At 49.3% G+C, this 121,896-nt stretch overlaps 4 protein-coding genes across 7 annotated transcripts; all 4 read left to right on the forward strand.

The window, feature by feature from the left end:
• Nucleotides 1-41,041: 41,041 nt before the first annotated feature.
• IFNAR2 (interferon alpha and beta receptor subunit 2) lies at nucleotides 41,042-54,751 on the forward strand. 3 transcript variants are annotated; one of them, XM_032680120.1, is made up of 10 exons: nucleotides 41,042-41,173; nucleotides 42,816-43,140; nucleotides 44,651-44,747; nucleotides 48,632-48,673; nucleotides 48,979-49,108; nucleotides 49,427-49,596; nucleotides 50,917-51,089; nucleotides 51,331-51,493; nucleotides 52,186-52,304; nucleotides 53,860-54,751. In XM_032680120.1, exons 3-10 carry the CDS (start codon nucleotides 44,717-44,719, stop codon nucleotides 54,517-54,519), a joined length of 1,488 nt encoding a protein of 495 aa, XP_032536011.1. In that variant the 5' UTR covers nucleotides 41,042-41,173; nucleotides 42,816-43,140; nucleotides 44,651-44,716; the 3' UTR covers nucleotides 54,520-54,751. The 3 variants fall into 3 exon arrangements, with proteins under 3 accessions (XP_032536011.1, XP_032536012.1, XP_032536013.1); XM_032680121.1 differs by lacking the exon at nucleotides 48,632-48,673; XM_032680122.1 differs by lacking the exons at nucleotides 41,042-41,173; nucleotides 42,816-43,140; nucleotides 44,651-44,747; nucleotides 48,632-48,673; nucleotides 48,979-49,108 and adding exons at nucleotides 43,726-43,730; nucleotides 50,040-50,164 and having other exon boundaries at nucleotides 49,553-49,596.
• A 1,887-nt stretch (nucleotides 54,752-56,638) lies between these two features.
• IL10RB (interleukin 10 receptor subunit beta) lies at nucleotides 56,639-68,317 on the forward strand. The gene is made up of 7 exons (XM_032680142.1): nucleotides 56,639-56,728; nucleotides 58,884-59,007; nucleotides 60,279-60,448; nucleotides 63,326-63,510; nucleotides 65,335-65,485; nucleotides 65,743-65,900; nucleotides 67,329-68,317. Exons 1-7 carry the CDS (start codon nucleotides 56,680-56,682, stop codon nucleotides 67,539-67,541), a joined length of 1,050 nt encoding a protein of 349 aa, XP_032536033.1. The 5' UTR covers nucleotides 56,639-56,679; the 3' UTR covers nucleotides 67,542-68,317.
• A 6,874-nt stretch (nucleotides 68,318-75,191) lies between these two features.
• IFNAR1 (interferon alpha and beta receptor subunit 1) lies at nucleotides 75,192-94,026 on the forward strand. Its single transcript, XM_032680132.1, has 11 exons — nucleotides 75,192-75,278; nucleotides 79,842-79,962; nucleotides 81,612-81,796; nucleotides 83,048-83,205; nucleotides 84,971-85,118; nucleotides 86,459-86,573; nucleotides 88,289-88,488; nucleotides 88,913-89,067; nucleotides 89,864-90,017; nucleotides 91,102-91,256; nucleotides 92,353-94,026. The coding sequence occupies exons 3-11, from the start codon at nucleotides 81,778-81,780 to the stop codon at nucleotides 92,578-92,580; spliced, it is 1,332 nt and encodes a 443-aa protein (XP_032536023.1). The 5' UTR covers nucleotides 75,192-75,278; nucleotides 79,842-79,962; nucleotides 81,612-81,777; the 3' UTR covers nucleotides 92,581-94,026.
• Nucleotides 94,027-103,292: 9,266 nt separating this feature from the next.
• Nucleotides 103,293-121,548, forward strand: IFNGR2 (interferon gamma receptor 2). Of its 2 annotated transcripts, none has more exons than XM_032680151.1 (7): nucleotides 103,293-103,710; nucleotides 107,935-108,061; nucleotides 108,509-108,684; nucleotides 110,150-110,298; nucleotides 111,318-111,468; nucleotides 112,167-112,321; nucleotides 120,700-121,548. In XM_032680151.1, exons 1-7 carry the CDS (start codon nucleotides 103,629-103,631, stop codon nucleotides 120,814-120,816), a joined length of 957 nt encoding a protein of 318 aa, XP_032536042.1. In that variant the 5' UTR covers nucleotides 103,293-103,628; the 3' UTR covers nucleotides 120,817-121,548. The 2 variants fall into 2 exon arrangements, with proteins under 2 accessions (XP_032536042.1, XP_032536043.1); XM_032680152.1 differs by lacking the exon at nucleotides 103,293-103,710 and adding an exon at nucleotides 104,270-104,489.
• Nucleotides 121,549-121,896: the final 348 nt, after the last annotated feature.

The following is a 121,896-nucleotide window of genomic DNA, read 5'->3' on the forward strand; positions in this document are numbered from 1 at the left end:
CCCTTGTGTGCAGAGAATGAAACGGTCGGAGGCTGCAGAGAAAGGTTTCTCCCTCCTTCACCCTTTAATGTTGGAGCCCTTGTCGCTTTGGTGGAGAGCAAACGCCCCCTCAGCTCCTAATGCCGGGAAAAGCCGGCACAGCTCCCACCGACGGGCTCTGCTGCCTTCCCCAGGACAGCAGCCCCGGGGGAACAGTCCCCTCTGCCTCTCCTGGCTGTGGAAGGGGGTAAAACCAGCGTGTGAGTGCACCCCAAAGCCAGGGCTGGTGTCCAGGGGCTCCCAGCACCCGCTGCTGCACCCCAGGCCAGCGGTGACGGCGGCACCCCCCTCCCCCGAGGGGGTTTGGGGGGTGTCTGGGTGTGTTTGGGTGTTTATGTGTGTTTGTGTGGGTGTTTGGATGTGTTTGGGTGTGTGTTTGGATTTTTTTGGGTGTTTATATGTGTTTGGGTGTGTGTTTGGATTTGTTTGGGAGTGTGTTTATACGTCTTCGTGTGGGTGTTTATATGTGTTTGTGCGTTTATGTGTTTGGGTGGGTGTTCGTATGTGTTTGGGTGTTTATATGTGTTTCTGTGGGTGTTTATATGTGTTTGTGTGGGTGTTTGGATGTGTTTGAGTGTTTATATGTGTTTCTGTGGGTGTTTATACGTGTTTGTGTGGGTGTTTGTATGTGTTTGTGTGTTTATATGTGTTTGTGTATGTGTTTATATGTGTCTGTGTGTTTATATGTGTTTGGGTGTGTGTTTGTGTGTGTTTGTGGGGCTGTTTATATCAGAATCCCAGGATCCCTGAGGCTGGAAAAGCCCTCCCAGCCCATGGATCCCCCCTGTGCCCCATCCCCACCTTGTCCCCCAGCCCAGAGCACTGAGTGCCACGGCCAGGCCTTCCTGGGACACCTCCAGGGCTGGGCACTCCAAACCTCCCTGGGCAGCACCTTGCAATGATTGCCCACCCTTTCTGTGCAGAAATCCTGTCTGAAATACGTGTTCTCTGTGTTTGTGGGGGTTTTGCACGTCTGTGTTTTGTACCCCTGCCAGGTTGGAGCAGTTTTGCAAGGCTGAAGATGCCTCAGCCCAGGACAGCACTGGATTTTTGTGCTGGTGCTGCCCCACACCCAGAGAGGGGCTTTGCCCCTGCAGTCCCCCCCCACTATTTGCTGTGTTTGTTCCCCTCTTGGAACTGAAAAGGAAACACAAGCCCTTCATCCCAAGAGATGGCACTGCTTGGGAATGTGCCTTCCCATGGCTGGCTTCCTTCATCCTGAAGCTGAGAGGGTTTATCAGGACTGGGAGGGCCTAAGAACATACAGCAAAGCATTTGAGGGCTTGGAGACACATATTGTTCTGTTAATTGTCATTATTTACAAATGTCTCGGTCTGGTTTGAGGACTAGAGGAGGGCTGAGAAACACTCAGGCTGCTGCCTGCCAGCGATGAGGAGAGGGAAGGAAAGGGGATGGGAGAGAATAGGGCAAAGCACGGTGTTTGTCTGAAAAGGAACACCCCAAGCCTCCCTCTCCTCCAGATAAAGCCGTGGTCCTTCAAAGCCCCCATGTGTGGGGTGAACAGCCGGCCCATTGATGCCAGAGCCAGAGCAGCCCCTGACCTTTGCAGAGCTGGAGCCTAAAATGAATTTATGCTCTTTTAATGGAGATCAGGACAGAAGGGGAGAACATAACTCAGCGAGACAGTTCTGCTCCATCCTTCCCTGCTCGGTTAAGAGCAAATTTTTTTCCCTCAGAAAAAAAAAAAAAAGCCCTGAAAGCCCAGGCCCTTGAAGCACTTGTGGTAAGTGCTCATCCCTTTCCTTGGACAGGCAGCAGCTGGCTGGGCACTGGGAAGGGGAGCAGCCAGAGCAGATCCAGCCCCTGAAGGACGGGAGATAAACATTATCCTCTTCTGGCACTTTTGCTCAGGGAAGGGAGGCTTTGCAAGGGCCACAGATCCGTCTGTGCAGCGTGTTCCCACCGGGCTCTCGGGGAAACTCAGGAGCCTCCAGACCCACGGAATGGGAGAGGTTTGGTCCCCAGGAGGGAAAAATGGGCTCCCTTCATGTCACAGTTCAGAAAACTGCTCAGTGCCAGGCCTGGCTCAGACAGGAACGGGCACACCAGTGCCACCAGTGCCACCAGCCACTCCTGGGCACTGAGGAGCCCGTGGGACGGGTCCCCACCTCCTGTCACCGGTGCCCGAGTGTCACCACATCCCGGCCGTGCCTGGCACAGGGTCTCCCCTCCTCGGCCCTCGAGGAATGTGGGCCGGTGCCGCGGCCCCTTCTTCCCCCCACAGCTCTGTTTCTGTGGGGTTGGCAGGAACTGACACTTTTTCTTTTGCTTAATTAAGTTGTTCAGAAGAAGGCTGGTCAAACAGTTGCGTCTACGTGGGGAGTCCTGAAGGGCAGAGAAAGCGGTGGGCGTCGCCAACATAAAAAGGGGGATTCTGTTATTGTTTGGGTGTAGACGGGTCATTTTTTCAAAGTTACTGCTGCCTGAGTGACCACAACCCTGCAAGCAGCAGCAATGAAAGGACACTAAAGCTGCTAAATGCAGCTACCTTGGGCTCCAAAGTGTAAGAAGAGAAAAACAAAACAAAAAAGGCAGGGCGCAGGAGAGCTTATGTTCTCTCTCCAGAGAAAGGGGGAGCTGATTTCCATACGGAGCAGGGGGAATTAGGGCAGGTCCTTCTGTGTGTCCCATTCCAGGAGGGCAGACCACGAAGCTGGTGCCAGGGGAGCTGTGGTGGACAGCCTGTGAACTGTCCATCCCCAGCTCTGCACTGCAGCCTGTTCTTGCTCATCCCCAGCCAAAGGAAAAGCCCCAGGAACAACCACCAGCAGCTTTCAGTCCACCTGCCTTTGAGCAGGACCTGCCTGTGTTTCCAGGACCTCTGGTATCCCAAGACTCAGGGAAGATTCTCATATTTTGGCAGTCCAGAGGCAGGTCTTTGGCCCTCAAAGCTCTGCCCTACACTGGGCTGTGGTGTCTATGTGGTGCCTCATGTCCTGACATCTTTACTGATGTTTTACTGTGAGGGTTTCAAGTGCAGCATGATCTGGCTTCTCCCATAGTGAGCCACAGACCAGAGTGAAGATCCTGCCACCAGCAGCACAGCTGGCCTGTTAGGAAAAGGTTCTTCCCCCAGAGGGTGGTGGGCACTGCCCAGGCTCCCCAGGGCAGTGGGCACGGCCCCAAGGCTGCCGGAGCTCCAGGAGGGTTTGGACAATGCTCTCAGGGACGGGGGGGGGGATTGTTGGGGTGTCCTGGGCAGGGCAGGGTTTGGACTGGAGGAGCCTTGGGGGTCCCTTCCAGCTCAGGACATTCCATGATTCTGTGATTCTAAGTGAGCTTGTGACTCAGGGGAAGGCTTTTGCTGCCCTGGCAGAGCCAGAGTTGGTTCAGGTTGGGGTCCAGTGCCAGCAGAAGCTCTCTGGGAGCTGTGCCCTGTCCCTGTGCAGCCCTCAGACCCATCACCCAGTCACCACCGGCTCGGAGGCTGAGCTTTATAAAACTGGAGCTGCCCCAGGGGGGTTGGAAGGGCTCACCCCCCGCTTTGACCAGAATTTGGTGTGGGATGTATGTCTCTGATCCAACCAGCACCTTCCCAAAACCCAGCTGATTTTCCCATGCAGGGTCTGGGTCCCAAACTTCCCTGAATTTGCAGCCCTTCTCTATTTAAAAAGTCCTCCGAAATCCTTTCCTCCTCCTCCTTCCCCCGCAGGGTCTCAGGGGAGCCCAGCACGGTGTTCCCGTGCTCAGGGAGCCAGGACAGCCCGGCTCTGCAGGGGCTGCTCCCGGGGCTCTCAGCACACCCACGGCCCGGTCCGTGCCTGCGGCAGCCGCTGTTTGTCTCCCGCAGGCAGAACGGGGCTGCCAATTGTGCCTCGTTCAAGGTGCCTCTCCTCCCTCCCTCCCTCCCTCCGTCCCCGCGCAGGTTCCCAGCCCAGCCCCGCTCCAGCTGCTGCCCAGAAAGAGCCTTTTTGTTCGGCTCAGCCTCCACCGGCGCGATGCCTCCACTCCCAGGGAAACAGAAGGGCTGCCTTGACACGGGCAGCCCCAGAAGGGTTGGGATGCGGGAGGGAAGGCCCTGGAAGGCAGCGCGGAGGATGCGTGAGGGCTGGACGGGAGCCACGGCCCGTTCCTGGCAGCACAAAGAGCGCGGAGCGGCCCCGGGATCTGCTGACGGACACGAACCCTCTGACACGGCGAGATGGAGCCGCATCTCAAAGCCTGAGCGCCGAGGAGGCAGAGCAGGGCGGGAGTGGGGATGGACACGTCCTGCAGGTGTTCGGCCAGTGTCCCCCCATTTGCATACATTTGCATACTGTCAAACAGTTGCCTGACAGACTCTCTGAGAAGGTCTGGACTGAGCCCAAACCTGTCAGGGACTTTCTCCTTGCCAGTCAAGGTTGGCTTTGGTTGCAATTAGAGAGAGGAAAGAAATACTTCTGACATTGCCACGTAGGAAGCTGTGGATGGGGTGAGTTTAAACTGAAATGCACATTTTCTTTAGGGAAAAAAAACCCTCTGTGGGGTTTTATGCCAGGCCTGGAGGGGAAAAAAAAATGGGGAGAAAAAAGAATCTGCCTCTTCGGTGTAGAGGAAAATATCTTTTACTCCACTTGCCAGCCATCGCTCCCTGTGCTTCCAGCTCACGGAGAGCCACGGCCAAGGGGGAGCTTCCAGGGATATGAAACAATAAATAATGAGACATGGACTTGGCAATGATCTACCTGCCCAGGCAGCACACCTGTCCAGGGCTCTGGGACCAGGAATTCCTGGGGTGGTGCTCCCGAGCCACGGGGGCAGTCGGGGTGGGAGATGCTCCCCGGGCTGGGGGCAGAGAGAACGAGGGGGACCCGAGTGCTTAGCAACCCCAGACAATGGCAAGGCATGGAAATACCTCATATTTACCAAAGGAAAAAACCAGAAGGGACAATGAGGAAATGTTTTGGAAGCTCACACCCCCTTTCACTTGTTGTTTTACATATTCTTCCCTCAGCCGTGAAAATTTCATACTTCATCTTTCCCCGGCGGTGGACACTAGAGTTTCACGAGCGGGGGACAATAGGTTCTGTTTATTCCCCCACAATAAAGAGCCTGTTTAACTCTGGACTGCAAGTGGCTGAGCCATCTGGCCCATATCTTCACAGTAAAACATTGTCCGTGACACAAAAAATGATTACATCCCCAGGACAAACTAATGTGACCTCTAAATAAAGCCTTCCTCTGAAGCTATGATATCATACTGCGGAGGGGACACCGGCACAATGGAATCTGCTCGCCCAGAGCACAAGTGAGATAGGACTATTTAAATCCAATTTTACAGGAGACTTTTTGTCCTCGGTGGCAAACCACCCAGAGCCGACGACAGCATTGAAACATCTTTTTTTATGCACTCTTAAGGCAACAGAGCGGTTCTGTCTGGCCTTGGCAGCCCTTCCTCGGCTCGCCCCGGGCCCAGGAAGCACCCGGCCATTTCCAGAGCCAGCACCTGCGAGCTTTTCTTCCAACAGGGTTTTACTGACGGGGCACCACCTGCACCGGCCCCTTCTCCTTCCCTCCCCCTCCGACGGCGGCCGAACAAGCGCCTCTTTCTGCTCCGTGCCAGGGGAAGCCCGAGTATGCCACGGCCCCACAAACCACTGCTGAGCTCCAGCGAGGCGCCCTCGGCGCGGCTCCACCTCAATGGGGCACCCCGAGGGCACCAGGAAGGGCCCCAGTCAAGGGCAGGGACGGTGTGTCCTCGAAGGGGGCCATTTATGGTCCCTGCTGCGACGCTCTGTCACTGCAGCCCTCAGAGAAACAGCCCTAAAGGGGGATACACCCAGAGAAATGGACCTAAAGGAGGATACATCCAGAAAAATGGCCTTAAAGGGGGGAAACATCCAGAGAAATGGTCCTAAAGGGGGATATATCCAGAGAAACGGCCCTACAGGGGGGATACATCCAGAGAAATGTCCCTAAAGGGGGATACATCCAGAGAAACGGCCTTAAAGGGGGGAAACATCCAGAGAAATGGTCCTAAAGGGGGATATATCCAGAGAAACGGCCCTACAGGGGGGATACATCCAGAGAAATGGCCCTAAAGGGATGATACATCCAGAGAAACGGCCATAAAGGGGGATACACCCAGAGAAATGGACCTAAAGGGGGATATATCCAGAGAAACAGCCATAAAGGGGAGATATATCCAGAGAAACAGCCCTAAAGGGGAGATACATCCAGAGAAATGGCCCTAAAGGGGGATATATCCAGAGAAACAGCCATAAAGGGGAGATATATCCAGAGAAACAGCCCTAAAGGGGAGATACATCCAGAGAAATGGCCCTAAAGGGGGATATATCCAGAGAAATGGTCCTAAAGGGGGATACATCCAGAAAAAGGGCCCTAAAGGGGGGATACATCCAGAGAAACGGCCCTAAAGGGGGGATACATCCAGAGAAACGGCCCTAAAGGGGGGATACATCCAGAGAAATGGCCCTAAAGGGGGGATACATCCAGAGAAATGGCCCTAAAGGGATGATACATCCAGAGAAACGGCCCTAAAGGGGGATACATCCAGAGAAATGGCCCTAAAGGGGGATACATCCAGAGAAACGGCCTTAAAGGGGGGAAACATCCAGAGAAATGGTCCTAAAGGGGGATATATCCAGAGAAACGGCCCTACAGGGGGGATACATCCAGAGAAATGGCCCTAAAGGGATGATACATCCAGAGAAACGGCCCTAAAGGGGGATATATCCAGAGAAACGGCCATAAAGGGGGATACACCCAGAGAAATGGACCTAAAGGGGGATATATCCAGAGAAACAGCCCTAAAGGGGAGATATATCCAGAGAAACAGCCCTAAAGGGGAGATATATCCAGAGAAACAGCCCTAAAGGGGGGATACATCCAGAGAAATGGCCCTAAAGGGAGATATATCCAGAGAAATGGTCCTAAAGGGGGATACATCCAGAAAAAGGGCCCTAAAGGGGGGATACATCCAGAGAAACGGCCCTAAAGGGGGGATACATCCAGAGAAATGGCCCTAAAGGGATGATACATCCAGAGAAACGGCCCTAAAGGGGAATACATCCAGAGAAATGGCATTAAAGGGGGATACATCCAGAGAAACGACCTTAAAGGGGGATACATCCAGCCAAAGAGGCCAATCCTGTCCCAGGACAATGCTCCCCACGGGTGGGCATGGACAGATTGGTGGGAACTCTGCACAGAACCCCAAGAACTTGGTGCCCCTTTAGTGGAGCTGAATTAAGGGGGGCTGGAGGGGGCTCTGACAGGCCCTGGGGTGTCCCTGCAGTGCCCATCCCTGGGACAGGGTCACACCCAGGGGCTCACAGTCCCTGCCAGCAAAGGGTGGTTGGAGGGGGCAGAAATGGGGAGCAATTGCACTTTGCCAGTGAGTTATTCCATTGACACAAGTGGATAAATGTGGGGTTCCCGGGATGGGAAGCGAGGCAGGAAAAGGCTCTTGTTCCTGAGCACTGACAGCACCTGCCTGGAGCAGCAGCTCCTCCTGGCACAGCCCCTGCAGCCAATTCAGAGCTGCAGCGACAGTGAAATGAAAATAAAACCAGGACCAAACTGTCTTGCCCAGTTTTATCTTGGCTCTTTGGAACCGAATTCGGGGCTGATTCCAAACTCTCTTTTCAATTCAGCAGAAATTCTTTTGACCACTTTTTACCCACCTTTTTCCCCCCTCAGGCATAAAGTGCCTTTGTATGAGCATTCATAGCTCAAACACCTGAACACCCAAACTCCATCTTTTCATGGGAAAATACAGCTTGCAAGCCCAAAAGATAAAAAAAAAAAAAAAAATCAGTCCCCAACACTGAGCTTTCAATGGCAAAGGCTCTTAATCCTCTGTGGAATTACAGACCTTGCACACCAGGGATTAAACTTCTCCTTACACAGACCATTACATGGAGCTGCACTTTTGGTGTGGAGCTTCTGAAGTTCCCCACGTGGGTTTCCAGGCCTCTCAACCACACCACACCTGGCATTAAAAATCCCACAAGATTCCTTGAATCCCAGAAAAGTACCCGGAAAAAATACTGCAGGAGGTGGTCCTGGGGTGCAGGGACAGCGACAGTGCTCTGGGACCTGTAGGGAGCTCTCACTGAGGCTTTTTGGGGGTTGGATGGATTGACCTCTCCAAGCAAGGACACAGTTCCCACCAAATATTCAAACACATCCCAAACTCAACCACTTCATACATATATATATATATATATACATAAAATGATTATCAGGTTGGAAGAAGACTATTCCAGGCCAAGTGTTTGCTTCTCAGCAGAAAAATACACTGGAATTTAAAATCCCATAGGATAGAGCAAGTTCTTTTTTTTCTTTTTTTTTAAATAAGTAAGAGGTAGATTGTTTTGACAGAAAAAAGGCACCTTTTGCTGTCTCTTTGCTTTCTTCTTCCTTTTCCTGTGTTGAAACAGAGATTTAAATGCCTTGTTCCACCATCTCAAAGATTATCCAGCAGGAAAAGTCCCTGGAGAAAGGACAGAGCTCCCCAAAGGCAACTTTTTTGTTGTTGTTTCTTCAAATTTGTTTTGTTTCAGCTCTTCCCTTTCTGTTTCTGTCACTTGTTTTAATCCCTCTGAGCTGTAACCTGAACTAATTTGAGCCCTGCATCTCCTGTGTGTTACCCACATTCTGCAGGAGCTCCCATCACCTCGGAATTAGCACAACATTTGCATACAAACGAATAAAGCAGGGAAAGGGAAGGGGGAAATTTGATTCCTGTAAGATGATGAACAGCTGGGATGGAGTGAATTCCCTCCCAGACTGCAGCTCCAGCCAGTCAATGTCGTGGATTCATCACACCTGGGCCACCAAGGAGGGAATCCTGGAACGGTTTGGGTTGGAAGGGACCTTAAGGACCAACCAGTTTCAACCAACCCTGGACACCTTCCACCATCCCAGGATGCTCCAGGCTCTGTCCAACGTGGCCTGGAACACTTCCAGGGGTGGGAGATGCATCTCACACCACAACGGGTTCCCCAGGGGGAGAGAAACCCCTTGTGAACATTTCCAAAGCTCTCCAGGAGTGTCCCTGCTCCCTGTGCCCACCTGGGAAGGAACCAAGGGGGAGGCTGGTGGAGCCACTGCAGAGCTCCTGGAGAGGGCAAGGACAGGGATTCAGCTGCTCAAAAACAAGTCAGGCTGCCTCTAACTTCCCTCCTTCCTTAAAAAAGGTATTTTAAGAAGTTATTTTTGTTGCCTTCAGCTTCGGAAAAGTGATTTTGTCAGTGCAACAGAAATGAAACTTCAAAATATTCGAAACTCCAATTCAAAATTTCAATTCGGAAATTTCAAACCATTAAACTGCAAACCCACACCTAAGTTTGTCCCGTTTTTGAGTGAGCGATTCTCCACTGGAAAGGGGCTGGAGTTGGCTCTGCAGGGCCTGGAGTGGGCAGGGGATAACGTGGAGGGTCTTTAGCAGGGTCTCAGAAGAGACAGGGACAGAGAAAATGCAGGAAAACAGAGAAATCCTGCACCCTGTGGGTACTTGGTGGGTCACCACCTGAACAAAGCTGCTCCCTTGGACATGAACTGTTGGGGTTTCCCTGCAGGGCAAGGAAACATCAGCCTGACCCTCCAATGTCCCATTTCTGCAGGTAAGGGGAGGGTGAAAGCAAAGGTAACAGTGGGGACTCCAGAGGCTGTTTCTGTTCACTGGAAGGAGCTCCAAACCCCACCAGCAGTGTGACTGTAACTCAGCCCCCAAATTCCCCCTGCAGAGCCCCCGGGAGCTCTGAGTGCCCCTGGTGATGGGCACTGAAACCTGGTAGCCAAAATTCTCTGTTACCCACGTGGATCACAGAAAGAGAAGTGTCAAAGGAGAGAATTATTGATCTGCTGGTTGGGTGGGTTCTCCAAGGGCTGCCCTGGGCACCCAGTCCCCACCACTGGGCTCTCCTGGCTTCTGAGACCTGGGCTGCAGCTTTAGCTTGGGCACAGCACCAATGTCCCAGGTCAGAGGGTTTGGGGGTGACTCTGGGGGTGACTCTGGGGGTGCTGGATGAGCCCCAGGGTCTCTCCAGCCTCGCTGATTCCCTGTGACCCCTCAGCTGCAGTGCCCAAGGGTGGCTCAGTGTGGTCAAACCACTGAACTCACTGCTGGGCTCTCACTCCTCACCTGCCCCCTGCTCTGGCTGATGGCCCAGGATCCCTTGGGATGGAGCCCTGCAGGAAAAACATGGGCCCCTTTCCCGGGAGGAACAGCAGCAAGTGCTGAGAGCAGGGTGGGGAAGCTGAGCTGGACTCTTCCTTGGGAAATACCAACTATTCCTGTTCCTGAGGGAGCAGAAAGAGACCAGTTTGTGTCTTCTTGCAGCCTTCAGCTGTGGGAGATCCCCCTGGAGCTCCAGAAAGCTGCTCACAGGGACGAGTTTTGCAGCTTCAGGGGTCAGTGGCTGCTCATGAGGATGAGTGTTGGCCTGAGAGACTCTCAGCACCATTGTGCTGGTCAGCTCTGGGGCTGATTTCCCCATTTCCCTGTTTCTGGCAGGAATGTGCCCCTTTACACTTCCACCAACCTGTTTATTTCCATTTTAGTCAGATGCTCCTTGCCCTTGATCCCACCACAGTTTCAAAATAGAACAGACAAATATTAAACCTTCCGTTTCTTCGGCTTTATTTACAGACCTTTCTCTTTCTTTTCACTTGTCACCACAACTCTGTAAAACACCTTCCCAACTGATTTCCCCTCAATAATTTCTGGTGGTTTCAGCTCCCTCCAACCAGAAAAATCCTCTGACTTCCACTGATCTGAATCTAAAACAGCATTACTTGCCTCTAGATATGTCCATTTAATATATCCAATACAAGCAGCCAACTGCTGTTCTCAAAAGACTATCTGACAGATTCTATTCACTTTCAAAGTAGCTCTCCATGGTTTGAATAATTATCTTTCATTTCCCCCTTTCTGACACTTTTCAATGATTTGTTGACATCTGAAGAGATATGTGCAATCTCACAAGAGGCAGCTGGACTTTCCACCCAAAAGATACAAATACAAAAAGGATTCCCATACAGAATTTGAAATAACGATGTTCTTTGCAAATGGAAGACTAAATCTGCATTTTAATGGGACATGTTTTTAAAAAGCGGAATTCATGAATAACCCTATGAGTTTTAACTTTTTCACTGCCAGGGACGAATCTGAGCCACCCCTGGGAGGAAATCCTACCTTCCCTTTGTCCACTTTGCTTTCCCAGCTGCAGTGGCTGGAGCTTTCCTGCAGCACCTTCCCTGCCCTCCCGACAGAAAGCTGAGGATGCAGCTCCTGTGGCTGCAATTCAGGTTCTTTATCAGCGACCCAGGGCTGGAAAACAAGCAGCCAAAATCACACGAAGCCCACAACTAAATAATGTATCTATGGAGCTACCCAGTAATACATCCATGGAGTTATCCAAGCCCTGCTCCAGGGGTGTATGGGCACTGCCCAAACCCAGCAGGATTTATCCTCACACCAGCTGTGGGAATTCTGGTGTCCATTGTGCAGGTGGAAAACAGAGGGGGCAAGAGGGGAGGATTCAGTGCTTCACCCAGGACCACACCACAAGCCAAAATCTGGTGTCTGTCTGTGCACTTGTTACTGGATACTTTCCCCATTCCTGGATGCTTTCCCCATTTTTGGATGCTTCACCAATTCCTTGGTTGTGCTTTGCCTGCAGAACTATTTTTCTTGCTTCTGCTGGATGTGTTAAAATGTCCCTGTTAGCAAAGGGCTTCATCCCTCCTCCCTCCTGAGCAGAGCATTGGAAACAGAGCACTGAGCAACAAGTTCTGGGTTTTGTTCTCAAGTTATCAAGTGTTGTGTTAATTCTGTTTGACTCATAAAATCACAGATGGGTTGGGTTGGGAGGGGCCTCAAAGCCCATCCAGTGCCACCCCTGCCATGGGCAGGGACACCTTCCACCAGCCCAGGTTGCTCCAAGCCCCCTCCAACCTGGCCTTGGACACTTCCAGGGATCCAGGGGCAGCCACAGCTTCTCTGGGCAACCTGGGCCAGGGCCTCCCCACCCTCCCAGCCAGGAATTCCTTCCCAATATCCCATCTCTCCCTGCCCTCTGCCAGTGGAAGCCATTCCCTGTGTCCAGTCCCTCCATGCCTTGTCCCCAGTCCCTCTCCAGCTCTCCTGGAGCCCCTTCAGGCCCTGCAAGGAGCTCTCAGGTCTCCCTGGAGCCTTCTCCTCTCCAGGTGACCCCCCCCAGCTCTCCCAGCCCCCCCAGTCCGTGCTGTGTCCCGGGATGCTGCAGGAGGATGCTCTGGGTACCAGATGCTGGAGGGGGTGCTCTGTATCCCAGGGTTGGGAGGGGGGGGTGCTCTGTATCCCGGATTTTGGGAAGGGGATGCCCTATGTCCCGGGATTTCGGGGGGGGTAGTGGGGGGTCTCTATGTCCCGATGTTTTGGGGGGGGTGTTCTATGAGCCCGGATTTTGGGGGGGTTGCTCTGTGTATCGCTTTTGGGTTGGGTTTTTTTTATTGGGGGGGGGGGGGAGTATGCTCTGTGTCCTGGGATTTTGGATGGGGGGATGCCCTATGTCCCAGGATTTTGAGGGGGTGCTCTATATCCCCATATTATGGGGGGATACCCTATATCCCAGGATTTTGGAGGTGTGCTCTATGACCCCGTATTTTGGGGGGGATGCCCTGTGTCCCGGGATTTTGGGGGTGCTCTATGTCCCCGTATTTTGGATGGGGGGATACCCTATGTCCTGGGATTTTGGGGGGGGATGCCCTGTGTCCCGAGATTTTGGGGAGATACCCTATGTCCTGAGATTTTGGGGGGTGCTCTATGACCCCGTGTTTTGGGGGAGGATGCCCTATGTCCAGGGATTTTGGGGGGTGCTCTATGTTCCCGTATTTTGGGGGGGATGCCCCATGTCCCAGTATTTTGGGAGGGATGCCCTATGTCCCGGGATTTTGGGGGGTGCTCTATGTTCCCGTATTTTGGGGGGGATGCCCCATGTCCCGGGATTTTGGGGGGGCTGCTCTATGTCCCCGTGTTTTGGAGGGGATGCCCTGTGTCCCGGGATTTTGAGGGGGTGGTCTATGACCCTGTATTTTGGGGGGGATGCCTCATGTCCGGGATTTTGAGGGGGTGCTATATGACCCTGTATTTGGAGGGGGATACCCTATGTCCCGGGATTTTGGGGGTGCTCTTTGACCCCGTGTTTTGGGGGAGGATGCCCTATGTTCAGGGATTTTGGGGGGTGCTCTGTGGTCCCATATTTTGGGGGGGATACCCTATATCCCGGGATTTTGGGGGAGGCTGCTCTATGACCGGGTGTTTTGGGGGGGATGTCCCATGTCCCCGTATTTTGGGGGGCTCTCGGTGTCCCCCCGCTCCCGGAGCCCCCCGGCGCCCTCTGCGGGCCCCTCGCCGCCACTGCCCGGGGAGCTGCGGCCGCTCCCGGCGGGACGGGACGGGACCGAGGGGTCCCCTTCCCCTCCCTCCTCTGCGCTCCCCTCCGCTCCCCTTTGCTTCCCCGCGCCCCCTCCGCCCCCCTCTGCCCCCTCCTCTGCTCCAGCGAGGGCAGCGGCGCCTTTCCAGGTGTTCTCCGCTTCCCATCCGTGCGGGAAAAAGGGACTTGCAAAGGAAAGGATAAGGGCAGACACGTCCTGCCTGAACACAGCAGAGGTAAAACCCCGCGTTGACAATTTCTTGCGGGGATCTGGTTTAAAATTAATCGATTTTTCAGGTAGTAACAGTAAGTTACACAGTGGCAGCGTTCAGCTGTAGGTACCACAGACTGCAATTCTAGTTCAGTCAGTGCACATTCTGAAAACAACACGGTTTTAGAGCAAAATCCCGATGTGGGAGAGCCCAGAAACGCCCCGTGTGTTCCTGGCAGGTGTCACCTGTCCAAAATCACAGGGAGCACCTAAAGGACGGTGCTTTCACCCCAATCTGCCCACGCTGTGTCCATCAGACACTTTTGCCAAAGGCTTTGTTTTGGAGACCCAGCTCCTCCTGGAGATCACAGAGGCACGGGATCATCAGGGTTGGAAAAGCCCTCCAGGATCATCCAGTCCCACCCCAGCACCACCAGGATCACCCCCAATCCATGTCCCCAAGGGCCACATCCAGACACCTCTGGGACACTCCCAGACACAGGGACTCCACCACCTCCCTGGGACACTTATTCCAAGGCCTGACCACTCTGACAGGGAAAAATTGTTTCTAATCTCCAACCTGAACCTGCCCTGGTGCAGTTTGAGGCCATTTCCTCTCCTCCTGTCCCTTGTTCCCTGGCAGCAGAGCCCGACCCCCCTCCCTGCCCCCTCCTGTCAGGGGGTTGCAGAGCCAGAAGGTCCCCCCTGAGCCTCCTTTTCTCCAGGCTGAGCCCCCCCAGCTCCCTCAGCTGCTCCTCACAGGACATGTTTTCTAGACCTCCCCCAGCCCCGTTGCCCTTCCCTGGGCACGAGGAAGATGCTTCTTGCTCCAGCAGGAAGATGTCAGACTTTGCCTCTCCATCTCTGCAGTTGTGGCCTCGGCCTTGGCCCATCAGGATCAGAGCCAGTGCAGACCCCAGGGCACCCTGCCCCCCAGCCTGCCCCCCAGCCTGCCCCCCCAGCCTGACCCCCAGCCTGCCCTGTCTGCAGCTCAGCCCGAGCTCCCGAGGAACAGCCAGGGCAGAACCAGGACTGTTTGGCCCACGTGGCCCTCTGGAGCCATTGACCCATCTCAGTGTTATTGTGACACTGGGAATTTTCCCTGCAGGAGTGGTCAGGCCTTGGAATCAGAGTCCCAGGGAGGTGGTGGAGTCCCTGTCTCTGGGAGTGTCCCAGAGGTGTCTGGATGTGGCCCTTGGGGACACGGATTAGGGGTGATCCTGGTGGGATTGGATGATCCTGAAGGTCTCTTCCAACCCTGATAATTCCATGATTCCATAACTAGCAAGGACCACTGTCCATTTTCCTTCCTGGCTTCCCTCAGCCCCCAGCAACTGGAAAGGAACCAGTTACCCTCTGTCACCCTCAGTAACTGGGGACGGGCTGAAAGTTCTCGTGCTGCTTTTCCAAATCCTCTGTCAAACTTTGTGCTAAAACTTTGGGAACACGGTGCTCTGCTCTAATTGACGAGGTGGTGATTGGTCACAGGTTGGATTCGACGATCTCAGAGGTCTTTTCCAGCATAAATGATTCCCTGATTCTATAACATTTCTCAGAGAGTCGATGTCCTGCTGCTGTGGAGCAAAACCCAATTCTCACCGTGACACGACAGGAGCCCAAACAGCGTAAAAATGCTTTTATTGCGCCTCATTTTCCCTCTGTCTGGGCCTCATTACTGTGTGGTAGCTCGTTTCACACAAGCTGGTTTCCAGAAAAACAAGAGGACCTGTGGTGTCTGCACCGGGAGGATCCCCCAGAGAGCACGAAATCTCCAGCGGAGAACGAGGTGGGTTCTTGTTAAGCTCTGGAAATAGGCTGGAATGTAAATGTGTGTTCTTTCTGCCACATGCCTAATTGCCCATAAATGTCATTAAGTCGAGAAATGTTTTCCACCAAATTAACTTTGACTCGTGGTGTCTAATTAGCCGGAGATGCTGAAAGATAACAACTTATCAGTCACTGTTTAACAAAACATCCTTAATGGGGGACTTTTTTGTGAGCAGCCGTGTTGAGCCAGGTATTGGAGCTGTCAAAACGGAGCATTATCGGAGCAATTAAGGACAATACCCCGGTGCAGCTCCCTACCAGGATAATTTGACAGCTTGTTCACAGGCAAGAAGTGCAGTTGAGCCGAAACTTTCCGTGAACTGGGTTTCCAGCGCTCAGAAGCGACCAGAAATTCTGCTTTTCTTTTTTTTTTTTTTCTTTTTTCATTCCCTTCCCGGAGCGTGGGATGTGCAAACCCCCCTGACACGGCTCTTTCCTCGCTCACCTCCAGCCAAGGTCTCGAAAGGCAAAGGCTTTTCCATGGGAGTTGTCACAGGGTGGTGTTCAGCCCTTCAAAGCAAAGGAAGGGATGGGTAAATCCTCGTGTTTTACGGGTGAGATCTGGGGCTGTGGGCATGGTTTTCACCTTTTCCAGGGTGTTTATGAGGGGATGTCACCGAGGACGAAAAGCCCGAGTTCGCAGTGCATCACCCAGAATATGTTTAATACCTTTATACTGCAAAATGGAAACCTGACGAGATAAAAAATAACACCAAGTCCTCAGAATCCCCTTCCTCTTAAATGCAACACCCCTCAAGAGCTTCTGGATTCTCCCCTGCTGAGGTTGTTTCACGCGGCTGTTCATCCAAATTCTTCCCTGTGATTTGTGCCCCCTCCCCTTCCTGCTTTTCTCTTTTCTGCCAAATAACTTCCGAGCTTTCTGACTTCTTGCTCGGACCTGGTGGGAACCAGCACAGCCACGAAATCTCCAATCGCTTGTGCAAAACGAGCACAGGGTTCTTAAAACACTTTCCAGTACCTGCAAGATTATCACCCTGACAATCTGTGGGATTATTATCCAGTCGGAGATTTAACACTGATTTCCACCACTGGCTTCTTACCCCACTGTCCTGGGGGGGCAAATTCCTCCCTTCCCTTTTCTTTCCCTCTCCTTCCCTCTCACGTGCTGTGACCCATCCAAATGTTCTCACTCCGCAGGAAAAACTGCCCAACTTCCCCTCCGAAGGGGGATTTTAACCAAATGCCCACTTTTTCTCCTTAAATTCTGCATGGCCTTGCTCGGTTTAACACCTGTTCTAACAGGACGTGGTTTTGCTCAGTTTAATACCTGACCCCACAGGATGTGGTTTTGTTCAGTTTAACACCTGCTCTAACGGGACGTGTTGGAGGAGGAATAGAAATGAAAACTATGCAAGTGGAGGGAGAAATGCATTCGTAATCTCCAGTTAAGTTATAATAATTTATATAGTAATCTATATTTATGGTTTATATAATTTATATAATGATTTATAGAATGTTTTATAGAAATTCTAAAATAATTTGCAAGTACAATTTATATATGTGATATGATAATATATTTTATATGTTTTATAACATTTCTATAATAATTTATATTCACAAATTTTATATTTTACATAATAATTCGCATAAATAATATGATTTGTATATTTATGTGTTTCTATCATTTATATAATAATTTATAATGCATATTTGTAATTATTAATTTGAATTAATGACATTTCCTGTAGCCTGGGAGGCGCTGTTGATCTCGACACTGTGAACATTCCTCGTGGCCCATTGCACTTGTGCCACCCCCCAAGGACACGGAATCCCTGCTGTGAAGAAGGTGTTGACCTTCAGAAAAGGCTCCGCAGCTCAAGGATGTCAAGGCGGGAACGGATCCCACCCCACAGGGGCCGGGATGCGACTTGGGACCATTCCTGTCCCCTCCCAGTGGGTTGTACTGGGAACATCCCCGGGCTGGGAATGGCAGAGCAATCTTTGGGGTGCAGGTCCCAGCCTGGCCACGCAGAGGGAAGGGGAGCAGTGAAACCCTCCGGGAGGGGCACTGGGAACTCTGCCCTGCCCGGGGTGGGGTCAGACCCTCGTGTGGACCCTTAAAGGGGAGCAGTGGAACCCTTTGGGAGGGGCACTGGGAACTCTGCCCTGCCCGGGGTGGGGTCAGACCCTCGTGTGGACCCTTAAAGGGGAGCAGTGGAACCCTTTGGGAGGGGCACTGGGAACTCTGCCCTGCCCGGGGTGGGGTCAGACCCTCGTGTGGACCCTTCGGGACCCGGACCGTGTGTCAGGATGTGACTCGTTGCCATTGATCCCCCCCTGCCTCTGACCAGGCTCCTTCCCACCGCTGGCCCAGGAGATTCTTTGTTCTGCAGCCCTTGCTGCTGCCAAAGGTCGGCATTTCATGCTCACCTCCCTCCAGCTTTTCCCCCTCCCAAGTACAACGGGGGACAAAGTTTCCATGGGGGAGTTTTCCTTTCAGAGCCTCTCCCTCTCCTTCTCAAAGCAGCGGCCAGCAATGTCCATGTCCTGTATTCCCCCACAGTTATTTCATTATTTTAATCTCACATTGAACAAAATACTCTCCTTGGTCTTGGGTGAAGGGTAAGACAGGACATGGCAACAAAGGAGCAGCATTTTCTCCTAAAATTAGGGCCAAAATCTTTATACTGAGATTGTCTAAACTCCACGGAGTCTTGAACCAGCGTTTTTATTTCAAAACTCTTCTATATAATTTCATTTTCCAGAAAAAAAAAAAAAAAAGCAAAGCCTCTGATGATCTTTTTTGCAACAGGTCCTACAGGTGGGTTGGAAAATGAGCACATCACCTTTTCTTTGTCCCATCCCTGTGAAACCCTCACACAAACAAAAGGGCTTAAGGGCTTTTGAGCCAAAAATACTCCAGAGTACAGAATCCTCCGAAGTGCTGAGGAAATACTGGGTTTGTGCTGAGATAATTTAAAGGCATTCCATGCAAAGAGTAACTGCCTTTGACACGGACACATTCAAGCTTTAACTGTTATCTCTCAGTAAAAAATGCCCATGGCATTCAAACAGCAAAAAAATACCCTCTATTTTGAAAAAATATTCTGGGGAAAACCAAATTTTGGCAGAAAATTCTGTACTGCAGAATTTTAGACACTGTACCCAACACGGGCAAAAACACCCACAGCTGCAAAGCATTTTAAAAGGAACAGTGGAATAAAAAATAATAAAAAAAATAAAGTAAATTAAAGAAAGGAAATAAAATAATAAAGGAGGCAGCATTTGGAGACTTGGATTAGAAGTGGCAGCTTCCACAATTAGGTTCAGTTGAAAAAAATATGCTGATTTATGTCCTGCTAAAACTAACAGTCTTTCATGGAGTTATCTGGGACTCTTCTCTAACTGCAGACTGCTGTGGAACAGAGAAAGGCAAAAAATAATAGAATTTACCTTACAAATCAGCCAGGGGGTTATGTAACACCTGTTTTTACACTGATATAAAATGATCTAATTTGAAAGCCAAGCAAATTAATGATTTTTTTTGTGTTCCACTGCTTTTCATATCAGCATTTTGGCTACACAGAGAGATGATCCCTAAGTTTACATTGCACTGTAATTGCTGCTGCAGCTCTCCCAGCTTAGCAGGGGGAACACAGGGAAGGGAAAAGGTGTCAGCCAGTTCACAGAAAGGGGAAATTAAATTCTTCATGGAATAATAGAATGATTTGGGTTGGGAAAGGCCTTTAAGGTCATGGAGTCCAGCCCTAATGCTGGGTACAAGGATTTTTAGAAGCCTCCTCATGAAATGTCCTGAAGTTGTTCTTTGGAATTACTCATGGAATCCCAGACTGGTTTGGGTTGGGACGGACCTTAAAGATCATCTCATCCCACCCCCTGCCATGGGCAGGGACACCTTCCACCAGCCCAGGTTGCTCCAAGCCCCGTCCAACCTGGCCTTGGACACTTCCAGGGATCCAGGGGCAGCCACAGCTTCTCTGGGCAACCTGGGCCAGGGCCTCCCCACCCTCCCAGCCAGGAATTCCTTCCCAATATCCCATCTAACCCTGCCCTCTGGCAGTGGGAAGCCATTCCCCTTTGTCCTGTCCCTCCAGGCCCTGGAGGTAAGGATTCCTCCTGTATATCCCACCTAGATTTCCCCTCTTCCCCCCCCCCCCCCCCCGACTTATTCAAGGAATAGTATTTGTTTATCCTTAGGAAGATACAAACAGAAAAAAAAAACAGCTTCAAACACTAAGCTCAGAGATGATTCCTGGCACATCCCTCCAGCTCTCCAGCACTCGGCTCCCCCTTTTCCCGGCTGAAAGCCATCCCTGCACCCCCGGCTCTCCCCGCCGGTACCTGTTGAGCGCTCCTGCCCCTCCCAGTCCCCCCCGCCCCGTTCCAGCACCACGAACCCCCCGCCCGGGGGGGCGGCCCGGCCTCATTAGCGGGGGATTCGCCGCGTGCCGGTTAATTGAGCCTCGTGCCCACCACCTGCCACTGGCGAGCCTCATCTGGGCACTAACTGCTCCTAATTGCCATCATACGGCCCGAGCGCGGGGACAGCGCGGGGACAACGCGGGGACAGCGCGGGGACAGCGCGGGGACAGCCCCCGACAGCAGCGCCGGGCGCTGGGCAGGGCCCGCCAGAGCACCCAGCGGGGCCGCAGGTGTTTGTTGGCAGCTCGAAGATGTTTGTTCGCAGCCTGAGGATGTTCCAGCCCGAAGGTGTTTGTTCGCAGCCCGAAGATGGTCCAGCCCGAAGATGCTTGTTTGCAGCCCGAAGATGTTTGTTGGCAGCCCTAAGATGGTCCAGCCCGAGGATGTTCCAGCCCGAAGGTGTTTGTTTGTTGCCCGAGGGTGTTTGTTTGTTGCCCGAGGGTGTTTGTTTGCTGCCCGAAGATGTTTGTCCGCAGCCCCCCGCGCTCCCGTCGGGTGCGGGCTCTGCTCTCGCCCCCGCGGGCTCCCCGTCAGCCTCGTGTCGGCGGCGCAGGACCCGCCCGGTGCCTCATTGCCCACAGAGAGGGGCAGCGGGGACCGTCATTCCAACATATGGGGAGCTGCGCGGCTCATTAAACCGCGCGGCAAACCCCAGGGCAGGAGCCCCGTCACCTGCGAGGGGGAGCGGGGCCGGGAGGAGAAGGTGCTCCGGGGGGACCCGGCGGCGGGAGGGAGCGGACAAATCGACCCGCTGTGGTTTTGACATCGATGTTTGTACATAAACTGCTGCCGTCGGGCGTTTTGTTCTCAGCAAACACCAGCCTTTAATCTCGGAGCATCCAGCAGCGTGAGTGGGCAATTCCCAGTTTGCACAGATCTCATAAACACGCGGCTGGTCCACGCGTTGCAAACCAGTTCCCTGCCCCGAGGAGTGGTGGTCTTAAAAGAGCACGAAGTAAATGACAATAGTCTTTAAAAAAAAAAAAAAAAAAAAAAAAAAAACCAAGAAAAATTCAGTTACAATAGTCCTCAAAAAACCAGATCAAGTACAACAAGCAATAATGTCAAAAAGAAAAGAAGGGCAAAATTCACAAGTTTTTTCTGTGCACGGCATATCAGTGTCCCCACTTATAAAGGAGTGTTCCTGTACCCCCTGTAAGATATCTAAGATATTTCCAGAAACACTGTGAGTGTGTTCTGAGATTATTTTTTTTTAAGGAACACACAGATATTGTGAAAAATGGGTGATTTCTAATCTGCATCTCCCTCATTATCATCCCACAATGCCCCTCCACCCACCAGGACTGATTTCTTTCCACCAGCACCCCCTTCCCCATGCCTGGGCTCAGGGTTTTCCTGGTCCAGGATTCTCCACGGAGACCCTGGAGCTTGGAAAACAAGTGAATTCTCCCCCAAATCAGATATTACAGCAATGGTGAGACAATTGCTCTCCCAGGAACCGACTTCCCATGGGCTGCTATTCAATTTACTCCTTCAGACTCCTTTTCCCAAGTTCCTGCTCCCTATGGCTTCCAGGTGCTGCCACAGACTTCAGGACACTCCAGACCCTCCATCACTCCTCCCCTCCTGCCCTTGGGCATCTTTCCCTGGGTTAAGCCACTGGCCAGTGAGGTTGTGCAGGGTCCATCCCTGGTTTTCAAGACCTTCCTGAGCAAAGCCCTGAGCAGCCTGCTCTGATCCCAGAGCCGGCCCTGCTTAGGGCAGGGGTTGGACCAGAAACCTCCTGGAACACTTCCAATCTAAATTAAACCCTCTGTCTCAAGCCCCACATGTCTCCAGCCCCTGCCGCAAGGCAGGGAAAATCCTCTCTGGCAGAGCAGGTCTTTTCCCAAGGCTTCCTCAAGCCCTCCTTGCCACCAGGCTGTGGTGGAAGTGCAGCAAGGTGAGATTGGAAGGGGTTTAAGAACGGTCCTTGGGAGCTCTCACCAGTTTTACTTGTCTTTTTCTGCAGTGGAAAGGTGATGGAATCCCAGACTGGTTCGAATGTGGAGGAACCATAAAGCCCATCCAGTGCCACCCCTGCCATGGGCAGGGACACCTTCCACCAGCCCAGGTTGCTCCAAGCCCCGTCCAACCTGGCCTTGGACACTTCCAGGGATCCAGGGGCAGCCACAGCTTCTCTGGGCAACCTGTGCCAGGGCCTGCCCACCCTCCCAGCCAGGAATTCCTTCCCAATATCCCATCTAACCCTGCCCTCTGGCAGTTTGAAGCCATTCCCCCTTGTCCTGTCCCTCCAGCCCTTGGAAATAGTCTCTCTCCATCTTTCCTGGAGCCCCTTCAGGCCCTGCAAGGCCACAATCAGGTCACCCCAAAGCTTCTCTTCTCCAGGCTGAACAATCCCAGCTCTCCCAGCCTTTCCTCCCAGCAGAGCTGCTCCAGCCCTGGGATCCTCTTGGTGCCTGCTCTGGACTCTCTCCAGCAGCTCCATGTCCTTGCTGTGTGGGGCCCCCAGGGCTGGATGCCCACAAATGCTAAAAATTGATCCCACTGGGTCATTTTATGAACAAACCCCTCACATTTCTTGGATGACAGTCGGGGAGGGAAACAGCAGTGGTCAGGGATACGATCCACAGAGGAGGGCAATCCTCTTAAAGCCAACTCCAGTGGATGTGTTGGCTTAAAACACAGGAGTTAAATGGGAGTGAACCGTGTTGGTGATCTCAAACACTGACCTGATTTCCAGGTGTGCTGAGGTAAAATGGAATGGGGATTTAAAACCTTAGAAAATCAGACAGCTTTCCTTTAATCATCAAAATATGAGCGATTCCAGGGCTTCACTTGGTGCACCCAGGATTAGGGAGCAATCCCTGTGCCAGACCCCACTTGGACAGCCCCAGCACAAGCTTCCCTGGCTTCCCCCATGCCGTGTTTTCAGCAGAGGCCAGGACAGGAACATCTCGCACTGGATGCTCTTTGAACATCGTTCTATATTGCCCTTTTATTATCCTTTTTCTTTTTCCATCTGTTTCTATAGACACCCACAGCAGCAGGGTAGCAATGCTGCTTCGGGCTTCAATTCCTACTGATCCACAATTCCCACCACTGATCCCTCAGTAAATACAACCACAGCCCCTTGAATGCAAGAGATCTAAAGAAATTGCCTTTTAAGTTGCAGACCTAAAGCTGGCCCATCACAATCCTTTCTCTTGTTGCCTTGCCTGGGATTTCTCTTTATTTTCCTTTTGTGGGTTTGTTTACTCAGTTAAAGATTATCCCGACAAAGGAGGAGAAAGATACTTTATTTTTTAGAAACATTTTAATTTTTTAGGATTGAGTGGGTGTATCCTTTTGTGTCTGAGGACTGTGCTCACCATGTACTACCCTCTGGGGCAGTGTCAAAAACACTCTCCTGAGATGTTTTAAAGCCTCTTGATTAACTTCTACAGGAGAAAGTGTTACAATGAAGTCAAAAACTGCTTTTAAAATTCTAAGACTTTCCTAAAATGTTTAATTTTGCAGTGTGAGCAACTAAAAAAATCAGTGTGGTTAATCTCTATGTGCTGCATGTCACAAAATGATAAATACTATGTCATAAATCTGAATTTTGCCGTGTTATACTGAAAACAACACAGTTTTAGCTCAGTTTGGCTTCTGCAGGTGATGAGAGAAAGGAATTTAACACGTGAAGTGTCTCTGTAAGAGGCAGCCCAGAACTGAGTGGGGGTCACTGATTATCGGCATCATTTCGCTGCCTGAAATTCTGGCAGGTTTTCCAGAACACTAAAAAGCCCTCTCTAAAGCATTTTAGTCACCCTTCAGACTACAATTTTTTAAAAGCTGTTAATAAACTGATGTAGTGAGAGATGTGGAGAGCTGGTTCGCTCCGGTTCCTTTGCTGCCGTTTCAGAGCTCAGAGCAGCGACACGAAGCCACACGGCAACTGCAGCGGAATTGTCCTTTTTTAAAAAAAAAAAAAAAAGAGCTTTGAGCGAAGTCTTAAACTCCGAAAGTCGAGCTGCAGAGCTCAGCGCACACGCAGAATCCTTGCCAGCCGTGATCTCTTTGTCCCCTGGCCTGTGAACCCCGGGCTGGGGCTGCGCCGCCCCGGAGATGTGGCAGCGCTTCAGCAGCAAGACTGGCAGTTTGACACGGGCCTGTCACGCTGCAAGCGGGTCCTTGGTGTGACCCAGGCTCGGGGGCCGCCGCTCCGTCCCCAATAACAGCTGAAGCTGCATCTGCCGCGGTGCTGGGCCCGGCGCTCCATGCTGTGTCACCAGCTGCCGCTGTTTACGCGGCGAGGCCTCGCGGCCTCCTGCCCGCGCCGCAGCCAGGCCCGGCCCCACGCTCCGACCGGGCCTACGCTGTGAGGGGATCCGTCCTGGCACCGCGGGATGCCCGGGCCCTCCAATGTGAGGGGCTCCATCCTGGCACCGCACTCCGCCCAGGCTCTCCTCTGTGAGGGGCTCCGTCCTGGCACCGCGCTCCGACCGGGCCTACGCTGTGAGGGGATCCATCCTGGCTCTGCCCGGGCCCTCCAATGTGAGGGACTCCATCCTGGCACCGCAGGATGCTCAGGTCCTCCGCTGTGAGGGGATCCATCCTGGCACCGTGCTCCGACCGGGCCTACACTGTGAGGGGATCCATCCTGGCACTGCAGGATGCTCGGGCCCTCCAATGTGAGGGGCTCCATCCTGGCACCGCAGGATGCTCAGGCCCTCCGCTGTGAGGGGATCCATCCTGGCACCATGCTCTGCCCGGGCCCTCTGCTGTGAGGGGATCCATCCTGGCACCATGTTCTGCCCGGGCCCTCCGCTGTGAGGGGAACCATCCTGGCACCGCACTCCGTCCGGGCCCTCTGCCGTGAGGGGCTCCGTCCTAGCCCCGGGGCTGGGCCTGGCTCCATAGGCCCCACGAGCCCCAGGAAGCACTGTGGCAAGCGGGGGAGCTAAGGCTGAAAGCCCCTGCGCTGCAGATGGCCACCCTGAAACCTCTCCTTTATTAAAAACAAATCATCTGTGCTGCTCTGAGGCAGCAAAGCAGAGTTGGTCAGGCCGATGGCATCCAGCACATTCCGGCCTCATGTGGAATATTGGGGCAGTTTAGGGCACCGCAATTATAGGGGAGATATGGAGCCGTTATATATCGTCCAAAGGAGGGCACAGAGATGGGGAAGGGCCCTGAGGGGAAGCTGTGAGAGGACACTGAGGGCGCTTGGTGTGTTCAGCTGGAGCAGAGGAGGCTGAGGGGAGACCTCACTGCAGTTCCAACTGCCTGGGCAGGGGCAGAGGAGGGGCAGGGACTGAGCTCTGCTCTGGGGGGACCAGGGACAGCAGCCAGGGAATGGCTGGAGCTGTATCAGGGCAGGGTCAGGTTGGATCTCAGGAAAAGGTTCTTCCCCCAGAGGGTGGTTGGGCACTGACCAGGCTCCCCAGGGCAGTGGGCACAGCCCCAAGACTGCCGGAGCTCAGGGAGGGTTTGGATGACCCTCTCAGGCCCATGGTGTGACTCCTGGGGATAGTCCTGCACAGGGCCAGGAGCTGGACTGGATGATCCTTGTGGGTCCCTTCCAACTCAGCATATCCTGTGACTCTGTGTTCCTACACGCAGCGATCGCAAACTCCACAGTCTGGGGCCAGCTTCCCTCCCAGCAGGTGTGTGCACAAGGTGACACAGAGATCCCTGGAGACCAACACCTCCTTCCCATCTCCCTGGAGAAGAAGGGGAAGGGCCTGATCCTGCAGTTTCGGTGTCACAAGGATTTGTGGGATGAGGCAGTGATCGCACTCCATCAACTCCCCCTGGCTGCTGCCAACGTCACTCCCTGCTCATCCCTCAAGGATGGCCCTGGGACAGGCAGGAATCCCTTGGACAGAAAACAATATTTTCTTCAATAACGAGAGTTTCAAAGCAGTACTAAAATTGGCAATAAATTGTAATAAGAGAGTGTGAGACCTAAAGGCACAGAAGCCTCCCAGGGGCAGGTCTGGCACTGCCCAGCTCCGGGTACTCCAAGTGCCTCTGGGCTCAGCCAAGAGCATCAGTCAATGTGCAGCCGGTCCAGATCTCCTGGGAGGGAACCAGGGATGAACTTGGCTGCAGCCAGGGCTGACTCCTGAGCCTCTGCCTTTGAGAAAGGTGTAATTAGTCTTGATTACTGCTTTTACCTAAATGGAAACAAAAAACCCACAATACAGATCAGAGCCTCCTTCAAGTCTGCCCCAGTCAAAAGTATCTCTCTGAGTAAAACTCTGTGGACAATTCGAAGGTTCTTTCTTTGATGGTGATCTGAAAATACTTTTTCAAAATAAAAATACTTCAATATAAAGTAACCGCTACCACAGTCTTGGCTTCTCCTACTCCTTCCCATTTCTCAGTTTAAGAGTTATTCTGATGCTGAAGAACCACAGCAGAATCAAGTGTGCTGCTGACTTTTGCTTCTTTCTCCTGCCAGATTATTGAGGACACTGGTGTAAGAATCATGAAGGGATCCTGAGCTAAACTCCTGTTCTCCCTAGCCAGGCAAAGTGTAGAAAGAAAAGGAATCAATGAATCATTAAGGTTGGAAGGCCATGGATCCCCCCTGTGCCCCATCCCCACCTTGTCCCCCAACCCAGAGCACTGAGTGCCACGGCCAGGCCTTCCTGGGACACCTCCAGGGCTGGGCACTCCAAACCTCCCTGGGCAGCCCCTGCCAGTGCCTTTCACCCTTTCAGTGAAAAAATTCTTCCTGAGTGAAAAAGTTCTTCCTGAAAAGGAAGCTTGATCCCTAATTCACCAGCAGAACAGGTGGATTCTTCCACCCCTATGCTGGAAATGCAATGAGCAGGTTGTCAGTAGGAATGCAAAGAGCATTTCCAGCACCTAATGTTTTAAACACATTATGGAAAGAGTTGTCACTAGAAATCCTGTTCCTGGGCCATTAGCCCCATGTCTCTCTGTCAGCCTGGAGGGAGGACAAATCCAGCTCCCAGAATTAAAGCCACCCACGTTACTGCCCATCCACAGGCAAAGCCATGGACAGCAGTGATGGTCCCTTCCCTGGAACATTCCCTCCCAGCCAGGACACCTGCAGACAATTCCCTTTGCAGGGGAAAGGGATGAGGACACTTCTAGTCACTGAGTGCTGTGTTTCCCTGCACTGCTCAGCATGGCAGGGGATATCCTGCCCCATGGTGGGTAAGTCTGGTCTTCCAGAAGGGGCAGAGGTTGCTCTCACCCGGGATTTCCAGTCTCTGGGTTCCTGTTATTTTGAGGGGGCCACAGCCATGATGCTCAGGCATTGAGCACTTATTACAACATGAAAAAGAGATTCAAATATCTGTTTCTACCAAAACACACATTTAAAATGCTGGCAGCTTTCTCTCTGCCAAAACATATTAACACCCGCTTTTCCTTTAACATGTCTAACCCCTGTCTTGGAAGGCCTTACAGAACAGCCCTAAGTGTGTTCATCAACGTGGTGAAAGACCCACATTCAAATTCCTTTGGGCACTGAGCTGGGTGGGAGTAATGATCTGCTGCAAGGAGGAAAGTCTCTCCAGAGGGATGTGGACAAGCTGGATTGATGGACTGAGGCCAGTGGTGTGAGGGTCAACAAGGCCCAGTGCTGGGTCCTGCCCTCGGGTCACAACAACACCATGGAATGCTCCAGGCTTGGGGCAGAGTGGCTGGAAAGCTGGAAAAGGCCCTGGAGGTGCTGGTGACAGTGCTGGACATGAGCCCAGGTGCCCAGGGAGGTTTGGAGTGCCCAGCCCTGGAGGTGTCCCAGGAAGGCCTGGCCATGGCACTCAGTGCTCTGGGCTGGGGGACAAGGTGGGGATGGGGCACAGGGGGGATCCATGGGCTGGGAGGGCTTTTCCAGCCTCAGTGATCCTGGGAGTCTCTAATTCTGTTTTCACTTCTTTGACCAAACATCCACCTGGACTCTTAGCACTGATTTAGTCTCCAAAAGCAACGCCCTCTCTGGAATCAAATTAAAGTAGGAATCAAATTTCACAAGTCCTGCATTTTCCCACGCAGGTTTGCAGGTAGAGAAGGAAGCACTATTTCAAACTAGTTCTTTTCAGGTGCTCCAAAAAATTTCAGGTCTAAGAGGATTTTAGACTGCTACAGTTCTGGGTATTTTCTTAATTCACTTTCCTATCTGACACCTTGCATGGAAAAATTAAGAAATCACTCATAACATTGGACAGTTCTGCACCACAGGGTGGTATCTTTGCACCAGAATCTTCACATAATATTTTAAATTATCAATTATCAAAGCATTTCTGTTCCTGCCATTTCAAGAGATTTATTCTGACAGAGGAGGAAATATCAAAAAAGTCAGTAAAAACTTCTGTGTTGATCCAATCAGTCCACAAAATCCTGGTTCCCCTGAACCCAGCAGCGAAATTACCTGTGCTCTACTCACCAGCCACACCTCAGTAAAACAGAGGCTCCACACGGCATTTTCTGCTCAGACTCTGAGGGATTCTATTTTAATTAAAGAGAGATTTTAGGCATGACCTCTAAACTTCCTGAACATTCAGCCCCGCTGTCCTCCAGGCCAGCAATGACTTTCATATGATGCTTCTCATCTCGTGTAATAAATTCACAGATGGACCATCCTTGTCCTTCCGACGCCTAAGAATAACTCCTAAGTACTGTTCCCGGGGGATTTGATTTGGTTTACACACATCTGCTGAGATACGTGTCTTTGAGCCCAGATTAAGTCTTTGTTTGACCATATTTGAGCATTTGTGAAACTACTTGGCAAGAATGTCCTCATTTTATTCATTCCAGACATGTGCTGATTGTTGCCGGTGTGATCTGAACACCTCCCGTGGAATTGTTTCCTTCCCAAACCCTTCACAGGGACAGGGAAACCGATCGCAGAAAACGGGCAACTGTGTCAGACCCCCAAAAATCAACTGCTCTGTTTTTGGGCAAATGAATTTTAGACTCAAACCTTTTCCCAAGCAGACTGGGGATGTTTTGCTGCGTGGCCCCGTGGCTCAGTGCAATACCTGGTTTGCTCATTACTCTCTGACACGCTGAGAACACCCAGGGGAGGTTTCCATTTCTCTTTTGTGGCAGAGGAAGGACCAGGAAACAGCAAAACCTAAACTTGTGACTGTCTCTCCAGAGAAAGGTGAGGATGCTGAGCCTGGAGCAAAGGAGGCTCAGGGGGGACCTTCTGGCTCTGCAACCCCCTGACAGGAGGGGGGAGCCGGGGGGGGTCGGGCTCTGCTACCAGGGAACAAGGGACAGGAGGAGAGGGAACGGCCTCCAGCTGTGCCAGGGGAGGCTCAGGTTGGACAGGAGGAGGAATTTGCTGCTGGAAAGGGTGGTGAGGCCTTGGCAGGGGCTGCCCAGGGAGGTTTGCAGTGCCCAGCCCTGGAGGTGTCCCAGGAAGGCCTGGCCGTGGCACTGGGTGCTCTGGGCTGGGGGCCAAGGTGGGGATGGGGCACAGGGGGGATCCATGGGCTGGGAGGGCTTTTCCAACCTAAACAATTCTATAATTCTGTGAGTCTATGAGACCGTGGGTGTAGCTTACAAAAGCAAAACATGTTTTACCAGGAACACGTGACACTTCCAGCCACACACAACTCAACCCTTCTTCCTGAGCGTAAACCACCGAGTCTTTCACAAACCAAGACCCCAAAGCTGATACCACTGAGCCTGCAGTGAGAGTCTGTGCAGCCCAGCACCTCAGGATGACTCAGGGCTTGAGGTTTGGGCAATTTTGTGTTTCACAGATGCATTATTGTTCTGATCTGTTCTCAGCAGCTCTCCCCTTTCCCCCCAGCAAAAGCTCTCGACCTCATGTCGCTTCCGTGGACTTCCCTAAAGGGAACTGGATGATCTTTAGGGCCCCTTCCACCCCAAGCCCTTCTATGATTCAATGACTCCCCACTGCAGAGGCTTTGTGGGGACCCAAGGAGCACCTCCAAGCACAGGCCCAGAGCAGCACCAGCTGCTGCACAAAGAAAAGGAAGAGCCTCTTCCCCGAGCAGCGAGCAGGGGCTGCACACAAATAACACCCCAGGTACTGCTGGGCACGCCCAGGCCTTTGAGAAAGCTGCTGTGTGGCTGCAGAAATAGGGGGTTTATGTTTCTCAGCCGTGCTGAAGGGGAGGCAGAGCCCAAGAACCTCCCCAGCCCCTCACTCCTGAGCACACAGAGCCAGCCCAGGCTGGTGGAGCTCCTTCCACAGACCCTGCTCCCCACGGCGGTGGGAAGGCAGCTTTGGGGGCACTTTGTGGGCAGAGCTGGGCCTGAAAGCAGAGTCACTGTGATGCTTGGCTGGGGCTGGTGGCTCCAAGTGCAGCTGCCACAAGACCTGCCCTGCTCAGAGCACAGTCCAGGAGTTCTGGGAAGCATTACCCACACAGTGCCAGTCCCTTCTCCAGGCTACTTAGAAGTTTAGAACTGAGACACTTTTTCCTGTTGGAAGTGCTAACCTCTGTATTTTTCCTTCCAGGCAATATTTGTGTTGCATTTTCTTCTGTTCACAGCACCCCCTGCTCAGGAGTATCAGTAAAGTCTGTCAGAAGTTGGACTTCGATGATCCCTGTGGGTCCCTCCCAACTCAGGAGGCTCCACAATTCAAAAGTCCTTCCAAATTTGTTCCTCTGATGTACTTGGGTTATGTGAGGAACTTCTCATCTCCAGCTCAATCTGGGGACCATCACCAGTGCCCTCACATATTATTCTACCTTTGACTCAGAGTGAAAATCAATTTTAAAAATGAAAACCTACTAAAAGCTCTTCCATCCCAGGATATTCTTAAGCATCCTGGTCAGGAGCTGCGTTGCCAACAGTAGGTTAACAAGTCCCTGGCAAGGTTTTCAAATGGGATGAAGTAAATCTCTTAAAACTCCTTTTATTTTAACTCCCCATCTCCAGGGGTGGCCACATTTCCTTGGCACAGGGGAACCACACTGCAAGTGGCACCATCCCAGCACTCCCAGTTTGCACTGGACAGGAGCAGGGCAGTCAGTCCCCACATTCCTATCCAATTTCTGTAGGATTTCAATTGCACTTCTTAGCTCCCCCTTATTATTTTGGTTTAATCACAGAATCATGGAACATCCCAGCTGCTCCTTCTTCACTGGTGAGTGCTGCTCACAGCAGGCACAGCAGGGAGGGGAGAGAGGAGCTCAGAGAGGACACACAGACCCGCTGTGGCCTTGACAAGGGTCTCTGAAAGGGCAGCTGACAAGTGCTCAGTTGTCCACAATGGCTGGGATCTCCTCCAACCCCTCACCAAGCACTTGGGCACTTGGGGATATGGTTCTGGCCCTTGGGGACGTGGCTCAGGGGTGGTGATGGTGCTGCTGGGTGACACTGGCACTGGGGGATCTCGAAAGTCTCTTCCAACCTTAATGATTTTTTAAGCAGAGCAACAGCAAAGGTGGGTCGGAACCCAGGCATCCTCTAGGATTTGGGAAGGCTGGGATCACACCTCATGGATTTGGGGTGACTTGTTTCTCTGCCCTTATAGTACCTCAGTTGCCAGCCCCTGAAATGGGGCACGGAGCAGTTCTGCACCTGCCAGGGTGGGTGGTGCCAGGATAACCCTGCAGTTCTTGTGGCAACAGCAACCCCTGTGCGAGCACGAGGGGCACAGCGAGCTCACTGTCACACTGTCACACTGTCACACTGTCACACTGTCCCACTGTCACACTGTCACACCGTCACACCAGGCACCAGCTCCTTCCCTGTGGCCCTCCCTGGAGAACCAAACAAGGCTGGGAGCAGGGGAGGGACCAGGGTTATAACACCCCAGAGCCCCCCTGACAGGAGAGGGGAGCTGGGGGGGAACAAGGGACAGGAGGAGAGGGAACGGCCTCCAGCTGTGCCAGGGGAGGCTCAGGTGGGACAGGAGGAGGAATTTCCTGCTGGAAAGGGTGGTGAGGCCTTGGCAGGGGCTGCCCTGGGAGGTTTGGAGTGCCCAGCCCTGGAGGTGTCCCAGGAAGGCCTGGCCGTGGCACTCAGTGCTCTGGGCTGGGGGCCAAGGTGGGGATGGGGCACAGGGGGGATCCATGGGCTGGGGGGGCTTTTCCAACCCCAGTGACTCTGGGATTCTGGGATTCTGTGAAGCTGCAGCCAGAGGAGATGTTGGAGAAAGCGAAGGTCACGGGAGCCCCTGGAAGCAGAGCAGGAGGAGCGGATGCTTTGCAGACATTCCGTGTTCAGCCATGGGGAGGGAGGTACCCTGATTTTATCCCAACACATGGCACTCAGTGTGACTCCATGTTGGCTGCTGAGCCTCCAGGAAGGCAGGGAAGGAATGCAAACCCTGGCACTCGAGGCTGCCCATCCATCCTCTGCAAGAACTGACGGGAGCTTTTTGTCTGCCTGCCAAGGGGAGAAAATAGACCAGCATTTACCTGGAACAGATGGGCCTTCCCGGGCAGCCAGGCTTAATTAACCACCCAGACGAGTGCCCAGCCCCAGGCCCCGCTGGAGCAGCACAGGGCACCGGCCCGGCCAGGAAAAGCCCTGGATCAGCACAGCCAGCCAGGCAGAGGTGTCCCTGGCTCTCTGCTCTCCCTGCCTCCCCCACATCACACCCTGGCACCACAGCCTGGCCCGGGGCTGGCACGAGAGGGGCAACCCAGAGGCCAAGGACATTTCCCTCCCAGGACAGGACTGAGAGCTGCCAGGACAATGTCCCTTCTTGGCTGCTCGGCAGAGGGGCTGGGTGTGCTCTGCTATAACTGTGCTGTGTGTGCTGTGTGTGCTGTAACTGTGCTATAACTGTGCTGTGTGTGCTGTGCTGGGCTGTAACTGTGCTGTAACTGTGCTGTGTGTGCTGTGTGTGTTGTGCTGGGCTGTAACTGTGCTGTAACTGTGCTGTGTGTGCTGGGCTGGGCTGTAACTGTGCTGTGCTGTGTGTGCTGTGCTATAACTGTGCTGGGCTGTGCTATAACTGTGCTGTGCTATAACTGTGCTGGGCTGTGCCCTCAGTGTGATCAGAAGGGAAGAGCTGCAGAGTTAACCCTGCAGTGCTCCAAGGCAGGTGGGCAGGGAGAAGGGCAAGGAGCACGAAGGGATTTCTCTCCTGGGGCTGGAGGAACCCTCCTCACCTCACCAGGGAACAGCCTTCCCTTCATCTTCCAGCCCACACATCTTCCAGCTCTTCCCACCAGACTCAAGAACCATCAGTGAGTCCCCACCTGCCTCTTTCACAGAATCCCAGAATCACTGAGGCTGGAAAAGCCCTCCCAGAGTCCCCCCTGTGCCCCATCCCCACCTTGTCCCCCAGCCCAGAGCACTGAGTGCCACGGCCAGGCCTTCCTGGGACACCTCCAGGGCTGGGCACTCCAAACCTCCCTGGGCAGCCCCTGCCAAAATGACAGTAATTGTTGCTGGTTGTCAGCCCTGGCTGAGACAGTGCCTCTGTTTCGGACTCTGCATCTTCTGGCTTTCAAACTCACACAGTCACTGTCTTACTCTTCTCCTTCACCTTTCTCTCAGCTTAAAGAAAATAAATAAAATAAAATCCCTTGAACATCTGAACGAGGAAACAAGCATATTTTTACCTTCAGCATAATGGCCCAGAACTCCTTTTCTGCACACAGCTCACACTGGGGGATTTGATATTTTAAATTTGCAAAACTAAAATTTTACGGAGTGAAATTGTAAGTAATGAAATCCGTGTATGGGACCTGTTGGGAGTTCCAGGGGGTGTTTCCCAGGAAGGGTTTCTCCACGGAAAGGGTGGTCAGGCACTGGAGGGGGCTGCCCAAGGAGCTGGTGGAGCACAGCACATGGAGGAGTCTCAGCCCTCCCGCTCACCTCCCTCAGGCAACTGTCGGAAGGCAGCACACAACTCCCGAGCATTAATGATTCATTATCTGTACCCCTCTCTCTCTCCCCTTTGTTCCGACTGTCACAGTGTCGTTCTTTGTCTGTTTACTGTGTATTACTGGCCAATAACACTTTGCAGGGGCTTTAGAAAGGGCTGTTTACTCAGAGTCAATAACACATTCACCCACGAGGAGTTAATGCTCTCACATCCACTAAGGGGGACAGGGAGCTGCACAAATCCCACCGCATTGTTCCCGGGGATTTGAGCACCAACTTCTGCTTACCCTCCCTGGAAATCTGCATTTAATGCCATGTGTATGGTAATGAGGGAGCAGTGCACTGACACTGCCGTGGCTGGTAACCCAAACAGCTCCACAGAATATACTTTTTATGTCATTGTCACTCACTGCTGGGGCCGGGGGTTGGCTTTGGCTGACAGGACAAAGGTGACAGTCTATCTGCAGCTGAAGAATTCCTCATCAGGAGAGGTGCTGGACGAGATGTAATCCAGCTGCAGAATCCAGAACAAGGCACTGCAAACGGGCAAGGACGTGCAGCTCCAGCAGCAGCCCCGGGTCTGGCAGCAGAGAGGAGCTCCCAGGACCACGGGCAGGGAGGGACAGGACAAGGGACAATGGTTTAGAACTGCAGGAGGGCAGGGTTAGCTGGGATATTGGGAAGGAATCCTTCCCTGGGAGGGTGGGGAGGCCCTGGCACAGGTTGCCCAGAGAAGCTGTGGCTGCCCCTGGATCCCTGGAAGTGTCCCAGGCCAGGTTGGACGGGGCTTGGAGCAACCTGGGCTGGTGGAAGGTGTCCCTGCCCATGGCAGGGGTGGCACTGGGTCCATCCAACCTTTAAGGTCCCTCCCAACCCAAACCATTCCATAATTCTATGATTATTTGTACCCTGCTTGTGTGATGGATTCAAGACACGCAACCTAATCACTGGGAATCTCCCTGAGGAGAGACCTTGCTCAAGAGCAGACCTGCAAAATCAGGACATCATATAAAAATATGTAAATATATAGAACACAAATAAATTATATGTATGTTAAAAATTAATAATTTGGACAAATTTACCAAGGGAGTATCAGAACTGACTCTGTGGTATCCAGCACCATTATTTGCAAGCATATGGATTTGGGTAAAATTCATTTTCAAAGCAAAGGGATGCTAAGGTTTCTCTAAAGTAAAGTTGGAGAAGTGTGGTTAGTTCGTGCTTTGGAACTCCAGGATCTGTCAGGCTTTAGCCTTTGAAAATGATCTGTTCCTTCATTTAGTTTAATCCTCTCTGGATTTCCATCCACTACTTAGAAGTGTAAAGTAGTGGTTTATGCAAACAAGGAAAATGAGAGTTTTCTGATTCTGTATGCAGAATCATGAAATTCCACTAGAATGCACCATTGCCATGGGAATATTTGCACTTTTACAGTAGCTCCCATACAAGGAATTCAGAGTTGTCTGAAGGAATGGCCACTTTGGCCACTCAAATTTATACTGTCAAATGGACAAGGAAACAGTCCTAAATAAATTGTATTCAACATGATGTGAATGTTTTATAAATCCAAGTGGCCAAAAAACTGTTGCTTTTGGATAAACACTCAACATAAATCAATATTTAATTCCACAGGAGTTCCTGTTGTGTTGCAGCTCTACAGATGCTCCCAAGTGGGTTGTGTAAAGAGAGATCAGGATTAAGGGCTGCCTTGCTGAAGGTCTAAATCCCAGAATCCCACAATCATCGGGGTTGGAAGGGACCTTCAGGATCCTCCACCCTCACCCAGCACTCCCAGGATCACCCCTAATCCCCATCCCCAAGGGCCACATCCAGACACCTCTGGGACACTCCAGACACAGGGACTCCACCACCTCCCTGGGACACTGATTCCAAGGCCTGACCCCTCCTGCAGGGAAAAATTGTTTCTAATCCCTAATCCCCTCTGGCTGGAGCCTCAGCACTCCCTGTGCCCTCACCCAGAGCCAGTCCCAGCTCTGGGCAGAGCAAAGCAACTCCTGGAAGTTAAAATAATTACCTAGAAAGAGAGCCCGTGTTTCTTCCATCTAATTAGATAATATGCCCACATGTTTAGCACCAAGGTATCCACTCCTTAATTGGAAAAAGTCAAGGGCGGAAACTAATTAGCAGCATTAATCAAAAGCAGAGGTCTAATGATAATTAACAACACATCCCCACTACAAACCAAATCCCTTTATTAGAAGGTGCTTCAAACTGTAAAATTAAATGAACAGAGTTTTACAGTAAGTGTTTCCAATTGCCATCTCCTGGCAAAGCTACGCAGTATTTCCCCAAAATAAAGGAGAGGAGCCAGACTAAAGAATGATATTGCACATGATCTCTGTAAGCACTTTGTCCTGCCACCTGCAAAAAACAGAAGAAAGCTTAAATTCCTAAATTCCTGGATAATTCTCCAGGTTATTGCAGCCCCTGAGGGCCAGTGGCCAGAGCTGTGTGTGCTCTTTGTAGGGTAAAATGCTCCCTCCCATGCCCACACCAGCAAAATAAACCCCCCAAGGGGAAGGGAACCCCCAAATCTTGCTGTGGGGGCAGTTCTGCTGCTCTCCACAATCCTGGGAGGCTACAAGCTTTAAAAACTTCAGCAAAGCCCTCACATTTTGTGAAATAAAGGACTAACGAGCTGCAGGAATCCCCCCAAACCTCAGACCCACTGCAAATTTTTGCAGGGCTACAGGAACACCACAATCTCCTCCCCTTTCTTCAGCAGCCACGGGGTGGTTTGTGTGTGTTCCAGGGCGGGCACGGTGCCTGTCACACCCTGAGGGAAAACCTGCCAGGACTGGAGAGCCAGCAGCTTTCCAGAGGCTGGAGTTTACCCAAGGGAGAACAGAAATAAAGCCCCCTGAGGCCCTCCCACATCCCTCAAACCGAGGGCATTGGGATCTTGGCTGCTGCACATCGTCCTCCTCCCAAAGGAACAGCACCTGGCACAGAGGGAACCCAGCTCTGCCAGCCCCACACAACCTCCCCATCAGCTGGGCATTCCTGTGTTACACCTCAGTGAAGAGACAAAGCAAACCAGGCAAACTGAGAGTTATTATTTCACTGGGTGTGTGCACTAATTGCCATCAGTATTGATTAGCCCTCGGGGATGCCACGGGATTTAAAGCCTGCAGGCAGTGAAACCCCAGCTGATGCAGGACCTGCTTTGAGAAACACTTATTCCATGTTCCTGTGTTTATATGTGTCTGAGAAAAGTGTGAAACTCATGGTCCCACACTGGGAATAACACTCATAACTCAGCACTGTGCAGCTCTGCCCCTGCCAGGGGCTCATCAGTGACAGTGAAGTTCTTCCAAAACTGAGTATTCTGAGCAAAAGAAACCCAACCCTTCTCGGAGTGTTTCACAGCCCCAGAAAGCATTTGATAGTCTGCTACCTCAGTGCTGGCTTTTAATGAACAGAAACCACCAGAGAGCAGATTCTGCACCCCCTGACTGCAGAATTAAACCCCTGTGAGGTTTAATTGACTTCACTGAGGCGGTACGAATTCATGAAGAATTTGACTTAAGAAGTCATAATTATATTATTTATATAGATATTTTTTAAACAATTTTTTAAATTGCATGACAGGCAGTGAAAACCACGGGCCAGCTACCAAATTCACTGGTGGTGTGACACCAAATCACATCTCAACTGATCTTGGAGGATACATCAAGGCAGCACAGGCAAACAGAACCATCCTGATAAAGAGGACAAATTAATAATATTAGCCAGGCAAATTAATGCTCTGTAATCTAACCTCCAATTAATAACTATTAAACCAGAACATTTTAAGACTTCTCTGTATTATAACACCTCACCAGCAGGAAGAAGGATTTCATTACTAGGCTGGAAAAGGGAATGCTGTGTTCAGTCAATAATGCAACACTCCCATGATTTAAATTAAAGCTTCAACCACTAAGAAAGAAGGGATCTAAAGTACTTTCCTGTGCATCTGGCTTGCAAACAACCATGTCCAGAGCTCAGAGGTGGAAGAGAGTTACATATTCCATGGAAAAGAGTTCACATATTACCTTGTTTGTGTAAAAACTGTCTCTATGCAATTAATACTACTTGGAGTAATAGAAGTAGGTTTGGATTTATTCCACACAACACACTCAGAGTAAGTTGTAAAAACATGCAGCAGCAGGTGAAAATGTCCTTTGTGGCAACTTGGAATTTTTTTCCAAGACTTCAGAGAGCAGCATCTTTTGGAAAGGGGATACAGGATTTCCTGAAAGGATAATTTTCCACTGGAAAAGGGGCCACGTCTTCCCAAACAAAGGAAGTGTCAAGGATAAGCTCTGTTTCCTGCAAATCCATCTGGGAAATATAGATATGGATAGATAGATATACAATCATAGAATTATTGAATAGAATCATTTAATGGTTTGGGTTGGAAGGGACCTCAAAGCCCATCCAGTGCCACCCCTGCCATGGGCAGGGACACCTTCCACCAGCCCAGGTTGCTCCAAGCCCCGTCCAACCTGGCCTTGGACACTTCCAGGGATCCAGAGGCAGCCACAGCTTCTCTGGGCAACCTGGGCCAGGGCCTCCCCACCCTCCCAGCCAAAAACTTCCTCCTGCCCTCCCACTTGGAATGGCATTTTAAGCAATCCTTCAAGAAACAAAACAGTTCTCAATAAAAAAGAAGGTTCTCCCCAGGTTGCAAAGGCAAGAAAGGGAGACAAGGAAGTTGGGCCAAAAGTCAGCAACGTGCCTGTGTGTCACAGCTGGAGTGAGGGACAGCCCAGGGTGGGGAGAGGGGACAGAAACACAGCCCAGGGCTGGGGAGAGCTGAGAGAAACGAGGTGTGACTGCAGTGACACCACAAACCTGCCCCTGTCTCTCGCCTCGAGCAGTGAAATCTCTCAAAACAAATCTGCAAAGGCATTTCTGGGGGACCTGCACAGGAATCACACCTCTCTCCCACCAACAAATCTGAAAGCACAGCAGAGAATACAACCAGCACAAGCAGGCAGAGTGAAGATGTACATGAACAACGACAAGTAAACTGACTTCTCTTTTTAGTGGCCCATGCCATGCTGGAAGGTTTCATAAAGTACTTTTGAGCTCTGCTGAGGGAGGTCTCAGTCTTCCAAAGTGCTGATGAAAACTTGCTACCACACTCAAACAGCATTAATAGGTGTATATTGAATTTTAACACATGCATTTTCTACCAGACTCCCAAATTACTCCTCTTCAGTGGATTTTCCAGGGCTTTTTTCCTGGAGAAATAGCATCACCTTCAGGCCAAAAAAAGACACATTCCAATTTCTTGAATAGGGAAAGCCTTAAATAAAAAAATGCCCCTGAAAACCTTGGACGTTTTTAATTCCTCTCTGAGCCGAGTTGGCAAAACATGAACTTACAAAAAAGAAAAATGCTAGGGTTGCACACAAATCTAAAATAAAATAGAGGGAAGGGTCAGCGTGTCCTAGTTTTGGATCCACTCAGGTTTCAGAAGAGTCCACAGAGTTGAGCTCAGAACAGTTTTCCCAGCAAACCTACCAGGAGCCAAATCCTGTGGCAATTATTGTGCACCCTGAACCCCCAGCAACCAGAACAGAGAGCAAGAGCTCAGCATGGGGTGTGAGCAGCACAAAGAGGATGTGTCGGGGTGTGCAAGCAGACAGAGCTCTCAGCAGAAATGCAGTCCCTCAGAAACCACGTTCCTGCTGCAGATTCACACACACAGCACCAAAACCACAGAGGGAAATGTTTCTGCCACTGCCCCAGAGAGCAACCCCCCTCTCTGCCCAGAACACAAACCCCCCCTCTCTGCCCAGAACAGACAAACTGAGCAGCCTGGGCTGGTGGAAGGTGTCCCTGCCCATGGCAGGGTGTGGAATGCAGGAGCTTTAATGTCCCTTCCAACCCAAACCATTAAATGGTTCTAAATTGAATTTGATTCATTGCAGCAGACGAGTCACAGTGAACTCCCTGAGTTGTTTTATGAACCCCTGTTTTGCAACGAGAGCAGCTGGGAAGCAGAGGGCAGATCCTTCACTGAACAGGAAGTTCAGCATCTCAGCTACTTCCCCAAAACACCTCCCTCCCTCCCGGGGTCAGCTTCTCACAGCGTGTTCCACATGTGACGAGATGCTCCTCGTCCAGCACCGACCTCCTGCCAGCACCACACGGGATATCCCTCAGGGAGACACGGCTCATCCAGGGACAGGCACAGAAACAGGGATTTATGTAGAAACAAAGACTGGTTTGGGTGGAAGGGACCTCAAAGCCCATCCAGTTACACCCCCTGCCATGGGCAGGGACACCTTCCACCAGCCCAGGTTGCTCCAAGCCCCGTCCAACCTGGCCTTGGACACTTCCAGGGATCCAGGGGCAGCCACAGCTTCTCTGCCCAACCTGGGCCAGGGCCTGCCCACCCTCCCAGCCAGGAATTCCTTCCCAATCTCCCATCTCTCCCTGCCCTCTGGCACTGGGAAGCCATTCCCTGTGTCCTGTCCCTCCATCCCTTGTCCCCAGTCCCTCTCCAGCTCTCCTGGAGCCCCTTTAGGCACTGGAAGCCCCCAGTGGAGACTCCCCAGAGCCTCCTGTGCTCACCCCTGAGCACACACACAGCAACAGAACCGAGGACATCAGCTCTCTGCAAGGCCACTGAACTGCACCTGGGCAATTTCTTCCCGGTTTTCTTTGGAAAATAAAGTCGGTGTTTCCTGCAGCAGAGCCCAAGACCAGGCTCCCCATTGCACTCCAAATTCCACAGGCAGTTTTTCACTCCTGTTTGTTGCCCTCCCTGCCGGCATCGGGTCCCTTCCTGACAGGGAGCCCTTTGCTGAGTGTCCAGGGTCAGCTACGAGTGGAGGCAATATTTACATTTATAATCCCAAAAAAGTCATTCCTGAGTTTAAACCTAGTTGCAGGAACTGCCTGTAACTCACCCTAAAATCAGTTAACATCTCACTTGTTGCTGTATTTGTAGTTTAAAGACGTGGAGACGCGGGGAATGAACAGAAAAAGGGAGAAGGAAATGGTAAAGGGGGAGGAAAGCGCAGTGTCAGCGTCTTCAGCACGAAACCCTGGGAGAGCGGAGCCAGTGAATTCACCTCGGGAAAGAACAGGCAGGAAAAACAACAGACTTTGGGGAAACCGCCGCAAAGACGGGCTGGGGGCGGGGCCTGGCGGATGGGGGCGTGGTGTTGTGGGCTGGGGGAGGGGCCTGGTGGGCTGGGGGCGTGGTCTAATGGGATGGGGCGTGGCCTTGCGGGACGGATGCGTGGTCTGTTGTCATCTGGGGGCGTGGTCTGCTGTGCGGGGGCGTGACCTGAAGAGTTTGAGGGCGTGGCCTGGCGGAGCAGTTGCGCTGATTGGCGGGAGTGGGGGGCGTGGCCTGGATGGGGGCGTGGTCATCCCGCGCCCCGTCCCCGCCCCGTCCCCGCCGCCATTTCCCTCTCGGCGCCGGCCGGGGCGGGACCGAGGGAGCGATGGGGCCTGCGGAGGATCGGTGAGGAACAATGGTGATCGATGAGGAGCCGGAGCGGAGCCCGCGGGGACTCCCCGCTGCGAGGTACGGCTGGAGAGCAGCGCCGTGTGCCCCGTGGTGCCCCCCGCTCTCCCTCACGCTGTGCTGTGGCAGCGGAGCGGCTCCACAGAGCTGCCGGGGCCGGGCAGGGGAGGGCTGTGGGCGCCTACTCGGCTGCTGCAGCTGCGCTCGGTGCTCCGGCATTCCTGGAAATGCCTCTGGGTCCTGTGGGCGCCGTGTGGGGCCCGAATGGGTGTCCCTGCGGCCCCTCTCGGGGCGACAACACCAGAACCGCACATTGGGCCCCAAAACCCCTGGGGTTTACTTTCGGCGGCGTCACCGCCCGCAGAATTGAGCCCGCCCAGTAAGCGTGAGATGTGGGTTATTGCGGCAAGGCCTGATGTTTGTGAGGAAAACCAGGCAGTGCTGGGCTGTGACAGCGCCTGTTGTCCCGTTGTTGTGTCCCCCCCTCACACCGGAGCACCCCGAGGGCTCCGGGCTGTGTCCCCACGCTGGTCCCTCCGTGGGCTCCTCATTAACGGCTGTCAGAAGGAAATGGTTGTGCTGGATGTGGATCCCCCACGGTCTGTTGGTTCTGTTCTCCTTCCGCTTCGCTTCCATCTTTTCCTTAATGACAGAAAAGAGAGTCACTGAGGCTGGAAAAGCCCTCCCAGCCCATGGATCCCCCCTGTGCCCCATCCCCACCTTGGCCCCAGCCCAGAGCACTGAGTGCCACGGCCAGGCCTTCCTGGGACACCTCCAGGGCTGGGCACTCCAAACCCCCCTGGGCAGCCCCTGCCAAGGCCTCACCACCCTTTCCAGCAGGAAATTCCTCCTCCTGTCCCACCTGAGCCTCCCCTGGCACAGCTGGAGGCTGTGCCCTCACCAGCAGCACTGTGGCAGCCCATGGAAAACGGGCTGCTGGTTAATGCACTCGGATTATTAAGGTTAAATTGTTTTGATATCCTTAGAAATGACTTATCCAAAGTCCCCCAGCAACAGAATGTGGGAATAACACCCGAGCTGTCAGTGCAGTTCCCTGGCTCATGTGGTTTCAGTACTGATTGTATTTATCTCTGAGGGGTGTCAGAGGATGGTTCCAGACTCTGCTCGGTGGTGCCAGTGACAGGATGAGGAGCAATGGCCGTGGACTAAAACACAACGAGTGCCACCTCTACATGGGGAAGAACTTATTCCCATGGAGGTGGCAGAGCACTGGAACAGCTGCCCAGGGAGGGTGGAAAGTCTTTCTCTGGAAGACATTCCAACACCACCTGGACACATCCCTGTGTCACCTGCTCCAGGTGACCCTGCCTGGGCAGGGGGTTGGACTGGGGGATCTCCAGAGGTCCCTGCCAGCCCCAGCTATTCTGGGTTTAACACATTCCCCTGCAGACCCCAGGGAAGCTGTGGCTGCCCCTGGATCCCTGGAAGTGTCCAAGGCCAGGTTGGACGGGGCTTGGAGCAACCTGGGCTGGTGGAAGGTGTCCCTGCCCATGGCAGGGGTGGCACTGGGTGGGCTTTGAGGTCCCTCCCAACCCAAACTCCAGCTGTGGATGATGTGGAAGTGTGAGACAAGAGTTTTGGAAGCACCAGGGGCTCCAGGCAGCTCCCAAGGGAATTGCTGTGAACACAGGCTGGCTGAGGAGGGGCTGCACTCACTGCTGTTTCCATGGCTTCTCTGCAGGGATTCCTGGAGCTCTGAAGAGGAGTCACAGAAGCTGAGCAGAGTTCCGACAGAAATGGTTTTCCTCTGGAATTTCCCCTGGAGTTTCCCTGGCAGTGATAGGACAGAGGACATCTGGCTTTAGAGAGCTGTGCAGCCCTGGAGATAAACACATCAGAGCCCATTTTCTCACGTGTTTGAAGGTGCTGAACACACAGCTTTGCTTGGAACATGCATCATGTGAGACACCGGTGGTGTTCAGCATCCAGAGCCCTCCAGGAGCCACTTGAGATTCCAAGAGTGGGATAGTTGTTATTGCTGACAGCATGGACAGCGAGGATCCAAGGTATGTAAATCCATGTGCACAACACCAGGATCCAGGGGATGTAAATCCATGTGCACAACACCAGGATCCGAGGGATGTAAATCCATGTGCACAACACCAGGATCCAAGGGATGTAAATCCATGTGCACAACACCAGGATCCAAGGGATGTAAATCCATGTGCACAACACCAGGATCCAGGGGATGTAAATCCATGTGCACAACACCAGGATCCAAGGGATGTAAATCCATGTGCACTACACCAGGATCCAGGGGATGTAAATCCATGTGCTCAACACCAGGATCCGGGGGATGTAAATCCATGTGCACAACACCAGGATCCAAGGGATGTAAATCCATGTGCACAACACCCCTCCTGGAGTGCTTGGAGCAAGGCTGGGATTAACTGCAGGGATTAACACACAAAGGGGATAACCTGTGAAGTGAATTCAGGGTCCTCCAGGCCTTCTCCTTGTGGGAAACCTGTGAACCACCTGGAAAATCCCACCCTGCAGGGGCAGCTGTTGTTCAGATGCCTCTCCTGCTTGAATGAGTGAATGAAAGGAACCAGTGTGAAGGAAGAGAATGTTCTCTCTGTCTGTGGAATTCAGAGTGTCAGCTGTACAGGTGCAGGTTCCCCACGTTCAGCCAGTGACCTCCTCCAGCTGGGCCAGAACTTTGAGCACAGGAAGGTTGACTGCTCAGATAAGGGGTTCTGTTAGTTTATCTTAACAGGTGGATTAGATACTGTGTTAATATATGGATATAAAAACATGAGTTTGACCATAATATGCTCTGTCATGATTTTCAATTTTAAGACATTTGTTTTGCAGAGAAAATAATGTTGTATTTTCAAACGATTCTAAGTAAAAAGCTATTTATTTTTATTAAACTTGAGGAGGGGATTCTTTAGAAATAGTTGTACCCTTGCCCAGCTAATTCAAAACCAGATCCTGTGAATATTAATACCCTGAGGATATTAAATAGAGTAGAATAATAACATTGGAGAGAAGGAATATTTTAACAGATCTTATGCATTAAATATTATAATATAAATTCCATAACTTCCTTATATTTAATTTTTCTTTCCTGATCTACCCTCCTTCTGGAGACACTTTTTGCAAGTGATGAGTTCATGTCCTATTTCCAACAAAGCCAACCAAAGTTTATTTTCATTGTGCTTACAAAGCTGGAGTGAGTGGCACAGAATTTCCAGCTGCTCTCTTAATGCAGAATTAATACAAATAATCATACAGTGGTTTCTGTCTTTATTTGAAGTGGTAAGAGCCCTTTCTGTATTAAAAAACCAAAGTGCTATTGCCATAAAATTGACTAAAATTGTCATAACATTTTAAGGACCATGGTCCTCCCCCAAAGCTGTAACTCTTTCAGTACCACTGTCCTCTCCCAAACATTGCAGAGGTTCAGATAACTCTGTATGTAAGACCTTGGTTTATCTGCCAGTACTTTACTGGGATAATTTACTAGGATGAGTTGCTGAATGTGATTTTTTTTTCCCCATGTATTTGTAGGTACAGAAGCAAAATGTTTGTTTTCCAAGCAGGGGGGTTTGTTTGTTAATCTCCACGGGAACCCTGATGGATGTGCCAATGCCTTTCTATCAGCTTGGTGAGTGCCTGAACCTGTTAGAGAGGATTTTCTGTTACAGGGAATTGTTCACTGACAATTCTGCTGAATTACCACAGTAAGGGGCTGTTGTGTGTTTATAGAGCTGGCCCTGGAGTCACTCACAGGAGAAGGATCTCATGTCTTGTGTCTGCATCCTCCATTCTGTGCATAAACCATGACCAGAGGGAGGGAAACTGTGCTGGTTTAGAGGTAAACCAGCAGGGGAAATGAACTCAACTCAGAAGAGAGATTATAAATCAGAATAACAATATAATAAAATAATACAATAAGTACGATTATGCAGGCAAACAGTTGGGTTTAACCCACAAAACCCAAATGTATAACCCAGCACCCTGGGGCATGAACAGGGTCGTGTTCTTTGGGCTCCCTGAGTCCAAAGCAAAAGGAGAAGGGGAAAACCTGTTGGTGAGAGTGCTGGTGCAGTCTGGGCAAGAGTGGTGGTTGCAGTCTGGTTAAAAAGTGGTGGTTGCAGTCCAGTTGAGAGTGGTGGTCTGCAGTCTTCCTCTGGATCCCAAAGTTCCAAGACCCCAAGATTCTCTATCCTCCAGCTGAGGCAGGAATGCCCAGTCCCTCCCTCAGGGTGGGGAGTTCCACAGTGGGTGTGAGGACAGGAGCACCCTCCTATCTCACAGTTCCACAAAGGGTGTGAGGACAGGAGCACCCTCCTGTCTCACAGTTCCACACTGGGGGTGAGGACAGGAGCACCCTCCTGTCTCCCAGGCCTCTGAACACCCAGTTTACAGCCTGAGGAGTCAGGCTCTATGGGCAGAGGGTGTAAATGGTTCATTGATACCAGTTTCTGGGCCATGGCATGGAAGGCTCTAGAATACACAGGTTTGGGTTACACCCATCCAGTGATGAACTGGGCCCAGCTGTTCTAACCAGGACAGAAACCCTCTGCTGTGGGGACAGGCTGGGGGAATTGGGATTGTCCAACCTGGAGAAGAGAAGCTTTGGGGTGACCTGAGAGCCCCTTCCAGGGCCTAAAGGGATCCAGGAGAGCTGGAGAGGGACTGGGGACGAGGGATGGAGGGACAGGACACAGGGAATGGCTTCCCACTGCCAGAGGGCAGGAATAGATGGGATATTGGGAAGGAATTCCTGGCTGGGAGGGTGGGGAGGCCCTGGCCCAGGTTGCCCAGAGAAGCTGTGGCTGCCCCTGGATCCCTGGAAGTGTCCAAGGCCAGGTTGGACGGGGCTTGGAGCAACCTGGGCTGGTGGAAGGTGTCCCTGCCCATGGCAGGGGTGGCACTGGATGGGCTTTGAGGCCCCTCCCAACCCAAACCATTCCGTGGTTGTGCCCCTCTGAATGTCCAGTGAGCTCTTAGTTGGACATGTTGGTTTTCATTCCTTATTTAATTTTTTCAGCACTCCTTAGTTTCTGGATTAGCAGGTAAAACAAACATAGTTTGGCTGAGCTGTAGTTGTAGTGAGAAGGTGGTTTCTTAGGATCATTTGATTGTGTAAAAATAGTAAGATCATCATCCCGGAATCCCAGACTGGTTTGGTTGGGAGGGACCTCAAAGCCCACCCAGTGCCACTCCTGCCATGGGCAGGGACACCTTCCACCAGCCCAGGCTGCTCCAAGCCCCGTCCAACCTGGCCTTGGACACTTCCAGGGATGACTAGAAACTCCAGGATGGTAAAGAAGATTCCCCACTCAGTTCACAAACCATCTTCATCTCCCCAGTCTTAGTTTTCCCAGTTATTTGGTCTGAGAGGTTTTCTGTGGTCTGTGTCTCTTGTGTAACACTGTAACATAAACAGTTTTGCAACTGTTCAGCTCTCTTTGCTAAACGTGTTTGTTGAAACAAAGTTCAGAGGCTGTTTGAACTCCTGCTGGACGGAATTTGATTTCCGTGGGGAAGAGGCATTGAAAAATTAAATATGGACAGAATAGAGAAACATTTTTGTCAACAGGAACTACACCAGCAAGGCAGCTGGCACAGATAATTATAGATCTGAGCTTGTGGCAGCTAAAGAATAATAACAATTAAAATATTGCTTTGTTGTTCATCCCCACTGGATGCTTTTCCCATGTAGGTGATCTGTTACTACCAGGAAAGAAATCAGTTGTTCTGCTTCTAACTGCAGTTCTGTAAGGGGATGTTTATTGTTCAGAATTAATGTCAGAGTGCAAGGACAAGAAAGAAGATGTCTGTGGTTTGAATGGCAAAATGAAACTGCAGAGAGGAGTTTCCTGCCCTGTGGGAATCTGAATTTGCTGCGTGTGCAGCTCGAGTTTGGTGCTTGATGTCTTTGCCCCTCATTTCAGAAGGGCTGCTGGGGGCACAGCTGAGCTTGAGACAATGTCCAGAGAGCCACGTGGTGAGAGACACCTGGCTGGGTGTCCTTCCCAAGTGAACTCAGCAAACTCATGGCCCAGGTGGATCTGTGTGTGTTCTGTGTGTGCCACCACCAGGGAAAGGGCAATTCTTAAGGCACTTCTCTGTGGCCACAAAGAATCTGGGCAGAAATCTCTTTAATTAATCATGTAGGAAATGTTTCCTTTCCTCTTCCACTTCTCTCTGCAGCTGTAGGCAAAGATCAGAAAATAACTGCATTAATCCATGAGGAAATTCTCCCAGCACATCAGTTCCCACTGACACAACTATTCCCAATCCCCTCTACCAGGATAAGTATTCTGGTTCTGTGTTTCACAAAGTCAGGAGCTGAATCCTGGGATCCCTTCCAACCTCAAGCACTGTGTGATAGTCCTGTCCTAACCATTATTTGTGGGTCTCCATAAATGGTTTTATTTTTTAATGTATGTCCTAGAGTTGTGTTCTCTTTTCACACCCATTCTTACTGTGACACATCTTGTTGACATGTCAGGTCAAGACAAAAGAGAGTTTTAGGGAAGATAATGAAGTAACTTGGCAGATTTTTCCATGGAATTCATCTAAAGCATGAGAAAAAACGTGTTTGAAATTATAGTAGTGACTTCTTTGGTCAACTGAGTGTGGGAGTTGGCATCTCATGAGTCAGAGGAATGACCACAAAATGCCTTAAAATGAAGACAGGAAGTTTCTATTGGCTGCCCTCAGAAAGCAGAAGGGAGGCTGGAGGAGCTTGAGGAAAAAAATTTAGAAAGGTCAGACAGAACAATAATTCCCAGAGTGCTTTGAAGCACCACATTGAAAATATAGGAATGATCAAGGCCAAGGAAAAGAATCTGGATACAGTGAGACCCTGGGGGGATGAACAGTCTCTTAGGAAGGTTGTACAGGAGGATGAAGAAACCTCTGGAATATCAGGATTGCCCAGAGAAGCTGTGGCTGCCCCTGGATCCCTGGAAGTGTCCAAGGCCAGGTTGGACGGGGCTTGGAGCACCCTGGGCTGGTGGAAGGTGTCCCTGCCCATGGCAGGGGGTGGCATTGGATGAGCTTTGAGGTCCTTCCCAACCCAAACCATCCTGTGATTCTACAATCCATGGGAATGATTCCAGCAATAATAGAATCTTTTCCCAGATCAGTTCTAAAGTTCTTGTCGTGACTCGAAATGGTGTTTAACAGACAGAGTGAGGGACCTGGAATACACTGAGAGCCCTCTGAGACAGTGTTTGACAAGCACATCTTGGGGGTGTTGGTTCACACCGAGTTTTGAGCCCCATCTGGAGGGATCAGCACGAGCCTGAACACAGTGGAGTGATCCAAGATCCGGCTCCTTGGAGCCCTGGATTAGTGACAGGCATCAGTTCTCCCAGACTCTGCAGGTGGGAGGTGTGGAGGAAAGCAGCAGGAAGGTGTGAAGGAAGGTGCCAGTGGCACTGAGGGGATGCTGAGCATTGCAGTGAGGTTGGCAGCAGCTGAGCTGCCACCCTGCAGACACACAGGCCATTAACTCCCACTTTCACTTTCCAGTGTACCTCGGCTTTCTGTCTGCAGCTGTTTGCAGCTTACCTGGTAAGAGTTTTTATCATCTTTCACGTGCTTTTCCTAACTCATTTCATAGCTTGCACACCCTCACCAAGCTCCATTTTAAAACTTCGTGCTTTTTGAAGGAGGAACTTTACAGAAATGTAGCCCAGGAGCAGCATCCCTTGCATCGCTGTGTCTGTCGTGCTGAACTGTCCTCTGGTTGCTTTATTGCTCTGGGGGCAAATGCTGAGTTGCTCTAATTGGGTTTGTTTAGTAGAATTGTCACGGTCTCACACTTGTTTGCCATGATTTTGATGTGTTGTTTGTTTGTGTTATTTTTCCCTTTCTAGAAAGAATTCTGGGAGGGCCTCCTTACAACCTGCGAATGGACTCCAACAATTTCCAGCACGTTCTGTCCTGGCAGGCAAGGAATGACCCAGCTGTGCCAACCTCCTACAGGGTGCTCTACAGACCCCGCAGGCAAGGCTGGCAAATAGGGCACAAACTTTACTGTTTACTGACTCAAATAGGAGGGAGGTTTGCAGTGCCCAGCCCTGGAGGTGTCCCAGGAAGGCCTGGCTTCACTCATCACTCAGTGCTCTGGGCTGGGGGCCAAGGTGGGGATGGGGCACAGGGGGGATCCATGGGCTGGGAGGGCTTTTCCAACCCCAGGGATCCTGGGATTCTGTGAAAATACTAAGGCTGAGGTTTTCTTGCTTTTCCACTGAGAAATGCTTTCCTCATGCTCTCACCCTTTCTTATATCAGAGAATTCAGATTACTTTGCCTTTTTTTGCAGGAACTGGGACTGGACAAGTGCCAGGCAGTGCTCAGGCACTGCACAGCTCTCCTGTGACCTGACAGAGGATTTCAAAGACACGTCCACTGAGTATTATGCATTTGTTCAGAGCATCACAGGAGCCAGGGTGTTCAACTCTTCCGTGCTGCGTTTTGCACCACTAACTCAGAGTGAGTTCTCTCTCTGCACTTCTCATTTTAGAGGTCAGCAGCTGATGTATAAATTATATTCCAAATTATATTCCACCTTTGCAGTGAGACTCCAAGCTAACTGGATCAGTGGCTATTTGTATCTAAGTCACTTACAAGACTTAATTTTTTTTAAATTAGTGGCTGATAATAGTTCTGATAAATGGACTTGAAATGAAAAATCTGGTTTTGAAATAAAATATATATATATATGTAAATATAAAGGAAATAGCATCGTGCCAAGTATTGACAAATACAAAGTAAAAATCTCTGAAGTGCAAAAGATACATAACTTAAAAATAAAAACACATTGGTTTTATGTCTTGGAGTAGTGAATGTTGAGTTAAAGAAATTCCATGTCTGCAGTAGGTGTGGGGAAATAGGTTTACTTGCTTGTCCATCACCCTCATTTTTCCTTTCTGAAGGTGCCTCTCAATTGGGGCATTTATAATGCCAGAGGTGGCTTCACTTTGGTTGTGCTTAGAATTGAGTTTTGAAGTAACAAAGGCAGAGATTGAGGAGCAGTTGGAGGACCATGGAGGAGAAACAGGTCATGTCCCCTCTGAGTTCAGCCCAGAGGCAGCTGCTGGGGCCACTTCCAGGCTCAGAAATGAGGGAAGATTGGAGGGGATGGGGAGAATGGGCACAAGGGTAACTGAGGGGTTTGAGAACATCCCTGAGGAGGAGACCTGGAGCCCCTCAGCACTGGGTTTGGTAGGAAGGACTGGACAAGGGGGAATGGTCTTAAGCTGAAGGAGGGCAGGGATAGATGGGATATTGGGAAGGAATTCTTCCCTGTGAGGGTGGGCAGGCCCTGGCCCAGGTTGCCCAGAGAAGCTGTGACTGCCCCTGGATCCCTGGAAGTGTCCAAGGCCAGGTTGGACGGGGCTTGGAGCAACCTGGGCTGGTGGAAGGTGTCCCTGCCCATGGCAGGGGTGGCACTGGGTGGGCTTTAAGGTCTCTCCCAACCCAAACCAGTCTGGGATTGTATTCTGTGCATTAACCTCAGCTTTTGTCTCAGGTAGATACAAAGCTCAGATCTCTGTGAAGCTGAAGCAAAACCTCTGCCCCCTCTCTGCTTCTTCCCTCCCCCCTACTCCTTTCTGGTTCTAAAATCTAGTCCTGTGGGAAATTATGGTTTGACTGTGGGAGTTAAATGCTCCAAGGCCTTGTGGAATTCCAACAGTGGCATACTGTGGAATCTGCTTAATCAGCTCCATATCCATCACCAAAATACAGCAGGTACTGAATATATAGTGTATATTTTTTCCATAATTTTTTCCCTTTCTTGTTTTTCAATAGCACGCCTGGGACCACCAGAAGTTCATGTAACTCCTTGTCTAAACTGCATAAATGTCACCATGAAGCTGCCAACCTCTCACTACAGAGAAAGGGGAAAGCTGCTCTCTTTAATTGATATCTACGAAGAGCTTGATTATGAAATAACACTGAAATCACAGGATAGAGAGGATAAGGTAAAGAACATTGGGGTTTATTTGTGCTTTAGGGCAGAAACACGAAAAGCATAAAAGGGTGAGCAGGTCCCCAGAAGCAAATATGTGAGTGGAAGCAAAAGAAAACATAGAAATGTGTTTTCTTACAAGAAAGACAGTGGCCAGCACAATCTTTTACCACAGAGTAGCAGGTCTGGGAGAGTCACCAGGGATCTCTTTTTAGGCCAGTAACTGACTTTAAAACATTGGCTTTCTTTGGCAGAGGGCACAGGAGAAAACCACTGAAGAAGTTTTCAGTACTGTCATTGAGGAATTGTATCCAAGTAGGAATTACTGTGTGTCTGTTGTGGTCTCTGCATCCCTGAACAAACATTCCATCCCCTCGCCCTGGAAATGTGTCCTTTCAGGCTCCATGGCTCGCCCAGGTAACTGTGCTGGAAGGCTTTGTCTGGGTGGGTGCTGTGGGGACATTTCCAACTCAATCCTGAAAAATGATAGGTGATATGGAATCATGGAATATCCTGGGCTTGGAAGGACTCCCAGGATCACCCAGTCCAAGCCCTGGCCCTGCCGAGGACACCCCAACACTCCCCCCTGTCCCTCAGAGCGTTGTCCAAACCCTCCTGGAGCTCTGGCAGCCTTGGGGCCGTGCCCACTGCCCTGGGGAGCCTGGGCAGTGCCCACCACCCTCTGGGGGAAGAACCTTGTCCTGAGATCCACCCTGAGCCTGCCCTGTCCCAGTTCCAGCCCTTCCCTGGGTCCTGTCCCTGCTCCCAGCGAGCAGAGGTGGGGCCTCAGTATCAGAAAGTACCTTCCAAGAGAGAAACATTGGGAGGGTTTGTAAGTGAAAGACAAACCCCATCCACTCTGGGGCAACAGATCTCTTGGCAGTCCTGTGAGCCACACAAACCCCCACTCACTGCAGAAAGATCAAAGATGGTGTCATTTCTTTTTTAATTCCTGAATCTAATTTGAGATTTGGTCTTGTTGTGACTTTGACTTACAGAGGTCCCTTCTAACCAGGATTATTCTCACTAGCTGTTGTGAATGTGGGGTATGAACTGTGGCCGTGGTGCCCCTCATTGATTTCTGTTTATTGATTGTTTTTCCTGCCCAGGTTATCATTTAGCTGCAGTGGCAGGTGCTGTGTGTATCTCACTGGTAATAGGTGCTGCCTTGAAGTGTCTGCATGCAGGAGGTTATTTTCTTCAGGGCAAATCACTGCCACATGCCTTGGTATGTAATAATTCTCAGATTTAACCTTTCTGGGTGAGAGGAGGAAGTTTACCTCCTGGAATTTCTAATCCTGTGCATTATGTGCAAGTTATGTAAGAACACAGAATGTTTAATTTGCAGATTGTTTAATTCACCTCTGTCAAAGATAATCTTCAGGCTGCTAAGTCTTGTCTGATCTTAAGAACAAATACTCAGTCTTTCTCAAAACCCTTTTTTTTCTCCTTCTGTGACAAGTTACCAACAGAGATAGAGAATCATCCCCCACTGCTCAGTGCTTGTCAGGAGTATTCTGCCCAGTTCTGGTCCTCACAGCACAGCAAAGATGTGGGCAGACTGGGGAGGGTCCAGAGCAGGGCCCTGGGGGTGAGCAGAGGGCTGGAGGACCTGCCCTGGGAGGAGAGACTGCAGGAGGAATTGGTCCACTGTTTTGAATAATCGTTCTTTTTCTGTGGCCAAGTGTTCTGGCACTTGAGGAAGCCAGTCCTGAGCCAGCTGATCTTTTATTTTCATAGGAGAGACTGAACTGCCACTAGATTTCAAGCAAAAATGTTTCTATCCATCTTTGCTTGCTTGTTTTATTTTTATAGCTCCAATTTCTTTTACATTTAATTCTGTGGGGTTTTTCAGCATAAACATTTTCCATTTTCTGCAAACATACCCAGAGCAGATTGGTCTCACCTTTTTCTAAGACTTTTTGCCTCATTTCTATTCTTTGCTGTGTCGTTACCTTCACATCCCTAAAATTGCTGTACATGACTTTGCCAAGCAGTGTCTAAGGTTTATTTTTTTTATTTATTGTCACTATTTTCCCTCAATGCTTTGGATATTAAATAATCCTCCAAAGTGCAGGGGGAAAATGGGGCTTGGGATGTTAAAATTGCTTCAAATAGTAATTTTTAAAGGACAATAAAATTGATCAGGTAACTGCAAGAGCTCAGAGAGGTTTGCAAGACTTGGCTCAGGTTTAAGATGTGTTTCTAAAATGAGCTTTTAGTCTTAGAAAGAGACCTTAGAAATCAGAACTAAATCATTACATACCTGACAGTGCTTGGCACTATTGTCATTTTGTTTCTGTGGCTGCCCAGCGTGCCTGGATTTGTAGTGAAGGCTGTTGTGTTTTGGCTTTAAACTGAAACAGAATAGGGTTACATGGGATATTGGGAAGGAATTCCTGGCTGGGAGGGTGGGGAGGCCCTGGCCCAGGTTGCCCAGAGAAGCTGTGGCTGCCCCTGGATCCCTGGAAGTGTCCAAGGCCAGGTTGGACGGGGCTTGGAGCAACCTGGGCTGGTGGAAGGTGTCCCTGCCCATGGCAGGGGTGGCACTGGATGAGCTTTGAGGTCCCTCCCAACCCAAAGTGTTCAGTGGTTCTGTGATTTTCAGAAATGGAGAAGAGGGAACAATCCTAAATACCCTGAACTCTGTGGAAAAACCCAAAAACATGGCACAGAAGGGATCATTTGTTTGACAACCTCATGACTGGGGGTGTTGTTGCTCCTGTTTTCCTGTGCACGTGTGCAAGTTTGGCTGATGTTTTTAATTCCCTTCACTCCTTTAGGAATCCATCAGGAGGTGGGTCTACCCATCCTGGATATTTCCAGCAGAAGAAGTAGACTCCATGGAGGTCATCCCCAGGGAGGTTAAACCCAAGGCCAGCGGGGGCAGTGGCAGTGGCAGTGACAGCGAGGACAGTGACAGCAGTGCCCTGTGGGACCACGACTACACGAGGAGGGGGGTGCTGGGCAGAGCCCCCCCTGCCCCTGGCACCCCCCCCGTGCAGTACTCGGAGAGCGGGCCCCGTGAGGACAGCGGCACCCCGGGCACTGCCAGCGCACCCCCCGAGCCCCGGGGCTCTGAGGAGCAGGACTCGGACCTGGAAGGAGAGCAGGACACGGGCGGGGAGGTGCTGAGCCCTTTCCCCGAGCTGAGCTGTCAGTGCCCTGCCAGGCAGAGTGGCAGTGCCTGCTTCACCATCAACCTGCAGAGCGTGCTGCTGGGCACCCTGGAGGGCAGCGGGCACGGCCCCGCCGCCGCCCTGCCTGCCCGGGAGCACGAGGGGCACTGTGACCATGCCCTGGAGGCAAAGGATGACCCGGGCACTGGGCACAAAGCTCTGGGTGCTGATGACTTCCAGGAATGGCAGAACTCTCCTTCCGAGGAGGAAAGCGACTCCTCGGAGTCAGACACGGAGCAAGTGACTGGGTACATGAGGAGGTGAGCGAGGGAGAGCCACTGTTACCTTGTAGCAGACGAGTCCATACTGTCCAGCTTTTATTTCTGGACTAAACATACAGATCTTGTCTTCTTATTAACGTTCTGTGAGGGTGGAACTCCCCTGCAGACAGAGCGGGAGAAGAGAAGGCTCCAGAAGGACCTGAGAGCCCCTTCCAGGGCCTAAAGGGATCCAGGAGAGCTGGAGAGGGACTGGGGACAAGGGATGGAGGGACAGGACACAGGGAATGGCTTCCACTGCCAGAGGGCAGGGAGAGATGGGATATTGGGAAGGAATTCCTGGCTGGGAGGGTGGGGAGGCCCTGGCCCAGGTTGCCCAGAGAAGCTGTGGCTGCCCCTGGATCCCTGGAAGTGTCCCAGGCCAGGTTGGACGGGGCTTGGAGCAGCCTGGGCTGGTGGCAGGGTGGTCTCTCAACCAGACCACTTCTTCAATTAATTATTTTTCTTTAGCCCTGTGACTGGATTTCTCTGAAACCTGGTTTGCTGGATGTTTTGCTGTATTTTTCTAGAGAAAGTGGATGAAGTGAAATAATGAAGGACAGAGAATACTTACAATACTTACAAAAGAGTGAATCGAGGCATTAAATACATTTTTATATCATTTTTTTGCAATTATTGAATACCATTAAAATATTTTTATGGCATTTTAAAGTTCCTGTGCTGTACAGTTCTGCTTAACATTTGCACTTCATAAATAGGACTTTTTTCATATCCCTGCCTGAATTTTACCCGTGGCTCCTACTGGCCTGAGAAAGTGTGAGTTAGCCTGCTAAGACATTACTCCTTGTGTGAAGGGTTTTAGCTATTGCATAGCTGAAAAAAAACTCACTTTTTTCACCTTGTGTTGATGTCTTAGGTCCTGCTTTTCTGCACGAGCAGTTTCTGGCTGCCATGGCTGGCAAATGGATTAAACCCCATCAAAAACCTGGTATTTTCAGTAATAGCTTGAGGAAGAACCCTTTTTACTCTGAATAATAAAACTGCCCGTCCCTTCCCTTTGCTGGGGAGATGTCCTGGTAGAAGTTCTCTTCATCAGGCACTGCAGTGACAGGACAAGGAGTGATGGGTTCAAACTGGAAGAGGGAAATTCAGGTGAGAAATTGGGAAGAAACCCTTCCCTGTGAGGGTGGGGAGGCCCTGGCACAGGATGCCCAGAGAAGCTGTGGCTGCCCCTGGATCCCTGGAAGTGTCCAAGGCCAGGTTGGACGGGGCTTGGAGCAACCTGGGCTGGTGGAAGGTGTCCCTGCCCATGGCAGGGGGTGGAATTAAATGAGCTTTAAGGTCCCTTCCAACCCAAACCGTTCCACAGTTCTCTAAGTAGTGGCGTGGGCATCTTTGGTGGGAGCCGGACCCTGCAGGTAGAAGATAAAGCTTTCCTCGGGTAGCATTTGCAGTAGGAAGTTCACATCACGTTTGATTCTGTGTCTGGTTTTGCATTATTTATTTACCCGGTTCATGCTGACCTCCCCTCTCCTCCTGCTGCCGGGCTTCGGAGCCGGGGAGTGCCCGGCTGGGCATCAGCTCACACGCTGTGTTAGCGACCGACAGCTTCACTCCTGTCCCACTCCGGCCGGGCCCGTCCCGGCGCTGGGGACGAGCCTGCGGGAAGGGGAACGGGGCCGTGGCGAGGCGGGGAGGCTTTGGAAGGGCTGAGGTGACCTGGAGGGGTGCGGAGCTGGGCAGCCCCGGTGTCTGAGGGGGAACCGCGATGTCTGAGGGGGAACCGCCGTGTCTGAGAGGGATCGGTCCCGCTGTCTGAGGGGAGCAGTCCCGGTGTTCCGGGTGAACGCCCAGTGTCTGAGAGGGAACGGTCCCGGTGTCTGAGGGGAACCCCCGTTGCCTGAGGGAGCAGCCCCGGTATCTGAGGGGGAACCCCCGCTGTCTGAGGGAGCAGTCCCGGTGTCTGAAGGAGCAGCCCCGGTATCTGAGGGGGAACCTCCAGTGTCTGAGGGAGCAGCTCCGGTATCTGAGGGGGAACCCCCGTTGCCTGAGGGAGCACCCCCGGTGCCCCGGGTGAACCCCCGCCCGGGGAGCCGCCGTGCCCGCCCCGCCCCGCCGGGAAGCCGGAAGGGTTTCGGGGCGGCCCCGCTCCCGCGGCCATGGCGCGGCGGCCCCGCTGCTGCTGAGGGAGGTGCCGGGAGCCGCCATGGCCGCCGCCCTCAGGGGCGCGCTGTTCGGCGGGCTCCTGCTCTGCGGTGAGTCCGCAGGCACCGGAGGGAGGGACGGAGGGACGGAGCGACCTCCCGGTCCCGCCTCGCCGCGGTGCCCCCGGGGAGGCGGGAGCGAGGGGGGCCTGAGCCGGCGGGGTCGCCGGTGCCGTGAGGAGCCGAGAGTCCCGGAGCGGGCGGGTGTGCCCTGTGGGGACAGCAGGGACAGCAGGGACAGCCCGGGGGGCATGCGGGGCACCCGCCGGCGTTATTGCCCCGCGGTTCTGTCCGTGCTGGGAAACGGGCACGGTCCTGCCCGGGCTGGGACATGGTGCGAGTCCCGGCGGGAAAGGCGGGTGTGGGGGCGAAGCCGCGCTCCGGGGGCTCGGTGTCGCTGTACGGGACAGGGCTCGGTATCATTGTACGGGACAGGGCTCGGTGTCACTGTACGGGACAGGGCTCGGTGTCACTGTAGGACAACGACTGTCCCTGACAGGAGCGTGGAGCCTGCTCTGCTGCCAGGGAACAAGGGACAGGAGGAGAGGGAACGGCCTCCAGCTGTGCCAGGGGAGGCTCAGGTTGGACAGGAGGAGGAATTTGCTGCTGGAAAGGGTGGTGAGGCCTTGGCAGGGGCTGCCCAGGGAGGTTTGGAGTGCCCAGCCCTGGAGGTGTCCCAGGAAGGCCTGGCCATGGCACTCAGTGCTCTGGGCTGGGGGCCAAGGTGGGGATGGGGCACAGGGGGGATCCATGGGCTGGGAGGGCTTTTCCAGCCTCAGGGATCCCGGGATTCTGTGCACAAACCTTAAACCCTCAGAAGTGTTTCTTCGTATCTTGCTGTCCACATTGTGCAATAAAACAATTTACCTGGAGATTGTTCAGGTAGGAAATGCCGCAGGGAAGGGAGCCTTGCCTTTTCCTGGCAATTTATATGACCTCATCCTGAAAGCAGGGGCAGCGCTCCAAGAAAGCTGGAGAGGGACTTTGGACAAGGACCTGGAGGGACTTAAAAAAGGGGAATGGCTTCCCAGTGCCAGAGGGCAGGGAGAGATGGGATATTGGGAAGGAATTCCTGGCTGGGAGGGTGGGGAGGCCCTGGCCCAGGTTGCCCAGAGAAGCTGTGGCTGCCCCTGGATCCCTGGAAGTGTCCAAGGCCAGGTTGGACGGGGCTTGGAGCAACCTGGGCTGGTGGAAGGTGTCCCTGCCCATGGCAGGGGGTGGGATGAGATGATCTTTAAGGTCCATCCCAACCCAAACCCTTCTGTGATTCTAACTTCGGTGTTTGTGATGTGCAGTGTGTTTGAGTTGATTTGTTGGGTGTGAGGTCAACACTGTAGGGATCGAGTCTGAAATAGTTTTTATTTAAGCCTGATTTAGATTTCAAGCTCCTGTCTGCCAAAGGTGGGTAACTGGCACATTAATTTCATTTATTTCTGTGGCCACTGGCCCTTAGGGACATGCTTTAGGGACTGGATGACCTTGAAGTTCTCTTCCAACCTTGATAGTTCTGTGAACTGTAGACATATTACCTGTGTTATTTATCTCACAACATCTATTATCAGGTTTGACACCTGTGACATGTAAAGCCTGATCTCATCTGGCAGGGTTTGTTTGCATTGCTCGTTTGTGTTGCAATAATGAGCCAGAATCTTTTCTATTTCAGTTTCAATACCAGCAATTATTTAAAGATCATTAAGTCATAATAGTAATGGACTGTTCATCGATACTTTACACTATTTTGGGGTTTCTTTTATTCAGTTTCCAAGCAAAGAAAACAACTGGTCTTGTCACTTGTGAATAGTGCTGATTAATGATTATTATAATTAATAACTCACCTTCACAGGTGTTTCTGGTTTATCTCTGCTTATCACTCCCCACACCCTGTTATTCCCATAGTGCTGCTGGAGCAGTGCTTCAAAACGTTTGGGTTTGCCAGTCTCAGGGGGAGTTCATGCCCTGGGTGCTGGGCAGTGCCAGCCCAGCCGTGCCCAGAAAATGGTGCTGTCATAAATACTTACTGGAAGTCACTGGTAACTCATTTGTGTTGCACAAGCTCAGAGGGCACGGGAGGCACCGGGGTGTGAGTTAATGGTGTGGAGGCCTGGTTTGAAACGAGCATCTGAGGCAGGAGGCTGTGTTTAGAGCTGGGCTGGCTGAGGAGTGGCCGAGGAGCTGAACTGTTTGTGTGTTTGGGTTGCTCCCGCAGTGGCTGGAAGGGTGCCAAGGCCCAGGAACGCCAGAATCACCTCGCTCAATCTGCAGAGCACTTTGCAGTGGGAGGCGCCGAGGTTCCCCCGGGGGAACATCACCTACACTGTCCGCTACAGGAGGTGGGTCTGGGGCTTCTGCTTTCTTTGACTCACAGTTTGTGATTTGTTTCCTCTTCAGAGGAGCTGCCCCTTTCTTTTAGCCTGTGAGAGGCTTCTCTGCTGGGCTAAGAACAGGGCAGAGGCATTTTCTGTGCATTCACACCCCAGGCAGCTTTGTACCTTTTGTTTTTGGAACCAGAAACACCTTTTACCAATGGATGTTATTCACTCTGTGTGTGGTTTATCATGTAGCTGTTACCTGTGATTCAGGAGACTGGGTCCTGCTGAGCATTTGCTCCTTCCCTGACCTCTCAGATGGAGCCACCCAGTGCCACCCCTGCCATGGGCAGGGACACCTTCCACCAGCCCAGGTTGCTCCAAGCCCCGTCCAACCTGGCCTTGGACACTCCCAGGGATCCAGGGGCAGCCACAGCTTCTCTGGGCAACCTGGGCCAGGGCCTCCCCACCCTCCCAGCCAGGAATTCCTTCCCAATATCCCATCTCTCCCTGCCCTCTGGCAGTGGGAAACCATTCCCTGTGTCCTGTCCCTCCATCCCTTATCCAAAGTCCCTCTCCAGCTCTTCTGGAGCCCCTTTGGGCACAGGAAGGGGCTCTGAGGTCTCCTTGGAGGCTTCTGTTCATGCTTAGTTTAAAGGAGATTTTTTTGGGTTTTGGTAGCTGTTACCTGTTGATCACTTCCTCCCTAGGTGGACTTTGGATGCAAACAATAAGGAGTATAATATATTAAATATCATATCATATATTATCAAGGCCAAGTTGGACGGGGCTTGGAGCAACCAGGGCTGGTGGAAGGTGTCCCTGCCCATGGCAGGGGTGGCACTGGATGGGCTTTGAGGTCCCTCCCAACCCAAACCTTCCGGGATTCAATTCTACAAACAGTTCCTGGTCACTTGTCAGGCTCTGTCTTCTCTGGCTTCTCCATATGTGCATATCTTGGAGACAGCTCTGAACAGGTCCCCACTGGGCAGCAGTGCCCTGCACAGTGGTTTGGCTGAGTATTTCCAGGCTCCTCTGGCCACTCCTGTCTGGTGAATCGAGTGTTGTCACCACTGTCAGGAGAGGGGCATCTGTTCACTGACTCAGAGTTTTAACCTCTCTCACAGATTTGTGGATGCACATGAAATCCTTCGTGTGGTTCTCACACGCTGGATGTGTATGTTCATGTTGCTGAGTCCCAGCTGGCCGTCCCCCGAGCTTTGCCGTTCTGCCGGAGGCCGAGAGGGAGCGGGTTGCGCTTTGCCCCTCCCATAACCCCGTTTCTCTCCCCGCAGCGTCGTTCTCCCGGGAGCCGCGTTCGAGGTGCTGCGGAGCGGGCTGAGGGCCACGGCCTGCGACGTGTCCTGGCTCTGGGAGTACGGCAACTACAGCCTGCAGCTGCGGGCCCAGGCGGGGCAGGGCCACTCGCCCTGGGTCACCCTCAGCTTCAGCCCCATGCACGACAGTAAGGCCCCCCTGCCCTTCCCCCGTGCCCCCAGCAGCTTGGGTGCCCTTCCCCCGGGCACCCAGGAGAGCAGCTGCAGGGTGCAGGTCGGTTCTTGACTGAATCACGGGGAGAATCGTAGCTGTAACACTTGAAGGCAGAAAGCAGAGTAGGTTCACTGTTATATGTTGGCAACCTGCAATCTCTTCTGAGGAGATTTTCTAATAAAGTGGTGGTTTTTTCCCTTAAAATAAGGATCATCTCAATTTTCCAGCCAGGGAGAGGTTGTCTTCAAGGAATCAGACTTCCTATATGTCTAAATAAATTCACTTGGATAAGGGCCTGGAGGGACAGGACAAGGGGGAATGGCTTCCCAGTGCCAGAGGGCAGGGTTAGGTGGGATATTGGGAAGGAATTCCTGGCTGGGAGGGTGGGGAGGCCCTGGCCCAGGTTGCCCAGAGAAGCTGTGGCTGCCCCTGGATCCCTGGAAGTGTCCAAGGCCAGGCTGGAACAACCTGGGCTAGTGGAAGGTTGCTTCCTCATTGCTTTTCCAGACAAAATTATTTCTTTTTATTTTTTGTTCATTCAAAAAACTCCAGTTTCACGGGGAAAGATTGATTTTCAGTCAAGAAATCTTAGTTGCCCGATATTCACAATATGTGCACGATATTACCATTCTCTTAGTGAAGCTTTACACTCTTCTGGGAGGGAAGGTTTAGGCATAGCCCTGATTAGAGTGCACAGCACAGGTGTTAATTGTGTTGCTGGGCTTGACAGTGAGAGTGGGTTTTACCACTGAGCATCCTGTGGTTTGTACATTCTTACTCTAATCATGAACAAAAATGAAAATATTTTAGATTATTTAGTTCATGTTACCCAGTGCTTTTTTCTCCTCACAGCCATTAACACAAAATCACACAGAAAGCTTCTGTTCCACCTCACCTTGGAGAAAAACCTTTACCAATATGGTTTTTTTTCTTGCCCCACCTCCACTCGCTTGAATTTCATCATTCTTGGATTTCAGAGTGGAATTTTACATTTAACAGCATTGTTTTTCCAAAGGCTCTTATTGGTTATCTCTTTAAAGCAGATAATTGTGACACAATTTAACCTGCCCAGCACAGAAGCACTGAAATATGGTGTGGAAAAATTACAGTTCTGAAGGTATAAACTACAGCCAGAAGAAAATGTAATAAATAAAAAGTGTGGATGGGTTCTCAGAGGGGAGAGAAAACCAGTAAATCATTAACAGAGGTGTTGTTTGACATATATTTGAAAGAGCCTGTGGCCTTGGGAGCTGCCTTGGCTTTGGGAAGGCAGCTCAATCCTGAATGGCAAAGTCAGGGACCAAAAGGATTGGCAGGAAAGCCTGGGAGCACGGGGCAGTGGGCACATCCCCAGGGAGGGCAGGAGGGTTTGTGGTGTTGCCCCAGCTGGTCTGAGAGGGTGTCACAATAAAGGGGTGTGAGATTCTGTGACTCCTCTCTGTGCTGGGCTCACCTGACCTGCTGCAGAGAGCTCTGCAGAGAAGGACCTGGGGGTGACAAGGTGACCATGATCCAAGGGGTGCCCTGGGGGGACATCGGGATCCTGGGATGCCTCAGGAAGAGCATTGGAGCAGGTCAGGGAGGGGATCCTGCCCCTCTGCTCAGCCCCGTGAGGCACATCTGGAGGGTTGTGTTCAGTTCTGGGCTCCACAGTCCAGGGAACACAGGGAGCCACTGGAGAGGGTCCAGGAGGGCCCCAAGGATGCTGAGGGGTCTGGAGATCTCCCTGCTGAGCAGAGGCTGCGGGAGCTGGGCCTGGCCAGTCTGGAGAAGGGAAGGCTCCCAGGGGCTCCATCAATCCACACCAGTGTCTCCCAGCGGGGTCAGAGCACGGTCCCAGACCCTGCTCAGTGGTGCCAGGGACAGGGTGAGGAGCAATGGCCAGAAACTAAAACACAACAGGAGGAAAAACTTCTTTCCACTGAGGGTGGCAGAGCCTGGAACAGCTGCCCGGGGAGGCTGTGGAGTGTCCTCCCTGGAGACATTCCAAACCCACCCGGACATGTTCCTGTGTCACCTGCTCCAGGTGACCCTGCCTGGGCAGGGACTGGGACTGGATCACCTCCAGAGGTCCCTGCCAGCCCTGACTATTCTGGGATTCTGTTCTTATTTCTGCTGGTGCTTCTGTAAGGAATTCCACACTGTGCTGTAGGATCAGCCTGAGAAAACCAGGGGCACCAAGACCATCCTCACCTTATTGTTCCTGAGTTCAAGAACAGATTCATGAGCACTGTAGGAATGTACAGCCCTGAGATGCATCTAGAGGCAACCAAGGCAGAGTTTGCTGGAATTATAAGGGATTTATGGAACTATGAGTTACTCATGAAATAGTTTAGGTGGTGCCACAGTGCCATAACAAGGAGAAGCCATTTACAGGAGGCAAGGGCATAACCTTCAGTTTAAGGAACACAATCAGTAACACACACAGCAATAATTCAAAGGTTTCTGGTTTTCAAAATAATCACAGTAGAAAAAAAAACATCAAAACACTTTACTAGAGGGTCTGCTGAGGAAAAACAGATGTTGTGACAGCTTGGCCCAGAAGGAGAAGTGAGTAATAACCATGGAAATAGTCCTTCCTCTCCCAGGAGTCACCACAGCTGGCAAAAGGGAACTGGGCTAATCCAGGGCATGGGGAATGGAGTCTGCACTGCTGTCTGTTGTTTAACTGTGAAAAAATAACAGACCTCTCCACGAGGAAAGGATTCATTTATGCCTGACCTGTGAAAAGACATCGCTTTCTTCCAACAGATAAATTTATTTCAAATGTGACTCATCGTGGGTTGTGTAAAAATGTCAAATTGGAACGAATGTGAAGCTGAATTCCCCTCTTTCTTCTCTCCCCCCCCAGCAGTGATTGGGCCCCCTGAGGTGAAGGTGGAGTCGGAGTCTGGGGCCCTGCACGTGGATTTCTCGGGCCCCTTTGCTGAGCACAAGCAGGACAGGTGGTCTCTGAGGCAGTACTACGGCTCGTGGGGCTACAGGATCCTGTACTGGAAGAAAGGCAGCACCACAGACCCCACCTCTGCTCCCAGGGTAGGGGGACTTTGATCTGTGCTTTTCCTGGGAAAACACCATCCCGGTGAGGCTCTGAAAGCTCCTGGAGCCCCTGGCCCAGGTTGCCCAGAGAAGCTGTGGCTGCCCCTGGATCCCTGGAAGTGTCCCAGGCCAGGTTGGACGGGGCTTGGAGCACCCTGGGCTGGTGGAAGGTGTCCCTGCCCATGGCAGGGGTGGCACTGGGTGGGCTTTAAAGTCCTTCCCAAGCCAAAGCAGTCTGGGATTTTGGGATTCTGACAGGGCTGAAGTACAAATAGATCTCTACTAATTACAGTGTAATCAAGCCCAGTCACTACAGCAGTGACTGGGAGCACAGGGCAGGTGGCTGTGTAGTTAAACAGTAGCATGGGTGGAATTTTCTCTTTCCATAATTACAAATAACTGCTACATTATGAGAGTTTATTCCCTCTTCAGGAAACTTTGGGCTTTGAATCCCCCAAGATGGGTGAGGCCTTACATTAACTGTGCTCACCTCTCCAATTTCTGCCTGATTAATTCACTTTCTCCCTCTCATGAACAGTCTCTTCCACAGGCAAATGTGTTACTCAGCCCCAAAGGCTTCTCCATACACGGTGCCTGGAGAAAGATCATAAATAATATAATAATTATAGGATCATGTGTTCTATTACAGGAAAAGAGGAAGCCTCAGACCAGCAAACAGCAGTCACAGTCTGATTAGTGCTTTTCACATCAGCACAGTTTTCTTAGAATGGGGCTGCACTGTGTATAATTCTGATTTGTGTTTGTTACCCTGCACAATTCAGTTCCAGAAAATGAGGAATCATCATCTCCTGAAAAGCAGACCTTTTTTTTTTGCAGTTCCCAGGTTTGCAACTCCCATCCTCCTGGAAAGGAAGGTATTTCTGCATGTGGGGTGCACACTCAGAGGGATTTGCCAGAGGAAGCAGGAACTGCAGTCAGGATCTGTAACACTTCAGAGGGGGTCTGAGTGATTTTCTAGGGATCAAAGAAGCAAAGGGCAGAGACTGTGTAACTTCACAACTTATTTTTGAAGTGTGTGACTGCTCAGAGATGGAAACCTGGCTATGGAGTCTCCTCAGGCTGAGAAAGGCTCTGTTACTGCAGAACAGGACACACTGTAGGGACTCCTTTACTCTGCACTTACAGGGACATGACTAATTGTGCCTCTAGACAGCAGGTTCTGCTGTCAGTCATCTCACAGCATCCAGAAGCCTTTTTCTCTCTTTTTTTGGTTTTTCTTTTGTCTGGATCACAGAGTCACAGAATTGTGAAGGCTGGAAAAGCCCTCTCAGATCACCCAGTCCAACCCTTAACCCAGCACTGTGTTCACCACTAAACTGTGTCCCCAGGTGCCACATCCACACATTTTTGAACTCTTCCAGGGATGGTGATTCAACCATTTCCCTGGGCAGCCTGTGCCAGGGCTTGACAACTTTTTTGGTGAAGAAATTTTCCCTACTTTGGTTTCCAGTCTAAAACTCCCCTGGCACAGCTTGAGGCCGTTTCCTCTTGTCCTGTTCACCCATCCCACCTGCTGCCTCTCCAGTTAGATTATGTTTGTCTGTAGCAGTGCTCTCAGTTGATCTTATTTGCTTGGGGGACAGTTTCTGTCTGCAAACATATCTCATTTATCTCTTCTCATTAGCCTAAAACTTCATTAATGCTGCTAGAAACAGCCAGAAGGTCACTGGTGGGAGTGGTTTCACAGTACTCTTGTAACTGTGATTGTCATTCCTTAGCCAATTCCTTAGCTAATTCCTTAGCTATTCCAGTCACTGCTCTCATGCTCTTCACATGTGTGGTGTTTTTCTCTGTCTGTAGGTCTCCCAGGTAGACACCCAGCACAACTCTGAAATCCTGTCCCAGCTGGAGCCGTGGACATGTTACTGTGTCCGAGTGCAGGCAGTGATTCCCGACTGGAACAAGATAGGGGAGCTGAGCAGGGAGCTGTGTGAGAAGACAACCCACAATGGTAATGCCTGGGGCAGCAGGGGGGAACTGGGAAATCATGGAATCACACACTGGGTCGGGTTGGGAGGGACCTTAAGGCTCATCCCTTTCTCCACGGGCAGGGACACCTTCCGCTGGCTCAGGTTGCTCCGAGCCCTGTCCAGCCTGGCCTTGGGCTCTCCCAGGGATGGGGCATTCCATAGGGAAAGTGATCACTTGAAAGGAATCCCTCAGAACTGGATCATTACAGCTGTAATCGTTTCCCCTCCTCTCTTGCAGGTGTCACTCCCGTGTGGGTGGTTGTGGCAGTGCTCATTGGATCCATGCTGGCTGTGGCCATAACGGTCCCCGTCTGTTTCTTCTCCTTTTTTTACCTCATCCGACTCACCAAACATGTTTTCTGCCCTTCATATATTTTCCCACAACACTTGAAAGAGGTTTGTTTTCTGCCTAACACACAAAAATCAGCCTTTTCAGCAGAACCACTTGCTTTCCCAAGGCTCTCGGTGCCAAAACCTTCAGAGGTTCTTTTATTTTGCCCCATTCCATTTGCACCTGATTGCCAGCAAACTGTAATTTGTAATAAGCAGCTTTATATGGCTCAGAAACAGGATGTTTTCCTTCGTTTTAAAGTGAGAGAATAACAGGTGTCAACTTCAGTTCCCCATTTAACTGGTGAGCAACTGAGATCTCTGCCTCTCCTGCCTCATTTTGGGCTTGAAATAGCACATTTTTTCTCCTGCAACAGAGTTCTGTCACTGGTGCAATAACGAGTTTTAACTTCAGTGAAGAGTGTAGGGAAGTAAACCTGGACCAGGCCAAGTGTACCAGAGCCACCTGGGCTGGGGGAAGGTGTCCCTGCCCATGGCAGGGATTGGAACTGGATGAGCTTGAAGGTCCCTTCCAGCCCAAACCACTCTGGGAATCTCTGATCCTCTGAAATCTGAAAATTCCACATCAAAGGAGGCAGTGAACATTCACCTGGCCACAGCCCCTGTTACACACAGAGGACACAAAAGGGCTGCAGCAGAACCCCCTCAAGAAACAAGGATGTGCATGTGACTGCATGTCAGTGCCAGAACATTTCAAATCACAGTTTGCTGGAAAAACCTAATAGTCCAACAGTATTAACACCTGTGTTTATTTTTTTAATTACACTGAGCAGGAGTCCTGGTAGAGCAGTTTGTTTCTTGTGCAAAATTCAATTCAGAATGATTTCTTCTTAGGGCCCCCAAGATGATGAGGGGGATGGAGCCCCTCTGCTCTGAGGGAAGGCTGAGAGGGTTGGGATTGTTCAGCCTGGAGAAGAGAGGCTGTCCCAGCCTGGCAGCAGAGCAGGCAGTGGCAGGAGGGTGTCCCCTCTCAGTACCAAAATGAAGCCATTTCCTCACTGAACCCCATGGCCCTGCACATCCCCCTCCCTCACCTTGGTTATTGTTCAAGGAGACATTTAGAGCACCACTCTGATGTCTCTGCTCTGAGGTGGCACAAACAAGTCACATCTCTCACAGGTGTTTAACAGATCTCTCTGTGAACTCCTTCCCCTCAGACAAATCACAGTTTTTAGTGTTTGTTTCACATCAAACCTGGTATTTGATTTTTTTTCAAGGAAGTTTCTGTCCCAAAGGAGTCACTCACCCCTGGGGTTATTCTTCCAAATAAAGGCACTTCCAGTTTGCTCCCAAGCCTGGAACAGGATGTTAGAGAGGACGTGACATTGTTGCCCCTCTGGGACTTGTGAGGACTGAGAAAACCGACTGATGTGTGGAAAACAATATCTCTGCTTTAACAGTAACAGTATTTCTGAGCAAACAGGATGGTCCAGCCAGTGCAACCTAATGCTCATTTCCTCTTTTGTCCCACAGTTCTTGAGCAAACCTCCCACTGCTCCACAGTCCTTCTCTCCACTTCCACAAGAAGAACATCTTGTTTGTGACAAGCTGACTGTCATTCCAGAAGATTCTCAAAATCCCAGGGATGAGGCTGAGGATGAGGCCAACGAGACACCAGAGCACCCCCAGGGCTCTGAACAGGGAGATTCCGACTCAGGAGTAGGAACAGCTTCAGGGGAGACCTAAATGCTTCCTTGGGAAAGGAAACCAAGGGGACTGTTGGGTTTGTCTCCTTATTGCTGCTTTCTTCAGACAGTAAAAATCCATAGACAAAGGTGTGGGCACAGACTTTTGGCTGAATCACTTTATTTTTTTTAAAGTACAAGAAACTTGGCTGTAAATGAGGAACTAAACAATATACAGTTTTTGCCACTGCTGGTTGTGGCTCCCTAAGGAGTTGTGGCAATACCTGACACTGATTATTAAAAAGCAATTTTCATATATATATATATATATATATATATATATTAAAAGGACTAGTTAACTCTGATGAACTATTTATTGTAAAAACTAAGCAAAATATTTGTAAAAGAAAAGCATATTTTGTAAAGAAAGACCTGATCTGATTTATTTTTTCTTATGAATAATTATATGTGTTTTTAAGGATGTCCCCTGTGGCATCATCTTTCTATTGAATTGTTTTCTGCCTGCTGCAAAACTGTGAATTTTTTAGGATGGGATGGAGTGAAGTCTGTGGAAAACCTGGCAGCTAAAGTGGGAGTTAAATTAGGTTCATTTTGTTTATCTACTGATGTGTATTCTTAATTAAAAAATGTCAGTCTGGGGAGCTGGGACTCCCTGTGCACAGTCCAGCCTCACCTGCCCAGGGTCCTACCCAGGGCTTTACAAAGGTTTATGTAAAGGTTTTACCCAACACTGGGGCAGAGAGTGGCATTAACTGTCATTTGTGTGTTATTACGTCAAAATGAGAGTGAAAAATTAAATTCTGTCGGCAGAAGGAACCTGCCACGAGTGAAGTGTGTCTGGTCACCCCTCCAAGGATACCAGTCCAGCTCCCCCTGGGATCCCTGTCCCTTCTCCCACACAAACAGTTTCTTATATATGTTCTTTTGCTTTCTTTGCTCTTTTTTTTTCTTTTTCTTTCTTTGCTTTCGGATAAACAAACCCCTCCTGGCACGACACCCCCTGCCTGTGTGAGCTGGCTGGGCAGCTCGGGCAGAGCAGAGGGGGAGAATTCCCTGCCCTTTCCTCCCTCCCAGCACAAGCAGCTTCCCTCCCCCTGGCAGCTGGTTTTGTAGGAAGGGCAGGAGTTCCCATCTGTTGGATGTGGCTGGGATCAGGTCCTGCTGAGGGCAGAGATGAGGCAGGGATGGGGCAGGGATGGGGCAGGGATGAGGCTGTGCCACTCCATTCAAAAGCCAAACTGGGGGAGAGAGGAAACAACGACCTTGGCTGGTCAGGGATATTTTGGGTTCAGATTAAAGCAGCGAAAGTGTCTGCAAGAACATCCCCTGGCACAGGGTGCCCAGGGAAGCTGTGGCTGCCCCTGGATCCCTGGAAGTGTCCAAGGCCAGGTCCTCAGGATCCTGCTTCCTCTTCCAGCACATCCAGCCCCCTGGGGACAGGGAGGGTTTGTCCCAAGCACTTTGTGTGTTTGACTGGTCGTTGATGTGGAACGTGGGGTCTGGTAAAGCAAGAGGGTTGAAGTTCATGTGAGCTCATCTTTAACCTCCTGTCTGTATCATCCCCAGAAAGCCTCTAGAGGGTGAATTCCAAAATGAACTGGAATCAGCCTGGAGAAGAGGAGACCTTAGAGCCCTTCCAGCCCTTTCCCAGAGCAGGGACACCTTCCACCAGTTTGCTCAGAACCCCATCCAGCCTTGCCTGGAGCACCTCCAGGGGTTTAAGAGCTCCTAAAAGCAGTCCAGTTGTGTTTCTTCAGAGTGACCTGGAGCCAGTTTGATTTGCTTCAGAAGCCTTCCTGTCCCAAACCAAGTCCTTCCAGGAAATCCTTTGGAGGTGAGAGGCCTCTTCTTCAGCCACAGCTTCCCTGAGAGCCACAAAAGGGGCCTGGGCACAAGGTGGCTTCTGGCTGTGCCCACATGGGCTGGGTGGCCCCACAGGCACCTGGGGCCTCTTCAGAGAACAATAATTTAGAGGAGAGTTAATCCTGAGTTGAGCTTGTGGGAACTGTGATGGCAATGAACCAACAAAGCAGGGGAACTCAGCTGGGTCAGGATTTAAAGTGCCAGGTACAGGGGGAGGCTGCTCCCTCTGGCACGGAGTGTCCTGGCCAAGGGAGGAGGGACACAGACCATTCTGGAGACCTGGGAGTTACTGGAAAGCTATTCCCGAATATATCTGCTGAATTGCAAAGCAGAGAAGAGTGATTAAGGAATAGGGAGACAGGGAAAACTGTGGGAGAGGAGTCTGGCCTTGTGGTGAGCAAAACAGATCCTAGAGGAGGGCAGTGAGGGAAGGCAGTGAGGGAAGGGACTGTTCAGCCAGTTCCAGTCAAGGGGGGGGGGGAGTGAGAATTCAGGGACAAGGAGAAACCAGAGCCCAGGACCACCCAAGGGACCGGGGACACCCTGCAGCTCCACATCCTTTACCTCTCCATACTGGTGACTTTGGTGTCCTCCCTGCCCAGCAGGTCCTGGAGGTTCCAGGAAAGGCTCTCTGGCTGCCAAGTGCAAATGCAGAACGAGTCCCACTGAGCAGCAGAGCCAGAAAGGCTTTCAGAAATACCCATCACCAGCTGTGGAAAGGGCTTTTAAATAGGGTCTTAACCAGAAATTCAGGGTAAGAGTTTGTGGTAGCAATTTATGCCTTTTTTCCTGAGGGGGGTTGGGCAACATCCATTAATTACTTGGCAAAATGTCACTTTGTAGGATCCTTCAGTTACTGAATAAGTGGTACAGGGGCTCCTTCCCTTGATACTGTGCTGCTGTGAAAAGAAAAGTGCAAAGAGCTGTTTTCCAGGAAGAACAGCCAGGCTTGGCTGACCATCCGTGTGCAATGCACTGGGAATATTCCTCCCTTGGAGCCTGGGTTCCCCGAAGGGAACTCTGTATGTGTGCAGGCCCCTCCTGTAGAACACTGCGGGCCTGGCACGGTGACAGGGTGGCAAAGACAAATGAGACCCCACTGGGGAGCCCTGCAGAGGAAACCTCGCTCCAGCAGCGGGATGTGCATCAGGGACACTGGGATTTCACCCCAGGGAAAGCACCAGACCAGAGAATCCGTTTAATAACTCTCAGTTCTTCCCTTTTCCCATCAGCTCTGCCATCACATCACTCAAATCTCGTCTCTAATTTCTATTCCCTTCTCTCTGCTCCTGTTGTTTACGTGACACTTCTTGAAACTACGCTGGAAGTTCCTCAGAGCAGGGACTTTTCCAGTCAGTGTGAGGAACATTGTGACAAAGACAATTAAATCACACCAGGAGCTTTGCACAGGGGCTGGATTTTCAGCCCTGCTGACCTACAGGTGAAACCAGGCTCTGAAACTGCCCCAAGAGAGCACAGCTTGCTGAACATAGTGGAATTTCAGGCTCCAGGGAGACCTGAGAGCCCCTTGCAGGGCCTAAAGGAGCTCCAGGAGAGCTGGAGAGGGACTGGGGACAAGGGATGGAGGGACAGGACACAGGGAATGGCTTCCCACTGCCAGAGAGCAGGGATAGATGGGATATTGGGAAGGAATTCCTGGCTGTGAGGCTGGGGAGGCCCTGGCCCAGGTTGCCCAGAGAAGCTGTGGCTGCCCCTGCATCCCTGGAAGTGTCCAAGGCCGGGTTGGACGGGGCTTGGAGCAACCTGGGTTGGTGGAAGGTGTCCCTGCCCATGGCAGGGGGTGGCACTGGATGAGCTTTAAGGGCCCTCCCAGCCCAAACATTCTCTGATTCTGTGACTCTAAATACTGTCTATGAAGATGAAAGTTGTAGATATATTCCAATAAAGCTTTTTGAAGGTACCAGGAAGGTCTCCACGGGCTGTAAAAAGGGAGGCTGGTGACAGGCTTTCCACATTCTTCCAGCCTGTTTGGTGCAAATTCTGGCACCTCTGTCCTTCAAAACCTCATCCCAGAATCACCAAGGCTGGCAGAGCCCTTCAGGATCATCCAGTCCCACCCTCACCCAGCACCACCAGAACCACCCCTGATCCATGTCCCCAAGGGCCACATCCAGACACCTCTGGAACACAGAGACAGGGACTCTTCCACCTCCTTGGGCAACTAATCCCAGTGCCTGACCAGAAAGATAATCCTTCCTGCTTTTCAGCACAAGCAAGGCCAGGTGGAGAGTGGGCCCAGTGCTGGGAACAGTCTCGGGAGGACAAGAAACACACTTTGTGAAGGAAGGTGGGCTTGTGTGGGCTGGGAAAGGAAGTCTGAGGGCAACATAATGTGAAAGGCTCCAAAGATGTGAAAGGCTTCTGAAGCCAGGGAATTGTCACCTGTGCTTCGTGTCCAAGAGAGATGTCAAAGCAGTGACATAGATGGCAACAAAACAGAGATAAGGAAATGGTTTCTAATGATGAAACCAGAAAAAAAAAATAGAGGAGACACTGCCTGAGAAGGGAGGTATAAAACAAGGTCCATTGGAAGGGGAGGATACAACTGGGCCCTCCTTGGGGCTGCACAGGGACCCACGGGGGCTCCCTGAGGACCTTCCTTCCTGCACTTGTGTTTTTACACTCTTCAAACGAGATGAAATGCTGTGTTTGCATCTTTTATCCCGTTCCAGAGTTGACATGAGAAGAAACCACCAAAGGATGTCTCCTTTTTCTGCCAGCCAATGGAAATAAACCCAGCAGGGCCCCAGTGGCTCAGTTTCCTCCATCCCACGAGTGTTTGGGGTTGATATCCACGGCCACCGGAACATACGTGGCCTTCCCTCTGCCTGTGTGCTGCAGATAGAGCTGCTCCTCTCAGCTTGGATCAACACCAGCTGCTGTTTCTTTCTTCTGTAACATCACTGGGGCAGTTGCATTCAAACCCACCAGAAGATAAACTGTAAATGTTGGGGTATGTTTAGGTTGGTAAATATTTGTACTGGTAACAAATTGGTGAGCGAGTTGCAGTTCATGATGTGGCCCAGAATGGTTACACTGAGGTGCGGTTACATAAATAACCTGCCCTTAAAATGTTTCCCTGACAACTGTCCGAGCACAAGTAACAATTTCTCATGGAATAAATCTGTCTTCTCCTCCAGCAGCAGAAGCTGTCGTGTGTCTCACCCCCAGGATGTCGAGGGCACAGACCTTTGCCCACCAGAGTTTCAAATCCTGCTCTCTGGGTACGTTGCTCTGACCACAGAGGAGTTTGGTGCTTTGAGGGGGTGGGAAGTGAAAGGTGAACCCCTGACTTTACCTTCCCAACCCCTGCAGCTGGGCATGAAAAATACAAAACGAAAAAGGAGAAGATGAGCTCTTCAATCTTATGATCAAACTTGTGGCTGCCAAAAGGGAGCTGGGTCCAAGCCCAGCTTCAGGGGCTGTAACATTCCTGCTGCATTTAATATTCACTGAGCATTCAATCAAACATTCCAGGAACAGGGCAGACTGCACCAAAACACAACTTCCCCTACACAGACAGTCAGAGAATCCCAGACTGGTTTGGGGTGTAAGAGACCTCAAATCCCATCCAGTCCCACCCCCTGCCATGGGCAGGGACACCTTCCACCAGCCCAGGTTGCTCCAAGCCCCGTCCAACCTGGCCTTGGACACTTCCAGGGATCCAGGGGCAGCCACAGCTTCTCTGGGCAACCTGGGCCAGGGCCTCCCCACCCTCCCAGCCAGGAATTCCTTCCCAATATCCCATCTCTCCCTGCCCTCTGGCAGTGGAAGCCATTCCCTGTGTCCTCTCCCCCCTTGTCCCCAGTTCCTCTCCAGCTCTCCTGGAGCCCCTTTAGGCCCTGGAAGGGGCTCTCAGGTCTCTCTGGAGCCTTCTCTTCTCCAGGTGAACCCCCCAGCTCTCCCAGCCTGTAACAAGTGTCCCAGCTGCTGAAAGACAGAATTATGTTCCCTCTCCATGACTCAGTGCACCTTCCTGATTTTTAATGGTATTTTTCATTAAACTGAGTGGGGCTTTTCTTGTGTGAGCTTTGAGAATGGGTTCTATTGTCCTTTGTAGGCTGGGGTGGAACAGCAGCAGCACAGGCAGCACAAAGGGAGGAAGGGTGAGTGCTGTGGTTGGGGACTCCCCATCCCTGGAGGTGTCCCAGATTCCATGGGGCTTGGAGCAACCTGGTCTAGTGGAAGGTGTCCCTGCCCATGGCAGGGGGTGGCACTGGATGGGCTTTATGGTCCCTTCCAACCCAAAAAATTTGGGGATTATATAAGACAGCAGGTGGGAGCTGGGCAGCCACTCCCCCTGCCCTGCACAAACCATGACACTGAGCACCGACCCTGCCAGCCCCGGGCCACCAGCCCACACCGACAGCGAGATTAGTTTGTGTTCCTTGGCCCACACCCAGCACCCACGGGCTGCTGAGGGCAGGGGGCAGGGTGGGCAGGGTGGGCAGTGTGGGCAGGGTGGGCAGGGTGGGCAGGGTGAGCAGTGTGGGCAGGGTGGGCAGTGTGGGCAGCCGACACAGCCCCGGCTCCTGCCCACCGCCGGGCTCAGCCTGGCCCGGGACAGCGCGAGGGACAGCCCCGTGTGCCGGGTGACTGTCCTGAGCTGCTGCCCTGCCGCAGACCGGGGCAGGGGGGTTTGGAACCTGGAAACACTCACAGTTATGGGGCTTTCCAGAGCTCAGTGCCCAACCTCCCTCCCTCTGTCTGAATTGACACCTCAGTGCCCTCAGGCACACGGGGTGATTCTTAGAACAGAACCACGGAACCCCAGAGTGGTTTGGGCTGAGGGGACTGTAGAGATCATCCAGTGCCACCCCCTGCCATGGGCAGGGACACCTTCCACTAGCCCAGGTTGCTCCAAGCCCCGTCCAACCTGGCCTTGGACACTTCCAGGGATCCAGGGGCAGCCACAGCTTCTCTGGCCAACCTGGGCCAGGGCCTCCCCAGCCTCACAGCCAGGAATTCCTTCCCAATATCCCATCTATCCCTGCTCTCTGGCAGTGGGAAGCCATTCCCTGTGTCCTGTCCCTCCATCCCTTGTCCCCAGTCCCTCTCCAGCTCTCCTGGAGCCCCTTTAGGCCCTGCAAGGGGCTCTCAGGTCTCCCTGGATCCTTCTCTCCTCCAGGTGAACCCCCCCAGCTCTCCCAGCCTGGCTCCAGAGGGGCTCCAGCCCTGGGAGCATCTCTGTGCCCGCCGGGTTTGTGCCACGGGCTGTTCTGGGCAGGGACAGGAGTTGGACTCGACGATCCCATCGCATCCCATGAACTGGGGACACTCGGTGACTCTGGGACACCTCCCTTTGTCACCGGGGGGGCCGCGGGAGCCTCGGCGGGCCCGGAGTGCGGTCAAATCACCCGGTCCAGCCCCGGCCCCGGCCTGGCCCACGATCCGCCCCACGATCCCCCACGATCCGCCCCACGATACCCCACGATCCGCCCCACGATCCCCCACGATACCCCACGATCCGCCCCTCGATCCCCCACGATCCGCCCCACGATACCCCACGATCCGCCCCACGATCCCCCACGATACCCCACGATCCCCCACGATCCGCCCCTCGATCCCCCACGATACCCCACGATCCGCCCCACGATCCCCCACGATCCGCCCCGTCCGTGCCCGACCCGCCCCCTCCGCCCGCGGCCCCGGCGCAGGCGCTGCCGGGCGGCCCTTCCGGCACCGGAGCGGGGGATGGAGGAGCGGGGACAGGGACAGGGATGGATGGAGGAGCGGGGACAGGGATGGCTGCCGGAGCTGCGGGACGGCCGGCCGGCGGTGCCGGGCTCTGGAAGGACGGCGGTGCCGGGCTCTGGAAGGACGGCGGTGCCGGGCGGGGTCTGGAAGGCGCTGCTGTGGCTCGTCCTGGCCGCGCTGCCGCTGCCCTGCCAGGGTGAGTCCCGGGGAGCGGCTCTGGGGCTGGTGCGGGTCCCTGTCCCGAGCGGTTCGTGCCGCTGCCGATGGGGCCGGGGCGGGGCCGGGGGTGCGGGCGCGGCTCGGAAACATCGAGTTTGCGGGGTTTTCGTAAATCCCAGACTGGGTTGGGTTGGGAGGGACCTCAAAGCCCATCCAGTGCCACCCCTGCCATGGGCAGGGACACCTTCCACCAGCCCAGGCTGCTCCAAGCCCCGTCCAGCCTGGCCTTGGACACTTCCAGGGATCCAGGGGCAGCCACAGCTTCTCTGGGCAACCTGGGCCAGGGCCTCCCCACCCTCACAGGGAACAATTCCTTCCCAATATCCCATCTATCCCTGTCCTCCGGCAGTTTAAGGCCACCCCCCCTGTCCTGCCCCCCCATGCCCGTGTGAACAGCCCCTCTCCTCCTCAGGTCAGCTCTGCCCTCGCCTCCTCCTCATCCCTCTCACCCGCTGCCGGCGAACTCTGTGTGAGGTTGGTGACCTGTGTGTGAGGTGTGGGGCAAACCCCTTTGAGATCCCGTTGTTTTGCCCGAAAGCCGCCGTGTGGCAGAGCCCCGAAATGAGGAAACGAGGGGCAGGAGGGGACAGGAGGGGACAGGATGGGACAGGAGGGGACAGGATGGGACAGGATGGGCAGGAGGGGACAGGATGGGCAGGAGGGGAGTGGATGACTCGCAGGACAGCGCGTTGGGCCTCCTCTTCTGTCTTTGAGCAGCAAGAAACAACTATTGCACAAAACCTCTTGTTTAAAGAGGAAGTCATATAAAATTCAAAGTGGGTAAAAAGCAGAGAGAGAGCCTTTTGTGTGGGCAGACAGTGACAGGACAATGGGCAATGGTTTTAGACTGAAGGAGGGCAGGGTTAGATGGGATATTGGGAAGGAATTCCTGGATATGAGGGTGGTGAGGCCCTGGCCCAGGTTGCCCAGAGAAGCTGTGGCTGCCCCTGGATCCCTGGAAGTGCCCAAGGCCAGGTTGGACGGGGCTTGGAGCAACCTGTGCTGGTGGAAGGTGTCCCTGCCCATGGCAGGGGTGGCACTGGATGGGCTTTGAGGTCCCTCCCACCCAACCCAGTGTCGTGCAATGATGCTCCACCACAGCCAGGCTGGGATCCAATGATGGGATGAAAATCAATCTCTCTGCTGCAGTGACCTGTCCCTCTGCTGCTCCTGGAGAAAGCTGTGTCATTCCATGGTTTTCTAGAGCCTTTCCTGGGGTCACATGTGCTGGGCCTCCCCTTCCTTCTGCTTCTAAATGTCTGACTTAAAGTTTCCACTGCTTCCTCCACACATTTGTGTCATAAATGTTGAGCATCATGTGCTGCTTCCTGGGATTTCCCCCTCGCCATCTCCCCAGGGAGTGTTTTTGTGTTGCCAACACTTGCTTGCTTTCATGTTTGTTTTTTTTTTTTAGTACATTTTGTTATATAATCGTTGTTATTTTCAACCGTATTTATTAACAGTATTGCTTTAAATATTATGAATTAAGTAGTGCTGTTTGTTTATTAGAACAGTTGTGTGTTTGTTTTAGTTTATTATAATTTGGCAGGGGAAGGAGGTGGGCAGTTGTGTAAAAGCATTTCTGCTCTTTAATCTCTTCTGTCCATAAAAGTCTAATCCCTTAAAATGGTTTCCTCAGCAACAAAGTGTCATCATGTTTTAAGTGAATAAACAGGAATTAATTTTAAATATCTGGCTTTTAATCATTAATAAAATAAACCTAAGGAGTCTTGAGTTTAGCTATTACTTTGCACATCTGGTTACTGTCTAAATCATTGAATCTCCTGCTAATTAAGCAGAGAAATTAATGCCTGGTTAGTTATTCACTGGGATTTGAGAAATTAATTTGGGGAAGCAAACACAAAACTTGTTGGAAATAGGGAAAGGTATGAAAGGATGGATGGTGGCTCACATAGTCATGTCTTTAGTATTGAGAACAAATGTCACATTAAATCAACCTGAATTTCTGCTATTCTAAGATAAAAGGAGTTCCAATTCCCTGTATTTTGGTTTACTATTACTTTTGAATCTGTATTTTAGATTTTATATATATATATATAATCTCCTAAGCATGCTGGAGAAAATATTCTGTGTTAAGCTGCTCCAGGATGGTTTTTCCAGCTCCTCACAGTTTTTCACAGTTCCCTGTCAAGAGGGAAGGATGTGTCAGGTGGGGATCTGCCAATAATCTGTGGGACAGAACGATGCAAACATGTGAAATCCGTGTATAACTGGGCATGAGGAGCTCAAGTGCTTTGAAAAGCAGGTGTGGGGTTGAGAAATATCCTGACAAATGGGATAAATACTCCAGGAAACAAGTGCAGGACCTGGGCAGGGCTGTGAGAGGATGGTAAAGAATGGTCAAAATATCCCTTCTGGCAAAAAACTTGTACACCTAAATTCCAAGACATTGTTATGTTGCATCTTTTGGGGGTTTTTTTGTGTTTTTCTGTAAAAAACCCCCAAAGGTATTGGGGCAGTGCTAATTAGAAGGGAGAGGTTGTGTCTCTTATAAATTAGACTTGATAAATTAATTTCAGCTGGATTATTCTCATTTTTTTCAACCATTTGGAAAGAATAGAAGAGAGAGCAACAAAATCCCTTCAGGAAGCTGGAAGTTTGCCTTAGAAGGAAAACCTAAAGAATTGTTGCTGCCATTCAGCTTTCTCTTTGTTGTGAGTCATATTTAGTGTAGTTTTCAGATATGTCTGACATAAAAATGAATGTGCTTTAATAACAAGAGACAGAAAGGACAGGGGGTGGGACTGGATGGGCTTTGAGGTCCTTCCCACCCAAACCATGGGTGGGATCCCATGAAGTCCATAATGAATTTATATGATGGCATTGAATTTTCTGTTTTACTCCCTGAATCCCATATGAAGTTCTGACTTTTGGTTAGAACACGAGCCTTGGCACAGTTTTCTTCCATTTTTCCAAACTTCCTTTTCCCTCTCTAATAAATATCGTTGCAAAGCTTCCTTCTACGTAGGAGTTAAGGGTGTGAAAATGTGAGAAAGATACTCCGAATATTTGATTTTTTTCTACCCAGGGCAAACAAAAATAACAGTCTTAAAATGCAGTTGTGTTGTTGTCAGTGTTGGAGCTCTGCAGGTGTCCTCATTGTCAGAAGTGTTTTGGCTGAACTGCTGCATCTGCTGCACAAATATCTGCCCCCCCAAAAAAATAAAAAAAAAAATCAGTGATTTCCTTTGCTTTCTTATTTTCTGATCAAATGTACCTTGGTGTTCTCTGGGTTTGTCTTACTCTGTCAGAAGAGTAACAAATTCATGCCCTGTGGAAATAAATCCCGGAGTGGGATCCACGAGGTTTTATGGAATTATTTTGCTTTCAAGTTTCTCTACCTTCAGGAGTTGCTTCCAAAAATCAACGATCCGTTGGTGCCACTTCATTCTCCAAAAGGACTTTGCAGACTTGAGTTTGATAATTGGCTTTTCCACCCACGTTTTCCTTTTTATGAAGAGAACTGGTCGTGTTTTATACATTGTAAAGGGGATTGGACTGTGGAATAGTTTTTGCAGTGAACCCTAAAATCGAATTCGGGATAAGCCAAGCAGACTTTGGCTGCCCAGGGGAAAGAGGATTTCCTTGTTCTGATTTCTTCTTGGCATAATCAGATATTAGACTGATGTCAAACAGCAGTTCAGGGTGTTCAGGCAGGTTTGTACAAGTTGCAGCTGTTGGGAGATGATTGATGATGTGACACAGAACAGGGAGAGTCAAGTCCAAAAGGTGCCTTTTGGTTTTTTTGTAGTTGATTTTGTTGTGGTTCGTTTTGTTTAAAGTATTTTTTCATGTTTTATTTTTATTTTTTAAATGATTGCATTTTGTTTTGCCGATTCTGTTTCTTCCCCCTGCCATGTCAGAGATTCCCAGTGCATTCAGAGGACAGAGGCCCAGATTGTCCATGTTCTGGCAGAAGGACTTAGAGGAAGTTTAAATCTCTAAATCTGCACTGGGCTGTTTTGGGGGGGAGGTGGTTGACATCATTTTAGTGACTTGTGAGGTTCCCACCCATTCCCTGTGCCTTCCCACTTTCCCTCTGTCCTGGAGAACATTCCAGGCCAAGCTTTCAGCCCTCATTGTGCCTTTTTAAGCCTCAATGCTTTGAGCGGTGGTGAGAAATAATTCAAAATATCGCTTAAATAACCAGAGAAACATCCATTTGCTGAAGTATCAGAGCAGTTCCTTCTCCCACAGTGTTGTTACTCACCCGTCCTTTGATACCTGAATTAAAAAAAAAAATTTAAAAATAATAATAACAACAACAACAGCCTTGGATTGTGCAGAGCTTTGCTGCTTTTGTGCTCTTTTAAGCACTTCCATCAAGACCTTTAAATTTCTTCCCATTAATTAAAAAATCTTTGCCAGACTAGGATAATACAATAATATTAAGGATAAATAATGTAAAATAATGTAAGGATAAATTTCTGTAAAAATTCTGATATAACTCTATAAAGTTCTGCACATTTACCTGTCTGTCCCCCCCAATTTCTGTGTGTGTCTGTGCTGTGTTTTCCAGGCCAGGCCCCCCTGCAGAGCCCCCAGGACATCCAGGTGTACGTTGTGAACACCAACTTCACCCTGAGGTGGAACCACCCCGGGGGTGAACCTGGGGTCACCTTCTCAGCAGAGTACAAGTGGTGAGTGAAAACTCGATTTTTGGGCCACAAATTCCGACCCTGGTTTGTGCGGAAGAGCATTTGAATGAGTGGCTTTGCTGCTTGATTGCAGCCACTTCTGTAGGGACCTTCTGCAAGTGAAGGTCAAATCCTGAAACCAAGTGGGATCCAAGTCCTGGATCCTTAATTGCTCTGTGATTTATGTGCCAGATTGGACTGACCTGTGATAAAAACAGTGATAAACACAGGACACACCTGCTGATGGTGCTTCATTCTGGAGTGCTTCTCTGAGAAGATTAACTGGCACTCTTAGAAATATGATTTATGTCGTTTATTTTTAATGTGATTTACTCTCTGGGTTTTTTTTAATCATGGCCACACACACACAGAGAATTTGAGGGAATTTTCAGTGTAGCTTTTGCCTAATTTGTTCATTAATCCACGTTTCTCGTCTGCAAGTTCAAATCCCCACATGAAACAATTTTGGTTTTGTTCTTAAGTACCTGCTTGCTTTTCTGCAATGGTTTCATATCCCAACATTTTTGCTTGCATTAACACGTTCATTTGGTGATTTTTTTGGCATTTTCCTGCGAAGTAAATATTGCAAAACATTTCTAAGATAAAATTACTTAAATTCTGAGCGACCTGGGCTAGTGAAAGGTGTCCCTGCCCGTGGCAGGGGCTTGGAATGGGATGGGTTTAAAGGTCATTTCCAACCCAAAGCATTCCATGATTCTGTAATTAGGAATATAGCTCTTCTTCCTCAATATGTAAAGGAGAAACAGCTGCTTTGAAGACAGTTTTATTTTAAAAAATAAGGAGACAAGGTAGGAGCTGAGGACAAACCACGACTAATTCGAGTCTGTGCCTCTTTTTTTTTAGGTCAGGATGTTTTTAATCTCTCTCTGAAATGTCTCTTTCTTAACTAAGGTGTGGATGTCTGTTAATGCAAGAAAAAAACAGTTTATGTAAAGCTGATTACTGAACTCCAGTTGTCACCTTTGTGTTTTTATTTCCCCCTGATCTCCATTCCTGGCTTGTGTTAAAACTGGGGGATTTTTGCTGCTTTTGTGCTCTTTTAAGCACTTCCATCAAGACTTTTAAATTTCTTCCCATTAATTAAAAAATCTTTGCCAGACTAGGATAATACAGTAATATTAAGGATAAATAATTCTGTAAAAATTCTGATATAATTCTGTCATTTGGATAAATAATTCTGTAAAAATTCTGATATAATTCTGTCATTTGGATAAATAATTCTGTAAAAATTCTGATATAATTCTATAATTTGGCAGTTCTTTGATGGTGTTTTCTGACCCTGTGTCTTCATAAAGCAAAGTGCTGTCAGGCTTTGCAGGCTGATTGCTAACCAATAAATTAGTAGTTTAAATTAATTAATGAAATGGTAATGTGAATTCCAGGAGAATTCCTGAGGAGGTGACACTCATTACACTGGTGCTGGGGATAGAACACCATTAGTGGGGTGTTGTTACTAGAAGAAGAGAAAAAATAAGAGATTAAGAAGAAGAGAAATAATAAGAGATTAAGAAGAAGAGGGGAAAAAAAGAGGTTAAGAAGAGAAATAAAAAGAGATAAGGAAGAAAATAAAAATAGTGCCAAGGTTTAAATGGTGGGTTGGTGTTGATTTGGGGCTGTTTCCTCTCTTGCAGGTCAGAGGGCAGTGGAACAGGGTGGCAGGAGCTGCCTGGGTGTCGAAATGTCTCTGGCCCAGAGTGTGACTTCTCCTCAGCCATCTCTGAGTACTATGACACTCACTTGGTGAGGGTGAGGGCTCAGAGAGGGGAACAAGTGTCACCCTGGTCCAGGGTCCTGGAGATGGTTCCAGACCACGAAGGTACGAGCCCAGTGCTGGGTTTGGGGTTTGCAGTTCAGTGTCCTTTATACATCAGGGACAGGGGGGGATTGTGCCCCTCTGAGACCCCCCTGCAGAGCTGCTCCAGCCCTGGGAACAGCACAGCAAGGACATGGAGCTGCTGGAGAGAGTCCAGAGCAGGAACCAAGAGGATCCCAGGGCTGGAGCAGCTCTGCTGGGAGGAAAGGCTGGGAGAGCTGGGATTGTTCAGCCTGGAGAGGAGAAGCTTTGGGGTGACCTGATTGTGGCCTTGCAGGGCCTGAAGGGGCTCCAGGAAAGATGGAGAGAGACTATTTCCAAGGGCTGGAGGGACAGGACAAGGGGGAATGGCTTCAAACTGGCAGAGGGCAGGGATAGATGGGATATTGGGAAGGAATTCCTGGCTGGGAGGGTGGGGAGGCCCTGGCCCAGGTTGCCCAGAGAAGCTGTGGCTGCCCCTGGATCCCTGGAAGTGTCCAAGGCCAGGTTGGACGGGGCTTGGAGCAACCTGGGCTGGTGGAAGGTGTCCCTGCCCATGGCAGGGGTGGCACTGGATGGGCTTTATGATTCCTCTCAACCCAAACCAGTCTGGGATTCCAGGACTGTGGAACAAACGTGGTTCCCGCTGCCTGTGACAGCAGGGTGTGGTGGTTTCCTCAGCTGGAACATAACACAAGGCATGGAAGGTGCAATTCTGTCTTTCCTGGGAAGGGAGAATATTGTAAGTGATGCTGGTTTCATAGAATCCCAGTCTGGGAAGGAACTTAAAACCCATCCAGTCCCCCCCTGCCATGGGCAGGGACACCTTCCACCAGCCCAGGGTGCTCCAAGCTCCTTTCTCCTGGAAATTTTATCCTGACTTTGTGGCCTTTCAGCAGTTACAGTGTAGTACTGAAGCCTTCCCTCAGTGTTGGATTTATTGGTCTGAGCTACATTTCTTGCCTTTTTTAGAATAACTTACATTGATTTTTACAGCAGATTTTGGAAAACATTTGCTGCTAATGTTTCATTTTAGCTGCTTTTAGAACCAGGACGTGGTCGTTGGTCTTTAGGTTGGATTTCTGTTAGAAACTGCCTGAGAGCCATGAAAACTGAGACCCTGTAGGTGATCACTGTGATCTTGTTACTGCCTCAAAAGAATCAAAAATAAGATTCTCTAGGCAGGTACTGTGGGTTTATTGATGTCAACTGCTTTTGGGGTGTTTTTGCTCTAGGTAGTTGTGCTTAACTTTGTTTTTCTTTCCATATTTCCAGCTCAGATTGGTCCACCAGGAATGGAGTTGCAGCCCACAAATGGAGACATAAAAATTAAGATTTCTCCTCCAGAAGCAAATCAGGCCAAAAAAATGTGGCTAAATGATCTAAGCTTTAAATATAATCTCGTTTTCTGGGAAAATTCATCAAATTCTCAGGTATGATCACGTTTTTTTAAAACATTTAGCATTACCAGAACTGTAAGAGATGGAATTTAATCATGCTCTAAAATGCAATTGTTTGAGTCTGCACCTGTTCATATGCAGTTTTAAAGTTGGGGGAGGTGTTTCGTTGGGGTGTTTTTGTTTTTGCTCTAGGATTAGTTTAGATATTTTTGTGCGAGAGTTTTTGTTTCTGTTAAGTGCTGGAGCCACTTCCCGGTGCAAGAAGAAGAAGAAAGTGAAAGCAGCTCAGGTGTGGTGGGGCAGAGGCCACCCTTGGGCAGCAGGAATGGGAAGGGGGAGGAATTCCAGGCAGAGGGAAGAAGGTTTTACAGGGAGGGACAGATGTGAGGGAGGGGAGAGGGCAGAGTCTGAGCTGGTCTTGCTGAGACAGAGGAGCTTCAGGACAGCCCTCAGTGCCCTGCCCTGGGCCATGGGCTGGAGTTCATGGAATCCCAGAAGGTTTGGGTTGGGAGGGACCTCAAAGCCCATCCAGTGCCACCCCTGCCATGGGCAGGGACACCTTCCACCAGCCCAGGTTGCTCCAAGCCCCGTCCAACCTGGCCTTGGGCACTTCCAGGGATCCAGGGGCAGCCACAGCTTCTCTGGCCAACCTGTGCCAGGGCCTCCCCACCCTCCCAGCCAGGAATTCCTTCCCAATATCCCATCTCTCCCTGCCCTCTGGCAGTGGGAAACCATTCCCTGTGTCTTTTCAGGTCTTGTCCTTGTGAACATTTCCAAGCCACAGCAGATGGGGCCCTTCTGCCAAGATCAGGGTGGAAACAGCCCCTCGTCTTTTTAGGGAAATGGGTGTCAGGTAAATGAGGGTAGGAGTTGAAGGGCTGTCTGTTCTTTTGGAAGCTCAGGTCACAATCATTACACAGTGAGGACAAGGAGGGGCTGGAGCGTGTGCAGGGAAGGGAAGGGAGCTGGGAAGGGGCTGGAGCAGCAGGAGGGGCTGAGGGAGCTGGGGGGGCTCAGCCTGGAGCAAAGGAGGCTCAGGGGGGACCTTCTGGCTCTGCAACCCCCTGACAGGAGGGGGGAGCCGGGGGGGGTCGGGCTCTGCTCCCAGGGAACAAGGGACAGGAGGAGAGGGAACGGCCTCCAGCTGTGCCAGGGGAGGCTCAGGTGGGACAGGAGGAGGAATTTCCTGCTGGAAAGGGTGGTGAGGCCTTGGCAGGGGCTGCCCAGGGAGGTTTGGAGTGCCCAGCCCTGGAGGTGTCCCAGAGGTGTCTGGATGTGGCCCTTGGGGCCGTGGCTCAGGGGTGACCGTGGTGGTTTTGGGGGATCCCAAAGGGCTCCTCCAGCCCTGGTGTGTCTCTGCTTGCACATCAGAGGGGGAAGTCACTTGTCCTGACACGTCCTGTCCCAAGGTCGGTCGATGCAAAGTCTGGGAAAGCAAAAGCAGGGAGGTGGCAGAGGGAGAGGGGAAGTGTTTGGGGTGAGGGATGAAGTGTTCTGTTTTGTTTGCAGTATCTGTGGGGTGAGTTCCGTGTCACCTCGAGCAGAGGCCACGATCCCACCCCACCTTCACGTGGCAGAGGAGCACAAAAGGTTCCTTCCTCTGAGTCACATTAATTGGAAACTTCCCTTCAGCACTCATCCACCTCAAATATTGCCCTTTTTTTACTCTATTTTAGCTTTTTTGGGGGGTCTTTTCTGTAAATGGGCTGATACCCTGGGAGGGAAAATGATCCTTTCCAAACCCAGCTCCCGGGGAGGGACGATCCCTTCAAAGGCTCTTTGTGGTTGTTTCTTCCAGCCCAGAAGTAAAAATATTTTTCCCGTTGACACCGTTGATGGTCTTGCACCAGACACAACTTATTGTTTTAAGGTTCAAGCAAATCTTCCTACGGAGGGCAAAGAAGGGCTGTTCAGCCCCGTTCGCTGCGTGAAAACCACCCAGAAAGGTGAGAGGAAAATCAGTTTGTCTGCAAATTGTGGTTGAATTTAAACTGTCACAAAGTGGGTCGGTCTGAAGCAACAAAAATGTGCAGAGTTGCCAAGGTCCTCCTCGTTTTGATGTAAAAAAATAGATATAACATAGAACAGTTATTTACATTTGTTTTCTCAATCAGCCTAAGATATGGCAGTAGCAGAGTTTTAATTGTACAAAAAGGGGTTTTGCCACGAAGCAAATTTTGCCCATTAATTTGGAGTACAGAAATAGGCAGAAGTGCCAAGTTCCTCCTCATTTTGGTGTAAAAAACCATGTGTAGCACATGACATTTATTTTTCTCGGTCAACATGAAATATGGCAATAGTGGAGTTTTGATTGTACAAAAAGGGGTTTTGCCAGCAGGCAAATTATTATTGCCTGATTAATTAATTTGGAGTGCAAAAGCTACTTTCTGCATTTTTGGAAAACTCTCTGTGTTTTCAATTAGCGGCTTTGAATCAGGAGGAAAGGGATGTTTTGGAGGCAAAAAAAAAGCCTTTTGTGCATTTGGCACTAAATAAATGCACAGAAAGTTGGACTAAGCTTAAAAAATCCTGGTTTTACGTAATCCTTGGGGAATTGATTGCTCCTGGTTCTGGAAAAAGGCACAGTGGCAGTTGGCCACCAGTTGCTTGGTTTGCATGTCTAAATTTAAATTCTTTTATGTGCCTTCAGGTGTCAGTTTAGGTACCTCTAAATGTTTCTTTCAGGAAAAAAATAACTTCAGGAAAGTCAGATATAGATCAGACCTGGATGGGACATCAAAAATATTTGGTGGATGGTACATCAAAATCAAAATTAGTTGGAGTAATTAATAGATAGTATTTTTGTATAAAGTAATTTCCACGTACGAAATAAAAAATATACTAAATAATACATGTGCATTTTAATGAAATACTAAAATAATTAATGCACGTGCCTTTTAATAAAATATTAAATTAGCACACGTGTGTTATAATAAATATTTAAACGATTGACGTGTGCATGTTTTAATAAAGTATTAAAATTAAAATATTGGAATGTGTAATAAATACAAGTGTACTTTACACATTTTTCCCCTTGATTTATTGCCAAAACAGTTTATTGCTGCTCATCTCAGCGTTTCTGTAGTTGAATTTTTTCTGAATTGATTTTTTTTATTAAAGGCTCGGTACAACACCCTGACTTTGATTTGCAACCTTTAGAATGAACAGATAATCTCTATATTTTCACTGTTGGAAATGTACCATGAGAAACGTCCATTCATTGAGAAATCTGTCTGCAATATCAATTTTTCTGGCTAATTTTGGGTTTCCTTTTCATTCTGAGCAGTGAACGACCTTCTCTGTGCAACAAATCTGAGAGTCCTCGGTTTGAATATGGAATTTCACCTGCACTGGGATAATCAGTATAAACAACCCGTGAGCTACAACGTCCAGTACCTCATGTGAGTCCAGAATTTCCATCTCAGTGGGCAGGTTTTGTCCTTTGAAATGCCATTTATTTTATTCTGCCAGTGCTTTCTGGAAATTAAAATGAAATATTTAGTGTATTAATGCAGTAATTGGAACGTTCATCTGTTAAAAGGATTCCATAATATCTTATCCTGGAATTTCAGGGCACTGGGATGATTTTACTTGTGTTTAATACCTGAGGGAAGGGACTTCTAAATGCTAAATAACACTTTTAAAAGCTGGGAAGCTTTGCTTTGTAGCTTTTTGAGTGTGAAAAAATTCGATGACTAGAAGGGAGAAAAATGCAGGTGCTTGAGGTTTCAGTTGTCAAACAGATTTGATTTCTTCTGGTCATATCCAAGCATGGGGAAAAAACCTGTCCTAGCACATAAAAAAAAACATTGTGTCACATCAAAAAAATCATATCAGGTTAAAAAAGAAAAGTATCACATCCAAAAAATATCTGAAAAATATTGTATCACTTTAAAAAAGATCCTGTAAATATCTGAAAAATATTGTATCACTTTAAAAAAGATCCTGTAAATATCTGAAAAATATTGTATCACTTTAAAAAAGATCCTGTAAATATCTGAAAAATATTGTATCACTTTAAAAAAGATCCTGTAAATATCTGAAAAATATTGTATCACTTTAAAAAAGATCCTATCACAGCAAAAAAATGGCATCACGTTAGAAAAAGTCATGTCACATTAAAAAAAAAAATCTTATCACATCAAAAAAACATTGTATCTCATAAAAAACTGTATTCTATTAAAAAAGATCATATCACAAAATAATTGGTATCACGTTAAAAAAATCCTGTGTCACGTAAAACCAAAATTGTATCACATAACAAAAAAAACATGTCACGTCAGAAAAAGGTATCACATGAAAACCAGGATATCACATCAAAAACCAGTGTATCACAGCAAAAAAAGGTATCACATGAAAACTATAATATCACATTAAAAAATTGTATCACATCAAAAATAGGTATCACATAAAAACCATAATATCACATAAAAAACCACTGTGTCACATCAAAGAAAGGTATCATGTGAAAACCATAATATCACATCAAAAACCATTGTGTCACATCAAAAAAAGGTATCACGTGAAAACTATAATATCACATTAAAAAATTGTATCACATCAAAAAAAGGTATCACATAAAACCCATAATATCACATGAAAAACCATAATATCACATCAAAAAAAAAGGTATCACATAAAACCCATAATATCACATGAAAACCATTGTGTCACATCAGGACCCACCCTGTCAAGACAGGGGTCTGTAAAGCTGTGTCCTGATCTCCAGTTGTCCCACAGACAGTGTGGTTGGTACCTCAGTGAAGAGGGGACATCCCTCAGGAATCCTTTTGGAATTCTTTTGGCGTGCCAGAAAAACAATCGGCTCCGTAGAACGTGCGAAATTTTAATTTGGATTTTAAGAACTTGTAAATAACATTTACAGTAAATATACCGTCAATAACAGTGTATAATTTCCCTGGAGGCTCGATTAAAGCACTGATTTGTACCTCCTGCCCCTCTCCTCTCCCTTGAGTCAGAAATGTCTCCTGGACAGGACGTTTTTCCCTCAGCAGGAGCCCCCCCTTCCACAGCCCCTGTGGCACAAACAAATCTGCTTTTTGTTCCCGAGGCTTCAAGGGCCTCATACTAAAAATTGCTAAATTCTGTCTTGCAGTGGGTACCTGAAGAGGCTCAATGAGGATCCCTCTGGGAAGTGGGTCTCTGTCCCTGGCTGTGGGAACGTCACTGGCACCCTCTGCAACGTCTCCTCTGCCATCACCACCACCGGCTTCTATTACCTGCGAGTGCAGGCCAGGGGGGGCCCCAACAAATCCTGTCTGTCCAGTGAAGTCAGAGTAGATCCTCTGAAAACAAGTAAGGAAACGGGTTGGCTGAAATTTTCCTTTCTCAACAACTGGCCCCCCGTGCCATTGCTGACTCCCGGGGGGATGGAGAGGGGCTGGGGGCAAGGGGTGGAGGGACAGGACACAGGGGATGGCTTCCCACTGCCAGAGGGCAGGGATGGATGGGATACTGGGAAGGAATCCTTCCCTGGGAGGGTGGGGAGGCCCTGCACAGGTTGCCCAGAGCAGCTGTGGCTGCCCCTGGATCCCTGGAAGTGCCGCCCAGCCCGGATGGAAAAATAATCAAAATATTTCTCAGGACTTGAGATTCTGGGTAAAGGTGTGAAGTTGGACTTTTAAATATGTGTTTCCTAAAAATTATCAAAGGTTTCAGTGGCAGTATTTTCTGCAGTATTTTTAAAGTCGTGTTTTTAATCTTGTTTTCGTTTCTTAAGATGAAATTGGCCCTCCTGGGGTGAAGCTGGACATCAGTGATACTTTGCTCCACGTCCAGATTTCTCCTCCAGGAGGACCTGAGGGTGAAGTCATGAGGAACAATTATGTCCTGTCCTACCGGATTCTGTACTGGAGGAATTCATCAAATGATGAGGTTTGAACTGGTTGACAGATTTGATGCACAGCCATAATAAGTGTTTATGACTTAAATCCCGAGTCTTAGTTCTCCTCAAGAAGTTTCTTTTCAAGAGAGGCACAGATATGATGTATCAGTCTGAAAAAAAGACAATTTGCTGAGGTTTTTTTCTGAAAGATTCTTTTAAAAATCTGATCAAGATGATTTTATCACACAGTGGGTGAGATTTTAATCTCTTTCCGTGGTTGGGGCCGTGTTTAATGTAAGCTGGGAGGTAAAAGCTCTGTGTATCATAAAGCCATGAAGTCCTGTGTGCTTTTAGCTCACAGTTTAATGGGTCTTCCCATATTTAAATACTTCTTACAGTAAAATATTTTACAGTAATGGCTAAAAGGTGGAGGAAGAGAAGGAAACCAACTGCAGCAGGAAGGAGTTTCCTGTTGCCCAGAGTCGGAGTTGTGAAGTTCCACAGTGGTGGAAGCAGTTGGTTCTTGCCCGCGAGTGTTTCCTGATTTTTCCTTGGGAGATAATTGGGTGGTTCCTTTTATTTGCTTTAATCTGAGTGCCCAGGGAGGTGCTGGAGTCACCAGTGTCCCAAAGGCACTGGGGTGTGGCCCCTGGGGACATGGTTCAGGGGTGCTGGGTGACAGCGGGACCGGGTGAGCCCCAAGGTCTCTTCCAGCCTTGATGGTTCTGGGGTTCTGTGGTTGCAAAGACATTGTGCAGAATGACTTCTTCATCATAATTCTCACCTGTCTGAGTGATTCTTGTGCTGTTCACATGCACCTTATTCCTCCCATTTTTGGCTTTTCAGGAGGAGGCCAAAGTGAAGGAGACAAAACAAACGGTAGCGACGATCCCCGACCTGGCGCCCGAGACCTTGTACTGTGTCAAAGCCCAGGCCTTCTCAGAAGCTTACAACAAGAGCAGTGTTTACAGCCAGGAGGAGTGCATCCAGACCCCTGGAGGTAGGGGAAGCTTGGGAATTGATCCACCTCTGCAAGTGGGATTGCTGACCCTTCACGGGCCTTTGCAGCTCTCACGAGTTAAAAGCTCTGGGCAGGAAGAGCTCACACCTCGCTGGGCAGAGAGCTTGAATTCCCAGTGCTTGGAAGATGTTTTTAGGAATCACTCAATGCCATGTTTCCAGGAATATTTTATTCTTGGAATGTTCACAGTTCTCTTGTGAATGAATTCAGCTTTAGCAGATGCTGTGCTGCAGAGTGAGGAGACAAATCATCCAGCCTGTTGGAGCCCAGAGCTCACCTTGGTGCCAAGTGAGGCTGGATGGATTAACACTCCCTCAGAACAGAAGAGCAAGTTTTGTGGTGAAGATAATTGGCCAAATTAAATTTTATTAACACTAGAAATATTGCTACATATCCCAAACTGTTTAAGAAAATGTAATAACAGTGATGCTCCAGCACATCATAAGCCTTTAGGATTCATTTGTATTGTCGTCCTGCTTTGTCTTTATCAAACCTTAAACAACCCAGATGTTACTTTTTTTACCTTCATTAGATAAATTCTTTAATCTATTTTGCTAGTTATTAGTCTTCCCATATCCTTCTATTTTAATGAGCTTATTTAAGCCCAAGCAGTACATTCAAGGCAGATCATACCCTGCCTTTCCCACATGTTCTTACATCCCAGTGTGGAAATCTTTCATTCTTTGGTCACAAAAAGAGACCTGATTGTCTATAATTCTGGTTATTTGTAGAGTGTCTCCTGGTATCTGTTAATTTTAGTATGTTCAAACGTGCTTCAGTTTATTACAGAGAGTCAGAGAATCACAGAATGGTTTGGGTTGGAAGGACCTTAAAGCCCATCCAGCCTTGATTGTTCTGTGTTCTTGTATTTGATAATTCTTTTCAGTAAGATTCTCTAGGGTATTGGAATACCATCAGTTTTCCATGATCACCATGGCTGGTGCAGCACTGTAGAAATGCAGAATTACTGTGATAATCCTGCAGCAGGTTTGGAGCTGATCTGTTCTTTAACCCTTGGTGGTTACAAATACTTGGACTGAATGGTTTTTATTCCTCTCTTTAGCAAAAGCTTTCCCTCTGGTCATTTTAGCCACGTTCATGGCTGCCCTGTTTGCTGTCCTGCTCGTGGCCCTGCCCCTGGTGTTTGTGCTCTACCAAGCCTACAGCAAGATCAAGTACGTGTTCTTCCCATCCTGCCAACCTCCTCTGAACATCGAGGTGAGCTGACACTCCTCTTCCATGGAACAGATTATTCTCGGGAAAATGAACCAGAAATGTTGTGAACAGATGTTTCTCTGTTATCCTGGTCTTATGGGAACACCTGGGATCTTATGGGAACACCAGGATGAACTGTAGAGGTTTTGGCAGTGGTTCTCCACAAAGGCAGGGCTTGTCTCCAGTTTCCGCCTCCAGTTTCCAGATTTTCTTTCAGTTCTTGTGTGGCCTCCTGAGGCTCTAATCCATGAAATATTGCAGTTCTATGGGTGATTGGCACCTGGGAACATAGCAAATGAGATATGGTTAATGTTTGAGTTGTTTAGTGTTTGATTGTGTGAATGGGATGGTGAGGTGGGGGCTGGCTCTGCTCCCGGGGAACAAGGGACAGGAGGAGAGGGAACGGCCTCCAGCTGTGCCAGGGGAGGCTCAGGTTGGACAGGAGGAGGAATTTGCTGCTGGAAAGGGTGGTGAGGCCTTGGCAGGGGCTGCCCAGGGAGGTTTGGAGTGCCCAGCCCTGGAGGTGTCCCAGGAAGGCCTGGCCGTGGCACTCAGTGCTCTGGGCTGGGGGACAAGGTGGGGATGGGGCACAGGGGGGATCCATGGGCTGGGAGGGCTTTTCCAGCCTCAGGGATCCTGGGATGCTGTGAACTGAACTTCATCCTAATTTTGAGTTGTTGAACTTGGGGTAACAAATGGCCTGTTTGAGGCAGAAAACCATGATACTACTCAGCATGATCACAGAATCCCAGACTGGTTTGGGTTGGAAGGGACCTTGAAGCTCATCTAATTCCCACCCCCTGCCATGGGCAGGGACACCTTCCACCAGCCCAGGGTGCTCCAAGCCCCGTCCAACCTGGCCTTGGACACTTCCAGGGATCCAGGGGCAGCCACAGCTTCTCTGGGCAACCTGGGCCAGGGCCTCCCCACCCTCCCAGCCAGGAATTCCTTCCTAATCACCACCCTCACAGTAAAGAATCCATAACCAGATCTGTACAGCTGTGGTGTTAAGCAGAATCATTATTTAAATTATTTAAATCGTTACATAAGTATTGTGTATGAATGTTCATCCCTCCCTCTTCTCCTTCTCTTTTCTCAGGGGTTTGGAGGACAGCTCTGCACCAGCCCTTATCTGCCAACTCCAGAAGAACCAGTAGAGAATTATTCTATAATTGACTCTATGATCACATATGAAGGAAATCAGATCGATTGCAGAGACTACAAACATTCCAAACAGAGCAGTCGGGACTCAGGGAATTACTCCAACGACGACAACACCTCAGGGAGCAAAGGCTCGGCGGAAACTCTGGAAAAGGAAATAGTGTAACTGTGAGGAGAATAAAATTCATCTGTGGGGCTGGCACTTTGATAAAACCTCTTCAGGATGGGAGTCACGGCCTGAGGAAGACACCGTGACTTTGGGGCTCGTTGCCTTTGGGTTTCCAGATCTGCACTTGGTTGGTTGGTTGGAAATCACCGCGAGCCACGCGATGGACTCGTCGCTCCTTGCACTGATGTGTCACCACGTGGGGAAACATCGGCCTTCTGCGTGAGGGGGAGCAGATCTGGGCACTCTCTGTACTTGAAGCTGATGATCAGCAGAGCCCTCGTGTCCCACAGGACGGTTTGTGTCTCTCTCTCTCTCTCAGAGGGTTGTGTTGAGCCCGGCGCGTGCTGGGCCATCGCCGTCGCTCCCGGCGTTGACTCTCCCAATGTTTACACGGGCAGGAGGAAATCCATGCTGGATACAATCCTAAGGACTTCTTGGACATTCCCTTCCAGCCCCTCAGGGGCAGTGCTTGTTGGTTCAGCAGGTCCAGAACAAAGTGCCAAGAGACCAAGAGTTGTGTCAGTGAGGGGCTTCTGAGGCTCCGTGTGGAATTCCCACTTCCTTGTTCATGTATCCTGCTCCCCATTCCTGGAAGTGCCCAGGGCCAGGTGGGATGTTGCTCTGAGCCACCTGGGCTAGTGGAAGGTGTCCCAGCCCATGGCAGGAGGTGGGGCTGGATGGGCTTTAAGGTCCCTCCCAGCCCAGGCTGGTCTGGGATTCCGTGATTCCCTCTGTGTGCTTCTCCCACACACGGTCAGCCGGGCAGGGACAGGGATGGGAGAGGCAGAGAGGAGCTTCCCTGGGCTATGAAGTGAAATGTCCTGGCAGAATCTCTTTGGCTGGGTCCAGTTGTTCTGCATTCAGGATCAAAGCTCCAGGGCCGTGCTGTGCAGGAGCTCCTGGTGTGGGGCTGCAGATGAGGAGGCACAGTGGGAGGCACAGTCCTGATTTATGTATCCCCCCCCCCACTCCTACATAACCAAAAGTGCAAAATATTTACTGCCAAATGGATTTCATTTAGGAACAAAAATCTCCTAAAAAGGATGTAACTTATTTCTGTGATTAGAAGGAGCCAGGGTGATTCAGAAAATGCCTTTTAAGGGTGATCAGGGTGTTTGTCACTCAGAGCTTTTCCAGCTCTGTCTTGTCTTCCCAACAGACTTTTTTGTGTACAAATGATCGGGATGTGCTCCAACAACATTTCAATTTACATACCACTGTCTGCTGGAATTAATTTTTTTAAGTAGCTTATTTTTTTATGAAGAAATTGCTTTGGATTGAACTGGGTTTGAGCATCATGTGGACTTTTGTTTATTCTGACAAGGAATTCTTTGTGTTTATATATCTTTTTTTTTTAATTTTGAAGATGTTGCCTAACTTTATAAATGTAATGTCCCTGTGTTCATTGAAGAACAAAATAAATTTTGCACATTTATTTCTTTATCCTTTTCTTGGTTCTGTGTATTTTTGATGAAACTGCACCATGGAAGTTCCAAGGAGTCCTCAGTTGTCCTTCCTGAAAAACCCAATGTGGAGGATATCAGAGAATGTCATATTATAGGATATGATAGAACATGATGTCACAGAATATCATATTATAGAAATTAATGTAGGGAGTGTTGCATGATTTGGACAAATTCTATTTAATGTGGAGGGTTTCACTGTCAGATTTCAAAGCAGAGCAACCAAAAGTTTCTGAAATAGGCAGAATAATTTCCAGGCAATGCACATTTTTCTTGGGAACGTAGAACCAAAGAGGTGCTAATGAATATATATTTATGCTCTGAAGTTTGGTAATGAGAGGAGTTACAGAAAATCTTGTGTCAGCTCCTTTAGTGTTGCCAGAAGAAGCAAAAGCAGAGCTGTAAGATGGAAACACTCACTGATAAAACACCTGACACTGAAACTGGAAAATTCAGTTCCTAAACACCTGAGGCAACTTCCTTCTGATTTGTCTCAGATGAATCCAGAAATACTTGGGAAAGAGCTTGAACTGTTACAGTTCACTGCACAGAGCACTTTGTTGTGGTGCAAAAAGGAACTTGGTGTCAGTGGATTTTGTTCAATTCCCAAAGTCCTCCTGAAAGTGCAGCCCTGGGAGGGGTTTTCTTCTTCAAAACATTCCCAACAGGAGGATCTTGGAGGTCTTTTCCAGCCTGAATGATTCTGGGATTCTCTTCCTGAATTTATGCAGTGGGGTGAGATCCAGCCCTGCCCAACTGCCCCCTTTCAGCTGGACAGTGTTGGGTTTGTCCTGAGGGTGGAATCACGAGCCAGGGTCACCCAAGTCCATGTTTTTAAAGCCACCCCCTTCCCCCCGTTGGTTCTGGGGGATAATTGTGATCCAGCTGCAGTCTCAGGGGGGAGGAGGAGGCAGAAATTCCCCATCCTGGGACTGGGAGCTGAAAGGAAACCAACAGCTGGGAATCATTTTCCACGTTTGGTCCCAGATTCTGTGACTTTCCCATGACTCCTGCTTTTGGAATGGATTTTGTTACTGGGTTTCATTAGGGTTTATTTATTTATTTGTAATTTATTGGGAGGGGTATTTATAATTTATTAAGGTTTATTTATAGTCTATTATGGTTTGTTTGTTTATAATTTATTAGAGGTTATTTATGTATTTATTGTCTACTAGGTTTTATTATTTCAGGCTCATCTACTTGATGAGTAAGAACATACAGATAAATCCATAGTAGGGAACCCCCTGGGTGGTAAATCCATGTGGGCTGTTGGATCATTTTCCTGGGGATGCTTTGCTGAAGGGTAATTGTGCAGAGAATGTGACTGTGCTTTGCACTGACACAGTGTATTTGTATTTATTTATCTTCTCATGTTAAAATTATATTTTAAATTTCATTTATTGTACTATTAATTTATTTATTAATGATATAATATTTCTAACTATATTTCTAATTGCATATAGCTATATTGAATATTATAACTGATAATATATATTACCATGGAATTTATTATTAATTTTATGTATTTGTTATATTATTACTATATAACATTTGTTATATATTATGTGATCATATATGTAATGATACTATATATAATATTACATAATGTTATAATATGTATATTTTAAGTGTTATAATATATATTTATATATTAATATATAATATATTAATAGATATAATATATATTATATAATTATATTATATAATATATATTAAAATATATAAATATATATTAATATATATAATATATAACAACAAAGTACAGCAGGGATATTCTTTAAGAATCCCAAGGCACCAGAAGTGCCACTTTTTGACAAATGGGATTATTTGTCATTGCTGCCTGTGACAGATAATCCAAACTTCTTGGAAACTTGCTGGAGTGATGGATCATTTCAGGTAAATTTCTAGGAATGTGAGCAGGACTTCCTGCAGTTCTTCCAGTTCCCTTTGAGCAGTGATGGCCTTGGGAAATTCTTGTTTTCACCACAGATGGTATCTCCAGTCTTATTTTCCGTGGAGGCAAAAGAACCCCACAGCCCCTAAAGCTGTCCCTGATAACTGATATCCCATTGAAAATCCCACCTGGCACTGTGGGCTCTCAGGACAAATTACTTCATTCAGGTTCTTGGAAAATACTTTGGCAAACCTGTAAGATTTTTATCTTGGTTTTACGACAGAATCCCAAAGGAGTTGGAGTCCCTGGACAGCAGCTCTTGGCGTGTTTGCCCCGGACCCAGCTGGAATAAAGGGAACTGCTGGTTTGACAGAAGGAGGTGCAGACCTGGGGCAGTTTGCTCAGGGCTGCTGAACCATCTGTCAGTAAGTGCCAAATGACTGTAATTAGTAATTCCCCCCCCGAGAAGAGCAGCACACGGTGTGGTTGATGTGCTGGAGAACCAAAGGAACTCGTGCCTGAGCAGGGTTTGCTCCTGGACACACCACGCTCAGAAACTTGTCCTGGACTTTTGACTCGTTTCCTCTTTCCTGCAGTTTCCAGCATCCCAGAAACAGCCTGGGAATTATCCCAGATCCGACCCTGTTGTCTGGGTGATGCCCTTTCCCTAAGGTAGCAAAAGCAAAGCATATTCTGAACAAAAATGGTGTCGGGGCAGCTTTTTTAGCTTTTCGGAGCCGCGTTCCCTCTCCTTCCCTGAGGGATTCCTTCCCATCCAGGGATGGTCTCCAGCCCCGGGAAAGGGGAGGGGGTTCCCCTGCCCAGCAGCTCTGGAGGTACCTGATGCCTTGAGCTCCCTCTGCTGACCTCGGGACAGCAAATTAAAAACCAGCTCCATCGAAGTCTCTTAAAAAGAGACTGATTTCAAATTTAAATACCCAAACGAGGCAGGAGTTTTGTGCCCCACTCCTTAGATTCTTGCCTGTATTCCATATCTACATATTTATGAAGGACTGGCTGTGGAGTGAAGCAAAGCTGTTATTTAAAGTATGTCCCAATACTGATTTTTTCTTTTTTTTTAATTTTTTGTCCTTCTAGAATTTCACATGAGATTCAAGGTTGGTGTATAAATGTGTCATTTTGTTTAAAAACACCTCTTTTTAGATACTGACTTTGGAAAGAAACCTGTACTTCAGGTATAGCTCTGCACAAAAATACCACAAACTACACCAAGGTGGTTGTTATTAGTGGTTATTATTATTCTCTAATACCAACCACAGATATTTGCCAATTATTTGAACACCACGTGGCTTCTTTGGGCACATGTGGCCAGTTCTTATCCTGACTCATAAGATTTTTGGTTCCTTAATGGCTCCTCCAGGGTTGTTTCTTTGAGGATTTGCCCTGAGGACTCTGATATTTGGAAATAAATGTCCAAAATCCACTCCCTGCAGCAGAGAATCCCTGAGTCTTGCACATTTAAACTGGGTCAGACACATCCCACAACCATTAAGGCTGGAAAACACCTCCAAGACTGTGACCCCACCACCTCCCTGGAGGTAAAACACCTCCAGGAAATTCCATGGTTGGGAAGCTGAAAAATCTGGCAGATGGTGGTGGTTTGGTGTCTTTCCCCTGTGGGGGGGATGAAACATTTATAGTCCTTTTAAACTCGTGTTGGTGTTGAGGCTGTGAATGTATAAATGGGACACAATCTAAATTCTTCTCCAAACCCAGCCCAGGTTTCCAGCCCCAAGGAGCAGCAGCTGCTGGGTGGACTCTCCTTCCCCTGCCTGTGTCAGTCACTCCTGGCTGTCCATGTTTATAAAATGAGGAGCATCCCCCTCCTCTCAGTTCTGCCCAGTTCCTTGCCTGGGTCACAGCAAATTTCCTTTCACACCTTCCTCACAAACTGCCTTTTTTTTGTTGGGAGGCCCTTGGTGACCTCCTAAAAGCTCATTGGCTTTGCTGCTGTGGCCAGTTTTCTCTCATCCCTCACTTTCTTGTTCAGATCAGAGATTAGAAACAATTTTTCCCTGACAGGGAGTGGTCAGCCCTTGGAATCAGTGTCCCAGGGAGGTGGTGGAGTCCCTGTGTCTGGGAGTGTTCCAGAGGTGTTTGGATGTGGCCCTTGGGGACAGGGATTAGGGGTGATTCTGGTGGTGTGGGATGTGAACCTTTCATCACCAGAACTAATATTTGATCAGAGAATGTGCCTCAGGGTGTGCTCTTCAAATTGATTTTAGTTCATTTCTCTTTACCTCATTTGATTTTAATTAATCTGTTTTCAGCTCCCACTCCATCCCTTTGAAAGCTTCCTCACCAAAAAGTGCAATTCTGCATCAAGGTGGGATCCTCGTTCAGAGGGACCACAGAGATGCTCCAAGGGCTGGAGCCCCTCTGGAGCCAGGCTGGGAGAGCTGGGGGGGTTCACCTGGAGAAGAGAAGGATCCAGGGAGAGCTGAGAGCCCCTTGCAGGGCCTAAAGGGGCTCCAGGAGAGCTGGAGAGGGACTGGGGACAAGGGATGGAGGGACAGGACACAGGGAATGGCTTCCCACTGCCAGAGGGCAGGGAGAGATGGGATATTGTGAAGGAATTCCTGGCTGGGAGGGTGGGGAGGCCCTGGCACAGGTTGCCCAGAGATCCCTGGAAGTGTCCCAGGCCAGGTTGGACGGGGCTTGGAGCACCCTGGGCTGGTGGAAAGTGTCCCTGCCCGTGGCAGGGGTGGCACTGGATGGGCTTTGAGGTCCCTCCCAACCCAAACCTTCCCTGATTCTGATTCTCTCTAAATGTCACTATTTGAGGAACTTGCTTTTTTTCAGCCACTGTGGTCTTTTCGTTACAAAAACTATTCACAACTCTCAGTATCATGCCCAGGCCTCTTAAATGAAGGGTGAATTTCAGCCATCAAGACACACCTCTTCTTAGAAGTGATGATCTGCAGGCCAAGGTTATCTCCAGGAGATATATGGGGTATTTATCTCCACATAAGTCCAGCTGGGTTTGCTGTTATACAAAGTGCTCAGAGCAGGCTGTTTGCATGACTAACTCCTGTACTTCCTCCCTGCCTCAAGGAGACTCGATTTCATCAGGAGTTACTGTAAATGAATCACTAAAACCATATTTTTTTTACGTTAAGCCTCCCAGCCTGCTGAAATGCAGACACTGCAACAGGCTCGAGGCCTCCAGGAAAGCCTGTTCTGGTTCTCAATTTACCAGTAAACATCCTAAACCCTGCTCTGGTTCAGAACAGGCAAACAAAACACGGGGAGGGAGGTGTTGCTTTTTTCCTTTGTCAACTCCCCTTTTAACAGGCAGAAACAGTGTCACCTGAGCCTCATATGAAATCATGGAATCATGGAAGAGTTTGAGTTGGAAGGGACCTCAAAGCCCATCCAGTGCCACCCCTGCCATGGGCAGGGACACCTTCCACCAGCCCAGGTTGCTCCAAGCCCTGTCCAGCCTGGCCTTGGGCACTTCCAGGGATCCAGGGGCAGCCACAGCTTCTCTGGGAATTCTAGCCCAGCCGCTCCCCATCCTCACAGCCAGGAATTCCTTCCCAAAATCCCACCTAACCCTGCCCTCTGGCAGTGGGAAGCCATTCCCTGTGTCCTGGCACTCTGGGTCCAGTTTGCTGCTGTGCCTGTGAGTGGGAGAGGAGAACCTGGAGCTCAGTGGGGCCAAGCTCCTGCTGTGACACATCTGCATTAACTGCTAAAGAAATACAAGTGTCTCCTGCCTTTTGCCTGGATATCAACTGCTGGCTGGTGTGTCCTGGGGTTACAAACACTTCCCTGTGCTACCACATGGAAATACCAACTGTGACAGCTCCAACTGTCCAGTGAAAACTCAGATCTCTTCCCTGGGGTGACATAACTTCACTGTCTGTGCCTTTAGGTGTAGCACCTTCCAGTGCTCGAGGAGAGAAGGCTCCAGGGAGAGCTGAGAGCCCCTTCCAAGGCCTAAAGGGGCTCCAGGAGAGCTGGAGAGGGACTGGGGACAAGGGATGGAGGGACAGGACACAGGGAATGGCTTCCCACTGCCAGAGGGCAGGGAGAGATGGGAGATTGGAACCAAGATGTCTTGCTGCATTGGAGATGCCCCTTTACACATCCCAATACCCTTCCATGACCTCCAGAAGGCCCCAGCTGGCAGAGGAGGGTCCAGGTCTTCCCAGCTTTCTCGCACACATCAGCAGAGCCACCACAGCAAAGTCTGCAGGGGGAGGATTTGAGGCTGAACAGGCCAGTTTGGGGCTTCTCTAAGACCTGTATTCCTTTTCATGTCAGGCCAATATCAAACAGCTCAATTCCACTTCTCTTCCAGGAAGAAGATTGAAAATCCAAGCAGCAAACACCAGGAGCTGCTTTTAATGAGGTGAGAGTTTGAAGAGCTTTTGGCAAAAGAAGTCTGGAGTTTGTTTAAGGCTTTGTGGTTTGAATAGGAGGGAGATTCTTCTTCTTTATTTGCTTCCTTGTTTCAGTTTCTTAACAGAATGTGGTTCTTTGCATGAGACATCTGGAAGAGGAGGGGGATGGAGGAACACAAGGAAGGGGTTGATTTGCCTCTCAAACCATTCTGGTCCTAAAATTGCTCAGCTTCCGATCACTACCTGATGTAAGAGATGTCCCTCAGTCTGTCAATGGATTCATTTCAACTCTATCTGTGTGTTATTTTTGGAGAACTTCCTTATTTTTCATGAATTCAAATGTATTTTCAAGGTTCTGCACCAGAAATTTGGCTGCAGAAAAATCACAGGATCATTTACCCCTTCCCGTCTGATTTGACATTGACTTTGCTTTCTGCTCCCTAAGCTCAAGGAAAAGAAAGCAATATACAGAATTATCTCTGAATCTGTAGGTTCTGCAGATTTCCTGGGTTCAGGATGTCAGGATCAGATGTTGCATCTCCTCCAGCTCTCTCTTCTCTCCATTAAATCCCTTTATTCTCTGTTCTCTCTGTTCTCCTTAAGCTCCCAGTTTTAAGAAGTCATCCCTCATCCACTGAGGGTAAAAACCACACATTCCATTTTTTCATGAAGGCACAACCATTTTGACCTCCCTCCTACCAGAGAAGACTCTCAGATAGTAATTTCTTGGGCTTTGACTTAGGAGGAAGCTCAAGGCAAGAGAGGGATCAGCTGGGATGAAACCCAAAGCCTGCCCAAGTTTCCTCTCTGGGCTGGGAAAGGGCGAACACACATGCCAAGGTCTGGGATTTCTGTAACAGCGTCTGTCAGCAGCAGGGAGGAGGGAAACCCCTCTGCCTCAGCCCTGTCTCGAGTTTCTGTAGTTTCGAGTTGCTCCACGTTTCCTCAGTGAATCAAAATCTTGTTAGTGCCTGAATGTGAGCTGCACTGCAATGAATGTGCTCCTGAACACGCTGTTCTGCAGTTTAATGGCCCTGCTTAGAAGCTGTGGGGCTGTCACAGCTTGGCCCGGGCGCCTGTCCCAGAACTGCCCCTGCAGTCGCTCCAGGCAATGCATGGCTGGAATTCCTGCGCTGGCTTCGGGGGTGATTAAAGGATCTGTGTCAGCACAGCCCCGGCACAGGGGAATCCCAAAGAGAAGCTCCTGGAGCAGACGGTTTCAGCAGAACCGTTCCGAGGGGTGAGTCACCCCTTCCCAGAAGGGTTCAGGGCAAGGTCAGGCACGTCGAGTGCAGGGAAAACAGGCTCAGTCTGCAGCTGGCTGACTGTAATCTCCATCAGCCCCTTTCGGCTCGTCTGATGGTGATCATCAACAACCGTCAGTTTGCCGCGTTTCCTTTTTTTTTTTCTTTTTTTTTTTTTCTTTTCTTTTTTTAATAAATTCTATTTCCTAACATTCATCATTTTTGTCAGCGTTAAAAGGCTTTAACCTTTTAACAGGTTCTGACCTGTTTTATTACTGCTCCTCCCTGCAGACAGAGTCTGCCCTGAGAGTTGCAGGAGATAAGAGCAGGGCTAAGAGAAAGGGAGAAATCTCTCTTTCGGTGGGGAAAGGGCTGAAGTACAGCGGGAACCGGGTGATTCATCCGAGCTCCGTTGGGAATCAAAGCTGCCCAGCCCTTACTGAGTGCTCTGACCACAAGACTTTCTTTGTGCCAGCTCTTTTTTCCTTGTGCCAGCTCTGCTCAGGAAATTCAGGCAGCCCAACATCATCTGTACTAACTGAAGATGTTTTAAGTACCCTAACCCTGCACGGTGTCCTCTGCTGGCAATCCTGCTGATTGCCTAATAATAATAATAATAATAAACCCCTATATTTTCTCTTTGAAGTGTTTAAGAGTATTTAAGAGTTCAGGAGACACATGAAATACCCCCCTGCTTTATGGTGCTTTTAACTAAAGCCATGTCAAAGCTCTTACATTAAAACCTAATTTAAAACCTAAAAATTAAAATCCCTGCTAGCGAATTATTTTAAAACAACCCCTCTGTTAAAGCAGCGATGGGGGGAGGAACGCAGCCTCCCGGCACCACCTGGGGCGTTTTTAACCCGAATATTGTGTTATCAGCAGCATCAGCGAAGGGGTGCGGTCGGGGGTAACCACGGGCTGGTGTCACGTTCGATGCAGCCGGAGAAAAGTGGGGAACTTCAACCACTTCATGGCGATATTTTCTCACATCGACCGCACGCAGGGGCAGGGACCGGGACGGGGGAAGGGCTGGAGACAAGGGACAGGGGCCGGGGCAAGAGCAGGGACAGGGAAGGGGGCAGGAGGGGAAGGGACGGGGGTAGGGGCTGGAGCCGGGGCAGGGAAAGGGGCAGGAAAGGAAGGGACGGGGGTAGGGGCTGGAGCTGGGGCAGGGACCGGGACAGGGGACAAGGGCAGGGATAGGGGCACGACAGGAGCCAGGGCAGGGGAAGGGGCAGCAGCTGGGGCCGGGAGAGGGACGGGGATAGGGACAGGGGCAGAAGAGGGAGTAGGGGCAGGGAGAGAGACAGGGGCAGGGGTAGGGACAGGGGCAGTGACAGGAGAGGGAGAAGAAGCAGGAGAAGGGACGGGGAGCAGAGACAGGGGCGGGAGAAGGTGAAGGACAAGGACAGGGGTAGGGACAGAGACAGGAGCAGTGACAGGAGAGGGAGAAGAAGCAGGAGAAGGCGAAGGACAGGGGCAGGGACAGAGACAGGGGAGGGACAGGAGAGGGAGAAGAAGCAGGAAAAGGGACCGGGAGCAGAGACAGGGGCAGGAGAAGGCGAATGACAAGGGCAGGGGTAGGGACAGGGGAAGGACAGGAGGAGGGACAGGGACAGGGGAGGGACAGGAGAGGGAGAAGAAGCAGGAGAAGGCGAAGGACAAGGGCAGGGGTAGGGACAGAGACAGGGGAGGGACAGGAGCAGGGAGAAGAAGCAGGAGAAGGCGAAGGGCAGGGGCAGGGGGAGGGACAGGGGAGGGACAAGAGCAGACGCAGGAGAGGGATAAGGAGCAGGACAAGGGGCCAGGGCAGAGACAGGGGGCAAGTGCCGGAGCAGGGGCAGCCCTCGGGGGAGGCTGTAGCACATCCCCATCGCCGGATTCCCCCCCCCGGGGGCCCCTCCCGAGCGGCTCAGGCGGGGCCAGGGCTGGCTCTGCCTTCTCGGGGGGCGGAGGAAGAGGAGGAGGAGGAGGAAGAGGAGGCGGACGGAGGCGCCGCACCGGGATATGGAGCGTGAGGCCCCGGCCCGGCCCAGCTAAGCCCGGCCTAGCTAAGCCCGCCAGCCGGGCCATGCCGGGCCGGGCGCCGCTGCGAGGCCTCCTGTTCCTCTTCCTCCTCATCCTCCTCATCCTCCTGGGCTCGGCGGGCGCAGGTGAGTCCTGGGGGTGCGGGTGGGGGTGGGGGGGATGCTCTGGAGCCCCCGCAATCCCGGCGGGAGGAACCGCGAGGGGAGGCCCCGGGCACGGCCCCGGCCCCGGACGGGGCCGGGGCCGTGCCCGGGGCCTCCCCTCGCGGTTCCTCCCGCCGGCTTTCCGTGGGCCTGGAGGGGCTCGATTCGGTGTGTCACTGAAAAATCCATTTAAAAAAACCCACCCCAAAACCCCACAGATTTCTGTTTTTTGGCGGTTTAGCAAAACGCTGATTTCTTCGTGCCGGCGCTCAGGGATCGCCGAGGGCCAGGACGGAGCCCGAGGCCGAGCTGCTTTCACTCGCTCGTGTCTTTTGCGGCTTCGCACTCCGCCGCGTGAAAGACAGAAAAAAAAAACAAAAACAAACCAAACCAAACAATCTGAGCGTTGTTTTTTGGCAGCTGCTCTGAAAAGAACCGGGTGTGGGGAAACTCCCCCCCTCTCCCAGGAGAAAGGAAGGGTGGAGCGTTTTCGGCCTTTCCCTGCCTGAGGTGGTTCGGGTTTTTGGGGTGCCTGGGTCTGCGGTTGCTGGGTTTGGAGTGTTTGTTGCTTTGAGTTACTGAAAAACAGAGGCGGTGAAGGAGCCGAGTGTGCGATTTCAGGCGGTAATGTCACCGCCCTGGTCAGGGGTGCGAGATCTGACGGAAATGTTCCCCGGGTGTGTTGTGAAAGCAGCTCCTGGGTGAGCAGTGAGGGCCCCCCCTGGCACGAGGCATCCTCATGTTCAGCTGCAGAACCAGAGGTCTGATGACTTTGTCGGTGGTTTTTTTTTTTTCAGCTGGCGGGGGAAATGATGTGTTTCCAGACACTAATCCGTGTGCAGACATGGGATCCCAGACTGAGTTGGGTGGGAAGGGACCTTAAAGCCCATCCAGTGCCACCCCTGCCATGGGCAGGGACACCTTCCACCAGCCCAGGTTGCTCCAACCTGGCCTTGGACACTTCCAGGAATCCAGGGGCAGCCACAGCTTCTCTGGGCAACCTGTGCCAGGGCCTCCCCACCCTCCCAGGGAACAATTCCTTCCCAATATCCCACCTAACCCTGCCCTCTGGCACTGGGAAGCCATTCCCTGTGTCTTTTCAGGTCTTGTCCTTGTGAACATCTTTTCCAGCCACAGCAGATGGGGCCCTTCTGCCAAGATCAGGGTGGAAACAGTCCCTCGTCTTTTTAGGGAAATGGGTGTCAGGTAAATTAGGGTAGGAGTTGAAGGGCTGTCTGTTCTTTTGGAAGCTCAGGTCACAATCATTACACAGTAAGGACACGGAGGGGCTGGAGCGTGTGCAGGGAAGGGAACGGAGCTGGGGAAGGGGCTGGAGCAGCAGGAGGGGCTGAGGGAGCTGGGGGGGCTCAGCCTGGAGCAAAGGAGGCTCAGGGGGGACCAGCCAGGAATTCCTTCCCAATATCCCATGTAACCCTTGTCCTTCACTGGTGTTTTCTGTCTTTGTTTAGAAAGGGCGCAGTTGCTGCGTCTTGTGTTTCGTTCTCAGAGCTCTCGGGGATTTTGTAGCCTTGGTGTGTGTCATGTCTGAGAGCACAGATGACTGATGGTGTGAGATACCTCACCACATGCCAGACCAGCAGTGAGAGTGCAAGAGAGAATCTGTGTGGCTGGGAGGTGAAAACTTCTCATGAATGAAGGTTGCCCGGGGCTTTTAAAGTACCCAGGGTTGAACAGTGTAGGGAGCTGGAAGGAACCTCAAACAGGTTTGCAGTGCTGAATGAGGCAGTGGGGGCCTGGGGCCGTGTGTGTTTACTGAGAGCACTGCTCAGACTTGAGGCTAAGAAATTAGTGACAGACCTAATTAAACCTTTGAGAGAATCCCAGACTGGCTTGGGGTGGGAGAGACCTTAAAGCCCATCCAGTGCCACCCCCTACCATGGGCAGGGACACCTTCCACCAGCCCAGGTTGCTCCAAGCCCCATCCAACCTGGCCTTGGATACTTGCAGAAATGGGGCAGACACAATTCTCTGGGAAAACAAGGGCTCAACTATGATTTTGTATTTTGGACTTAAGAGTTTAATGCAACTTGATGTAGAAATCAAAAAACCCCAAACTTTTTAACATTATCCCCATATTCCCAAGGAAGCCTTGATCTTGTGATCTTATTTATGTAAAAATAAACTGTATCTTGGGAGACTGCTGTCTCCAGAACACAAAATGAAATCTTCTGCTGGGGGATATAATTTCATGTCATGGTTGTCTTTGTCAGGCCAGGTTGGACGGGGCTTGGAGCACCCTGGGCTGGTGGAAGGTGTCCCTGCCCATGGCAGGGGTGGCACTGGATGGGCTTTGAGGTCCCTCCCAACCCAAACCATTCCCTGGTTCTGTGATTCTCACGGTATAAGGGGATCACTGCACAGACAAAACCAAAACCTTCCTCCCTCCTGGGACAGCAGTGAAGGTGTTGCCCAGCAGGGCTGGTCCTTGGAGGTTCTGGGGTACACCTGGAGAGAGCCCTTAGCAGCCAGCAGTGATGCTGGAGCTGGCCCTGCTTGCAGCCTCGGCCTTGTCCTTGTCTTCCTGTGTGTTTGGGTTCTCCAGGCTGCTGCTTCTCCCTGTTTGCCAGCTCCCCTCTCCCTCCAGCTGCTCCCCCCCTTCTCCTCTGCCTTTCTTTGCTTCTGCTGCCCCCCATTCCCCAGCCCTTGGCTCTTTCCCCTTTGCTTGGCTGCTCTCCCTCCCTCCCCTGGGTTTGTCTGTCCCTCCTCTGCACTGTGCCTGTCCCTTGGCCCTGTTCCAGCCTGGGCAGATCCCTCCTCCCCTCTGGGCCTGCAGGAAGTGTTTCCTCTGTTGTGGAGACACAGCACCCTTCACTCTTGGCTTCCCTGTCACCTCCTGAGCAGGTGCTGGAGTGTGACTGTGGTCTGTGCACACCCAGGAGTGTGACTGTGGTCTGTGCACACCCAGGAGTGTGACTGTGGTCTGTGCACACCCAGGAGCTCGTGGTGTGGCAGAGTTTGGGTGGGCACCCCCCCAACAGCAGCCACACCTCGAGCAGAGGCCTCTGTCCTCTCCCACGTGGTGAAATGCGTTTCAGAGTTGGCAGAACTCGAGGTTTGCGAGTGGGGCTGAAGGGGTTTTGTCTCCAGCTGTCCCCTGGAAGTTGTCACTGAGGTGACCTCAGTGCTTTCCAAGTTAACAGGGGGCAGATGGTCCGGGAAGATGTGCTCTGGGTTGTGAGGACAGTCAGAGGTGGGATGCAGGTAATTGGAATAGGTGAGCTGCTGTAATGACCAGGGGTTGGAGGGCCTTGGGGAAGGGTTTAGGAAATGTGTCCTAGGAGGAGCAGCTGAGGGAGCTGGGGGGGTTTGTCTGGAGAAGAGGAGGCTCAGGGGGGACCTCATTGCTCTCCCCAACTCCCTGACAGGAGGGGGCAGGGAGGGGGGGTCGGGCTCTGCTGCCATGTCCAAGGGAAAGGAGGAGAGGAAATGGCCTCAAACTGCACCAGGGCAGGTTCAGATTGGAGATTAGAAACAATTTTCCCTGTCAGAGTGGTCAGGCCTTGGAATAAGTGTCCCAGGGAGGTGGTGGAGTCCCTGTGTCTGGGAGTGTTGAAGAGGCCCTTGGGGACATGGATTGGGAGTGATTGTGGTTGTGCTGGGGTGGGACTGGGTGATCCTGGAGGGCTCTCCCAGCCTTGATTCTGGGACCTTAATTTATGGCTTCATGGGCCTGGGTGGGGTTTGTTGTTTTGTGCTGGACTTGGTATTTTGGTGCTTTCAGCATTATGTTCTGCATGGAATGAATGAAAACAGGGAGTTCAAGCCATACAAACAAAGAATCCCAGACTGGTTTGGGTTGAGAGGAATCATAAAGCCCATCCAGTGCCACCCCTGCCATGGGCAGGGACACCTCCCACCAGCCCAGGTTGCTCCAAGCCCCGTCCAACCTGGCCTTGGACACTTCCAGGGATCCAGGGGCAGCCACAGCTTCTCTGGGCAACCTGGGCCAGGGCCTCCCCACTGAATTGTATCAGTGCCAGTGCAGCTGGAAACGAGGTGAGGAGGAGGAGGAGAAATGGTTTTGCCTGAGAAGCAGTGAAAATGTGGTGTATGGTGATAGTACTGCAGATGTGATACATGATGTGACAGCAGTGAAATTATGACACGTGGTGAGGGAATTTGGAGACCAAGATTTGGTGCGCTTGAACATTTCAATAATTATTTTTATTCCTCTTCTTACTTTAGAACCTTCTCCCCATTTACCAGCTCCAGAGGATGTGGAGATTTATTCCTATAACTTCCATAGTTTGCTGAGATGGTCTCCTGTTCCAGTGGAGACAGGCTCAGTGTTATACACAGTCCACTATAAAACGTGAGTAAACGGTTCTACAAGCAGCTCATTTTGTTCTAATTGGTTTTAAAAACCTGAGAAGTGTTAGTATGAATAAGCACAGAAACAAAAGCATGTTTTTTTTATCCCATATGCTTTTGTGTATCTCCAAAAGCAGCATCTCAGAGGCTGTGATATGTTCACTGAGCTGAGGAAAGATTGGAGACGTGAAGAGCAGCCAGAAATGTTGGCCAGTTCCCTGCAGAATTTTAGTCTGATTCTCTCTGGTTAATTTTAATTTTCCCATTTCAATTTAATTTATTTCCCCTGGGGAGATGGAGGTGCTGAGGGGGCCCTGGGGTTGTGCCCAGGTGAAAGCCGTGGGTTTGTACCACGTTATCTCCTTACCAGAATCGTCTGGGTGGGAGGGATTAGTTTGGGTGCTTGCACTGTTCTACCGTGTTTATTTGTGCTTTTCTGGCGAAGCAGAGGGGCCTTTCCTGTGTGGAATGAGATGAACTGCACCCGGATCCCCCGGACCCAGTGTGGGTTCCCCCTGGAGATTCAGAAGCGGCGCTGGACGATCTTCCTGCGCGTGAGGGCTGAGCTGGGGCAGCTCCCCTCGGCCTGGGTGCAGGCAGGGCCCTTTGTGGCAGAGAGGGACAGTAAGTGCTGCCTTTGCTGTCACTGGCTCTGCCTCTGTCTCTCTTTCTCTCTCTCCAAGGAGATTTCTTTGAGAAAACTGTTCCACGTTTTCAGCTCTGTTGTGCAGAGTCAAGGTGAGAGGGTTGGAGGTGTTTGCCCACAAAGACAACGAGGTCTCGCTGGGATTTGACCCTCCCTGGTTCTGCTGTGGTGGGTCAGGGCTGTCTCAGCAGGTGTCACGAGAGAAACATGGGTTTCCTGGGGTGGTTGAGCCTTCCCAGAGCCACAACATCCTTTTGTTGGGGAGTTTTCCACTTTCTCATTTCCCCCCTGAGCACTGCCCACACGAACCCCTTGGATTTGTGGCAGTCTGAGGCAAACCCACCTGCTTCTGCTGAACAGATCCCTGTCCTGATAAATACCAATGGTCTGATAAATGTAAATTGTCCTCATAAATATGAATAGTCCTGACAGAGCGTAGAAATGTCAAGGACACTTCTTAAATTACAGAATCCCAGACTGGTTTGGGTTGAGAGGGACCTTAAAGCTCATCCAGTGCCACCCCCTGCCATGGGCAGGGACACCTTCCACTAGACCTTGCCAGGGGTGATTTTGCTGTTAAAAAGTACCACAGGCAGTACTTTATTTGTATTTTTTATGATTTAGACCTCAAGAGTATTTCACAAAAGGAAATCATCATGTTTACCCTGAAGGTCAAATGGAGACATCAAAGCAAGGAGGGGGAAAGCAGTTATTTCTCTTCCAATCTGTTGACTCAAAGCACTGTGGTTTTTAGGGAACATGGAATTCATGGCAGGCTGATCAAAGGAAAAAAAATGGCCAGTAACTGCAGATGAATTTGGGTATTTTCTAGTTAATGTTTACTGAATTACCAGCTAGGTAAATATTGTAAATATATTAAGTACATGAGGAAATGTTTTCCCTTTCTTGAGAAAAAGCTGTTGAAATTTGTTATGTTTGCTGAGAGTGTGCAGGGAAGGGAACGGAGCTTGGAAGGGGCTGGAGCAGCAGGAGGGGCTGAGGGAGCTGGGGGGGCTCAGCCTGGAGCAAAGGAGGCTCAGGGGGGACCTTCTGGCTCTGCAACCCCCTGACAGGAGGGGGGAGCTGGGGGGGGTCGGGCTCTGCTGCCAGGGAACAAGGGACAGGAGGAGAGGGAACGGCCTCCAGCTGGGCCAGGGGAGGCTCAGGTTGGACAGGAGGAGGAATTTGCTGCTGGAAAGGGTGGTGAGGCCTTGGCAGGGGCTGCCCAGGGAGGTTTGGAGTGCCCAGCCCTGGAGGTGTCCCAGGAAGGCCTGGCCGTGGCACTCAGTGCTCTGGGCTGGGGGACAAGGTGGGGATGGGGCACAGGGGGGATCCATGGGCTGGGAGGGCTTTTCCAACCCCAGTGAGTCCGTGGAGCTGGAGCCAGTCCATGAGCTGTTGTGCATCCCAGGGGTTCACTGCTCTCTCTGTGTTTGTTTCCAGCCACTCTGGGCCCCCCCAGGGTGAGCAGAGTGAGTGCCAGCTCTGACTCGCTGCTCCTCAGTGTCACCCCCCCTTTCACACCTGAGCCCGGGGACAGTTTCCAGTATCGTGTGTTCTACTGGGAGAACACAACAAGGACCACGAAAAAGGTGAGAGTTCTCTCTTATTTCCTTTGTTCCTCGTGCCTTGGAGACTGGGATGTGAGTCAGTGGCTCTTGGCAAAACAACAACTGGAGGAAGAAATCGACTGTGTTTTGTCTCTACCCATGAATGTCACCACGGGGAGTCTTGGACAGTTAATTTGGCCTTGACACAAGTACTGCTGCATTCCCAAACTTAAAAACCCATCTTCCTCTCCTCCATGTGGAACAAAGGCTAAAATCCCATTGCAGATCAAGGTTGAGAATCTGTGTCAAAGGTGACTTTTGATTCCAGGGTTTGCTTAGGGAATGTGGAAAACTGGAATCTCCTTCCTCCTTTGCTGTGCTGGGAGCTGCAGGAGCAGGGCACAGGGCCTGATGTGCCTGTTCCCAGGGCAGAGAAGGTTGTTGGAAACATGCTGGGATGAGCTGGCCCTGTTCATCCTGAGACTTGGTGTTGGTCCTATCCTGTGCTCCTGCTGCTCCTGCTCCTGTGCACAGGCCAGTGTTGCAGGGGAGGTATTAAGTTAAAAAAAAAAAAGGAAGAAGAAGCTTCCAAATGACATAATTCTAAAGTCAAATATTTAAAAAACAGAAGTAGAAAAATATTAATTTATTTAAGAAAAATGTCAACATTTTAAAAACCCTTTCGCTTCAGAGGCCTTAGTAAGTCACCTCCCTTTCCTTCCTGTCTTGCACCAAATGTGTGTTTTTCTGACACTCACACAATACCTTCATTTGAGAGGCAGGAAAGAAATGGGGAAGGCTCCACTCAGGGTTTAATTTTTCCCTGCCTTCCCCCGATATTTTGCTCTTTGCCTGAGCTGCTGCATCAAAACATCCAGGAAAGGTGGAATATATTTCACTGCCTCTCTTGTGTGGGAAAGCTGAGTGATGGAAAAATAAAAAAATAAATCTGGGTTTTTTGAATGGGAAACTTAAATGGGGGAGGGATATTTGTGTTGGGAACAAGGCTGGTTTTACAGTAACACCTTTTTTTTTTTTTTTTTTTTTTGTCTTTTAACCAGGAACAAGAGACACCCAATACACTCTTCCAAATTGGAAAACTAAAGGAATCAACACTTTATTGCTTTAGCCTTCAGGTCGAATTCCAGGGAGTCTATGGTGAACTGTTAGGACAGCAAAGTGCCCCAGAGTGTCACAGAACTGCCATCAGTGGTATGTGGGGTTGGGGTAGTTTTGTGTAGAGTGGGATGGGGTAGAACATGAGCCCTGGATCACCTGAGCTGGTCCCTTCCATACCCAGTTTGTTGGGAGTGCTGAGGGCACCACAGAGTTCACAGCTGTCATTGATGGCAAAATAATCAGGAGTCATCAGTCAGTAATTAAGGATCTGTGTTGGGCTCTTCCTTTTCCTTCATAAATCCTGCTGGAATACGGGATAACGGAGTTTGGCCCCCTCTGGAATCTGAAGTTGATCCCAGGGCTGGAGCCCCTCTGCTCTGGAGCCAGGCTGGGAGAGCTGGGGGGGTTCACCTGGAGAAGGGAAGGATCCAGGGAGAGCTGAGAGCCCCTTCCAGGGCCTAAAGGGGCTCCAAGAGAGCTGGAGGGGGACTGGGGACAAGGGATGGAGGGACAGGACAAGGGGGAATGGCTTCCCACTGCCAGAGGGCTTCCCAGTGCCCTGGCCCAGGTTGCCCAGAGAAACTGTGGCTGCCCCTGGATCCCTGGAAGTGTCCAGGGCCAGGTTGGACAGGGCTTGGAGCACCCTGGGCTGGTGGAAGGTGTCCCTGCCCATGGCAGGGGGTGGGTGGGATAAGATGATCCTTAAGGTCCCTCCCATCCCAAACCATTCCATGATTCCATAAATATGAACCTGCTGTAGGTATATGGATTTTTTTTTTCTGCTTTTCCAGAGGCAACCAGAGCTGGATTCATCACCCTGCTCTGTCTCTCGGGGTTAATCCTTATAAATCTGGCTACAGCTGGTTTGCTGCTCCTGTGGAAACACCACAAGAAAATCAAACAGTCGTTTCAGCCACCTTTGAAAATCCCCTCACACTTCGAAGAGGTACGTGCAGAGGTTTTGTGTTTCTCCTGCAAAAGAGGGAAGAGGAACCAGGGTAGTTGTTGCCCAACAGGAATAAACAACTGTTGTCTCAGGGTGACTTGTCTGATGCTGATCTCCCACCTCGTTCCTCTGTTACTGAGCTGGATGATATTTTACTGTGTGCTGAGACACAAACTGTGCTGGGCTTTCCTGTAAAACCCCGAGGATGACTCTGACCCGGGTTCCTGTTCCCCTTTTTTGGCTCGTCTCGGCCTCAGGCCCCAAACTGGGGCTCTCTTGGAGCTTTTCCTCTGTTTCCTGTATTGGGGGGTTGACCTTGGCTGGGCACCAGGTGCCCACCCAGCCACTCTATCCCTCCCCAGCTGGACAGGGGAGAGATTAAGGTGGAAAACAACTCATGGGTCAGGAGAAGGCAGTTTATTTAAAGCAAAAAGTAAAGCTGAGCTTGCGTGTGCAGAAGCCAAAGAGAGCAGGGTTTGTTCTCTGCTCCCATGAGCAGCCGTGGTCGGCACTGCTGGGAAGCAGGGTCTGGGAACATGGATGGATCCTCAGCAGGAGACACTGGAGACAGTGAATGCCCCCCTCCTGCTCCTGCCTCAGCTCTTACATCTGAGCTGAGCTCACGTGCTCTGGAATATTGAATCCACACAGTCCAGCAGACCCCATCATCCCTTTGCTCCTCCTGGCCTCCAGTCCTGTCCTGCTCAGAGTATTCACTGTCTGACCCCTGCCATGCCAGACCAGAGGTCCCCTCAGCAGGATCAGAGCAGTTGATTTCAGTCCTCTTACATCTGAGAGGTCGCTGTTTTCTTTCTTGGGTCTCTGTGGCAACTCCATGGGCAGCTTTCCTGGGTGACCCCTTCTTAACACTTCCCTTCCCTCTTAATTCACATGCTCAGGCTTCCAGCTCAGAGGTGGGTTCACCATCCCACTTCTTCCCCCAGTCACACAGAAAGAACCAGAGTTCACCACATGGCCTGAGCTCGGGGCTTCCTTTCCCTCTGCCCGGGGCAGGAGGGGACAGATCTCTTGGGCTGCCCCTGGGAAATGAGGTGCTGGCCCGTGGGAGTGAGGAGGTGCCCAGAGTTTCTTCCACATCTTGAAGCCAGGAGGACATCACCTCTGCAGTTTCTGGATCCATCTTTGGGTAATATCTTTGGGTACCAGGCTGTTAGAATATGACACAGGGGCACTTTGAACCACCTTCCTCCACATGGCCACCATGCAAGGAACATCCTCTGGCTCTTTGGGGGTGTCATCCCTTCTTAAGTTACTATAGAGGATTTCCAGCACTGCTGATTCTCTCAAGTCCTGGATACCTTCATCTGCAGTGGCTCCACTTTCCTGGGGAGCTCCTTAGATCTTCCTTGAATGGATACCTTTCCCTCACGCTTGGGAGGAGCCGTTTCCAAAGACTGCAGATTGTTCTCTGCTTTCTAATTCCTCTTTCAATTTGACTGTCTCTGGCCAGGGATCCCAGCTGGGCTTTGTGACCTTCCAGTAGTTGACTGTCAGCCCTGTTGTCCCAGAATGGAAGCAGCCAGGCAGGAATCTGCTCACCGGGCTGGCAGCTGGAATCCTTCTGCCAGTCCCGGAGTTCTGAGGAGGTCAGAGGCTGGGTAACCTTGGTTTGCTGTTGGATTTGTCTGACTCCCTTTGGTGAAGGACCAGCTTTCTTATCTGTCCCCTCCCCTCCTTCTACTCCTTCTCCTTCTTCCTCTTCCTCCTCTTCCTCCTTTGCCAAACCCTGCTATGGCCCTGTCCCTTGCCTTATCCATTTCTTCCTTTTCACTGCTGGGGCAATGACTGCAGTTGTTGTGGTTTGAGTCCCTGTCTCATCCCTGTGTCCTCAGGGCAGTTTGGGTCCCTGTCTCATCCCTGTCTCATCCCTGTGTCCTCCAGGGCAGTTTGGGTCCCTGTCTCATCCCTGTGTCCTCAGGGCAGTTTGGGTCCCTGTCTCATCCCTGTGTCCTCAGGACAGTTTGGGTCCCTGTCTCATCCCTGTCTCATCCCTGTGTCCTCAGGGCAGTTTGGGTCCCTGTCTCATCCCTGTCTCATCCCTGTGTCCTCAGGGCAGTTTGGGTCCCTGCCTCCCCTGCAGTCCTGTGAGAATGCTGAGCTGTGGCTCTATGGGCCAGGCCCCAGGGCAGGACCCTGCTGGGTTTGGCTGGGTAGGCAGGGCCCCTTCCCTCGGGGGATGGGGCAGTTTGCCAGGGCCCAGGACCTGTCCAGGTGTGAGGTCCCAGGTAACAGGAGGGGTCAGATGCCCTGGAGACCTGCCCAGATCCTCCCTCACTCCCTGCCCCCGGGAACTGGGCACCTCAGGGTGCATCCCAGTAGATCATCCCCTGAGGTTTGTTTTCTCCTGCACCAGGGTAGCAGCAGGTTCCAGGAGCTCCTGACGTGCTGCTGGTACTGGCTGGTTACAGGAACAGCAGCACACAGCTGCCACAGGGGCAGCAGGGACTGCAGGAGCCTTTGGTGTAAAGCACTGACAGCAGGGCCGGGGCGTGGGGGGGTTCCCCCAGCATCCCCAGGGAGCCCCCAGGAGAGAACTCCCCAGGCAGGACAAGGGCATTGGTGTGAAAGCAAAGGAGCCACTGTTGGTATTGGGGTGTGCCCAAAACTTAGAAAATAAAGTGATAAGAGGTGCAGGCAGCAACCAAAACTCAGCAAAATAAAGTGATAAGAGGTGCAGGCAGCAAACTCTGTGTCCTGCACAGGAGCTTCCTATTCAATAGCTACTATTACTATAGCACACTATATATATATATATATGACTATTACTATAGCACACTATATATATATATATATATGACTATTACTATAGCACACTATATATATATATATATGACTATTACTATAGCACACTATATATATATATATGACTATTACTATAGCACACTATATATATATATATATGACTATTACTATAGCACACTATATATATATATATATATGACTATTACTATAGCACACTATATATATATATATGACTATTACTATAGCACACTATATATATATATATGACTATTACTATAGCACACTATATATATATATATATATGACTATTACTATAGCATACTATATATATATGACTATTACTATAGCACACTATATATATATATATATATGACTATTACTATAGCACACTATATATATATATATGACTATTACTATAGCACACTATATATATATATGACTATTACTATAGCACACTATATATATATATATATGACTATTACTATAGCACACTATATATATATATGACTATTACTATAGCACACTATATATATATATGACTATTACTATAGCACACTATATATATATATATATGACTATTACTATAGCACACTATATATATATATGACTATTACTATAGCACACTATATATATATATATATGACTATTACTATAGCACACTATATATATATATATGACTATTACTATAGCACACTATATATATATATGACTATTACTATAGCACACTATATATATATATATATAACTATTACTATAGCACACTATATATATATAACTATTACTATAGCACACTATATATATATATATATAACTATTACTATAGCACACTATATATATATATAACTATTACTATAGCACACTATATATATATATATAACTATTACTATAGCACACTATATATATATATAACTATTACTATAGCACACTATATATATATATAACTATTACTATAGCACGCAATATATATATATAACTGTAACTATAGCATGCAATATATATAAAACTGTTACTATAGCATGCAATAAATATATAAAACTGTTACTATGGCATGCAATATATATATATAAATATATAAAAACCTGTTACTATGGCATGCAGTATATATATATAAAACTGTTACTATGGCATGCAATATATATATATATAAATATATATAAAACTGTTACTATGGCATGCAGTATATATATAAATATATATAAAACTTACTATGGCATGCAATATATATAAAAATATATATGTAACTGTTACTATGGCATGTAATATATATATAAATATATATAAAACTGTTACTATGGCATGCTATATATATATATAAATATATATAAAACTGTTATTATGGCATGCAGTATATATATATATAACTGTTACTATGGCATGCTATATATATATAAATATATATAAAACTTACTATGGCATGCAATATATATATAAATATATATGTAACTGTTACTATGGCATGTAATATATATATATAAATATATCTAAAACTGTTACTATGGCATGCATTATATATATGAATATATATGTAACTGTTACTATGGCATGCAATATATAAGTATTACTATAGTAATATAAAATATAACTTTATTATTAATATATTAATAATTAATATATTATTAATTATTAATAGATTAACATATTGTTAGTATTTTATATATTAATATATAGTTATAGATTATATATAATTATATCATATATTAACATATTATTGATATATCATTAATATATAATATTACTATAGTAATATAACTCCATTATAGTAACAGTTCTATAGTAATATTAATATATAACTCCAACTATAGCATGCTATATATATATAAAACTATTACTATATACTATTTTAATACACTTACAAGGATCTTTTTACTATTTTAATACACTCACTTATTAAAATAGTAAATGAATCCTTGTGCAGGGTATTTAAATAGTAAAAAAAATCCTTCTCAGTGTATTAAAATGGTAAAAAAAATAATTGTACAGGGTATTAAAATAGTAAAAAAATCTTTCTAAGTGTAATAAACCAGTAAAAATATTCCTGTACAGGGTATTAAATAGTAAAAATATCCCTGTACAGGGTATTAAATAGTAAAAATATCCCTGTACAGGGTATTAAATAGTAAAAATATCCCTGTACAGGGTATTTAAAAAGTAAAAAAATCCTTGTTCACTGTATTAAATAGTAAAAAATCCTTGCACAATGATTTCAAATAGTGAAAAAAACCCTTGTACAGGGTATTAAGACAGTAAATAAATCCACATGTATTAAAATAGTAAAAATATTCTTTTACAGGGTATTAATATAGCAAATAAAATCCTTGTAAGTGTATTAAAATAATATTAAAATCCTTGTAAGTTTATTAAAATAGTGAACAAATCTTTGTAGGGGGTATTAAAACAGTAAAAACTCCTTGTAGAGGGTAATAAAATAGTAAAAAAATCCTTGTAAGTGTATTAAAATAGTAAAAATACCCTTGTGCAGGGTGTTAAAATAGTAAATAAAATCTTTGTGTGTTAAAATAGTAAAAAAATTCTTGTACAGGGTATTAAAATAGTAAAAGATCCTTTTAAGTGTATTAAAATAATTTTAAAAAATCCTTGTCAGTGTATTAAAATGTTAAAAAATCCTTGTACAGGGTATTAAAATAGTAAAAATACCCTTGTGCAGGGTGTTAAAATAGGAAATAAAATCTTTGTGTGTTAAAATAATAAAAAAAATCCTTGTAAGTGTATTAAAATAATAAAAAAATCCTTGCACAGGATATTAAAAGAGTGAAAAAAAAAATCTCTGTGGAGGGTAATAGAACAGTAAAAAGATCCTTTTAAGTATTAAAGTAGTAAAAATATCCTTGTATAGGGTATTAAAATAGTAAAAAATCCTTGTAAGTGTAATAAAATAGTAAAAATATGCTTGTGCAAGGTATTTAAATAGTAAAAAAATCCTTGCCCAATTTATTAAAATAATAAATAGAATCCTTGTAAGTGTTTTTAAATAGTAAATAAAGTCCATGTGAGTGTATTAGAATGGTAAAAAAATAATTGTGCAGGATATTAAAACAGTAAAAAATTAAATGTGCAGGATGTTAAAATAGTAAAAAAAAAAAAATCCCTGTAATAATGCATCCAATAGTATCCTTGTACACATTATGAATAAAAAAATCCTTGTAAGTGTATTCAAACAGTAAATAAAATCCTTGTACAATATATTGAAACAGTAAATAAAATCCTTGTACAATATATTGAAACAGTAAATAAAATCCTTGTACAATATATTGAAACAGTAAATAAAATCCTTGTACAATATATTGAAACAGTAAATAAAATCCTTGTACAATATATTGAAACAGTAAATAAAATCCTTGTACAATATATTGAAACAGTAAATAAAATCCTTGTACAATATATTGAAACAGTAAATAAAATCCTTGTACAATATATTGAAACAGTAAATAAAATCCTTGTACAATATATTGAAATAGTAAATAAAGTCCATGTAAGTGTATTAAATAGTAAAATATCCCTGTACAGGGTATTAAAATAGTGGGGGAAAAAAAAGAAATTAAGGAAAAGAAGGCAATGTGCTGAAGTTTTTAAAATGTGTTTCCAACAGGCCTCTCCTGGAGCCCAGGGGTACAAAATTCCCGGGAATTTCAGGCAGTTCCAGGGGAGCTCCTGCAGTTCCCAGGAACATCCCGTGATTCCTTCTTTCCCAGCAGGATCTGAGCTCTCAGGGCCCGAGTTACAGGGAGCCCAAAAGCCAAACCTGGGGTTCATTTCTGTCTGGAATTGGCTGAAATGGAGGGGTTTGGGGGTTTTTTGTTTTTAACACACCTGGAAAAACGATCCCCTTGTTCCTGAGCCTTGCTGGGAGGGCAGAGAAGGTGGAGCTTCAGCAAAATCCACCTTCACTTTGTGCCACTCCTCTGCTGCTCTGTGCTTTGCTTATTGTCTTTTATTTCATTATTATCTATCTTTTATTTCATTATCTATCTTTTATTTCACTATTATCTTTTATTTCACTATTATCTTTTATTTCACTATTATCTTTTATTTCATTATTATCTTTTATTTCACTATTATCTTTTATTTCATTATTATCTTTTATTTCATTATCTTTTATTTCGTTATCATATTTTATTTGGTTATTTTTTATTTCGTTATTATCTTTTATTTCATGATCATCTTTTATTTCATGATCATCTTTTATTTCATGATCATCTTTTATTTCATTATTAGCATCTTTTATTTCATTATTAGCATCTTTTATTTCATTATTATCACCTTTTATTTCATTATTATCACCTTTTATTTCATTATCACCTTTTATTTCATTATCATCTTTTATTTCATTATCATCTTTTATCTTTTATTTCATTATCATCTTTTATCTTTTATTTCATTATCATCTTTTATCTTTTATTTCATTATCATCTTTTATCTTTTATTTCATTATCATCTTTTATCTTTTATTTCATTATCATCTTTTATCTTTTATTTCATTATCATCTTTTATTTCATTATTATCATAATCTTTTATCTTTTATTTCATTATCATCTTTTATTTCATTATCATCTTTTATTTCATTATCATCTTTTATTTCATTATCATCTTTTATCTTTTATTTCATTATTATCATCTTTTATCTTTTATTTCATTATTATCATCTTTTATCTTTTATTTCATTATTATCATCTTTTATCTTTTATTTCATTATTATCATCTTTTATCTTTTATTTCATTATTATCATCTTTTATCTTTTATTTCATTATTATCATCTTTTATCTTTTATTTCATTATCACCTTTTATTTCATTATCATCTTTTATCTTTTATTTCATTATCATCTTTTATCTTTTATTTCATTATCACCTTTTATTTCATTATCATCTTTTATCTTTTATTTCATTATCATCTTTTATCTTTTATTTCATTATCACCTTTTATTTCATTATCATCTTTTATCTTTTATTTCATTATTATCATCTTTTATCTTTTATTTCATTATCACCTTTTATTTCATTATCATCTTTTATCTTTTATTTCATTATCATCTTTTATCTTTTATTTCATTATCATCTTTTATCTTTTATTTCATGATCATCTTTTATTTCATGATCATCTTTTATTTCATGATCATCTTTTATTTCATGATCATCTTTTATTTCATTATTACCCTGGGAAGCCTGATGTGGGAGGGAAGGGGAGCAGAGAGGAGTCAGAGCAGGAGGGGGAAGTCCCCAGGGATTTGTGGGGACAGGAGAAGGTGCAGCTCTGCCTGACCTGGGTCAAACCAGGGCCTTGGGGCTCATTTCTCCATCAGGCCCTCGCTGGATTCCTGCAGCTGGAGGTTCTTAACTCAGAGGGATTGAACCAACATTGGGCCCAATTTTATTTGAAAAGCCCCCAAACACCCAACCAGGACCTGCAGCTGCTTTACCTGACTCGAAGGGACGTTTGTGTGATTGGTTTTATTTTTCCTCCCCCACAGAAATAAGGTATTTTTAACTCGTCCAGTGTAGTTTAAGGAAGTCCAGGATGGAATATTCCCAACTTGTTGTCTCTGGAATTTCTTACCCAAGGACAGGGCTCTGAACTGTTGTTCTCTGGATTTTTGCAGTTCCTCAGGGACCCTGCCGTGCCTGGCTTGGAGGAGCTGGACAATTCCCCGGAGGATGAGCCCCAGGCTCTTGTGGCTGGAGAAGGAATCCAAGCCTGGAGCAGCAGCCCAGGGTGACAGCTCTTCATCCCCCAGGGACAGGGAAACCACTGAGGAGCCACCCCCTGAGTGGCCCCTGGCCCAGGGGTTCCAACAGCTGCTGCCGGGACAATCCCGAGCAAAATCTGGACCCTGGGATGTGTCTCGGGGGCTTCTCCTGAGCTCCCCCAGCACCTCCTTCTGCCAGAGACACTGAAAAGGAGGAACAGGGAAAGGAAACAAACACTAAACTCAGAAAATGGTTAAATTCCCACTCCAGGGTGGGATAAAGCTTTGAGGAATAGCAGCACTTTACAGGAGGGTGTAGGAGAACATGGGATTTTTCAGGGAGTGAATCATTGCAATGTAAATTCCTTTTATAGCTGATTTTCTTTCGTTGGCAATAATACTCTTGTTATATCCACCCCACTCTGCTTCTCTGAATCATTTTCAGCACAGGGCAAAGTAAAAAGAAATCTGTTAGTCCTTCCCTCTCCCCAGGAGGAAGCTGTGCCACAAACTCCTCCCCGAGAGGCCTCCTCCCATCTGCTTCCTCACAGCCACCCCAGTGCCCTGCACAGCCAAACCGACTTGAAAATAACATTTAAACCATGTATCAGTCATTAGCAGACACTAAAACCTCTTGTTCACCACTAGCAAAGGGAAAGTTGGCTGAGAGATGTTTTGAGTGCCCTAAAGCACAAGAGCCCAAGTTCAGCCTCCTGTGGGGTCTGGAAGGTGTCCAGTAAAGCACAAAGAACAAGTGAACCACTTCTGCACTAAAAAGATGGGGTTTAAATGATGATTTTTCCTGGGTTTGATACAAACTATGTAAAAGAAAGAAAAGAAAGGGGCTTGTCTGTTTGCAGATGACTCAGGGGAGTGGCCTGGGCCCTGTCAGAGCTGGGGGTAACTGAGGTGAGGCCCTTCCAGCCCTTCCAGGGACACTCCAGGCCAGCAGAGGCCAAAAGCTAAATGAGGTTAGTTTGCCTTGTAGAACTAATCTAATCCCCTGGGATTAGGCAACCTGCTGGCACAAGGGAGTTCTGTGAAGGCTGAGTCACGTTTCATGGCTGGAGGAGTTGTCTGAGCTGCAGAATATCTGCTTTGAACCACCCC

The sequence above is a fragment of the Chiroxiphia lanceolata genome, chromosome 2, assembly GCF_009829145.1.
Source record: "Chiroxiphia lanceolata isolate bChiLan1 chromosome 2, bChiLan1.pri, whole genome shotgun sequence".
Taxonomy (NCBI): Eukaryota; Metazoa; Chordata; class Aves; order Passeriformes; family Pipridae; genus Chiroxiphia; species Chiroxiphia lanceolata.

What these genes read in the sequence shown, in the direction of transcription:
- IFNAR2 (XM_032680120.1), top strand. Translation starts at nt 44,717, where the DNA reads ATGGATGTGCCAATGCCTTTCTATCAGCTTG. An exon ending in GTGCTCTACAGACCCCGCAG is followed by an intron (nt 49,109 to 49,426) that starts GCAAGGCTGGCA and finishes CTTTTTTTGCAG; the next exon opens with GAACTGGGACTGGACAAGTG. An exon ending in AATCACTGCCACATGCCTTG is followed by an intron (nt 52,305 to 53,859) that starts GTATGTAATAAT and finishes TCACTCCTTTAG; the next exon opens with GAATCCATCAGGAGGTGGGT.
- IL10RB (XM_032680142.1), top strand. Translation starts at nt 56,680, where the DNA reads ATGGCCGCCGCCCTCAGGGGCGCGCTGTTCGGCGGGCTCCTGCTCTGC. An exon ending in CGGCGGGCTCCTGCTCTGCG is followed by an intron (nt 56,729 to 58,883) that starts GTGAGTCCGCAG and finishes TTGCTCCCGCAG; the next exon opens with TGGCTGGAAGGGTGCCAAGG. An exon ending in CTTCAGCCCCATGCACGACA is followed by an intron (nt 60,449 to 63,325) that starts GTAAGGCCCCCC and finishes CTCCCCCCCCAG; the next exon opens with CAGTGATTGGGCCCCCTGAG.
- IFNAR1 (XM_032680132.1), top strand. An exon ending in GGAATTCATCAAATGATGAG is followed by an intron (nt 89,068 to 89,863) that starts GTTTGAACTGGT and finishes TTGGCTTTTCAG; the next exon opens with GAGGAGGCCAAAGTGAAGGA. An exon ending in GTGCATCCAGACCCCTGGAG is followed by an intron (nt 90,018 to 91,101) that starts GTAGGGGAAGCT and finishes TCCTCTCTTTAG; the next exon opens with CAAAAGCTTTCCCTCTGGTC.
- IFNGR2 (XM_032680151.1), top strand. Translation starts at nt 103,629, where the DNA reads ATGCCGGGCCGGGCGCCGCTGCGAGGCCTCCTGTTCCTCTTCCTCCTC. An exon ending in CAACAAGGACCACGAAAAAG is followed by an intron (nt 110,299 to 111,317) that starts GTGAGAGTTCTC and finishes TCTTTTAACCAG; the next exon opens with GAACAAGAGACACCCAATAC. An exon ending in TCCCCTCACACTTCGAAGAG is followed by an intron (nt 112,322 to 120,699) that starts GTACGTGCAGAG and finishes GGATTTTTGCAG; the next exon opens with TTCCTCAGGGACCCTGCCGT.